This window comes from Oncorhynchus clarkii, chromosome 7 (genome assembly GCF_045791955.1).
Source record: "Oncorhynchus clarkii lewisi isolate Uvic-CL-2024 chromosome 7, UVic_Ocla_1.0, whole genome shotgun sequence".
Classification (NCBI taxonomy): domain Eukaryota; kingdom Metazoa; phylum Chordata; class Actinopteri; order Salmoniformes; family Salmonidae; genus Oncorhynchus; species Oncorhynchus clarkii.
This window is the reverse complement of record NC_092153.1, coordinates 30468931-30613109: the sequence shown is the minus strand read 5'-3', so window position 1 is coordinate 30613109 and position 144179 is coordinate 30468931. Positions and strand designations below refer to the sequence as shown.

At 41.9% G+C, this 144179-nt stretch overlaps 3 protein-coding genes across 6 annotated transcripts; all 3 read right to left on the bottom strand.

Annotated features, from left to right (window-relative positions):
- Positions 1-3687: 3687 nt before the first annotated feature.
- On the bottom strand, positions 3688-23594 carry LOC139413184 (adenosylhomocysteinase B). Of its 4 annotated transcripts, XM_071160281.1 has the most exons (12): positions 22673-23511; positions 22503-22589; positions 21680-21763; positions 18246-18436; positions 13837-13912; positions 12798-12950; positions 8380-8492; positions 7933-8140; positions 7117-7204; positions 6528-6645; positions 6226-6420; positions 3688-4470 (listed from the first exon to the last, which is right to left on the bottom strand). In XM_071160281.1, exons 3-12 carry the CDS (start codon positions 21705-21707, stop codon positions 4339-4341), a joined length of 1302 nt encoding a protein of 433 aa, XP_071016382.1. In that variant the 5' UTR covers positions 21708-21763; positions 22503-22589; positions 22673-23511; the 3' UTR covers positions 3688-4338. The 4 variants fall into 4 exon arrangements, with proteins under 4 accessions (XP_071016382.1, XP_071016381.1, XP_071016380.1 ...); XM_071160280.1 differs by lacking the exon at positions 22503-22589 and having other exon boundaries at positions 23367-23594; XM_071160279.1 differs by lacking the exon at positions 22503-22589 and having other exon boundaries at positions 22673-23587.
- A 21568-nt stretch (positions 23595-45162) lies between these two features.
- On the bottom strand, positions 45163-66337 carry LOC139413183 (charged multivesicular body protein 4b). The gene is made up of 5 exons (XM_071160278.1): positions 65986-66337; positions 52566-52743; positions 47286-47400; positions 46864-46993; positions 45163-46562 (listed from the first exon to the last, which is right to left on the bottom strand). The coding sequence occupies exons 1-5, from the start codon at positions 66167-66169 to the stop codon at positions 46498-46500; spliced, it is 672 nt and encodes a 223-aa protein (XP_071016379.1). The 5' UTR covers positions 66170-66337; the 3' UTR covers positions 45163-46497.
- An 11100-nt stretch (positions 66338-77437) lies between these two features.
- On the bottom strand, positions 77438-120145 carry LOC139414188 (ciliary microtubule inner protein 1-like). The gene is made up of 4 exons (XM_071162076.1): positions 120081-120145; positions 119581-119659; positions 115993-116091; positions 77438-77593 (listed from the first exon to the last, which is right to left on the bottom strand). The coding sequence occupies exons 1-4, from the start codon at positions 120143-120145 to the stop codon at positions 77438-77440; spliced, it is 399 nt and encodes a 132-aa protein (XP_071018177.1).
- Positions 120146-144179: the final 24034 nt, after the last annotated feature.

The window sequence follows — 144179 nt, the reverse complement described above, 5'->3', positions numbered from 1 at the left end:
TAGACAGACTTTTTCAAGTCTTGCCAGATTTAAGCCGATTTAAGTCTAAACTAACTCGGCCACTCAGGAACATTCAATGTCGTCTTGGTAAGCAACTCAAGTGTTATTTGGCCTTGTGGTTAGAGTTATTGTCCTGGTTAAAGGTGCATTTTTCTCCCCTCCCATCTACCAATATGTGCCGTTCTTTGCGAGGCATTGGAAACCCTCCCTAGTCTTTGTGGTTGAATCTATGTTAGAAATCCACTGCTCGACTGAGGGACCTTACAGATAATGTGTTCCAAAGTCATATTAAAACACCATTATTGCACACGGTGAGTCCATGCAACTTGTGAGGTAAGAACATTTTTACTCCAGAACTTCAGGATTGCCATAACAAAGAGGGGTTGATTAATTGTTTCAGCTTTTCATTTATTATTTTGTTTAAAAAAAATCTAAATTTAAAAACAACTGACATTATGGGGCATTGTGTGTCTGCCAATGACAAAATCTCCATTTAACTCATTTTAAATTCAGGCTGTAACAAAATGTGGAAAAAGAGGTGAAAACTTTCTGTAGCTGTTCAGTGCCTGGCAAAGTGAACCAATATTAAATAAACGCAGTGACAAATGATTATAACATGAGCTGTGGTGATCGCTTAATGTGTGCTACTGAACACAGCAAGAGAAAGCTAGGTCAACATTAAATGTGAAGACTTCAAGTGACTTCGGTCCACAAAATCAAAAGATCAAAGGAATTGTCTGTAGAGCCCAAAACAGGATTGTGTTGAGGCTCAGATCTGGGGAATGGTACAAAGACATTTCTGCAGAACTGAAGATCAGTGGCCTCCATCATTCTTAAATGGAATAAGTTTGGAACCACCAAGACTCTTCCTAGAGCTGGCCACCCAGCCAAACTGAGCAATTGGGGGAGAAGGGCCTTGGTCAGGGAGGTGACCAAGAACCCGATGGACTCAGACAGAGCTCTAGAGTTCCTTTGTGGAGATGGGAGAACCTTCCAGAAGGACAATTTCTGCAGCACTCCCACCAATCTGTCCTTCATGGTAGAGTGGCCAGACCGAAGCCACTCCTCAGTAAAGGCATTTTTTTCCCCATCTACTTAACATTGCATAAATCAGAAACTTTCTGTCCAAAAATGATGCTGAAAAATGAATTCATGCTTTTGTCACTTCTAGGTTAGACTACTGCAATGCTCTACTTTCCGGCTACCCGGATAAAGCACTAAATAAACTTCAGTTAGTGCTAAATACGGCTGCTAGAATCCTGACTAGAACCAAAAAATTTGATCATATTACTCCAGTGCTAGCCTCCCTACACTGGCTTCCTGTCAGCAAGGGCTGATTTCAAGGTTTTACTGCTAACCTACAAAGCATTACATGGGCTTGCTCCTACCTATCTCTCTGATTTGGTCCTGCCGTACATACCTACACGTACGCTACGGTCACAAGACGCAGGCCTCCTAATTGTCCCTAGAATTTCTAAGCAAACAGCTGGAGGCAGGGCTTTCTCCTATAGAGCTCCATTTTTATGGAATGGTCTGCCTACCCATGTGAGAGACACAAACTCGGTCTCAACCTTTAAGTCTTTACTGAAGACACATCTCGTCAGTGGGTCATATGATTGAGTGTAGTCTGGCCCAGGAGTGGGAAGGTGAACGGAAAGGCTCTGAAGCAACGAACCGCCCTTGCTGTCTCTGCCTGGTCGGTTCCCCTCTTTCCACTGGGATTCTCTGCCTCTAACCCTATTACAGGGGCTGAGTCACTGGCTTACTGGGGCTCTTTCATACCGTCCCTGGGAGGGGTGCATCACTTGAGTGGGTTGAGTCACTGATGTGATCTTCCTGTCTGGGTTGGCGCCCCCCCTTGGGTCGCCCCCCTTGGGTTGTGCCGTGGCGGAGATCTTTGTGGGCTATACTCAGCCTTGTAAGTTGGTTGAAGATATCCCTCTAGTGGTGTGGGGGCTGTGCTTTGGCAAAGTGGGTGGAGTTATATTCTTCCTGTTTGGCCCTGTCCGGGGGTGTCCTCAGATGGGGCCACAGTGTCTCCTGACCCCTCCGGTCTCAGCCTCCAGTATTTATGCTGCAGTTGTTTGTGTCGGGGGGCTAGGGTCAGTTTGTTATATCTGGAGTACTTCTCCTGTCCTATTCGGTGTCCTGTGTGAGTAAGTGTGCTCTCTCTAATTCTCTTGGAGGACCTGAGCCCTAGGACCATGCCTCAGGACTACCTGACATGACTCCTGGCTGTCCCCAGTCCACCTGGCCGTGCTGCTGCTCCAGTTTCAACTGTTCTGCCTTATTATTGGACCATGCTGGTCATTTATGAACATTTGAACATGTTCTGTTATAATCTCCACCCGGCACAGCCAGAAGAGGACTGGTCACCCCACATAGCCTGGGTCCTCCTCTAGGTTTCGGCCTTTCTAGGGAGTTTTTCCTAGCCACTGTGCTTCTACACCTGCATTGCTTGCTGTTTTGGGGTTTTAGGCTGGGTTTCTGTACAGCACTTTGAGACATCAGCTGATGTACAAAGGGCTATATAAATACATTTGATTTGAAAGCCTGCTTGGAGTTTGCAAAAGGCACCTAAAGACTCTCTGGTCTGATAAAACCAAGACTGAACTCTTCTGCCTGAATGCCAAGCATCACATCTGGAAGAAACCTGGCACCATCCCTACGGTGAAGCATGGTGGTGGCCTGTTTCAGCAGCAGGGACTGGGAGACCAGTCTGGATTGAGTCAAAGATTAAACAGAGAAAAGTTGAGAACCTTGAAGAAAACCTGCTCCAGGGCACTCAGGACCTCAGACTGGGGCGAACGGTCACTTTCCAACAAGACAACGACCAAAAGCACACAGCCAAGACAACGCAGGAATGGCTTCGGGACAAGTCTGAATGTCCTTGAGCATCTCTGGAGACCTGAAAATAGCTGTGCAGCAATGCTCCCCATCCAACCTGACAGAGCTTGAGGATCTGCAGAAAATAATGGGAGAAACCCCCAATTTAAAGATGTGCCAAATTTAACACGAGGCTGTTAATTGCTGCCAAAGGTTCTTCAATGTACTGAATAAAGTCTCACATTTACATAAGTATTCCTTTTTTATTAAATGTACAATGTCTAAAAACCTGTTTTTGCTTTGTCATTATGGGGCATTGTGTGTAGATTGAGGGGAGAAAACAATGAAAGCTATAACCTAACAAGTGTTAAAAAAAAAATACTGAATACTTTCTGAAGGTAGTGTGTTTACCTTGGATCAATGTAGTTCAAGAATTCCAGACCGTAAGCAGATTGTAGTGTAAGCCTTGAAATTGGCATTTACTTATTCACTTTTTCCTGACTGAGAACAGGTCAGTTTCAAACATATACTGTAGAGTTGTTCAATGAGTGTTGGTGGGGACAGGGAATAACTGAAAGAAACTGGTATTCAATTAGTCAAGTTAAGTCAAAATGTTGATATTGCCGAGCAAATTTAGCTTAATTGATACCGTTCACATGCATAGCTTTGCACGGCGCCAGTTTGCAACGTGCAGATTAACTGCGGCAATGGTGTGCTGGCAATTGTTTCCAATTGAGGAGTCCGACAGGTTGAGTTGCCCTCCTTTGTTCTCTGCATTGCAGCATTATTTTAACTCTTGCGTTTGCCATACATCAATGGAACAAGTTCATTATTTTTGAAAATAAGAGACTTACAACCCAGTAAGATTGTATCTTTATTGCATCACATTTCACAACAGTGCAAGTACTGTAGGAAATGCAACACTTGGGATTAACAATGTAACCGTTAAACATGGCAGTATATGTTCGACCAGACCACAGCCCATTCCGTCACAGCTCAGCTAAGAAAACAGAACAGGAAAGCACTTGGATGTTTCCTGTCCCTTCAGACAGAATCCTAGACTTACAAAATAAGCAAATGGGGAAACTGAGTGTGTTCTTTAAGCCAGGCTTTGGTGGTACGTCAGAGTTTCTCCGTAAGACAATGATATGAAACCAGCACTTATTGCCATATTAGCTATGGTGTATATGTAAACTTGAATAGTATGGGGATTTAACTAAAAGCATCACGTTTTTTCCATGATCAAAGAGGGAATGCAATATATAACAAGAATAGTGCCTTTAGAAGCCACTTAGCACTTGTTGCTGTAAAGGCGAAGGAGCTCTGGTTGGAATCTAAAAGGTATGTAGAATGGGCAAGACAGTTTAAAGGGTAGTTGAAGCAAAATGTCCTAACCTCAAAGACTTGTGGGAATCTTGGCCTACCCAAACCCACGTGTCCATGCGCCACCATACCACCATCAGACCCCCACCATGAGTCTGGGCCGCTGCTTGGCCACCTTCCTGACATTTCTCAATAGCGGTAATGGTCAGGCTTGAAGGGTCCTTCGCGGGGCAGTCCCAGGTATTTGGCCTGCTTATCTGAAAGCTTGGTCAGCTTGACGCCGAGCTTGTCAAGATGGGCAGCAGCCACCTCCTCATCCAGCTGCAGACAAGAGGAAAAGGATTTCACAAGTCAAATTCTGAATAAAAGTTTCCTTACACTGGGACAAAACACGTTGATTAGTTACGGGGTTCAATCACTCAAACCACATTTACCCCACCAAACAAAAAATAAACATGCTTTGTTGCTCCCAAGCAGTTGGGTCAAAATCACAGGAAGAATGTCAAAACTGGCCGCAATGCCGAGCGCAGACAGAATCCAATGGAGCTGTCAAAACAAGGCCGTCAAGACAAGGCTGAACATGAGGTTTTTAGCAACAGAAGAATGATATATCACAGGGGTGGTTCTTCTATTTGACAGACCATGTACTCTTCAACAAAATAAATAAAAACATATTCTCTTATGGCAATAGGTTGACCTCTTGGGGATGGGTTAAGTTAGCAGCTGGAATGTTGTTTTTTTATCATCACATAGGGTACGGTTCGTGATGCTATGGACAGAATTCCTGCTAGTCGGCAGACACTCAAGAGAACCTTCCCTGGCTTAGTTCCCAACTTCTCATGAGGATATCTCTTGCGCTCAGCTCTGAGCATATGGCTTCAGTTAAAGGCCTTAAGATGTTCACCACAACCCATGTGTCACTCAGTGCAAAATGACAATGCAATGCAACATTTCTGCCCCAAGTACAGAGAGCCTCATTTGGCTACCCATTTCAGGGTTAATCATTAATCCATTATGCACATTTAGCCTAATTTCCATTTCTTTGAAGACATAATATACACATGAAAAACTATGCCCAAAATTCTAAATGTACAGTGAAAGCAATAATGCCAAAATCCAATATTGGCTGTTCACAATTCTGCCTTAAGGACACAATTTGATAGTGAAATTGCCAATTCCCAGTCAGATGGTAGGACTGTCAATAGTCGAGCATTAAAGCAATTCCACTACTTTTCAACCTAATTTTCATAATTTCCAGCACAATATCAGTGTTTACATATGTGACAGGGCACACCTACATTTTGTAGAAAAGAAAATTGAAAAGTTCAACCCAATCATTTTCAAACACTAAGATTCGTGGAGACATTCGGAGCAAGGAAACTCATTGCAGTTTTTTTGGGGAAAAAATATGTTTTTCTTCATTTGGATCCTACCCGGTGATGACAGAAGCATTTTTAGGACCGTCACACCAGATCAACAAAACACACTATTTTCCCCATACTGTATAGAGACACTGGTATATTGCTGAGATAACGAATAGGTTGAAAGTGGCAGAATTGGCCTTTAAGAACATTCACTCAAGTAGAGATCAATAAAATATGCATTACACAGTTCTGCAAACTGAATACAGGCTACTCTAATGTTAATGGAGCATATTTGATTACATACTACTAACTGCGAAAATGCATGTCTAATGCTGAGAACTGGAAAAATCTACATGTCCACCTGGTATCTTTCCAGTCTGAAACCAGTTCATTTCAACCAAGGGTTACAGCAGGGTCAACTTAGGATACAATGCTTGCTTTTTAGAGAATGATATCCACTCAATTTCTTCCAAATTAACTGTATACAGCTGCAGGCACTGAAAATATTGAACCCTTTCTAAAACCCTGCACCAAATACAGGTTGTGACAAACTATCGCTATAAGTTGCAAGACTAGAGCGCCATATTGCTCACGCATTGCAGCATTTGTTCTGCAAAATTCACAGTGCAAGCCAACTTTAGTGCCCGCAACAGTATAATACACATCAATCTTGTGGAAATTGGAAACATAATTTCTTCGCTCAGTGGCTCACCTTCTTGGGCAGGAAGTAAACTCCCAGGGGGTACTTGCTGGTGTTCTTCCACAGCTCAATCTGGGCCAACACCTGGTTGGTGAAGGAGTTGCTCATGACAAAGCTGGGGTGACCCATGGCACAGCCCAGATTAACCAATCTGCCCTCAGCCAGCACAATGATGTGGCGGCCATTCTTCATGCGGTAACGGTCCACCTGGCGGGAGGAGAACGTTGGTATAGGACAATGGTGGAAACTCAAGAGCCAAATTACTGTAGACTAACCACACACACACTAAATGTTCTCTGTATGTTATGTCTTACCTGTGGCTTGATGTTTATCTTCTCAGCTGCGTTGGCATTGAGCCAGTTCATGTCTATCTCACAGTCGAAGTGGCCGATGTTGCAAACGATGGAGTCGTCTTTCATGTGCTCAAAGTGTCTGGGGAACACACCAGTGTACATTAATGGCCTGTTGTAGACACCGCAGCAGTTGCATTTCAGAGAAGGATGATGTTGCCCCTAAACTCAGAAATGTCTACTGGTTATAGAAAGATGATCCTGAGTTTCCCCACTTGAAAGAATCAAAATCAACCAATAGGAATCTACTTATAACGTCATGTTAAAACTCAGATTCCCAGTTTGACAGCACGTGAATGCAGCATCAGGTCAGCTTTAAGTTTCCTCCACTAATGGGAAGGGTTATAGGCTAGTGGCGAATCTTCAAGAAGGATTGGGCGAGAATAAGCCGATCCGAGATCTGTACCGAGGTAACTTCTACTCAATGCATGCGTGTTGAATAGTGTCACTGACTTGAGGAATAATAACGAGGTAGGATTTAACTGTTCTTCTGATCAGACAGTGCTGAACACAAGTTGCATGGTGCTCTACAGGTCTCCAAAATGATACCTACTTGCCCAAAAGAATGTCCTCACAGCCAGTGGTGGTCACAAAGATGTTTCCCTCCTTGCAAGCCTCCTCCATGGTGGTGACTTCGTATCCTACAACATTATCACAAAATACAATTAAATACTACACAATAAGGCCACCCGAGTGGTGCAGTGGTCTAAGGCACTGCATCACTAGAGCCTGTCGCAGCCGGCCGTGACCAGGAGGCGGACAATTGACGGGTTAGGGAGGGTTTGGCCGGCAGGGATATCCTCGTCTCATCGCGCACTAGCGGCTCCTGTGACGGGCCGCAGTGCACACTGACACGGTCGCCAGGTGTACCCTCCAACACATTGGTGCAGCTGGCTTCCGGGTTGGATGGGCATGGTGTGAAGAAGCAGTGAGGCTTGGTTGGGTTGTGTTGTGTTGTGTTTCGGAGTACGCATGGCTCTCGACCTTCGCCTCTCCCGAGTCCGTACGGGAGTTGCAGCGATGAGAAACAACCACCACCAATTGGATACCATGAAATTGGGGAGAAAGGGGTGAAAAACCCACACAATAACTAGTATGTACTGTAGCAATACTACACAAAAATGTAGAATTAGTAATCAATAACTTAAGCTCAAATGTAAACGGTGAGCTCGCTGCTGCAGTGAACAAATGAGATAAAGCAGAAATTGTTGGCACGTCAACAGTTCTCTCAATTATATTTGCTAGGCACCCGAGATAAAAGGAACACAAACCTATAACCTGTTGAATCTCCAAGAACATTCTGGGATAATGTAAATTAAATCAAAACAATAGCGTTGTCATATAACCAAACTTAAGAAAAGGTACAGACCTTCCATGGCAGCCTGCAGGGCATTGATGGGGTCAACCTCTGTGACGATGACACGGGCACCAAACCCACGGAGGGCCTGAACGCAGCCCTTGCCAACATCACCGTAACCGGCAACAACTGCCACCTTCCCGGCGATCATCACGTCTGTGGCCCGTTTGATCCCATCAATCAGAGACTCTCTGCAGCCGTACAGGTTGTCAAACTTGCTCTAGAGGGGGGGGGGGGGGTAGAGAGCGATGGTATTAAGAGTGGGAGTTACTGTATTGGAACCGCAGCCTACTCAAGAGGATGCAACATTACATTTATACTTGCGCATTTTGTATTTTATACCTACCAACAATGGTTGTATCAGTTCTATTAATGACCGATTTAATACATCATTTAACGGTACCATTAAGAGCGGAGGATGTATGCATGGCTCTACTATGGGAGGACGAGTGGGTCTACCTTGGTGACTGAGTCGTTGACGTTGATGGCTGGGATCTTGAGGTCGCCATTCTTCAACATCTTGTACAGGTTGTGCACCCCGGTGGTGGTCTCCTCAGACACCCCCTTGATTCCTGAGGGGAGACAATTAACATTGTTTTGGCCATGTTTGACAATGTTAAATTAAGACCATTTTTCATGGCATCCACATCTGGTAGGTGGCACCAAAAATAATGGCGGAAAATTATCAGGACGATATCTCCGAGTTAACTATGAATGGTCAAGTTAACATTCCAAACAGCAATACAGTCTTCAATCCAAAGTAACATTCCCCCAGGGACTGCATTTAAGTTAATGGTCACTGTTCGAGTGCCTGCTGAATGTTGCTTGCCAAATCCCTTTAGTTGTGAGGTTCTCAGTATTGGCTTTGTGGGGTAATGCTGCCACCTAGTGTACAAGACTCAAACCAACAGCCCTGGAGACAATTATAGCAGTACCACCCTGGCAAAAATACGTTGCAAAACTTGACTCGAAATTGGGATCCCACTTGAAGATCAGGGATTTTACACCTTAATATGCTCGAGCAGATCCTCGCCAACAGACTTGGAAGTTGTAGCTGAAAATAGGTCAATTAGGGGCAGTTAAAGGGGAGAGTCAATGAAACCAATCATGGAGTACAGTATAATTGTAGCAATTTCGGGGGGTAGCCCGACCAGGATACAAACCCAGGCCCAGCAACTGTCTTGACAACACCTTAACGGTTAAACCAAGAGGGTTGAACCTCTTGACAGGCTCATCAGACGTTGGGTCATGGTTGCTACACCACCCCCGTTGTTCGGGAGAGAGTGCCTGCCCCCCCCCCCCCCCCCCCCCCCCCCCCCAACAACCCACTTTTGACAACAATGTTGCAAATTCATGGGAGGGGGGGAAATCACAGACCAAGATTACAATGAAGAGGGCCAACCGCAATTTGATTTACGCTTTTTCCCCAAACCCCCCCCCCCCCCCCGAAAGACAAAGTACAGTAGGAAAATATTTAGACCTCTTAGCTTTCCACATTTTGTTAAATTAGCCTTATTCTAAAACGGATTAAATTATTTCTCAATCTACACAAAATACCCCATAATGACAAAGAAAAAAAACAGGTTTAGAAATGTTTGCAAATTAATTCAAACTAAAAAAAATAAATAAAATCAGAAATACCTTTAATACGAAAGTATCCAGACTCAACTTAAGCTCGGGTGCATTGATCATCCTAGAGATGTTTTTTCAACTTGGGGTCCACCTGTGGTAAATATAATTGCTTGGACATTATTTGGAAAGGCAGTTGGCAGTGCATTTCAGAGCAAAAAAAAACATGCCCAAAAACCCATCAAAGGAATGGTCCGTAGAGCTCAGAAAAGGATTGTGTCGAGGCACCGATCTAGGGAAGGGTACCAAAAAATATTTGGAACATTGAAGATCCAAGAACACAGTGGCCTCCATTCTTAAATGGAAGACGTTTGGAACCACCAAGACTCCCCCTAGAGCTGGCCATCCAGACAAACTGAGCAATCAGGGGAGAATGTCACCTCCCTGACCAAGTCCCAAGTACCCAAAGGTCACTGACAGCTCTAGAGTTCCTCTGTGGAAATGATCTTCCTTCTGGAAGGTTCTCCCATCTCTGCAGCACTCCACCAATCAGGCATTTATGGTAGAGTGGTCAGATGGAAGCCATTCCTCAGTAAAAAAGGCACATGACAGCCCACTTGGAGTTTGCCAAAACATACCTAAAGGACTCAGACCATGAGGAACAAGATTCTCTGGTCTGATGAAACCAAGGTTGATCTCTGAGCTGAATGTCAAGCAACACGTCTGAAGGAACCCTGGCACCATCCCTACGGTGAAGCATGTGGTGGCAGCATCTTGCTGTGGGGATGTTTTTCAGTGACAGGGACTGAGAGACTAGTCAGGGTCGAGGGAAAGATGAAAGGAGCAAAGTACAGAGTGCTCCTTGATGAAAACCCGCTCCAGAGCAGGACCTCAGACTGGGGCGAAGGTTCACCTTCCAACAGGACAGCGACCCTAAGCACACAGCCAAGACAGAGCAGGAGTGGTTTTGGGACAAGTTTTGAGGGGCCAAGCCAGAGCCCGGTCTTGAACCTGAAAATAGCTGTGCAGCGACATTCCCCATCCAACATGACAAAGCGTGAGAGGATCTGCAGAAAACAAATGGGACGCCCTGCAAATACGGGTGTTCCAAGCTTGTAGCGTCACACCCAAGAAGACTCGAAGCTGTAATCACAGCCAAAGGTGCTTCAACCAAATACTGAATAAAAGGTCTGAATATTTATGTAAATGTCTTTTTTTTTATACAAACCTGCTTTTGCTTTGTCATTATGGGGTATTGTGTGTAGATTGAGGGGGGAAAAAGATTTAATCCATTTTAGAATAAAGTAAAAATGTAGAAAGAGTGAAGGAGAATACTTTCCAAATACAATGTACAAGTTTGAGAGGTGCAGGGCCTGCCACACTGGGTGCCCAGGGAGCTGTTGTTATGGGGGGTTAAGTCTCATGCTCAAGGGGACACCGGCAGGCAACAGCATCTAGGATTTGATCCCAATAATCTTCCAACCAGATTATTCCCCAAATTCACTACAATATTTTTATGATTGATTTAATTGACTCTCCCCTAATTTACTTATTTTTAGCTACACTTTTAAGTACTTTGGCGGGGATCAGCTTGAGAAAATCAAGGTGTAAAATCACTGATCTTACAGTTCATTTCCATTAAGACAACCCACATTAGTGGGCAGCCAGTGTTATGTTAATGTAGGCTCTAGTGTTTCGCTCAGGACTGTGACAAATTTGGACTTGTGGTGAGCAGAATCAAACAGACTGTTGCTTTGTGAGAATGTTTTAAAAAGATCAAAACTGGTGAGGGACAAAGGTGACTATTTTTGCACCGAAACATGCAAAAACATCCCTGCTAGGGGGAAATGCAGGTTTTAACTAATTAAACAAATACCATCTACATGATCAGTTTGTGTGTAAAATAGTGGTTTATGTGAACCTAACTCACAGCAAAAAAAAATGTAAAGACAGCAATGTTATTTGTTGCCTAGACTTTACCGCAAACGACACTCAAGTCTTGAGAATAATACACTAATATCGCAGTTAGCCGTGATAGCCCTTATAATAGAACACTTGTGACCAAACACCTAAATATTGCACTTGTGGAAAAAAACATTCAAGTGAAACAGGCATTCTATTGTTGCTCTATTATATAGTGGCCACTATAGTTGACGTGCACAAGGCTACATGTGTGGAAAAATAAACACCGAGTGAGTGAGTGAGTATGTATGTATATATATAGTGGCTTAAGCTGGAAGCCACTATGGAACACCACACACTTTCCCCCTTCTCACTTTTTCAATACAGTGGATTAATTTAAAAAAAAAAAAAATATATATATATATATATATATTAATAATCCACTGTATTGAAAAAGTGAGAAGGGGGAAAGTGTGTGGTGTTCCATAGTGGCTTCCAGCTTAAGCCAGGCCCAGGAGGGACACAAATAAAACATGCTTTCTGCTACTAAGATCAGTGAAATGTAGGCTAAACTGACAACGGAGAGAAGAGCAGAAATCTCAACAAGCAAGCAAGTCGCAGCAATGAAGAATTGCACATCGCATTCCAGCAACTTCAGACAAAAAACGACTTAGTTGTACCTGTTCACTCGCTCGTATGTGACCTCTCATTGGCTAGAAGGGTCTCATCTGATCTCACCTTTCATCTTTGAGGACATGCATTTCCATTGTTAGAGCAGTCACTACTACCTTGTCAATATAATAGATCTTTGATATTTCCTACCTGCAGCAAAACTAGTGGACAACGCAGGAAATACCAGTGAAAGCACAGTGCCTCAACTCCCGGCCCCACCCATAAGCCAAGGCAAGTCCCAACTAACCCTCAGACACGTTACAGATCTGTAAACATCAGAGTCCAAAACATGTATGCACAGCAGTGTCCTAGAATATTGGACCAGTTGGTTGTCATACTTCTGGTATTCTCAGCACTGCTCGGGCCACTTTTCCAACCGTCACCACATTCAAATGAATAGACGTGTACGTGGAAGCCTGTTGGTTGGGGATTTTGGGATGTGCATCCCCATGGACGGTGGTCTCAGAGCAGCCTAGCTATGTCACAATGGGATGCCGGACTAGTGAGTCTGCGGAATCAATTACGCTGAAAGCAAAATAGGCGCTGAACCACTACACTACTTTATTAAACCTACCCTGATCTGGTGGAACAAATTGGGAGCAGTAAATCCTATGTTCCTCCCTATACCTTTAATGTTTACAGATCTGTAAGGAGTAACAATACAGTGCCTTGTTTAATTAAGCGGTCCCATCTTTGAGGCCCTGACGGTTGTTAGAGGTAGCTAGCTCCCGTACCTGACAGCAGCTTGGGGTACTTCTTGTGGACCATGTTGGTGAGGTCACCGCCATCGTCCAGGATCATGTTGAGGGGCTGGCCATCCTTCCAGTAGATGGTCTGCTCAATGCACCACACATACTCCTCATCGGTCATGCCCTTCCAGGCATACACTGCAATGAAAGAGGCTTGAGAATCAGGATTGAGGAGAGACTGCTTTGCAATGGCAGAGACAAGGGTTGTGGTTTATAAGCATGAAGCAGAAGAAAACGTTTTTAAAAAAGGCACTACCAATTGGTTCATTTTCATCTAACATTTTATCTATTAGGTGAAGTTATTTTTTGTGAAAAAAGTAATACATTCTTGGCTTATGATCAAATTCCTTGACAAATCCAACTGTCATTAACTGAAGTGTGAAGAGCTTTCCAAAACTCATTTGACACATAATGGCTGCATTCCAGGCCCCACCCCCCACAGTCAAACTGGGCTACGGATCACACCTAGAAAAGTGTTACTCAGGAATCACGTCAACCTATGCCATTCGAGGCTTTGAACAGCAAGTGGCTGAAACCTGCCTATAGCTCAAACCAATTAAGCACCCCACTGATGTAGACACTGATACTCCTCTGCCTCGTAACTTCTCACCCAGAACACCACTCAAGTGTTGTCATTACACGAGGAAAACCATACAGAAAATATCCTCATGAGCTTCAGATTGACATGACTGCAAGGGTAATGTTGCGCTAAGCAATGGTGACATCTGAGACATCCTAGGATGAATGTTAGGCAAGGAATATAGGAAAAATGTATGTTCTAGTTTATTGAGAATGACAGATCTATATATTGACATTTTCACATGATACCAGGCTATAGAAGGTGAACAGGCTTATTTAGCAGAACACTCTGCCCCTTAGGCCTTAAAAGATCAATTGAGGACCCTTGTGTACTTCTGGTCTGCCTTATCTCTTACTGTTGCACAAGGGCCAAGTGAGAGCTGTCAGGAAGCAGTGCTAAACACAGAGCAGGTCTTGAGGCATATAAACAAACAGTTGTGTGTACCTGGAACCCCAGTTTTGGCAATGGCTGAAGCGGCGTGGTCCTGAGTGGAGAAGATATTGCAGCTGGACCATTGAACCTACAAACGAGAAAAACGGTCACAGGTTGACTAGGACACTCTCAGTACACATTCGCACACAAGTCCTTTTGTAATTCTCAGAACATTGCTTACTGACAGATAACGGGTCCATTTAAATTGTGCTCACTTGGTGCAGTGAGTGGGGAGGAGGTTGCTACCGTTAACAGGCTAGACGTCTGTGTTAGATATACATACACACACGGTCAAAAGTTCTAGAACATATACACATTCAAGGGTTTGTTCATTTAATTTGTACTATTTTCTACATTGTAGAATAGTGGACATCAAAAATATAAAACACATGGAATCATGTAGTAACCAAAACAGTGTTAAACAAAACAATATATTTTATATTTGAGACACTTCAAATAGCCAACCATTGCCAAGATTGTGGAATGCTGTCAAGGCATTCTCTCAACCAGCTTCACCTGGAATGCTTTCCCAACAGTTCCCACATATGCTGAGCACTCGTTGGCTGCTTTTCCTTCACTCTGCTGCCCAACTCATCCCAAACCATCTCAATTTGGTTGACGTCAGGGGATTGTGGAGGCCAGGTAATCTAATGCAGCACTCCATCACTCTCCTTTTTGGTAAAATAGCCCTTACACAGCCTAGAGGGGTGTTGGGTCATTGTCCTGCTAAAAACAAATGATAGTGGGACTAAGCCCAAACCAGATGTGATGGCGTGTCGCTGCGGTACCCATGCTGGTTAGAATCAAAGACTGTTTCACCAGCAAAGCACCCACACACCATAAAACCTCCATGCTTTATGGTGGGAAATACACATGCAGAGATCAGTTCACCCACGTCTCACAAAGACAACGGTTGGGACCGAAAAACTAGAATTTGGACTCCAGACCAAAGGACAAAATTCCAATGGTCTCATGTTCATTGCATGTGTTTCTTGGCCCAAGCAAGTCACTTCTTATTGATGTCCTTTAGTAGTGGTTTCTTCGCAGAAATTCAACTACAGAGGCCTGTTCCATGCAGTCTCCTCTGAACAGTTGATGTTGAGAAGTCTTACTTGAACACTGAATTTATTTGGGCTGCAATTCTGAGGCTGGTAACTAATGAACTTTTCCTTTGCAGCAGAGGTAACTGAGTCTTCCATTCCTCATGAGTCATCATAGCGCCTGATGGTTTTTGCGACTGCACTTGAAGAAACTGTTAAAGTTCTTGAAACCTTCATGTCTTAAAGTATTTTAGCTGTTCTCACCCTTTTAATGTGGACTTGGTCTTTTGGTCCAAATAGAAAGAGGGGGGGGGGGGGGTAATACAGAAGATTGACCATCTTGTCACAACACAACCGATTGGCTCAAATGAATTAAGGAAAGTTCCACAAATTAACTTAACGCACACCAGTTAATTGAAATGCATTCCAAGTAACTACCTGATGAAACTGGTTGAGAGAATGCCAAAAGTGCGCAAAGCTGTCATCAAGGCAACGTTCGGCTACTTTGAAGAATCTAAAATATATTTTGATTTGTTTAACACTTTTGGTTACTACATGATTCCATGTGTTATTTCATAGTCTTCACTATTATTCTTCAATGTAGAAAATAGTACAAATAAATAACCCTCAAATGAGTATGTGTTCTAAAACATTTGACCGGTAGGGAGTGCATGCATGTATAGTGCATTTGGAAATTAAAAAATAAAATAAAAAAATCAGACCCGGTCCCCCATTATAGCCTTACTATAAAATGAAGTACTTTGTCCTCAATCTACACACAATGACAAAGAATACAGGTTGACATTTTTGCAGATCTATAAAAATAAAGAAACACAAAGCTCAGGTGAATCCTGTTTCCATTGACCATCCTTGAGATGTTTCCACAACTTGCAGTCCACTTGTGGTAAATGCAATTGACCGGACATGATTTGGAAAGGTACACCTGTCTATTTAAAGGTCCCACAGTTGACAGCGCATGTCAAAGCAGAAACGAAGCCATGCGGTCAAAGGAATTGTCAGTAGACCTCCGAGAGGATTGTGTCGGGGCACAGATCTGGGGGAAGGGTACAAAAAAAAAAAAAATGTGTATGCAGCATTGAACATCCCCAATAACAGTGGCCACTATCATTCTTAAATGTAAGAAGTTTGGAACTCTTCCCAGAGCTGGCCACCCAGAGAAACTGCGCAATCGGGGGAGAAGGGCCTTGGTCAGGGAGATGACCAAGAACACAAATGGTCACTGACAGAGCTCTAGAGTTCCTCTGTGTTAAACTTATAAAATACAATCAATCTTAACATAATCACTAGTTAACGACACATGGTTGATGATATTTCTAGTTTATCTAGCGTGTCCTGCGTTGCATATAATCGATGCGGTACCTGTTAATTTCGCATTCGCGAAAAAAGCACCGTTGTTGCACCAATGTGTACCTAACCATAAACATCAATGCCTTTCTTTAAAATCAATACACAAGTATATATTTTTAAACCTGCATGTTTAGTTAATATTGCCTGCTAACATTACTTTCTTTTAACTAGGGAAATTGTGTCACTTCTTGCGTTCCGTGCAAGCAGTCAGGGTATATGCAGCAGTTTGGCTCGCCTGGCTCATTGCCAACTGTGTGAAGACCATTTCTTCCTAACAAAGATGGTAATTCATTTGCCAGAATTTTACATAATTATGACATAACATTGAAGGTTGTGTAATGTCACAGAAATATTTAGACTTAGGGATGCCACTCATTAGATAAAATACAGAACGGTTCTGTATTTTACTGAAATAATGATAGTTTCCAGATTTGACCATATTAATGACCTACGGCTCGTATTTCTGTGTGTTATGTTATAATTAAGTCTATGATTTGATATTTTATAGAGCAGTCTGAGCGATGGTAGGCAGCAGCAGGCTCATAAGCATTCATTCAAACAGCACATTCGTGCGTTTGCCAGCAGCTCTTCGTTGTGCTTCAAGCATTGGGCTGTTTATGACTTCAAGCCTATCAACTCCCGAGATTAGGCTGGTGTAACCGATGTGGAATGGCAAGCTAGTTAGCAGGGGTCCGCGCTAATAGCGTTTTAATCGGTGACGGCACTCGCTTTGAGACTTGGAGTGGTTGTTCCCCTTGCTCTGCAAGGGCCGCGGCATTTGTGGAGCAATGGATAACGATGCTTCAAGGGTGGCTGTTTTCGATGTGTTCCTGTTTCGAGCCCAGGTAGGGGCGAGGAGAGGGACGGAAGCTATACGGGTACACTGGCAATACTGAAGTGCCTATAAGAACATCCAATAGTCAAAAGGTATATGAAATACAAAATGATATAGAGAGAAATAGTCCTATAATAACTACAACCTAAAACTTCTTACCTGAGAATATCGAAGACTCGTGTTAAAAGGAACCGCCAGCTTTCATATGTTCTCATGTTCTGGGCAAGGAACTTAAACGTTAGCTTTTTTACATGGCACTTTTACTTTCTTCTCCAACACTTTGTTTTTGCATTATTTAAACCAAATTGAACACGTTTCATTATTTATTTGGGACTAAATTAAAAAATGTCTTACCCTGTAATGACAAAGCAAAAATGGGTTATTGTGTGCAGATTGAGGAAAACTATTTAATCCATTTTAGAATAAGGCTGTAACGTAACAAAATGTGGAATAGGGGTCTGAATACTTTCCGAATGCACTGTAGGCCTGGACATTTTCATACGCGACTCAATCGATGACACTTGACAGTTGCGGCAATAAAAAATAAAAAATGGAAATGTAATGTACACCATCAAGGTTCAACTAACAATTCACATTTATTGAGATCAAATTAGCATCTGCTTAATACAAGTGAATGAGTTGGACTTTGGGCTGACCAATGTTGTGGTAGATGGCTACCACAGGGGCAAATCAACAGTGACTTACATTTAGAGTACACGGTCAACCGAAACCCTTGTGGACTTCTCCATTCTCACGGTCATGATGCCATAGCTTGTTTTTAGTAAGGTTTAGCCTGGTCTTTGCCAAAAGAGTGTCTTATTCAAATATGTTTTTCATTGCCCTTCTTGCAGTGATTTTCAAACCTGCAAGATTGAGACCTGCTTTCCAATTCTAATATGACCAACGCAAATAATCTGTTTGAGACAACTCTCAGAACCCAGGATGAACTAGTTACACCTGACCAGAGTCCTGACCCAATACAAGACGTTCCAGCAAAGTGCTCAATCACAAAGTTGGAACTTTTATTTGAAATAGAACAGTCCTTTGTCAGATAATGTGATTAAGGTCAACAGACCAAGATGTTAGCATTTAAAGTACACAAGTGACACTACATGCAGTGTGCAGGAAAGTATCTAGTCAAACCTTAGAGGAAGACTGCATGGAAGTGTGTGTCTCACCTCAGCTCCGAGGGCAGTGAGGGTCTCAATCAGCACGGCGGTCTGCAGGGTCATGTGGAGGCAGCCTGCAATGCGGGCGCCCTTCAGGGGCTTGGACTGGCCATACATCTCCCTCATCTTCATCAGGCCGGGCATCTCATTCTCTGCAATATCAATAGCTTTGCGGCCCCACTCCGCCAGGCTGATGTCAGCTAAGAAGAGGGGAAAAAAAGACAAACTGCTACTTAATAAACCGGTTCTACATGTTGAGTAAGTAATAGTTCAAAGTGTCAGAGGTTCCCAGATCTCAAAATGTTAGTTCGAAAAGGGTATGGACCTTCTAAAGTGCTCAAATAAGCCAGAGTTTATCCTTCTCAATTATTTGGGGTTCTGAACTTTTATTTTTGAGTAAACTATCACTTTAAGTCCAAGTTACGCTACTTCTAAATAAACAAGGTTATGTATACTGAACAAAAATCTAAATGCAAAATGTAAAGTGCTGGTCCCATGTTTCATGAGCTGAAAGAAGATCACAGAAATGTTCCATACTCGCAAAAGGCTAATTTCTCTCAAATGTTATGCACATATCTGTTTACATCCCTGTTAGTAAACATTTGACCCTTTGTCAAGATAATCTATTCACCTGACAGGTGTGACATATCAAGTAGATGATTAAACAGCATGCTCATTACATAGGTGCACCTTGTGCTGGGGACAAAAGGCCACTAAAATGTGCAGTTGTCACAACACAATGCCACATGTCAAGTTTGGGGAGCGTGCAATTGGCAAGTAAAGTCCACTAGAGCTGTTGCCAGAGAACTTAATGTTAATTTCTCTACCATAAGCCGCCTCCAACAGTTTTAGAGAATTTGGCAGTAGTCTAACCGGCCTCCCAACCGCAGAGCACATGTAACAACACCAGCCCAGGACTTCCACATCTGGCTTCTTCACTTGTGGGATCGTAAGAGGATCGGGGATATGACTGCGCCCCTGCCCAGTCATGTGAAATCCATACATTAGGTTCTAATTTCTTTCTTTTTCTTTCATTGGACTGATTTCCTTATTTGAACTAACTCAGCCAAATCTTTGAAATTGTTGCAACTCATTTTTTTCAGGTGTAGGTTGATCAAGTCTAAACCGTCCATGATAATCTCCATCCCTTAGCATCTCCTTCACTTCGTGGCCATTGATTTGAAAGAATATGCAATTTGTCCAAAACTTTCATTGCGAGTGGTCATCTCATGATCTATTGAGATCAAGCTGTGGTTTAGGCGAGCAGGCTGGCAGTGAGAGTAGTTTGTCTTAAAGTTAGACATTGGCAGCTGCCTTGCACTGGCTGAACTTGCTTGGGAGTCAACATCAGTTGCAGCTTCCACCGACTACTGGGTCTTAACAGCTGCAATCCAACACTGCGCTCTTCAGAGGTCTCCTAACGGAACAAAGCCCATTCAAATGGACGGTAAATGTTACTAAACATTACTGTATATTCACAAAGCACTGAGCCGCCACAAGGGATTAATAGACTCTCCGTCTCTGCCTAAACGCTCTGTATAAAAACGCAAATATGCCTCGCACATGAGTTGGACACATTTGGAATTTAACTTTCATATAAGCAAGAAATAATTGTTAAAATACAAGACACTTACTGTACCCAGATTAGAAATGTTGCACCTGGCTGTATTTTGAGAAAGAGGAAATTAATGGTCCAATAGACATTTTAGCGCTAGCTAATAAGATGTCACATAGTAAGTGTATCTAAACTGCACAGCGAATGTATATTTTGTATTTGAAAGATTCTCGCTTATGAAAGTTAAATTCCAAAGGTTTCCAAAACCGTATCGCAAGACAAAGCGCTGGGATTAAACAAAGAATCTGGATTTATTGTTCACGGGGGAGCCAGCTGTGATCAGTACAATCAACTGAGAATCCATGGGGTGCCAGCTGTAAACTGGGTATACACCACTAGGTTCGAGAGTTAAAACTGAACCTTAATCCTCCTGTACGCCAGTCAGATGCGGTGAGCCAGAATATGTGCCAACTGCAAACAACCACCCTGAACTGGAGCAGTCCAGCTTGCGTCAAGTGTCCAAAATATGTCCACAACCTGCAAAACTATCAAGACTGAGGCAAAACAGACTGCTCAAAAGTAGCCATGGATATTATTCCAGGATGTTTGAGATTTCAAAAAAAAAGTGGAATAAAAAAAAATAGGCCTAGTTCACCCCAACACATTGAGTGAATGATACAATGCTAAAAGTATAGTTTGGGCAACTGACCCAGAAGCTTGTGGAACAAAGTCTAAGGAAGGACTCTACCATCAAGCCATTTTCCTTGCTACCTTGGACCCCCCCCAATTGAATTTTACATTTAAAGTGGTCATGCAGGGGTTATGGTTAGAGCACTAACCATCAAGCCATTGATTAACTATCCCTCATCTATTCCTTAAAAGAAAAAAAAAGAAAAAAAAGTTGTCAGGGTGACAAGTGAGGACTGAAAAATACTAGGTGAGGCATTTTAAAATGTTATGTAACCAAGTAAGACAGACTGGTAGAAAGGTGAAATACTAAACAGTTATCGAACCCTTCCAAGCAAGTGTGAAGATTTCTCTTCATACATGGGTACTTTCAAACCAATTTAGTCATTGTCACCAAAGTCAGAAGCTTATAATTGTTTTATTTTACCTTTAATTAGGAAAGTCAGTTAAGAACACATTCTTATTTACAATGACGGGCATTTTTTATCTCAACAAATCTTAACTTGTGCCCAACTCCCTCCAAAGTTGAACCATAAAAAACACCGTATGGATTTAGTGCAGAAACAATAGCACACTGTTATAGTGCCCTGCCTGCTGTGCCAGACTGCCTGTCAATCAATGAAAACTGGCGGCTCCACAGACTTTTAGGTAATGTAGTCTTACTACCAAGTTCCGAGTACGAACGAACGCACCAAGCTCGACTAAACGGACTACAACTACCAATAACTTAGAAATAAGTATTCTGAATGAAACCATGCTTGCGGGCCAGTGTTATGTTCGTTATGCCGACTCTATTAGTTCTGTAACCAAATGTAACAAAACTTGCATTTTACCAAATTATGTGATTTACATGCTGCAATTTCTGTTAGTGGTTATGCATGGGTAAGGCGTTGTAAAAAGAAAATATAAGAATAACACAAGGCAGCAGGAAAATTGACCATGTGTCCCACCTCAACCTGATTATACACGTTTATAAATACCAGTGCAAATGTTTTGTTAACTAAATGTCCAAAGATAACATGTTTACTAACTAAGTTATTTTAGAGTCAGACAAATTACCCACTAGCTAGCCAACTGAAGGCTAAAATCAATGCTACGCGACAGCATTAGCCGGCTAGCCACCCGGTAATCCACAATCAATGAAGGACTTGAAGCTCGCGTGTATGATAAAGAATATAAATAAATGTAAATTCATACTGACCAACTTTGAAGGGCAGTTTCTCGGACATGATTGTCTTCTTTTGGATCGTTCAGTCGTGATCGCTGTATGGTTGTTACTGCCTGGCTTTGGACAGAAAAGAAGGGAACGATAGGTGTGAACTTGAATTTAAGTAGCCGTCATTTGCCCTCTTGTAATATTCATGAGGTCCCATGCCAATCTTCCACCTTGCGGTTCCAATTGGCTGAGAATGTTCCTGCCCCGTATGAGAGGAAACCCATAGGCTCTCACAGCCACCGGGAGTGGCAGCCAATAAGAACCCGAATCTCAAGATGGGTGTGTTGCTCAACAGAGCGAGGAAGAGCCAAAAGCTGCAGCCCAATATGGCAACCAAAGCGCTCTGCTATAGGAAGACGGTTTTTGATTGAGCTGGGGTTTTTTCTTCTTCCGTTTTTAAACCATAGGACGAGTCGTATTTCACTTATACTTTTACACAAATAATTGTACATTTCAGCTATAAAACTGCTGATTGTTTATTTTTGATTTAAAGTATTGATGATAGGTGCAGGCTACTGTTGCGTCATAGGTTGTATGCGTGTGTTTACTGTCACCCTGATATTGGCTAGTTATCTACTTCCTATGTAGTTATAACGTGTATGTCAAGCAGGAGTGTTGGCACTGTGTCCCGTTTGTTGCCGTAGTTGGTTTAATTAAGCAATACGGCTTGAGGGGGTGTGCTATATGGCCAATATACCACGACTAAGGGCTGTTCGTGGCCATATACCACAAACCCATGAGGTGCTTTATTGCTATTATAAACTGGTTACTAAAGTAATTAGAGCTGTAAAAAATTAATTTGTCATACCCATAATATAGTCTCATATACCACGGCTGTCAGCCAATCAGCATTCAGGGATGGAACCACCCAGTTTATAATATGAATTAGTGACATCTAGATGGTTAATAATATGAGTTAGTTATGTAGACTGTTATCATACTTTAAATAAAATAATGTGAGAAAATGGTCATAGATACCACCGGCGACATGACCATGATACCCAAGTTGGAAGCACTTCAAGTTGGTTGGCAGAACACCGGAGTAGTGAGCACTCATCACCGCCTTATCGACTCGTAGTGTAGCCCAATCTGCCACGCAAAATGGCCTTGGCTTGGGGGGCTAAAAATCGTCCCAATGAGCTGATTCGCTTTCCCATACACCCACTCGCCATATTGGAACGCATATACCCCCCTTCTCGAAGCGAGAGGGATAATCCTTAGTGGGGGCGAAATTGATCTATTCCCGTCGATGGAGGACCATATTTGTTGTATGCGACAGTAAAACATCCTTATGATGACTATAACATTTCTTGGCACCTTCAATTATTGCACATTTTCTCATAAAAAGTATATTTGAACACTCTGCACAGGCAACTTGGAACCAATCAAAACTCCCGTACATACCCCTCGTGATGAAGGCAGCCAATGGACTGTTTCTATCTACAATGTAAAACAGCCTCTTGTGAAAACGTGACCTGCTGTCTGATGGAGGGGAATATATTTGGCTTATAATTTCTTAAAACTGAAATAAGATACATATGGGTTCGAGTGCGCACTTGAAATATGCAGCATGCAATACGAATAGTCTTGATCGTATGAAGAGGTAATTCCGTTGACCATTTAGACAATTTATTGAAAACTAGTCAACGTTACAGCAAAGCTGGCAACTCACGCATTGGCCGTGAGTCACACGGATTTGATCCTCTGCTCTCACGGGACACCTTCCATTTCACGCATTGAAAATTACTGTTTTTATTTGTCTAATTAGTCCATTGTATAGTCAGCGCGTTAACTTTCAACTGTGCTTCAAATCGTTTAAAATCAGAGCGTCTGCGCCTGGAATTTAACATCACGAGTTGAACCTGTCATTGGCCTGCCTTGCCACGGCACTGTGAACAGCGGCACATTTGAAGTATTTGATTGGTCTAGTTATGTAAAGGATCAAGGGTATTGGAAGCATGTTTTAAACTCCTCAAGATTATATTGGCGCTGAATGGAGAGAGAGAGCACGTTTTCTGCTGAGTTTATAAAACTCAAAGAGCAGCACAGTAGCGTGTACAATGTTGTCAACAAAAGTAGGTTTCTGTTTTTATTTAACCTTTATAACTAGGCAAGTCAGTTAAGAACAAATCCTTATTTACAATGACGGCCAAACCTGGACGATTTGGAACACAGTCTCCCCTTTAAAATTTAATCCCCCAAAAATCGAAAAGTTACAAAGTCGTCGAATTTTGAGACTTAATTTAACCTGTGGTTTATTTTTTCAATTTTGACCCAGGTCATACGCCTAACTAAGCCATGTCAAAATACATATAGAATTGTAGGAAATTAGCTTTAAAACAATACAATTTGCTATCTAGGGGTTATGCCAGGGGACAATGAAATTCTCATGGCAAATCTCACTCCAAGCTTTTATCAAAAGTTGGCAGCCCTGTTACAGTTTGACTAACCTAGCCAGCTACTGGAAATGCCAGTGTTTCATTAGTTATCTGTCAGTGAAATCATGTTTTGGCATGATTATATCTAATTTAAAGTAACTAGCTGCAGGTTTAAAGAAACATTCAATCATATACTTACTTACATGCTGACCAGACCCGTCACGTGCGCGAGCGTTACAAAATACATTTAGAAATGTTATTCAATTATTGCGCCAACGAGCGTCTGCGTTGCCAAGGGCTAAAATAGAAGTCATTCATATTTCTGACGCAGATCACACTGCAAGTCCTGCCTCTCCCATCTCATTGGTTTATAGAAGCAGATGCCAATCACCATATAAGTTCAAAGATGAAAAAGGCCTGGAGGAGAGATGACTAGAAACGATTTGGTTGACCGGTTTATGTGTGGATTAATTGTCGGAGTAGAGGACCTTGTGCATTTCAGGTAAAATAACAACTCATTGTTTATATCCCAGGACAAATTAGCTAGCAACAGCAAGCTAGCTAAATAGGACAAATTAGCTAACAACAGCAAGCTAGCTAAATAGGACAAATTAGCTAGCAAGTGCAAGCAAACTAGCTAAATTGCCATACATGTTTAATGCTTTTCGACCTGTACCCAAATTAACGTCATTGGTTCAGAGTTTGATTTGTTATTTTAACCTGCGTGTCGTGATCGCGTTTGGTGTAGGGGGACAAAATAAATGTATGCACGATGGCGCACGCGCGCAGCCATTTTGGGTTCCGTGTTAGCATAGAAACCTAAAAAGCATGTACTGTAGATGGAAAGGTGTGTCATTTATGCTAGAAAAAACAGCTGCATATGCATATTAGCCAATACATATGGCATAGCCTACACATATAGCATACCTTGCAATGCCGTCTTCTCTAAAAACAGTTGTACAATGTGCTCTGCAATAAGATTTTGATTTCTAAAATCTGATGAGTTCAAATTGCAGCTTCCCAATTCTATGGTGGGCATGAATGCATTGGAGTACAAGGTATGGAAAATGATAGTCTTTAGGATTATGGAAAAAGCAGTTGGGAAATAAAGATTTGAAGTTCATATACTAAATGTTCAGTGAATGTGAGTATATTTAGGTGGTTTAAATGATTACCTTTCCTACTAACCTTCTAAAAGTTGACTGCCAAAATCTTGCCAATCCATTCATTATTCTACTAACTATGACCGAGTGTGAGACATGTTTTCCATAATGTACATTTCATATACATTCGAACAAAGAACACCATCACAAATAGTGTTTCACTATTTAATGAGTAAGGAGACAAATTGCAAAGGTGTCAGCCAGTATTTGAAGTATCTAAATATAGCATAACCTACCAATCAATATATATCAAGTGCCGTGGAGGGAACAATCTTACAATGTTACTGTCCAGAAATGAGAGCTTTACCATCTATGCCAAAAGCCTGGGCCTCTGATGGCAACTGTAGAACTTTCATCAACGAATTCTTCAGTATTCCCCCTTCTCTCTAGGAGCATTTGTGTGCTCAGGCCCCATAGGTGTATCGAAAGGATCTCTCCCTGGTCACCAATGTAGCTGACAAGGACCTTAGCAGAATGAAATCTAAAGCTTGTGTGGTCCAGAGACATGAACCAGCATCTATGGCAAAAGCCTGGGCTCCCGGCAGGGACAATAGAATTCTCCCCACTGCATGTTACAATAGTAAAATAATCTGTCACCTGTTAAACGGATTCTACATTGAATTTAGTCTTTGAGATGTCCAAACAAGCACTTGTATCAAGAGGTGGGACCAAATCACTATTATTTGAGTCACAAGGTCTGAGTCTCAAGTCAAGTCCCAAGTAGAACAGGTCAAAACTGGAGTTAAATCCAAGTCGTGCATTCTATGGTCAAGTTAAGTCGAGTCACAAATTTAAATCAAGTCTCAAGTCAAGTTTAAAAAAAATCTACATGCAACGACTTGTTCAACTTCCAATCTTTGTCTATTGAGGCTACCAGACTAGGGCTGTTATGGTGACCGTATTACTGCCAAACCGGAGGTGACAAGTCATGAAGGCAGTCAAATTCCATGGGACTGTTTAGTCACGGTAATTAGGCTTCTCCAAACTCTGATGCTGCTGAAGGTCATTAGTAGCCTACCAAACTTGCTATCGGCCTCATATTCAGCACTCTAGTGTCTCTCTAATCACTTTGACATCAGTGCAAATGCAATCGGAAATCTAATCAAACTCTTCATGAGAACATATAAGCAAGCACATGTTCCGCAACATTTCTATAGGCTATGCAATTGTGTGAGAAAACAGAGTGATGGCATCTATAAAAAGAGGAGGATGCCATCAGCTTTCTATAGGCTAGGCCTACTATTATTATTTCTCAACTTTCCTAATATTAAGCACATTGCTTCTCTTTAAAACAGGAGTATAGCTCACCTGGCTGGCATGAAAATGAACCACAGGAAAGTGTCCTCCATTCGCTGTTTAAGTGCATAGATTACGTATTTTTTTACTCTGCCCCTGTTTGAGACAGGTGCATGATAATGGTCCATTCTAAATCAAAACAAATTGTTGTAAATCTCTTCAAGATTAGGAGCGTTTGCCACAAATTAAGTGGGAAACTGTCACCAAAATCACCCCAGAATGACAATTATTTCAAACAGTGTGTTTGTTTCACCATCCTGGTCCACCCAGGCCGCAGGCAAGGTCAAGGATAGCAGGGTTCAGTACACGAATCTGGTTCTCGGTAGGTCCAGGTCCAAACGCCAACAGGTAAGTCCAAACAGCCCAGCTCATACACGGTAAATCCAGCCGATATACAGTATATTGTCTCTTTGTCTATGGTTCACAGATCCTTCCAGCCATTTCTCTCTCGCTTCCTGGTTTGTCTTGACCCTTTATCTGTGGGTCGGCCCCACCTTCCGAGGGTTCCCCTTGCTTCTGGGAATTGTAGATTTGGCAGTCGGCCATTTTGTGATCTGTAGTTCTGATCGGGGTGGCCATTTTGTGATCTGTAGTTCTGATCGGGGTGGCCATTTTAGTGATAGGGCAGAGCCCGTTTATTAGTTCTGCACTCATATATCTGCCATTTATCACCCGACGCCCTCCTTTGCCACAAAATTTACAGTACCAGTCAAAAGTTTGGAGACACCTACCCATTCAAGGGTTTTTCTTTATTTTTACTCTTTCCTACATTGTAGAATAATAGTGAAGACATCAAAATTATGAAATAACATGTGGAGCCATGTAATAACCACAAAAGTGTTAAACAAATCAAAATATAATTTATATTTGAGATTCTTCAAAGTTGCCACCCTTTGCCTTAATAACAGCTTTGCACACTCTTGGCATTATCTCAACCAGCTTCATGAGGTAGTGCATTTCAATTAACAGGTGCGCCTTGTTAATTTGTGGAATGTCTTTCTAATGCGTTTGAGCCAATCATTTGTGTTGTGACAAGGTAGGGGTGGTACACAGAAGATAGCCCTATTTGGTAAATTACCAAGTCCATATTATGGCAAGAACAGCTCAAATAAGCAAAGAGAAATGACAGACCATCATTACTTTAAGACATGAAGGTCAGTCAATACGGAACATTTCAAGTGATATTTCATAGTTTTGATATCTTCACTATTATACAATGTAGAAAATAGTAAAAATAAAGAAAACCCTTAAATGAGTAGGTGTGTCCAAACTTGACTGGTTCTGTATATTATTTAGTATATGTAAAACAAGATTAAATCAAGAATATTGTGATGTGTGACAATATTAGCCTATCACTTGTGAATTAAATATTATTAGCGCAAGGCAAGAAACAATGCCTTTTTTTGGGACGTTTTCAAATCATAGTCGCACATCTCGCTTAGCCCATAGGCCTTTATGTTTTGATGAGGTTTGTGTCACAACTAAAGTGGCCAAATAATTTCTTAAAAATGAAGCACGTTAATTCACTTCACAAAGGGTGTAGAGCCTAACATGCACCTTTATAAGAAAAGCATTACATACATAATCGCATTTTGATAACGTGTTTTCCGCCTAATGGAACATTTGCGCTTATAGCCTACTGCCGTGTGCGCATTTATGCGCTTATTATGTGAAGAAATAGCCTAATAGTTTATCAACATTTTAGGCTAAATGTTCTGATCTGTTGCGTCAGCATCATTGCGCAAAAAGTATTTTTGATGCTAGTGGTTGTATTAATTTGGGATCTATCGCATCCCACAACTGTCCCAGACAATGTTTGGAATATTTATTTCTCGCACAGAATAGAATAGGTAATCTTTTCAAATATGTCAAAAGTAGATTGACATAGGCTAGTGCTTTTGCTGTTCGTTAGACCTATTCATAGAGTTGGCTGACGAAAAGTACATTTGGACAGTTCTTCCAATATCTTCAATATGCACCTCGGAATTGGATGAGGGCATGCAGTTGTGTCCCCGATGTGTCTGTCTTCACTTGTAGCCTGTTAGAAATACCATATCAAGTGATGGAAGCTAAACTTTGGGCGCCGACAGAGATGGCCGCCTCGCTTCGCGTTCTTAGGAAACTATGCAGTATTTTGTTTTTTTAATGTATTATTTCTAACGCTGTTACCCCAGGAAATCTTAAGTCTCATTACATACAGCCAGGAGGAACTATTGGATATAAGAGCAACGTCAACTTACCAACATTACGACCAGGAATACAACTTTCCCGAAGAGGATCCTCTGTCTGGTCTACCACCAAGGACAATGAATCGGATCCCAGCAGGCGACCTAAAACAATGGCGCCGCAGAAGGGTCAGATGGAGCGGTCTTCTGGTCAGGCTCCGAAGATGGGCACATTGCCTACCGCTCCCGAGTATACTGCTAGCCAACTTCCAGTCTCTTGACAACAAGGAAGACGAAATCCAAGCAAGGGTTGCCTTCCAGAGAGACATCAGAGATTGTAACATTCTCTGTTTCACGGAAACATGGCTCACTCGAGATACGTTATCAGAGTCGGTACAGCCACCTGGTTTCTTCACGTATCGTGCCGTCATAAATAAACATCTCTCTGGTAAGAAGAAGGGTGGGGGTGTATGCCTTATGATTAACGAATCGTGGTGTGATCATAACAACATACAGGAACTCAAGTCCTTTTGTTCACCTGACCTAGAATTCCTTACAATCAAATACCAACCGCATTATCTACCAAGAGAATTCTCTTCATTTATAATCACAGTCATGTACACCCCCCCCCCCCCCCCCCCGCTCCAAGCAGACACCTTGACAGCCCTGAAATAACATCATTGGACTCTATGTAAACTGGAAACCACATATCCTGAGGCTGCTGGGATTTTAACAAGGCTAATCTGAAAACAAGGCTCCCTAAATTTTAATTTCCGCGACGCATACAAAGCCATCCCTCGCCCTCCTTTCGGCAAATCTGGCCACGACTCCATTTTGTTGCTCCTAGTCTATAGACAGAAACTAAAACAGGAAACGCCCATGCTCAAGTCTGTTCAACGCTGGTCCGACCAATCTGATTCCACGCTTCAAGATTGCTTCGATCACGTGGACTGGGATATGTTCCAGATAGCCTCAGACAACAACATTGATATATACGCTTATTCAGTGAGTGAGTTTATTAGCAAGTGCATCGGTGATGTTGTACCAACAGCAACTATCAAAACCTTCCCCAACCAGAAACTGTGGATTGATGGCAGCATTCACGCAAAACTGAATGCGTGAATACAGAATACAAACTGTGTAGTTATTCCCTCCGCAAGACAATCAAACAAGCTAAGCGTCAGAATAGAGACAAAGTAGAGTTGCAATTTAACGGCTCAGACAAACTAAACAACTTCTTTGCTCGCTTTGAGGACAATACAGTGCCACCGACACGGCCCACTACCAAAACCTGCAGACTCTCCTTCAGCGCAGCCAACGTGAATTAAACATTTAAATGTGTTAACCCTCCTAAGGCTGCCGGCCCAGGCGGCATCCCTAGCCGCGTCCTCAGAGCGTGCGCAGACCAGCTGGTTGGTGTGTTTACGGACATATTCAATCAATCCCTATCCCAGTCTCCTGTTCCCACATGCTTCAAGAGGGCCACCATTGTTCCTGTTCCCAAGAAAGCTAAGGTAACTGAGCTAAATGACTAGTAGCACTCACTTCCGTCATCAAGAAGTGCGTTGAAAGACTAGTCAAGGATCATATCACCGCCACCCTACCTGACACCCAGACCCACTCCAATTTGCTTACTGCCCCAATAGGTCCACAGACGACGCAATAGCAATCACACTGCACACTGCCCTAACCCATCTGGACAAGAGGAATACCTATGTAAGAATGCTGTTCATTGACTACAGCTCAGCATTTAACACCATAGTACCCTCCAAACTCGTCATTAAGCTCGAGACCCTGGGTCTCGACCCCGCCCTGTGCAACTGGGTCCTGGACTTTGACGGGCCACCCCCAGGTCGTGAGGGTAGGAAACAACATCTCCACCCCGCTGATCCTCAACACTGGGGCCACACAAGGGTGCGTTCTCAGCCCTCTCCTGTACTCCCTGTTCACCCATGACTGCGTGGCCATGCACGCCTTCAACTCAATTTATCAAGTTTGCAGATGACACTACAGTGGTAGGCTTGATTACCAACAGCGACGAGATGGCCTACAGGGAGGAGGTGAGGGCCCTCGGAATGTGGTGTCAGGAAAATAGCCTCACACTCAACGTCAACAAAACTAAGGAGATGACCTCAGGAGGCTGAAAAATGTGGCTTATCACCAAAAACACTCACAAACTTTTACAGATGCACAATCGAGAGCGTCCTGTCAGGCTGCATCACTGCCTGGTATGGAAACTGCTCCGCCCACAACTGCAAAGCTCTCCAGAGGGTAGTGAGGTCTGTACAACGCATCACCGGGGGCAAACTACCTGCCCTCCAAGACACCTACACCACCCGAAGTCACAGGAAGGCCAAAATTATCAAAGGACAACAACCACCCGAGCCACTGCCTGTTCACCCCGCTATCATCCAGAAGGCGAGGTCAGTACAGGTGCATCAAAGCTGGGACCGAGAGACTGAAAAACAGCTTCTATCTCAAGGCCATGAGACTGAAAAACAACTTCTATCTCAAGGCCATCAGACTGTTAAACAGCCTTCACTAACATTGATTGGCTGCTGCCAACAGACTGACTCAAATCTCTAGTCACTTTAATAATTAAAAATTGGATGTAATAAATGTATCACTTGTCACTTTAAACAATGCCACTTTATATGATGTTTACATTACTCATTACAAGATTACTTGTTAGATATTACTGCATGGTCGGAACTAGAAGCACAAGCATTTCGCTACACTCGCATTAACATCTGCTAACCATGTGTATGTGACCAATAAAATTTGATTTGATTTGGAGAGCCATGTGAGTGAGAGGTGCTTCGGAACACACAGCAGTCAGAGATAAGGGCACAATGCGCAAAAGGCATGGATTTTATTAGTGGGCATTAGGGCCACACAAAGGAGATGCCGCTCCGAGTATTCTTTTCTGTTCTTCTGAAATAGACTACATTTTCTTCATATCATGTTTCTTTGGACTTATCTAAAATAATGAATGGATTTATTGTGAAGGTGTAGGCTATATTACATTGATTTATTAGACTTGTTAAAATGGTCTGCATCAGTGGCTTATAAGCTGTGGAAGCCAGGAGATGCTAAATGTGTTTATGTTAATTAATGGTCAATTACCTTGAGACCAGCAGTTATTTGCTTGACAATCACCAGCTGACGAAATTTCGTGACCACCACAGCCCTATACCAGACCTTTATTATTTTGTTTACAACGTATTTTTATTAGCCTATGTAATTGTAAAATATGGAGTTTGTAGCAGTCCTAAGGGCATGAAATCCGCAGAAGGCAAGTTAGGTTGACTTGCTTAGAGTGTAGATTTATTTACAGGTCTTGGTGACGCAATGGTGAAAGCTCCATATCATACAAAATATACAAGTAGATTGACCAAATATACACGGGCAATAGCTCAAAATAAATAGCCTCCATTTCAGGCTTAACCTGACCTATTTGAACAGGCACAGGTAGAGGGAAAGACTGTCGAATCTGTCTCACAGGAGTTCAAGCAGGTAGGCCTAATTAATATAACCACTTGGCCCCAAGGACCATACAATTACCCAGTTGGTAATTACAAACAATAAACTGGTTCTACAATGTAAAAGGCAATGTCCACATCCATTGTTACATTGGTCTTAATCAGACTTAATGATTATTAATTATATTTCAACACCATGCACACATGGAACAATCATTTTCTCTTAATCAACATTCTGACTCAAAATCGTTGAGCACAGGCCATGTAGCAAAGAGCTGTGTTCGAATACTCATACTAACCTCACTATTTGTGATATAAATTGAGTATATGGTATGCTTGTTTGGTCTTAGTATGGATATAGATAGTATGCCAAAAGTTCCCGGATGTCATACTACATTCACCAAAATACGAAGTATCCAAACAGTGGACACTATTTCTGTGCTTTTAGGGCTGATAATGCAATTCTTCAGGAAATGGGCGTGGCTTCACATCATTTACAGATTTGATGAAAATGGTGAAAATATGGAGCCGAAGTCCATATCCACATTCAGCGGATACAAATTCATTGATTTAACTAATTATGACAAATGTTATGAACATTTTGAGCAATGTAATAAATTAATGACTTTTCTAATAAGTTACCTCCCACGTTATGTTGGCTGACAATTTTTTTAGCTAGCTGTCCTTACGAACCACATAGCATATCATTACAGCAGTATTTACTGGTATGTTAGCTACCCTAACGTTAGTTGGCTACTAATACATCAAACTTGCCACTATATATATATAACTAATTGCTATTTAACTACCCAATGATGATTGATTATCCTTAGCTAAGTGGTATAGCCATTGTGCATTCTCAATGGACATTTGGGTGCTTTTGTAAATTCGCTCTGTCTTATCTACTCCGATTTCACAGCACTCTCTCTCTATCTGAGTGTACTAGAGCGCAGAATAACTGATGAAACTACAAACGCTCAACACTTGTTGAATATGGCCGGTGTCAGTAAACATCAGCAAAAAAAAAGCGTGATTAAATTGTTGCCAGCAGCACAGTTACAGTCACCAACGCTCTGGATAACATAAACTGCCTAACCAGCTCTGCCAGGGTGAATACAATGATCAGAGAGAGGGGTTCTCTCATTTGTGTCTGGAAGTAGCTTCAGTTAGCTTGGGTGCTTGACTGCCATTGTAAGTTCAGAACGCTCAAATCAACCCTACTCTTTGGTCAGAGCGAAACGCTCTGAATTTACTAACGCCCCACACTGTCACTCCAATTAAGAACACGACGGAATTCGTAAACTGTCTAGCAAGTAATTTGTTAAGCTAACAAGCTAGCAAGAGGTTGCATAGCATTCCAGCGTTTTAATTATGTTGTCCATTGTTGACTAATAGTGAAGACAAACTATGAAATATCACATATGGAATCATGTAACAACCAAAAAAGTGTAAACTAAATCTGAATGCATCAACTTCCAGTAGACAGGCGAAGCGCTAGTACGCTCAACTGAAAGGATACCGTTCATTTGCAGTATACTAAAATGAACTAATAATATATAGTATATACTCATTAAGTTTACAGTATGTTAGTATGGGTATTCGAACACAGCTTAGTTCTATGCGCATTGATGTGCGTGTGCTCCTATTACGCACAATCAGGGTTGCCATGTTCACAGTTTTCTCATGAATTGGGCTACTTTGAAAAGATGTCTCGGGTAAAAATGTAATGGTCACGGGCTACTTCTAGATTGCACAACGGCCGCCATGGCATTTCTCTTTTTTTATTATCTATTCATTTTACTGTGACATGTTGCTGCTAACTATCAGGCAGTGAGGCAGGCTGCTGTTGCTGAGTGCCTGCGGTCCAAACACTTAAAATACACACCCTTGTCCACTTACCCTCGCCTTATGCCCTTGGGGGAATCCCCGTCGCCATCTTGGAGGGTGGTCCAAATTATTAGCCAAGCAAGAGAAGTTTGCAACCTAAGCCCCTCAGCCCTCGTTTTTAGTTGGCTTTGCGAGTGTTCAATTATGTTCACTCTGGGGCCTGAAACTCCCTATAATTCAATTCGCAACGATTGTACATCCGCTAAGAAAAGTCAGTGAAAACTTAAAAACAACATCAATGGAGAGAAGTCAACATACAAGTGTAAGTAAACACCAATGCAAATAAGTTAGAAATTGTGCTACTAATGCACATGCTGGCACAAGCACGTCTCGTAAAAAGTAAATATGTTTGTTTGGTTATCTTTTGGAAATAGTAGAAATAAAATATTTTCCTTCTTCAGAAATTCCAGCTAGGCAGGCTAACGTTAGCTAGCAAATGAATTAGCTAACTATCATACAGTAGACGTATATTAATATTGATATATTTTATATAAGTAGACATGCACTCATAATTGACTGTAGCGCATATAAAGCACCCACAAGCTACAGGTGGCTGAAAACACAATCATCGGCAGGATGAACGAGTGACGAATTTCCGGCCAAGGGCGGTCCATTTAAAAATCATTCCTTTCTCCCTCGCCCCTTGCCCTGCAAGTATATTTTCGTCAGACGTCATGATGTCAGAGGTCATCAGAAGTGTACCACTTCATTTGAGGGCTGAGGGGATAGGTTGTGTCTTTTATGTGTTTGGACCTCAGCCAGAGAGTGAGTGAGTGGTGGTGGTGGCAGGGAAGGAGCTTCGAACAGTTATTGGAAGGGAGGGGCGGGCCAGAGGTGTCACGCCCTGACCTTACAGATCCTCATTATTCTCTATGTTTGGTTAGGTCAGGGTGTGACTCGGGTGGGAAAGTCTATGTTTTCTATTTCTTTGGTTTTGGCAGAGTGGGGTTCCCAATCAGAGGCAGTCTATCGTTGTCTCTGATTGGGGATCATATATAAGTTGTCATTTTCCTTTTGGGTTTTGTGGGATCTTGTTTTCTGTTTAGTATCTGTACCTGACAGAACTGTGCGCTTTCGTTTTCACTTTGGTTATTTTGTTTGAGTGTTTTTTGAAAATGAAAATCATGAACACTTACCACGCTACGCTTTGGTCCACTCCTTTCGACGAGAGCCGTAACAGGAGGGGTGTGTGTGTAGTACTGTGGAGACAGAGCGCTTCTACTGCAGCAGGCAGCGAACACGGAACCCAAACTGGCTGTGCGCGTGCGCCATCGTGCATAAATGTATTTTGTCCCCCCACACCAAACGCGATCACGACACGCAGGTTTGGGGACATGTCGAAAAGCTTTAAACATTTATGACAATTTAGCTAGCGCACTTGCTAGCTAATTTGTCCTATTTAGATAGCTTGCTGTTGCTAGCTAATTTGTCCTGGGATATAAACATTGAGTTATTATTTTACCTGAAATGCACAAGGTCCTCTACTCTGCCTCTACTCTGCCACACAAAGTTGCTATTGGCAACTTTCATAAATTAGATGCATTACCGCCACTGACCTCGTTCGTCTTTTTTTATTCATTTTACCTTTATTTAAGTAGGCAAGTCATTTAAGAACAAATTCTTATTTTCAATGACAGCCTAGGAACAGTGGGTTAACTGCCTGTTCAGGGGCAGAACGAGAGATTTGTACCTTGTCAGCTCGGGGATTTGAACTTGCAACATTCCTGTTACTAGCCCAACGCTCTGACCACTAGGCTACCCTGTCGCCCCAGTCACCCACGTGGGTATAACCAATGAGGAGATGGCATGTGGGTACCTGCTTCTATAAACCAATGAGAAGATGGGAGAGGCAGGACTTGCAGCGGGATCTGCGTCAGAAATAGAAATGACTTCTATTTTAGCCCTTGGCAACGCAGAAGCTCATTGGTGCATGGAGCAGTGTGGGTGCAATAATTGAATAATATAGATTTCTACATTTATTTTGCAATGCTCGTGCACGCGACACGAGTGGTGTAGTCAGCTTGTTAGCTAGCTAGCTAACGTTACTGTACTGTAGCTCATACAACGCCAACAGTCAAACCGGGCTTTCTAATATTTACGTTAATTCTTCTGAAATATAGTTAACTAACGTGACAGCTACCGTTATGGAAGCTATTCACAGAATACCATAATTATCTTCGATATTCAGGAGTATTTTATTATATAAGTAATTTTTTCGATACATATTTGTTAGAAAATTGTTATTCTTCAATAACACAAACTCCAAAGCAAATCAGGGGGAGAAAACTAGGTTTATTCAGAGAGGACAAATCAAGATGTTATGCTGGGAGGTAGATGTTCAGATGTTCAGTCTCCCCTGTCTTCAGCTTTTCCCCACTGAACAAAGGAACAGGATGCCATTTATAACCCCCCCCCCCCCCCGACCCCCCCCCCCCACCCTAGCCTGGGGTTGACCAATCAGAAGTCCTTGCAGTACAACTTGGCCAATGGCCAAATAACAAGTATCCTGCCCCAGACTCAATGTACAGACTAATGAAAACATGGCACACGAGTTCAGGAGTGACATTCCACAGATTCTGAACAGATGTTGAACTGAAACCCAACTCCTATATACAATTCGCAATTGACCATTAGTACTGTAGTTTTTAGTCCTCTCATCCTCTGCGTTGTGTATTTATCTTCAAAATATTCTTATCTATTCAGAGCCAGCCAATCATCAACCCAACTTACCTTTTTAACTGTTGTCGTATTCAAACTTGGAATGAGCATTTTCAGTTGCAATTGCGAAGTTCCCCAAAGAACTCCAGCAACAATGGGGGTTCCTCGATGAACCCCACCTCCTAAGAAGTTATTTGAAGAACCTTTGGGGGCTGTTTTTCATCGCCAAGAACCCTAAGGTTCTTTGAGGATCTTAGAAGAACTCCAGTTGAACCCCTAATTTGTAGAGTGTAGATTTTTTTTAGAACTGCATTCAGTAACGACGTTATACCAGTAGATGGCATAGTATAGGCTTGGACCTTCAGCAAATTACTTTTGTGAGCATGACAAAGACACAGAAGAGCCCTGTCTAGAATAACCACCTGAGCTGCAAATTAGAAAGTAAATATGATTTAGGCTATGCCTATTCCTCTATCTAAATATGCAATGCTGTTGTGTGTAATTTAATTGCCATATAATTGCATAATTTATTTTTATAGCCACGTGGGGCTATTGTGGTGATAATGTAACCTAATGAATCACACTTTTCCAGTATTTGGGAGCAGTATTTGTTGGCCTTATATTAGTCATTTTGACTGTTGTATTAGTGAATTCCACTCTGTATGGAGGCTTGTTATAGTCATTTGCATTGCACAACCCCATCACGCAGAGGCTATAACCATATCGATAAATGAGACAAAATATTGATTAAGTCTTGGCTGTAACCTATTCCGAGCGAAATAGCCAAGGGGTCCCAAATGGTCAAGACTATCAATGGCCTATTCTTAATGCCATATCTGCATTCCCTATCAGCCAGTGCACATGTGTCTTAGACTATTTTGTTTAACATTTATTTAGAGGCCAATGAGCTAGGGTCTCTTTTTAAGGTGAGCTCTATAATATAAAACACAAAGAGAGTTCTACAATTATTCCGCAATACATCAGTACCAAAAATGATAGCATAAATTGGAAGTGATAGGCTAAAGAACTCTGGTGAATTTTGAGAATTTTGAATACACATGCATTTCAATATACAAATGGACAAGATTGTTCTATCCTCTTTGATTTAGTTCCTATTGCAACTCAGACAAATGACTGAATGGATGACATACTGACTGACTAAACTGAATGAAGGATGAATTAACTGTTCAAATGTGTTGGAATGACGAGTTGCTCGTACTTTATTTGGCTAGTAGGCAAATAGGTCTACATTAGGGTATAATGACTCTATGACTGCATGCCTCCAGAAGGGCCTCTTCTGAGGCTGAGGGGTGCTTTTCCGAAGGCGCATTGTGCATTGTGCTGTGGCGCTGTGACGCTGCATGGAGATCACAAGCTTTTCAACTGGGCAGCAGTGTCACGATGTAGGGAATAGCCTATATGGAGACTACCTAAAACCACTGCAACAGAATTATTGTAAAGTGTGGGAATAAGCTGTCGTGGAAATAATTTTACACAGTGACACTCGAAGCCAATCTTAAATTAATCATTGTTTATTTGTTAGCTCTCTGGAGAGGTTCCAACCAACTCACTTGCACCATTGTACACATGCCTGTCATAAAATTCTCCCTGGGCAGACCCAGCAGTTGTCTTATATACAGCTATACACAGACAAGTTATATTTGCATGATTTAGCATAATTAATCAATCATTACTGTTTTTGTTTCATCCATGTGACCAACCAGTACCGTTTCATAACATGTGACAGACCAACACCTCACGAGGCTTCTTTCTGTCTAAACTGAGACCTTGAAACTGAGATATCTTTAGTTTGTTCTCAAAACAACATCTGGGCGTACTGCCAAATTGAATCTACTGATAGTGCAGTCAGCCACTTGCATGAAAACAGAAATTGGTTATTAGAACCGCACATGAATAGAACACAGAAATTAGTTATAAGAATAGCACACACCTTCTAATTTCCCTTACAAAGCTTATGCCAGACCTCTACCTTGTTAATTTCAAAGTTAATATGTTCATGACCCGATTCATGTCAAATTATTTTTAATTCATATTGACCCCTCCTACAGAATATACTTTGGCAAGATTTTGAGTGATGAATATAAATATTTTGAGTGGCAAAGACTCCAGTGTCCATACATAATTCATAGATTCACCTAACATGAATAATGAAACAGAATATTAATACATGGGATTTACTACTGGTTATGATTGCAGACAGAGCCCAGAGAATGGGATGGTGTAATATTGAATTAGTCATATTTTGATAAGATGCATGCTTGGGGATGTCCACGTCACCCAAAGATTTGCCCATGCTGTACAGATACACCTAGCATATTAAAATTCACTGCTATAGAAAGATGGTGCCGTAGAAGAAGGCTGATGCTTTACGTGTTCCTATCCAATTGTGTTTTTTTGTTTGGTTCAGTGCGTTGTTTGTAACTTATTTTGTACATAATGGTGCTGCTACCGTCTCTTATGACTGAAAATAACTTCTGGGCATCAGAACTGCAATTACTCACCATGAAGTGTCAGAATCCTTTTTTTCCTTTAACGAGTCCGACGAGCCCGACGTGAATGACATAATGCTTTCCCGGGAACAGACCCAGATCCCAGTCATTTGCGTGAAGAGAAGGCAAAGAAAAAGGGGCCGGAGGGCGGGCTGCCTTCTGAGAATTTGTAGGGGATCGAATAAACCCCCACTGCCTTCCATTCTGCTAGCAAACGTGCAATAAAATCAATGACTTTACGCGGAAGATTAAACTACCAACGGGACATTCAAAACTGTAATATCTTGTGCTTCACGGAGTTGTGGCTTAACAACGACATTATCAACATACAGCTGGCTGGTTATACTCTATCGGCAGGAAAGAACAGCGGCGTCTGGTAAGACTGTATTTTTGTAAATAACAGCTGGTGCATGATATCTAAGGAAGTCTCTAGGTTTTGCTCGCCTGAGGTAGAGTATCTCATGATAAGCTGTAAACCACACTATCTAGCGAGAGAGTTCCATCTGTATTTTTCGTAGCTGTCTACATCCCACCACAGACTGAGGCTGGCACTAAGCCCGCACTCAATGAGCTGTATTCCGCCATAAGCAAACAGGAAAATGCTCACACAGAGGCTGCACTCCTAGTGGCCGGGGAATTTAATGCAGGAAAACTTAAAACAAGCAAAAATTAAAGCAGGAAGCACCAGACTCGATCAATAAAAAAGTGGTCAGATGAAGCAGATTCTAAGCTACAGGTCTGTTTTGCTAGCGCAGACTGGAATATGTTCCGGAATTCCTCAGATGGCATTGAGGAGTACACCACATCAGTCATTGGCTTCATCAATAAGTGCATCGATTACATCATCCCCACAGTGACCGTAGGTACATACCCAACCAGAAGCCATGGATTACAGGCAACATCCACAACGAGCTAAAGGCTAGAGCTGCCGCTTTCAAGGAGTGGGACTCTAACCCGTAAGTTTATAAGAAATCCCGCTATGCGGAAAAGCATCAATACAGGACTAAGATCGAATCGTACTACACCGACTCCGACGTTCGTCGACTGTTGCAGGGCTTGCAAACCATTACAGACTACAAAAGGAAGCACAGCCGAGAGTTTCCCAGTGACACGAGCCTACCAGATGAGCAAAACTACTTATATGCTCGCTTCAAGGCAAATAACACTGAAACATGCATCCGAGTACCAGCTGTTCCGGAAGAATGTGTGATCACACTCCCCGAAGCTAATCTAAGACCTTTAAACAGGTCAACATTCACAAGGCAGCAAGGCCAGATGGATTACCAGGATGTGTACTGCGAGCATGCCCTGACCAACTGGCAAGTGTTTTCACTGACATTTTCAACCTCTCCCTGTCCGAGTCTGTAATACCAACAGAATATATATATATATATATATATATATATATATATATATATATATACAGTGCCTTGCGAAAGTATTCGGCCCCCTTGAACTTTGCGACCTTTTGCCACATTTCAGGCTTCAAACATAAAGATATAAAACTGTTGTGAAGAATCAACAACAAGTGGGACACAATCATGAAGTGGAACGACATTTATTGGATATTTCAAATTTTTTTAACAAATCAAAAACTGAATAATTGGGCGTGCAAAATGAAGAAAAAAAATGAAAAATGCTAAACAACAATCCACACGATAAATACACAAATGTCAATTATGCAATTGAGAAACTACAAAAAAGCTTTAATCTACTAGTTATTCTATTTTACTTTACTTGCTAGGTTACTTGCTACTTGTCGATGTGAATTTACATGGAGAAATGTGGATGTTTTTCTTACCCTGAAACACTGGCTTGAGTGATGATGCCAAAGCTTGCGACAGGATGTGTAGTTCTGTATGATAGCCACATTAGCATTTCATTTTTGGGGGGTAAATACAGGCAAATATATTGATAAGTGACCTTGTCTGAGAGAGATTTACACGATTATCAAAACATCAAGCCAGGGTAAGCCTAGATGACTTACATGTGAAGTGGTTCTAAAATCCCCTATGGGAAAAAGAATGGTGGAAAAATGATTGAAACCATTTACATGTTTTAAGGGTATTATGACTCTTACTGTGGTAGACTATATACTGGATAATCTGTGCATTAACAACACGGATAGAACAATGAGCCAGATGTTTCACCAAGGATTTATTTTTACACTGGAGGACTGATAGGCTTGTTGTGTTGAAGCCACTGTGCCTCCATCTTGGCACTCACCCACCATTGTAAAAAAATATTTTGGAAGCGACAGAAATGCATTCATTAATGTCTACATTTGTTTTTAACATGTTTATTCTATTACAGATGTAGCAATATTGATGTTACACAGGAAACAGAAACCAGTTGTTACTTACGTTATTAATGTGCTGGTTGACAACATGCCTAGTAAAGTTTGCTTAACTATATATCTTTGTCTGTTGTGACTACAACACATTGAAACAACAGACACCTTTATGCATACTATCAAATCATTTTATGTGATCTAGCTTTGTCCCTCAACTAACCATTTAAATTACCATTAATATAAAACATCTGTAACATTAAAAGTAAAAGTCAAGATTTTTAATATAAATGGTAATTTAAATGGCTTGTTGCGGTACGAAGCTATATGTGACCTGAATAAATAAAAAAATATATATATTTACTATGTGCGAATATGTCTGACCGGTGGCTTCAAAGCCTCTCAATGGCACATACATAGTATCAGTAATCCAGGGTTTACATACAGTACATTTTGGAAAGTATTCAGACCCCTTACTTTTTCCACCTTTTGTTACATTACAGCCTTATTCTAAAATGTATTAAATTGAGAGAAAAAAATCCTCATCAATCTACACACAATACCCCATAATGACAAAGCAAAAACAGGTTTTTAGAGATGTTTCTACAACTTGAACCTTCCAGAAGGACAACAGTCTCTGCAGCACTCCACCAATCAGGCCTTTATGGTAGAGTTGCCATATGGAAGCCACTCCTCAGTAAAAGGCACAAGACAGCCCGCTTGGAGTTTGCGAAAAGGCACCTAAAGGACTGTCAGACCACAATGAGAAACAAGATCCTCTGGTCTGATGAAACCGAGATTGAACTCTAGGCTGAATGCCAAGCGTCACATCTGGAGGAAACCTGGCACCATCCCTACAGTGAAGCTTGGGAGTGGAAGCATCATGTTGTGGGGATGTCTTTCAGCGGCAGGGAATGGGAGACTTGTCAGGATCGAGGGAAAGATGAATGGAGCAAAATACAGAGATCCTTGATGAAAACCTGCTCCAGAGTGCTTAGGACCTCAGACTGGGTCGAAGGTTCACCTTCCCGTCACAAGACCCACTGGTTGATGCTTATTTATAAAACCCTCTTAGGCCTCACTCACCCCTATCTGAGATATCTACTGCATCCCTCATCCTCCACATACAACACCCATTCTGGAACAAGCTGCAACAAACACTCAAACTGGACAGTTTTGTCTCAATCTGTTCATTCAAAGACTCAATCATGGACACTCTTACTGACAGTTGTGGCTGCTTTGTGTGATGTATTGTTGTTTCTACCTTCTGGCCCTTTGTGCTGTTGTCTGTGCCCAATAATGTTTGTACCATGTTTTGTTCTGCTACCATGCTGTGTTGTCATGTGTTGCTGCTTTGCTATGTTGTTGTCTTAGGTGTTGTTTTGTCTCTTTTGTGATGTGTGTTTTGTCATATATATATCTATATATTTAATCCCAGCCCCCCGTTTTTGCTTTGTCATTATGGGGTATTGTGTGTAGGTAGATTGATTTAGAATAAAGTTGTAACGAATTGTGGAAAAAGTCCAGGTATCTGGATACTTTCCGAATCCACTGTATGTGGATTTGGCTATTTCAGCCACACCCGTTGCTGACAGGTATATAAAATCAAAGACAAACATTGGCAGTAGAATGGCCCGTACTGAAGAGCTCAACGTGGCACCGTCATAGGATGCCACTATTCCAACAAGTCAGTTCATCATATTTCTGCCCTGCTGTTATTGTGAAGTGGAAACGTCTAGTAGCAATACCACTCAGCTGCGAAGTGGTAGGCCACACAAGCTCACAGAACGGATCCGCCGAGAGATGAAGTGCATAAAAATAGTCTGTCCTCGGTTGCAACACTCAGTACCGAGTTCCAAACTGCCTCTGGAAGCAACGTCAGCACAATAACTGTTTGTCTGGAGCTTCATGAAATGGGTTTCCATGGCCGAACAGCCACACACAAACCTAAAGATCACCATGCACAATGCCAAGCGTTGGCTGGAGAGGTGTAAAGCTTGTCGCCATTGGACTCTGGAGCAGTGGAAATACGTTCTCTGGAGTGATGCATCTGGCAGTCCGATGGACGAATCTTGGTTTGGAGGATGCCAGAAGAATGCTACCTGCCCCAATGCATAGTGCCAACTGTAAAGTTTGGTGGAAGAGGAATAATGATCTGGGGCTGTTTTTCATGGTTCGGGCTAGGCCCCTTTGTTCCAGTGAAGGGAAATCTTAACGCTACAGTGTACAATGACATTTTAGATGATTCTGTGCTTCCAACTTTGTGGCAAGAGTTTGGGGAAGGCCCTTTCATGTTTCAGCATGTCAATGGCCCCGTGCACAAAGCGAGGTCCAAACAGAAATAGTTTGTTGAGATCGGTGTGGAAGAACTTCACTGGCCTGCACAGAGCCCTGACCTCAACCCCATTGAACACCTGTGGGATGAATTGGAACGCCGACTGCAAACCAGGCCTAATTAGCCAACCTCACTAATGCTCCTGGCTGACTGGAAGCAAGTCCCCACCGCAAAGTACCAACATCTCATAGAAAGCCTTCCTAGAAGAGTGGGGCTGTTATAGCAATAAAGATGGGATGAACTCCATATTAATGCCCATGATTTTGGAATTAGATGTTTAACGAGCAAGTGTCCACTTGCTTTTGGTCATTTAGTGTATCATACTAATTTAATGGTCCCGTATTTACATTTACTATGTTACGTCTAGTCCATGAATTCAGGCTGGCTTTCTGCCTCAGAACTGCATTCCTTTATTGCATCTCCCATTCCTCTCAAGCTTCAGGTCACTCTTCAATTGATGTTTTCAAAAGATCAGGAACCAGCAGCCAGGTGGAACAAAAAAGCTGGTAGTGTCCAGAAGCATCCTTCAAACAAAAACAATTAGACAGCTAGCCAGCCAGCCAAGCCAAAAATAGTTATAGTCTATCAGCAAATCTGTGTCAAAACCACCAGAAATATCCAGCAAAACTTAATGTCATCAAAAACAAAACAGCTGAAACACAAAAATAATTGTATATGAACATATTTACAGGAGCGCTCTGCTTAGGCTGCTACTAGTGCACCATGGAAACTACAGAACTAATGACATGGATGTTTTATTGAAGTGCCTTATGTCACTTATCACAACATGACACTCATGAAGGTGTATGTATGCAACTTTCAAAGGAAGTGCGACGCAAAATGATACCTTGAGGTACATTACAATAATGGAGCTTATAAAGCTGACACCGCCTCAGAGCTTTATTCACAAGCAACACAGTGGTATGCAAACAAAGATATTGACAGGGCTGTGCACAAGCTCATTAGAAGACTGAACTAATTCTTTATATTTGGGGAAAATAAGGTAATAAAACATCAGTACTACTGTAGTTCCATGCCATTCCAAAACAAATTGTATGAATCTTTTCCATTTTGTAATTTATTTTATTTTATACATGCTACATAATCTCAGACTTTGTCTGCAGATGACTGTGGCCTAAGAATAGCCCTTGCACAACCATAACCCTTGACCTAACACTTACTATTACATGAACCTTGGCCCTCTCAATAGTATAGATCTCATCACAAGCTCTTGCCATAACTCTGACCAACAGTACTTGATAAAGTAATGCACAGATATTCTTAGTAAAAAAATAACAAAAAAGCACATTTGTCAAAAGGTTTAATTTAGGCATACCATTAGAACAAGGGCAAGTTGTGATAGGCAGGGTAGGAAGACAGACCAAACAAAAATAGGAACCAGACTGCAAAAAACAGCCCCTTATACAAACACACAGACCATGTCAGACATAACAAATGCGGTCATACCACATTAGTTAAATTTAGACAGAAAAAAAGAAAGAAGAAACATTTACATTTGAAAACATCAAGCACCACGGTGAACTATAAAATAGTGGGGTAAGTTCACAAACTCAGAAAAGCCATGATGTTAAATAGACCTGACTGCCTAGAGTTTAAATACAATCAATTATCTCTTCCTACACACAACAGCATATCATTAAACAAAAAAAATACATAACTCTGAAAAGCCCAAACCCTAATAAACAATTTTTTAAAACCTCCTCTAGTGTTAATGTCTCTTAAAGATGAAAATGAACAAACAACCTCATAGAGGTGCGCATACTGTCACTCACACAGTCAGTTACACAAACCAGAACAGATATGGCACAAACATATTTCAAGAGAATTGTCATTGTGTTTGCAAAATGTAACTAGTTGTAGGTTCGGTTAGATTCATTCACTTCAAAGATACAGAAAGATACGTGTGAACCATCACGCAGAGAAGAATTTCAAGGACACCATGTGGAGTTTTCCTCATAGTTATCTGCCTGTGTGAAAGCCAGAGTATCTGGAAGGATACTCATGATATAGTTCAATAAATCCAGCCAAAAGCTCATTTAAACCCAACAGCCCTGCAAATGGGAATCAAATTCTCCACGCTGGAAATTGATATTAATAAATATCATGTACAATCGGTGTATTTTAAGTGCATATTTTTACAAACAGATTCAAGAACAGCTGATTGCCATTTGAACACATGACTGATATTGTGCATAAACAACAAAATGGAATACAGGATATTGTAATATCTTGTTGCACTACACATTAACGGTATGAGGTATTAGAAATTCTACATGGAGGTTTTGAGGAGTCATTTTTATACTTTCTCCTCAAAATATATTTTGTGGGCTAAGAGAAGGAGGAAATGCAACAATGCGTTACAGATGAGAACAAGGTGAGGGACGCATAGAAAAACACATTTTTAAATTAGCCTTTTCTGTTTGGCTGCTCCAGAGATTTGGGGCTTTTGGTGGTGAAAGGTACAACATGCCATTGCCCCTCTATAGGAGATTGAGCTTGACAGTAAGCGAAAGGTTGTCAAGCTGTGTTTAGTCTTTTTTTTTTTTTTAAGTCTCTAAAACACACTAAACCATAGTCTTTCTTTTCCACCTATAGCAGCTATGGAGTAACAGCAGTGGCTAGTTGGCGGCCCATGCCTCCAAATCCTTCATATCATCCTCGTCTTCCTCTTGCTTCTTCTGTACTGTAAGAATGAACCACATTCATTTAATAGAGTAAGTAAGATTTTTCAATCTGCCTATAAATAAAGACTGAGGTACCATATGCTACAATGTCTGACAATTACATTGACTTTTCAGTGTTTCATGTTGGGTATCGCACCAAATTATTATTGTGTACATTTTCTCTCTCCCTCCCCATCTCCACAGTATTTTATAAACAAAGGCATTGCAATGGTAAATTAAATTCCTGCCAGTGATCTTAAGAGATATTAGCTAGCTTTAAAGGAGGCTAAGCTTGAGTGGCTAAGCCAATATATCCATTACCTGCTGGTCTTGCAGGTAAGGATGTAGAGGGTACATTTGGCAGCGGTACATTCTCTGTGCTTGCGATTTCTAGCAGGTTTTTGTCTAGTTCCTCTTGTTCCAGTTCTTCCAATTCCGCCAAGAGATCATCCTAAACAAACAAATAAAACGTCATTAGGGGCTAGACATGTCTACATATCCAAAGAATATAAAGATACATTTAATAACAACAACGATAGTAGATGACTGCAGTCTGATTCGGTATGAGTCCTTGCTATCCGTGATCTTTGGGATGTCCCTACCCCATTGAAGTTGACATTTAAAATGGTTAAGGGTTGAAGTTAGGGTTCAGGGGAGGGACATACCAATGATACAGAATTGCACTAACCCTTCGGTATGGAAAAATTGAGACATGCGCACTCAGCTTCTTAGCTTTATCTTACTTCATCAAATTCCTCTCCGAACCCTACGGGTTTAGAAATAGCGTCAGAGATTTCTTGTGCCAGCTCCTGCTGCTCTGTGATGTCCTGCATTAAGTCGTCCACTTTGTCTATGTCCCTGTGGAAAAAAATTAAATAAAACATTTAATTTGCAATGGACATCATTCATAGCAAATTCAGGAAAGAATAACAGTGGCATTCTGAAAGATTTTCTAGCACAAGCCATTTCTGACATTACTACACCATGAGCTGCAATGATGAAATTCCCAAACATTTACATTGAAAAGAATTAGGATATGGAAAATGAAAATCAACCTTACAGCAGAAATTGGTGTTAGGCACTTTGCATTCTAAATAATGTAATAAAATGCTGTCACACATGTGAAGTATTAAAAGAAAGTCGCATACTCTACAGTGCCTTCAGAAAGTATTCACACCGCTTTATTTTTACCACATTTTGTGTTACAGATGGAATTTGAAACATATTAAATTGAGATTGTTTGTCACAGATCTACACACAATACCCCATAATGTCAGTGGAATTTTGTTTGAACATTTTTCAGAATTAATATAAATGAAAAGCTGAAATGTCTAAATAAGTTCAGGAGTAAAAATGGGCTTAACAAATCACATAAGTTGCATGGACATTTTTTTTTTGAATGACTACCCCACACATTCAATAATTGATTGAGGGTATACAGATAATTGTATTTCAAGCACAGATTCAACCAAAGACCAGAGGTTTTTCAATGCCTCGCAAAGGAGGACATTGATTGGTAAAAATAAAATAAAGCAGACATTGAATATCCCTTTGAGCATGGTGAAGTTACTAATTAGGCTTTGGATGGTGAGTGCGCATGTCTCACTACAAATATACAGGTGTCCTTCCTAACTCAGTTGCCGGAGAGGAAGGAACATGCTCAGGGATTTGACCATGAGATCAATGGTTATTTTAAAAAAGTGTAAGTGTTGTGATATGAGAAAGCAACATTGTAGTTACTCCACAATACTAACCTAAATAACAGTGAAAAGTGTTTGATTACCACAGTTTGAAAAACTCATATACTGTCCAGCCTCAAGCAAAGTTAGCAACAGTCTGACGCAGGAGCAGCATGTAACTTGGGTTTTGTTTTGTGTGAAAACATGGCGGAAGGCAGTGACAGCGCTCGGGAGATTTTTCAGCCTTCTAAGAACTTACAAGAGTGCTGAGGGAAACTTAATCGAAGATGGTCACCCTGTCTGCAGGACATATTTAAAAAAATATATATATATATATAAAAATAAAAATAAAAAATCGCAGTGAAAGTGGGCAACAATTCAAATCTCTTGAGTCATCTTCGTGACCACCACCCACTACTTTATAGCGAATGCAAGGTAAGTTAACTTTTGGCTCAATGCATGATGTGGGGACTTCGGAATGGGGGAAAATGTCATGGTTTGTTTGTCTAACTTGCTAATACCTTGTCAATAATGTAAACTGAAGCTTTCAGTGTTACCTAAAACACTACACGTTGTTCTGCTGCTGTATGCGTTGTGTGTCTGCAGACTCTATTCGCCCAATGCACACGATAACACGTTAGGTTTGTCACACAACCAACATATTTTGTTCATTTAAAATCCGGCAGACGTCGACTTGGTTGTTCCAACAGGAGAAACACTATACACTCCTATGCAAGACGCCTATGCAAGACGCCTATGCAAGACGCCTATGCAAGACTCCTATGCAAGACTCCTATGCAAGACTCCTATATTTATGTCAATTGTTGGGATCATTGCAATTACTATCACTGTCTACTTTGTATTTATGGAAATTGTGCATGGGGACATTGCATATACTCAAATGCAACACAGAAGATAGACTGTGTGTGTGAACAATAATAATAATAATAATTATAAAATGTAACACCAATAATAATACATTTGCTATTCCCTTGTTTACAGAGTGGGCGTGCAGCAGACAAACCCAGTGAAAGGCAGGCTGCTTATGCACCCACATCAAAAAATGCTCAAGACCTCACTGCAGCCCTTTCATATTACATTGCAAAGAATATGATGTCATTTCACATTTTTGAGAGGCCAGGCTTTCTGAGGCTGATGAAGGTTGGCTGTGCCTCACTACAAAGTGAGTGCTGCTATGTTTATTTGTTGTTTGTTTACTTGATTTACTTACTTAAGGTTGTGTTCTTTTAAACCGGCACTAGGGAAACTTTTACCTCTCATGGCCACATGGTGCCATCTTGAATGTTAATGTTATTATTTTAATGCTTATGCACACAGAAAGTGCATAGTGCTGCTAATTGTATTTGTTGTTTGAACATTCCAAGAACATTTTAACAATAATGCGATAATTCTGATAACCGTGATAATTTGTCACAATAATTGTGAGATTAAAATGTTTATACCGTTTCATCTCTACAGACTACAAAAGGGAAACCCAGACACGAGCTGGCCAGTGACGCTAGCCTACCAGACGAGCTAAATACCTTTTTATGCTCGCTTCGAGGCAAGCAACACTGAAGCATGCATGAGAGCACCAGCTGTTCTGGACGAGACTGTGTGATAACGCTCTCCGTAGCCGATGTGCGCAAGACCTTCAAACAGGTCAACATTCACAAAACCTCAGGGCCAGACGGATTACCAGGACGTGTACTCAAAGCATGCCCGGACCAACTGGCATGTGAAATGTTCAACCTCTCCCTGACCGAGTCTGTAATACCTACATGTTTCAAGCAGACAACTATAGTCCCTGTGCCCAAGGAAGTGAAGGTAACCTGCCTAAATGATTACCGCCCCGTAGCACTCACGTTGGTAGCCATGAAGTGCTTTGAAAGGCTGGTCATGGATCACATCAATAGCATCCTCCTGGATATCCTAGACCAACTCCAACTCGCATACCACCCCAACAGATCCACAGATGACCCAATCTCAATCGCACTCCACACTGCCCTTTCTCACCTGGACAAAAGGAACACCTATGTAAGAATGCTGTTCATTGACTACAGCTCAGCGTTCAACACCATAGTGCCCACAAATCTCAACACTAAGCTAAGGACCCTGGGACTAAACGCCTCCCCCTGCAACTGGATCCTGGACTTCCTGACAGGCCGCCCCCAGGTGGTGAGGTTAGGCAACAACACGTCTGCCACACTGATCCTCAACACTGGGGCCCTTCAGGGGTGTGTATTTAGTCCCCTCCTGTACTCCCTCTTCACCCACAACTGCGTGGCCAAACACGACTCCAACACCATCATTAACCTCTTGAACCTCTGGGGGCAGTATTTCATTTTTGGATGAAAAACGTTCCCGTTTTAAACAAGATATTTTGTCACGAAAAGATGCTCGACTATGCATATAATTGACAGCTTTGGAAAGAAAACACTCTGTTTCCAAAACTGCAAAGATATTGTCTGTGAGTGCCACAGAACTAATGCTACAGGCGAAACCAAGATGAAATTTCATACAGGAAGTGAGCCAAATTTTGAATGCGCTGTGTTCCAATGTCTCCTTATATGGCTGTGAATGCACTACACTTTCTGTCGTTTCCCCAAGGTGTTTGAAGCATTGTGACGTATTTGTAGGCATATCATTGGAAAATTGACCATAAGAGACTACATTTACCAGGTGTCCGCTCGGTGTCCTCCGTCGAAAATGTTGCCTGTTGAATGCTAGGCTTAATGCTATGCTAGCTATCAATACTCTTACACAAATGCTTGTGTAGCTATGGTTGAAAAGCATTTTTTGAAAATATGAGATGAGTGTTGTTAACAAAAGGCTAAGCTTGTGAGCTAATATATTTATTTCATTTCATTTGCGATTTTCATGAATAGTTAACGTTGCGTTATGGTAATGAGCTTGAGGCTATAATTACGCTCCCGGATACGGGTTTGCTCGTCGCAACAGGTTAAGTTTGCTGATGACACAACAGTGGTGGGCCTGATCACCGACAACGATGAGACAGCCTATAGGTCAGAGACCGGCCAGTGTGGTGCCAAGACAACAACCTCTCCCTCAACGTGATCAAGACAAAGGAGATGATCGTGGACTACAGGAAAAGGCGGGCCGAACAGGCCCCTATTAACATCGACGGGGCAGTAGTGGGTCGAGAGCTTCAAGTTCCTATCATGGTCCAAAAACACCAAGACAGTTGTTAAGAGGGCACGACAACACCTTTGTCCCATCAGGACCCTGAAAAGATTTGGCATGGGTCCGCAGATCCTTAAAGTTCTACAACTGCACCATCGAGAGCCTGACTGGTTGCTTCACCGCCTAGTATGGCAACTGCTCGGCATCTAACTGTAAGGCACCACAGAGGGTAGTGCGTACGGCCCAGTACATCACTGGGGCCAACCTTCCTGCCACCCAGGACCTATATAATAGGCAGTGTCAGAGGAAGGCCCAAAAAATTGTCAAAGACTCCAGTCACCCAAGTCATAGACTGTACTCTTTGCTACCGCACGGCCAGCGGTACCGGAGCGCCGAGTCTAGGACCAAAAGGCTCCTTAAAAAAATTATATCCCCAAGCCATAAGATGGCTGAACAATTAATCAAATGGCCACCGGACTATTTACATTGACTTCCCCCCCCCCCATTTGTTTTGTACACTGTTGCTACTCGCTGTTACTTATCTATGCAGTCACTTCATCCCTACCTACATGTACAAATTACCTCGACTAAGCTGTACCCCAGCACATTGACTCGGTATCGGTACCCCCTGTATAGTCTTGCTATTGTTATTTGATTGTGTTACTTTTTATTTATTTTTTACTTTAGTTTATTTGGTAAATATTTTCTTAACTCTTTCTTGAACTGCACTGTTGATTAAGAGCTTGTAAGTAAGCATTTCACGGTAAGGTCTACACTTGTATTAGGCGCATGTGACAAATAAAGTTTGATTTGATATTTCCGTTTTGTTTTTTTTTATTCTAAAAACCTGTTATTGACTTGTCATTATGAGGTATTGTGTGTAGATTGATGAGTGTGTAGATTTAATCCATTTTATAAATGCCTGTAACGTAATAAAATGTGGAAAAGGTCAAGGGGTCTGAGTACTTTCCGAATGCACTGTATATAGTGTGTGACTTTCTTTTCATATAGTTTACTCTCTGTTAGTCAACACCTCTATAAACATTTGTGGGTGCATCACCTCGTGCTTTTTACTAGACAAATATGAAGTAGAACAATGTGGGTCTGGGTCAACAGAGGCACTCTGTTGCATTCTTGGATGTGTGGGTGTGTGTGTCTTTCATGGAGCATTTGTGAAACAGAAGTGGAGGTGGCCCTTACATGTTTTCATGGGCTGCCTTCATGGCCTTGGCAGCAAAGCCCATGTTCTTCAGCACTTCGGTGTTGGTGTTGGCGTTCTCTAGCGCCTCCCTCTGGAACTCGATGGTGGACAGCGTGCCATCGATCTGGCCCAGCTGCTTCTCGTACCGCTTCTTCCGTTTTAATGCCTGCAGAGCAGCTGGATGCAAGAGGAGAGAAAGGAGAGACAACTGTGAGAGGATATGTGGGGTGGGAATACTAATGGAGCAGCATAAGCCTAAAGCACTGCAAGAGGAAATACAAAATATAACGCTGTTCATTTGAGTTGTTTAACTCTGTATTCACTGGGAGACCTTGTATAGGCTTACAATACGTATTTAATTGAGTCGAGACATTATCTGAAGTATCTTAGATGTGATAAGATGCTTTCACTGCGTAGCTTGTAGATTTCTAGATCACATCTTACCTTGAACCTCCCTAGAACTAATTTCAGACATGGTTCAAATACCTGACTAAACTCAACAATATATACAGTTGATAGAATAATTTGTATGTTTAAGATGAAATGTGTTAGAGTCATAATCCAATAAGGTGTGTGACTAGGCCATTGTGTTACTATTTCGCAATATGAGCTGGGTATAGTTGAGACATTCAAGGACAACTGAACTGTCGACTTGTGATAACGGTAAAACTAATAACTGGAAAGAGGCCTCCCCACCCTAGGGAGGAGAAAAACAGTTAGAAATGTCTAGGCTTGCAGAAGATGATGAAACATGTTGCAGAAGGTTGATAAACGATGTATGTGAACTTTGGAAAAAAACAGCCCACCTAAAGAGAGGTGGGGTTTCAACTGATGCGAGTTCATTTCTGTGTTAATTTCTATTGCAGAATCTGAGACTTTGTCTAATTCTTTATTAACCGGAGATTTACGACCTCTGGGAAATAGACAAAGCTTGAGTGATAGTTGAGTTCAACCATTGAGATAGCAAAATTCTTGTGACAACAGTACTAACCAAAAGTTTGGACATACCTACTCATTCAAGAGTTTCTTTATTTTTTTAATATTTTCTACATTGTACAATAATACTGAAGACATAAAAACTAGGAAATAACACATATGTAATCATGTAGTAAACAAAGTGTTATAAAATATCTAAATATATTTAATATTTGAGATTCTTCAAAGTGCCACCCTTTGCCGTGACAGCTTTGCACACTTGGCATTCTCTCAACCAGCTTCACGAGGTAGTCACCTGGAATGCTTTTCCAACCATCTTGAAGGAGTTCCCACATATGCTGAGCACTTGTTGGCTGCTTTTTCTTTACTCTGCGGTCTAATTCATCCAAAACCATCTCAAATGGGTTGAGGTCGGGTGATTGTGGAGGCCAGGTCATCTGATACAGCACTCAATCACTCTCCTTCTTGGTCAAATAGCCCTTACACAGCCTGTTTTGGGTCATTGTCCTGTTGAAAAACAAATGAGTCCCACTAAACCCAAACCAGATGGGATGGTGTATCGCTGCAGAATGCTGTGGTAAACATGCTGGTTAAGTGTGCCTTGAATTCTAAATAAATCACATTGCCACCAGTAAAGCACCCCCGCGCCTCCTCCATACACGGTGGGAACCACCAAAGGAAAGATTTCCACCGGTCAAGTTGCTTGGCCCAAGCATGTTTCTTCTTCTTATTGGTGTCCTTTAGTGGTTTCTTTGCAGCAATTCGACCATTCGCACAGTCTCGTCTAAACAGTTGATGTTGAGATGTGTCTGTTACTTGAACTCTGAAGCATTTATTTGGGCTGCAATCTGAGTCTGGTAACTAATGAAATGATCCTCTGAAACAGAGGTAACTCTGGGTCTTTCTTTCCTGTGGCGGTCCTCACGAGAGCCAGTTTCATCATAGTGCTTGATGGTTTTTGCAAATGCACTTGAAGAAGAAACACTCAAAGTTCTTAAAATTCATTGACATTTCTTAAAGTAATGATGGACTGTTGTTTCTCTTTGCTTATTTGTTCTTGCCATAATATGGACTTGGTGTTTTACCAAATAGGGCTATCTTCTGTATACCACCCCTACCTTGTCACAACACAACTGGCTCAAACGCATTAAGGAAAGAAATTCCACAAATGAACTTTAAACAAGGAACACTTGAAATGCATTCCAGGTGACTACTTCATGAAGCTGCTTGAGAAAATGCCAAGAGTGTGCAAAGCGGTCATCAAGGCAAAGGGTTGAAGAATCTAAAATATATTTTGATTTGTTTAACACATTTTTGGTTACTACATGATTCCATGTGTTATTTCATAGTTTTGATGTCTTCGCTATTATTCAACAACGTAGAAAAAAGTACAAAGAAAGAAAAAGAAAAAGAAAGAAAAAGCCTTGAATGAATAGGTTTGTCTAAACTTTTGACTGGTACTGTAGATTGTTTCTCTCTCTAATGTCGGAAGTCCGGTAGCCTTCACATGTAGATTGTTGTTTTTGCCAGCCAATCAGAGCGGCATTACTGTCAAAATTAGTTCCATGTGTAGAAAGTGAAGTGAGAACTCAATGCAAAATGGGATTAAAATTCAGGAACAAAAAATTTGCTCGCTAGCTACGTTAGCTCAGCTAGCTTCTCTAGGTTACTCGGATTTGATGTAGTCAGGCCAGGCATTGTCAAATGGGATGATAGATAACATTAAATTGGCATGGCTATGTTGGCTACTGTGTCTCTCCCTCTCCTGTCCACTCTGCTCCACACACACACAAAACACTCCATCCCAGATATGTAAATTACTTAAGTAGAAATAATTGAAAGTACTAAAGTAGTTTTTTGGGGTAATCTGTACTTTACTATTTATATTTTGGACAACGTTTACATCACTACATTCCTAATGACAATTATATACATTTTTCCTGACACCCAGAAGTGGTCGTTTCATTTTTAAACGCTTAGCAGGACAGGAAAATGGTGCAATTCACACACATCAAGAGAACATCCCTGTTCATCTCTACTGCCTCTGATCTGGCACACTCACTAAACACAAATGCTTCGCTTGTAAATGATGTCTTAGCCAGGGCACGCTCCAAAACGATCCATACATTTAAAAAACAAGAACATGGTGCAGTCTGATTTGCTTAATATAAGGAATTTTTAAATATTTATACACTTTTACTTTTGATACTTAAGTATATGCAAAACCAAATACTTTTAGACTTTTACTCAAGTAGTATTTTACTGGGTAACTTTCACTTTTACTTGAGTCATTTTCTATTAAGGCATCGTTAGGCATAGCCTCTGCACAGGCTTTCAACAACATTATCTTTCGTCATGATTATGCATCCAATTGTAGCATAATCATGATAGGACAAAGGTTGATATCGCCCAACCCTAGTACATGATACCTTTAGGCAGAGGTGAGACCAAGTCACTATTATTCAAGTCACAAGCAAGTCTCAAGTCACAAGGTCCGAGTCTCAAGTCGAGTCCCAAGTAGGACAGGTCGAGCCTTGAGTCAAGTAAATCATACATTCTTAAGAGGAAGTCGAGTCACAAGTTCTAAGTCAAGTCAAGTCTGAAGTCAAGTAAAAAAAATTAAAAAAAACTATATATGCAATGACTTGTTCAACAAAAAATATTTTTTGAGGCTATCAGACAGCCCTTTTCGTTATTTTGTCTTCAACACATTTTGATTCTGTGATTGTAAAATAGGGACCTGCAATCTGAATGAAATCAGCAGAAGGCAACGCAGGTTGACGTGCTCATTGTGTAGAGTCTTGGTAATCCAACGATGAAAGTTGATTTACCAAATATACACGTGCAATATCTCAAAATAAATAGCCTCTGTATTAGACTTAACATGTACTATTTGAACAGACACAGGTAGAGGGCAAGACTGCACAGTGTCCCCTTGAGAAACCAAATTGAATCTGTCAAACAGGTACATAAGCACTTAGCCCCTGCCAGGACCATACAATTACCCAATTACAACCATTACACTGATTCTACAATGTAAAAGGAAATTTCCACATACATTGGTACATTCGACTTAATCAGACTTAGTGATTATTAATTACATCAACATTAATACATTGGACAATCATTTTCTCTTATTCAAGGTACTGACTACAAGGCTACAGCCTATTTCTATGCACACTGAGGCTTGCACTCCTATCACGCACAACCAGAATGACAGAGACATAGGACACAGACACAGCACTCCGATATAACCTGAGAAGTATGAACAAAGGAAACCATACATTAATTTAATTTAACAAAACTTATGCCTAATGAGTCTTGATCATTCATGTTCACAATAAACATTATGCCCACTCAGAGGGTAAGAAATGCTAGGCTAAATGAAAATGTATTGCATCAAACATGAAACAGAAATGTCTAACATGCTGGCCACAGCGTTTGCGTCGCGAGTAGAGGTCGACCGACTATGATTTTTCAACGCCGATACCGATTATTGGAGGACCAAAAAAAGCCAATACCGATTAACCTCTTGGATCTCTAGGGGCGCTATTTCATTTTTGGATAAAAAACGTTCCCGTTTTAAGCGCAATATTTTGTCACGAAAAGATGCTCGACTATGCATATTATTGACCGTTTTGGAAAGAAAACACTCTGAAGTTTCAGAATCTGCAAAGATATTGTCTGTAAGTGCCCCAGAACTCATTCTACAGGCGAAACCAAGGTGATACGTCAACCAGGAAATGAGCAGAATCTCTGAAGCTCTGTTTTCCATTGTCTCCTTATGATTGCGTGAGGAATGTGATTGCGCAAGGAATGAGCCTACACTTTCTGTCGTTTCCCCAAGGTGTTTGCAGCATTGTGACGTATTTGTAGGCATATCATTGGAAGATTGACCATAAGAGACTACATTTTCCAAGTGTCCGCCTGGTGTCCCTGCGTCGAAATTGGAGCGCAAAGCCAGGTCCAATTATTTTTCCATTTGAGAGCAAGGAGAAACCAGGCTTCCACGAAGGATATATCATCGAAGAGATATGTGGAAAAACACCTTTAGGATTGATTCTAAACCACGTTTGCCATGTTTCAGTCGATATTATGGAGTTAATTTGGAAAAAAGTTCGCGTTTTGAGGGCTGAATTTTCATTTTTTATTTTTTTTTGGTAGCCAAATGTGATGTACAAAACGGAGCTATTTCTAATACACAAAGAATCTTTTTGGAAAAACTGAGCATCTGCTATCTAACTGAGAGTCTCCTCATTGAAAACATCAGAAGTTCTTCAAAGGTAAGTTATTTTATTTGAAGGCTTTACTTGTTTTTGTGATAGTTGCCTGCTAAATGCTAACGCTAATGCTAATGCTAAATGCTACGCTAGCTAGCTACTGTTACACAAATGATTGTTTTCCTATGGTTGAAAAGCATATTTTGAAAATCTGAGATGACAGTGTTGTTAACAAAAGGCTAAGCTTGAGAGATGGCATATTTATTTCATTTCATTTGCGATTTTCATGAATAGTTAACGTTGCGTTATGGTAATGAGCTTAGGTCTATAAATAGAATCCCGGATCCGGGTTTGGTCGTCGCAACAGGTTAAATCGTTCGATTTAAAACAAAAAAATTAAATTTGTAACAATGACAATTACAACAATACTGAATGAACACTTATTTTGACTTAATATAATACATTAATAAAATCAATTTAGCCTCAAATAAAATGTTCAATTTGGTTTAAATAATGCAAAAACAAAGTGTTGGAGAAGAAAGTAAAAGTGCAATATGTGCCATGTAAAAAAGCTAACGTTTAAGTTCCTTGCTCAGAACACGAGAACATATGAAAGCTGGTGGTTCCTTTAAACAGGAGTCTTCAATATTCCAAGGTAAGACGTTTTAGGTTGTAGTTATTATAGGACTATTTCTTTCTATACCATTTGCATTTCATATACCTTTTGACTATTGGATGTTCTTATAGGCACACTTTAGTATTGCCAGTGTAACAGTACAGCTTCCGTCCCTCTCCTCGCCCCTACCTGGGCTCGAACCAGGAACACATTGACAACAGCCACCCTCGAAGCAGCGTTACCCATCGCTCCACAAAAGCCCTCTGCAAGGGGAACAACCACTCCAAGTCTCAGAGCGAGTGACGTTTGAAACGCTATTAGCGCGCACCCCGCTAACTAGCAAGCCATTTCACATTGGTTACACCAGCCTAATCTCAGGAGTTGATAGGCTTGAAGTCATAAACAGCTCAATGCTTGAAGCACAGCGACGAGCTGCTGGCAAAACGCACGAAAGTGCTGTTTGAATGAATGCTTACGAGTCTGCTGGTGCCTATCACCGCTCACTCAGACTGCTCTATCAAATCATAGACTTAATTATAACATACAGTAATACGAGCCTTAGGTCATTAATATGGTCGAATCCGGAAACTATCATCTCGAAAACAAGACGTTTATTCTTTCAGTGAAATCCGGAACCGTTCCGTATTTTATCCAATGGGTGGCATCCATAAGTCTAAATATTCCTGTTACGTTGCACAACCTTCAATGTTATATCATAATTACGTAAAATTATGGCAAATTAGGCAGCCCAAACTGTTGCATATACACTGACTCTGTGTGCAATGAACGCAAGAGAAGTGACACAATTTCACCTGGTTAATATTGCCTGCTAACCTGGATTTCTTTTAGCAAAATAGGCCGGCTTAAATATATATACTTCTGTGTATTGATTTTAAGAAAGGCATTGATGTTTATGGTTAGGTACAGTCGTGCAACAATTGTGCTTTTTTCGCAAAAGCGCATTTGTTAAATCCTCCCCCGTTTGGCGAAGTTGGCTGTCTTTGGAAGATTTTAGATTTTTTCGCGAATACGCACCGCATCGATTATATGCATCGCAGGACACGCTAGATAAACTAGTAATATCATCAACCATGTGTAGTTAAATAGTGATTATGATTGATAGATTGTTTTTTATAAGATAAGTTTAATGCTAGCTAGCAACTTACCTTGGCTTCTAATGCATTCGCGTAACAGGCAGGCTCCTCGTGGAGTGCAATGAGAGGCAGGTGGTTAGAGCGTTGGACTAGTTAACTGCAAGGTTGCAAGATCGAATCCCCGAGCTGACAAGGTAAAATTCTGTCATTCTGCCCCTGAAGAAGGCAGTTAACCCACCGATCCTAGGCAGTCATTGAAATTAAGAATGTGATATTAACTGACTTGTCTAGTTAAATAGATAAATAAAGGTGTAATATATATATATATATATATATATTTTTTTTTAAAATCGGCCAAATCGGTGTCCAAAAATACAGATTTCCGATTGTTATGAAAACTTGAAATTGGCCCGAATTAAAATCGGCCATTCCGATTAACCGGTAGACCTCTCGTCGCGAGCGTTACAAAATAAACTTAAACATACATGTTATTGTCAAAGACCCCAGCCACCCCAGTCATAGACTGTTCTCTCTACTACCGCATGGCAAGAGGTACCGGAGTGCCAAGTCTAGGTCAAAAAGGCTTCTCAACAGTTTTTACCCTCAAGCCATAAAACTCCTGAACAGGTAACCAAATGGTTACCCGGACTATTTGCATTGTGTGTCCCCCCCCCCCAACCCCTCTTTTATGCTGCTGCTACTCTCTGTTTATCTTATATGCATAGTCACTTTAACTATACATTCATGTACATACTACCTAAATTGGCCCAACCAACCAGTGCTCCCGCACATTGGCTAACTGGGCTATCTGCATTGTGTCCCACCACCCGCCAACCCCTCTTTTACATTTCTGCTACTCTCTGTTCATCATATATGCACAGTCACTTTAACGATACCTACATGTACATACTACCTCTATAAGCCTTGCTACTCTTTTTTCAAATGTCTTTCTACTGCGGTTTTATTTATTTCTTTACTTACCCACACAACTTTTTTTTGGCACCATTGGTTAGAGCCTGTAAGGTAAGCATTTCACTGTAAGCTTTACACCTGTTGTATTCAGTGCACGTGACAAATAAACTTCGATTTGATATTCAATTATTGCGCCAATGAGCGTCTGTGTTGCCAAGAGCTAAAATAGAAGTCAGTCGTTCATGTAACTATGAAAGTTAGATGTCAATCGCCATATAAAGTCCAAAGAAGAAAAATCCTGGAAGGAGGAGATGACTAGAAACGATTCGGTTGACCGTGTTATGTGTGGATTAATTGTCGGAGCAGAGGACCTTGTGCATTTCAGGTAAAATAACAACTGCAAGCTAGCTAGCTAAATAGCCATAAATGTTTAATGCTTTTTGACCTGTCCCCAAATGAATATAATTGGTTCAGTTTGTTTTTGATATTTTAACCTGTGTGTCGTGATTGTGCTTGGTGTGGGGGGACAAAATCAATTTAACTTAAGGGGGCTGAATAATTTTGCACGCCCAATTTTTCAGTTTTTGATTTGTTAAAAAAGTTTGAAATATCCAATAAATGTCGTTCCACTTCATGATTGTGTCCCACTTGTTGTTGATTTTTCACAAAAAAATACAGTTTTATATATTTATGTTTGAAGCCTGAAATGTGGCAAAAGGTCGCAAAGTTCAAGGGGGCCGAATACTTTCGCAAGGCACTGTACACATGGGAAACTGTTGAGTGTGAAAAACCCAGCAGCGTTGCAGTTCTTGACACTCAAACCGGTGCGCCTGGCACCGACTACCATACCCTGTTCAAAGGCACTTGTTGGATTCTAGCTTGAAATATATACTTATTCATGTTACTATACTTGAACTACTTTACATGTATAATGTTATTGTCAAATCTCATGGATCCTATGGAGAGGGCCAAAGGGTAACAGTCTGGTTTCAGTCACTGATAAGGTTTGATAGCCGTGGATTAGGGAGGAGTGAGGAATGTGGGCCGAGGTCATGTCAGATGAAGTGACAAGGAACAGTTCTATTACACACACCACCTAAGTTTCTGCCTAGCAATAGAGACGTATTGGCTTTATAGACGAGCAAGGAGGAGACTCAGCCTAATAGGAGGGTATAAATACTTGTACTGATGGAAACAGGTCTATGTATTTTCAGCTGTTTGACCCAGTGGGTAAATAAACTTGGTTTCAGCTTTGACTAGTTGTCCGTTAGTTTTTCCCTCTGTTTGTCAAAACCTAAAACACTTAAATATTTTGTCTTGCCCATTCACCCTGAGTGTCTCAATTGTCTCAAGATTTAAAATTCCTTCTTTAACCTGTCTCCTCCTCTTCATCTACTCTGATTGAAGTGGATTTAACAAGTGACATCAATAAGGGATCATAGCTTTCACCTGGTCAGTTTATATCATGGGAAGAACATGTGTTGCCGCCTTGGGTTATCTCAAGTTCAAGTTCGATGACCAAATAACTGAACTAAATATTGTTCAGAAACAAGAATTGGCAACATCACTAAAGTTCAAAACATTAAGAAAGCACAAAGGTTTTGGGCTAAAGGGTGAGTAGTCATTTCAAATAGAAATATATCATATTCTTTGACGTTCAACAGATGCACAGCCGTTGGCAGGAAGAAACTCTCCCAACTGAGTTTAAAAGTCTCCCATTCAATGCTGTTTTCTTTCAAGTTGTGGGCACAACGACCTATTTTGCCACCATGGGAAAGACACTCGACAAACAAAAGCTTAAGATAAATATTCTGCTGAAATGAACAAGGCGGCAGTAAGTTCAAAGACAGATCACTGTAATTTATAATATACACTTTTATAACATTCATTTCATTTTAATAATGTTGTAGTACTAACAATGGAAGTTTCCCCTTACACTGTTAAGAGTCCTGAGTGTCGAGAAAGGTGCCATGTACAGTGGGGAGAACAAGTATTTGATAACCTGCAAAATCGGCAGTGTTTCCTACTTACAAAGCATGTAGGTCTGTAATTTTTATCATAGGTACACTTCAACTGTGAGAGACGGAATATAAAACAAAAATCCAGAAAATCACATTGTATGATTTTTAATTAATTAATTTGCATTTTATTGCATGACATAAGGATTTGATACATCAGAAAAGCAGAACTTAATATTTGGTACAGAAACCTTTGTTTGCAATTACAGATATCATATGTTTCCTGTAGTTCTTGACCAGGTTTGCACACACTGCAGCAGGGATTTTGGCCCACTCCTCCATACAGACCTTCTCCAGATCCTTCAGGTTTCGGGGCTGTCGCTGGGCAATACGGACTTTCAGCTCCCTCCAAATATTTTCTATTGGGTTCAGCTCTGGAGACTGGCTAGGCCATTCCAGGACCTTGAGATGCTTCTTACGGAGCCACTCCTTAGTTGCCCCGGCTGTGTGTTTCGGGTCGTTGTCATGCAGGAAGACCCAGCCACGACCCATCTTCAATGCTCTTACTGAGGGAAGGAGGCTGTTGGCCAAGATCTCGCGATACATGGCCTCATCCATCCTCCCTCCCCTCAATACGGTGCAGTCGTCCTGTCCCCTTTGCAGAAAAGCATCCCCAAAGAATGATGCTTCCACCTCCATGCTTCACGGTTTGGATGGTGTTCTTGGGGTTGTACTCATCCTTCTTCTTCCGCCAAACACGGCGAGTGGAGTTTAGATCAAAAAGCTCTATTTTTGTCTCATCAGACCACATGACTTTCTCCCATTCCTCCTCTGGATCATCCAGATGGTCATTGGCAAACTTCCGACGGGCCTGGACATGCACTGGATTGAGCAGGGGGACCTTGCGTGCACTGCAGGATTTTAATCCATGACGGCGTAGTGTGTTACTCATGGTTTTCTTTAAGACTGTGCTCTCTTCAGGTCATTGACCAGGTCCTGCCATGTAGTTCTGGCCGCTGATCCCTCACCTTCCTATTTTGACCTGGATTCCCGCGAAGCTTTACTAGGCAAGTCAGTTAAGACCTATAACAAATTCTTATTTTCAATGACTGCCCGTGCCTATCCCCACACATACCGTTTTGAGGGGACAGGATCAACACTGTTGGTTAGCAGAGATAGCCCCAGCCTCAGAGATTCCGGTGCGAGTCGAAGGCAGACGTTAGTAGAGGAGCGGATGGTGACCTCTGCAGCACTGCTACCAGACAAAGTAGCCGTGTCCTGTATCCATGGAGACACCCACTATTACCCCACAGGATTGTCAGCTCGGGGATTTGAACTGAAGACGTACCATGGACGAGAGGAGGAGGTGGCTTTGATGGCCCTGGAGGGCAAAGGAAAAGAGGAGGCTCTACCACAGGTTGCAACCTTCCGGTTACTAGTCCAACGCTCTAACCACTAGGCTACCCTTCCTCATGATCAGTGATGCCCCACGAGGTGAGACCTTAAAGGTGAAGAAGAGAAGCCGATTCTCATCAAGTGGGGAGTTACTGACCTCCAGACCATGAGGGCAATTGATTGACCATTGATTATGTTGGAGTGTTTGTGTCATCTTGAACTTCTTCCCTCAGGTCATTGACCAGGTCCTGCCATGTAGTTCTGGGCTGATCCCTCACCTTCCTTTTTTTTTTACTAGGCAAGTCAGTTAAGAACAAATTCTTATTTTCAATGACTGCCCGTTCAGGGGCAGAATGACAGATTGTCAGCTCGGGGATTTGAATAAGTTGCAGTGATGCCCCACGAGGTGAGACCTTGCATGGAGCTCCAGACCGAGGGTGATTGACCGTCATCTTGAACTTCTTCCCTTTTCTAATAATTGCGCCAATAGTTGTTGCCTTCTCACCAAGCTGCTTGCCTATTGTCATGTAGCCCATCCCAGCCTTGTGCAAGTCTACAATTATATCCCTGATGTCCTTACACAGCTCTCTGGTCTTGGCCATTGTGGAGAGGTTGGAGTCTGTTTGAGTGTGTGAACAGGTGTCTTTAATACAGGTAACGAGTTCAAACAGGTGCAGTTAATACAGGTAATGAGTGGAGAACAGGAGGGCTTCTTAAAGAAAAACTAACCAAGTCTGTGAGAGCCGGAAATCTTACTGGTTGGTAGGTGATCAAATACTTACAGTGGGGCAAAAAAGTATTTAGTCAGCCACCAATTGCGCAAGTTCTCCCAGAAGGCCTGTAGTATTCATCATAGGTACACTTCAACTATGATAGACAGAGAAAGAAAATCCAGAAAATCACATTATAGGATTTTTAATGAATTTATTTGCAAATTATGGTGGAAAATATAAGAATTTGCAACCAAGTATCAAAAACAATTTAATGTATTATTGTTAATTATTATTGTTTGTTCAATTACTTTTGAGCCCCTAAAATTGGGGGGCTATGTATAAAAATGGTTGTAATTCTTACACGGTTCATACAGTAATTTTGACAAAACCCTCACATTAAAGATGAAAGTCGACACTTTAAGCACATCTTAATAGTTTCCTTTCAATTCCATTGTGGTGGTGTACAGAGGCAAAATGAGGCAAATTGTGTCACTATCCAAATACTAATGGATCTGACTGAGTGTCGTCTGCATACATTACCGATTACCACTTTGCATTTGGAACGGTTAGTTTAATTATACCTAATAACCAAATCCTTGATGATCACTAGATAAAATAAAATGTCTCTCCTCTTCCCCTGCACACACACCATCACACTGCCTCATCTGATTGGTCGTTTAACGTGAACCGCAAGCCGAAATAAACGTCATCATACTCCTTGAACAGATTGGTTGAGTAGGCAGGCCTTCTGACTTTGTGGCTGTGGTATCTAGTGACGACCATTTCTATTGGAGAAGCAGTTACTGCATATCTTGATACTGTATTGCAGGGGTTGGCAACCCAGTTGCTGGAGTGTCGCAGGTACTGCAGGATTTGGCCCGACTAGAATTGATCAGTTCAGTGATCGATTAATAATAATCAACATACCTGGTCTCAAGTGGCGCAGCGGTCGGTCTAAGGCACTGCATCTCAGTGCTAGAGGCATCACTACAGACCCTGATTCGATCCGGAGCTGTATCACAACTTGCCGTGATCTGGAGTCCCGTAGGGCGGCGCACAATTGGCCCAGCGTCGTCCGGGGTAGGCCGTCATTGTAAAATAAGAATTTGTTCTTAACTGACTACCCTAGTTAAATAAAGGTTAAATAAAAACGTTCCAGCTTGGTTAACTCAAAACCATGAAGTGCCTGTGGAACTCTTGGACTAGGGTTCCCTACCCCCACTATACCGTCTTTGCTTGAAGTTAGCTAAATCCATTACATTTGTACGATATAGCCTATTGACTTTGTGGCTGTGGTACTTCGTTCTTCCTGTGAAGTTGTTGGATAAAAAACTAGCCAGTTAGCTAATCATACCGCGTTCACGTGCTAGTCGGAACTAGGACATTTCCGTCTTGGAAACTCGTTTTAGAAACACGAGCTCCGAGTTCCCCGGTTGAAGGTTCCAGAATCAACTATTGCTATAGTATAAGAAGCTCTGCGCAAATACAACGTTCATTTTAACTAGTCTGGAGGTTCCGAGTTTAAGATAGTGGTTGAACATGGCATGATAAAACCGTATTTCTCATAGATCTCACCTCTTTTATTTTTTGTGCCATTCTTCTTCGCAGTGATGAGTTCCTGGTCAATCTTTTTCTCTAAAAAGTCCTGTTTCTTCGTCAACATTTCCTCAGTGTCTCGAAGTCGCTGGATCGCCTCTTGAGGGCTAGCAGATTTCCCACCTTTACCTCCAGCGCCAAATAACTTCCCCAACAAAGACATATTAGCGCTGAATAATAACAGCAACTGATATTACAAATTCTATAGCAATTAACAGGATTCAACTAGTCTCGTATTTTCTCTCTCGCTGTCACTCGCCCAGCAGAGCTGCTGTTGTTGTTATTTCTTCTTCCTCTTTCCAACCAGGCCTCGTGATGTCAGCACGTCACCAGGGCGTGGGTCAATGACGTAGTGAGAGGGAAAAAGTAAAATGTTTCACATGTTCCTATGTTAATGATCCCTTCACAGTATTCCTCCAACAGAAAGAAGATCACTAATCTGCCAGTATGGGTATACATCTGCATTACACATGGATTACCAATTTGTTACTTTTATTTTAAATGTTTTACTTATCTATTTTTTTTTACTCAACACTTATTTTTTTTAAATGCATTGTTGGTTAAGGACTTGTATGTAAGCAATTTCACTGTAAGGTCTACCTACACCTGTTGTATTTGGCGTATGTGACAAATACAATTTGATTTGATTTGAAGCAAAAGCTTATAGACCAGGGCCCTGTTGCAATAGCGATTTTAGCATGCAAATCTTGATGTGGCAATAACAACAAATATTAAGTGGGATGCATGCCAGCAAAGCCACAACACTAAACAATACATGAATTGCACTATAACGACAAACTGTTAGGGCCTACATAAAGCTGTCCCAACATCTTAGCACTGCTACACCTTGCTATCAGCAGAGTTTTGTCTGGCAGCGAAACAGTTCATCCAGCCTCATTTACTGCCTTTAAAAAAAGCATAGCTGAATGGTTGACTTGCTTAAACAAATGTGGTTTCTAATGACAATTGAGATGTACAAACTATGGCATAAGGGGGATGACAAGCGGATAAGAGGCTACCTGTAATTTCGATTAAGACATTAATGGGTGAGCTAGGATGGACGTTGTCAATATAACTATTTTTTTAGCACTTTTGAAATGTACAGCGACAGAATTCAGAACATGGGTCGTTCTTACAGTGTTCTCCCTGTACACCAAGTCAGAACCATAGGATGAATAAAGAGGGCATATAAGCAGACAATGAGAGCTCTAACAATATGTGATGATTACACTTCTCTAAAATAGGTTATAGGCTACATGTGCACCATCAAGTCAGAACAGTAGACAAAATTAAGAGGGGTAAATAGACAAAATTATTAGGGTGAGGCACAGGCACCTTGTTGTGCTGTGCTCACTTTAACAGGAAGGTGGCTCGGCGGTCCTTCGTGGGCAAATTCTGTCATCAAAGTCTGGCATTCTCTGGATTTATGGTGCTTTCAAAAAAACTGGGAACTCAGAAAAAAATCGAATCATGATGACGTCATTGATCTTCAGGTCATAGCTCTAGAAAGAGGCCGGATGACCGTTCAAAACTTCCCAGGAGCTCGTTTATTCCCGACTTCCCAGTTGTCTTGAACACACTGAAGTCAAATTTTTGCAGTTCCGAGTTAAAAGTTGTTTTGAGCACAGCACAAATCATGCTTCATTGACAGCATGGCCAACGTTGAATGTTTATGATTTTAAACTTGGAAAAGAGCCCCTTAATCCCAGATTTGGGCCCACACAGCCACTGTCTCTGATTTCTTCCAAACCACTCATTGTTGAATTTGCGATTTCCAACTTGTTGTGTTTATGTCCAATGGCCGATGCGCACCAGTACATTTTATCTATAATTTTTCTTATTTATCTTCACATGACAAGGATTAAAAAGGATTTGTCAGTAGATTGTTAACTTGATTCATGATGATGACTGCTAGCTAAGATTTTGAAAGTATGATGTTGACATGATCAATCCAATCAAAGCAACTGTACATATAACGTGATTTGACGTAATTTTATCTGTGGGCAATGACATTGAGCCTTCTTGGATGGGCACTTCTAATGTAACTCTATGGCAGCGCCCAAGGGGCTAGAATTGTCTAAGTCTACCCTTAGACTTGGCGGTGACGCAGTGTCCCCATGAGTGACAGAACACTGAGCCAATCACGGCGAAACGCTACATATTTTCTTCTGGCTTGCCCCACTACCACAGAAAGCACTGAAACACCTGCATTTTGGACCTGCCTTACTCAAGAAACCAAAATAAAGAGACCATGTTTGTATGCGGCTTTATTAACAAAATGATATCTATTTTTTGCATTGTTTGTAAACTGACACGTATTAATGCCAAAAAAACATGCTAAAAATGTGGGCACAAAACAGGTTGTCACGCGGGACTAGGTGTGTGTGCAGGAATCAGACGCAGAGAGAGAGTAATGGAGTAAAGTGCTTTACTATTGCACACCAAACTGATAACCCCAATAAAATACAGGGCGCAGGACACTATACCAGACAACCCAAAACCACAGGGTGTCCAGTATAGAAAACAAAATACACCACAACCTAATATGTACACACGTAACAAAAGACAATCCCGCACAAAACAAGGGCATGTCAAACTACTCCATATAGGGAAGCTAATTAAACCAAAATACACACAGGTGAAACTAATAAGACAAAACCAACAGACAAACGAAAAAGGGATCGGTAGCGGCTAGTAGGACGGTGTCGACGACCGCCAAGCACCACCCGAACAGGCAGGGGAGCCAACTTCGGCGGAAGTCGGTTGCATAAAAATAATGCTTTTTTAACTTTAAGTCAGTTGCACAAAACATTTTAAGGTGAATCCCCCCTTTGAAATGAAGTGAAAAAGTTAACTGTTTCATTCAGCTACTTAGCTAAACAATGGAAGATGCACAATCAATGGCAACAAAGCTAGCTAAAACAAGTTTATTAACTTCTGAATCTATTTGGTTATGCTGTCTTGATTGTAGAAGTTTTATTTTGCTCTCACAAAATAAATGCAATCTCTTTTTATGAGAGGTTTAGTCAGTGAATCAGGCCATCTCCACGGTAACCAGATACTCATTTTGCAGTACATGCCTTCCCTTACCAAAATGTACCATGGTCATTCATACCATGATACTACTATGATATTTTCATTTATACCATGGTATAGTCTGAATCATGGAAATGTACCATGGTTTTAGCCTTGAAGTATGATGGTACTCCCATGCACCTAAATATTGCCATGGTATTGCCTCCTTTATACCATGGTATAGTTGTGGATCATGGAAATACCATGGTTTTAACCTGCATTAGACATTCTACCATGGTAACGCACAATTATGATAAATGTTACCAAAAGTTATCATTATGGTACCATCTTTATTAATTGTGCGTTGCCATAGTACAATGCTAGTATAATGCATTAAATAAGGTCAAAAGAGGTCAGTTGGTTTTATATTGATTAATTTATATAACAGTATGGACTTGCTTCTGATAAAGTCAGAGGCAGGCTACTATTGTTGGTCCTAGTTTGTCTGTAACATCAAAGAAAAGGGGAAATTGTTTCTGTTTTAATACAGAAATAGTAATACTTTCTGCATTAATAGTACCATTTTTGCTCATGTTCCGTGTTGCTTGTTTCCACCCACAGAGGGAGCTGCTCGCTCTAGTAGTTGCTACTGTTGCACCATCGAGAGCATCCTGACCGGTTGCATCAGCGCCTGGTATGGCAACTGCTCGTCATCTGACCGTAAGGCGCTACAGAGGGTAGTGCTTACGGCCCAGTACATTACTGGGGCCAAGCTTCCTGCCATCCAGGAACTATATAATAGGCAGTGTCAGAGGAAAGCCCATAAAATTGTCAGAGAATCCAGTCATCCAAGTCAAAGACTGTTTTCTCTGCTACCGCACAGCAAGCGGTACCGGAGCGCCAAGTCTAGGACCAAAAGGCTCCTTAACAGTTTCTACCCCCAAGCCATAAGACTGCTGAACAATTAATCAAATGGCCACCAGACTATTTACACTGACACCCCCTCCATTTGTTTTGTACACTGCTGCTACTCGCTGTTACTTATCTATGCATAGTCACTTCACCCCTACCTACATGTACAAATTACCTCAACTAAAGGTACCCACGCATACTGACTCAGTACCAGTACCCCCTGTTTATAGCCTCGTTATTGTTATTTTATTGTGTTACTTTTTATTATTTTTTACTTTAGTTTATTTGGTACATCTTTTTTTTAACTCTTCTTGAACTGCACTTGTTGGTTAAGGGCTTGTAAAGTAAGCATTTCACAGTAAGGTCTACACTTGTTGTATTTGGCGCATGTGACAAATAAAGTTTGATTTGATTTGATTGTTCACACACACTCCCTCTACAGTGGCTCTCGCACTAGCCTGTGAGTCAGTTGCATGAGAGCCAACTGAAAACTGAAGAAAGAAGTTAAACAAATTATTTTAAACATTATTATCATGGTAAGTGAGTTATAAAGCATAGGATATGAAACACCAAGTTAAGCAGAGTGTAATGATATAATTGTTATTTATGACGTTTTGATAGTTTCATTTATAAAAGCATAGAAGCAAACCTTGGCTAAAGTTAGCTCCAGTCAAGCTAGCCTGTCGTCATGGCGACAAGACCAACAAACGTTCACACAGAGTGTAAACAAAGATAAACATTTTAACTTGCTGTTTTTAGGGATATGCTGAGAATTATGCGATAAGATGCTAATGAATACCTTTTTCCAAATAGTCTTTTATTGTATGTTGGTTATTTAAGCAATAAGGCTCAAGGGGGTCACAAACCCCCGAGGTGCCTTACTGCTATTATAAACTGGTTGCCAACATAATTAGAGCAGTAAAAATAAATGTTTTGTCATACGTGTGGTATACAGTTTGATGTACCACGGCTGTCAGCCAATCAGCATTCGGGGATCGAACCACCCAGTTTATAATTAGAATTATGCAATGGGTGGGTCTAATCCTAAATGCTGATTGGTTAAAAACACATTCCAGCCGGTGTCTATTCCACAAGTTGCCAACAGCTAAATCTATGATGTTAAAATGCCAATTTAATCTGTTCCATCTGACTGCGCAATCCACTGTCTCATCAGCCCAGCCAGGCAAATTATAAACTTAATGTCCACTATAAAAAGCATCTAGACATTATCTCACATTTCTTTTAGACTAATATTAATTTTTCCAACAGTCGAGATTTGTATAAACCTTGCTGTCTGTCTCTCCGACAATTGCAACATTGTTTCAATATTCAAATTTGATCTCTTGCTGTCCCATAGTAATGAACATGTCAGGACGAGAGAGAGGCAGGCAGTGTTTCTCAGCCAGTCAAAATCATCAAACAGCTGGCATAATTTTTATGGATATATCCCAAAAAATGTAAATTAAATAATGTCAGCTAATTTGCAGTCTTTCCAGATTCAGTTTGAAGTGATTGGGTTACTGTTGTTGTGTTGTTGGTTAGCTCCTCTGAACAACAGTGTCCTGACGAGTCAGCACATTTTCTATGCCAGGCGACGACATCAACTACAATATGACTTGGATTACCATGGAGCAGACTTGCTCTCCGTAGCCAACATCAAACCTACTATACTTCAGGTGGAAAGCCATCCGTACCTGGCTCAGGTGGAGTGGCTGCGACACTGCAGGGACAGGGACCTGTGTGTAAAGTCGGAGAGGGCCTGTTGTCTGGTCCTTTGGCAGTCTCTATGGTGGTGCCACAGGGTTCAATCCTTGGGCCGACTCTTTTCTCTATATACATCAATGATGTCGCTCTTGCTGCTGGTGATTCTCTGATCCACCTCTACGCATTCAACACCATTCTGTATACTTCAGGCCCTTCTTTGGACACTGTGTTAACTAACCTCCAAACCAGCTTCAATGCCATACAACTCTCATTCCGTGGCGCAGCATCACTACCCTGGACGGTTCTGACTTAAAATGTGTGGACAACTACAAATACCTAGGTGTCTGGTTAGACTGTAAACTCTCCTTCCAGACTCACATTAAGCATCTCGAATCCAAAATTAAATCTTGAGTCAGCTTCCTATTTCACAGCAAAGCATCCTTCACTCATGTTGCCAAACACCCTCGTAAAACTGACTATCCTGCCGATCCTTGACTTTGGCGATGTAATTTACAAAATAGCCTCCAACATTCTACTCAGCGAATTGGATGCAGTCTATCCCAGTGCCATCCATTTTGTCACCAAAGCCCCATATACTACCCACCACTGCGACCTGTATGCTCTCGTTGGCTGGCCCTTGCTTCATATTCTTCGCCAAACCCACTGGCTCCATGTCATCTATAAAAGTATTTGCAAGGTAAAGCCCCGCCTTATCTCAGCTCACTGGTCACCATTGCAGCACCCACCCATAGCACGTGCTCCAGCAGGTATATTTCACTGGTCACCCCGAAAGCCATTTCCTCCTTCGGCCGCCTTTCCTTCCAGTTCTCTGCTGCCAATGACTGGAACGAACTGCAAAAATCACTGACGCTGGAGACTCATATCTCCCTCACTAGCTTTAAGCACCAGCTGTCAGAGCAGCTCACAGATCACTGCACCTGTACATAGCCCATCCAACTACCTCAGGATGACCTCAGGATGAGGTAGGTAGATTGGGTGGGCTATTTAGAGATGGGCTATGTATAACGGCATTGAACAAAGGCTGGTGCTACATTGTACCAACCATCACAGTTGATGGGAAGCCCGTCCCCAGGGATGCAGGACATCCACACGACACCTTCAGTGACCCCTACTGAGTAATGCCCCACACTGCTGCCCACTTTTGTGCCTTGGGAACACCCTCCCCTTCCTCAACTCCCTCTAATGTTGTGTCCCGATTCGATTAAATGGCTTCCTTTAGTCATCATCCTCCTGAGTGACTGATTTGAAAGGACTTTCTGTAGGGGAATGAAGGTTGGTAACAGGGAAATACTGCTTTTTGAGAGCATTGGGACATAGTATCTGTGTTCTTCGTAAATAAAAATGTTTTGCTACTGGCCAAAAATATATATATTTTATGCAACCGGGCCCAGGGCCTATCTACAACTCTCCCAATGTATCAATAGTGTAACTATGTGAACATCAAACCTGTCTCTATTGTTTTAACATGGACCCTCTTTATTGTTCTCCTCTATCCATGACCCACTCCCTACCTCTGTCATGCACACATACGTACAAAGATACACACACATGTACAAAGACACACACACAAACACCGGCTTTGATGCTAATTGATTTATGTTTTTTTTTATATAATGCAGAAAGGAATGAAGAAATTCTAATAAAATCAATCAATCAATTGTATTTTATAAAGCCATTTTTTCATCAGCAATTGTCAAAGTGCAATTGGCCTACAGAGTTTGCAATGCAGATGTAGAAGCACAGTGGCTAGGAAAAACTCATAGAAAGACAGAAACCTAGGAAGAAACCAAGAGTCGTGGCCAGTCCTCATCTAGCTGCACCGGATGGAGATGATAAGAGTATATGGACATTAAGGCCAGATCATCAGACGTTCATAGATGACTAGCAGGGTCAAATAATAATCACAGTGGTTATAGAGGGTGCAACAGGTCAGCACCTCAGGAGTAAATGTCAGTTGGCTTTTCATAGCTGAGCATTCAGAGGTTGAGACAGCAGGGGTGGCGGAGAGAGAGAGAAAAATAATGAGAGAGAGAGAGAGATCTGGAAAAATGCAGGCCATTAATGCAGTGGTCACTTCCAGGGTCCAGATTTAAAAGAATCATCTGAAAACGACTTGTATTGCTGTTATTGTGATAAATTAAATTCTCTGTTTCAAAAAACAAAGTTTACATGTGGTATTATGTCTGAATGCATTCTCCAGACTCACTACCCATTTGGGATCTTTCAAAACCTGACTGTCTGTCTTCTCTGCTGAGGTTGCACTCTGTTGCACTACTTATCCTACTCGTAGGCAAAACTGGAAAGATGGGAAGAAAGATGGAAGCTATCAGTATAGTTTCTTTAAAAAAACTAAAGAATGCTCCTGTTCATATAATTTAGATTGATGATAGAGGTATCAAAGTGTTAGGTATACAATACCTTCATAAAGTTTTTTTTTCTTCTCACCCATCTACACACAATACCCCATAATGACAAAGTGAAAACATGTTTTAGGAAATGTTTGCAAATGTATTGATAATGAAATACAGAAATATCTCATTTACATACAGTACCAGTCAAAAGTTTGGACACACCTACTTATTCAAGGGTTTTTCTTTATTTTGAAATTGTTTACATTGTAGAATAATAGTGAAGACATAAAACTATGAAATAACACATATGGAATCATGTAGTGTGCAAAGCTGTCATCAAGGCAAAGGGTGGCTACTTTGTTTAACACTTTTTTGGTTACTACATGATTCCAGTTTTGATGTCTTCACTATTATTATACAATGTATAAAATAGTAAAAATAAAGAAACAACATGTTTTTAGTCTCTAAAAGCTTTGCACTGAACCAGGTTATCCTCTAAGATTTTGCCTGTGCTTAACTCTATTCCGTTTATTTTTTATCCTGAAAAGCTCCCCAATCCTTAATGATTACAAGCATACCCATGACATGATGCAGCCACCAATATGCTTGAACATATGTAGAGTGGTACTCAGTAATGTGTTCTATTGGATTTACCCCAAACATAACACTTTGTATTCAGGAGAAAAAGTTAGTTGCTTTGCCACATTTTTTTGCATTATTACTTTGGTGCCTTGTTGCAAGGATGCATGTTTTGGAATATTTGTACAGGCTACCTTCATTTTCACTCTGTCAATTAGGTTATTATTGTGTAGTAACTACAATATTGTTTATCCATCCTCAGTTTGATAATATCACAGCCATTAAACTCTGTAACTGTTTTAAAGTCACCATTGGCCTCAAGGTGAAATCCCTGAGGGCTTTCCTTCTTCTCCAGCAACTGAGTTAGGAAGGATGCCTATATCTTTGTAGTGACTGGGTGGGTGCATTGATACACCATCTAAAGTGCAATTAATAATTATTGTGTGTAGGCCAGTGACACAAAATCTTAATTTAAACCATTTTAAATTCAGGCTGTACCACAACAAAAGGTGGAAAAAGTCAAGGGGTGTGAATACTTTCTGAAGACACTATATGTAACCACCTACTTATGTGTCAATCGTCTAGAACAGTTTAGAGTATTAAAAACAAAGTGGAACAGAATAAACACATTACAAACACATTTTATTTAAAGGGGGTGCCCCTGGTAGAATATACTGTACCATGATGACTTCTGCTTCTGTACATCCACTTGATGGAGACATGTGCCACATTTTTTGAGTCATTAACTATTGAGTCAATAAGTATTCAACCCTTTTGTTATGGCAAGCCTAGATAAGAAACAACAAATATAATACAAATAATCTGAATATGAGGTGACCTGCATTCAATTGCTCTGTATGGGGCATTAGTCTCAAGGTACAGGGCTGAGTAACAAACACATACATACACAAAATAATATGACTGGAATTACAAAACCTTTTGACATTAAAAAAATAAATGTTGTCTTCCAAATTCAAGTTATTCCTTTGAAAATGTATGGACCTGTGGCTACCCCCTTAGTGCCTGTCTGTGTTGTTACGTGAGAGACTAGGGTCTGTGGCTTTTTAACTCAGGGTAAGGGTCGCAGGGAGAGATGATGCATGGCATGCGTGTTTTATAGATAGGTCAGTGCAGGGACAGGCCCACTAGTGTGTCTGTCTGACACATCAGTTTAGCAGACTGGGGGGAACGTTTGAGAGGAAGAGTCACCGCGTGGTCATGCTAAGAGTAGAGCACTGTCTGTGTGCCAAATTGCCAATACATCATAGCACATGCACCAATAACCATTCTATCATACTACCTTGACCAATGTTTTTGGCATTGTATGCATATGTACCCAATGTTACTCAATGGTGAAATAATAGTCAGAATACAAACATGTTTTCAGTTGTCCTCAATTTATATAACATTCACAGTAAAGTCACACTTCACTCTAATAGAATATCAGTAGTCTCCTTAGCTTTATCTAGATTAATTGTGTCAGACTAGCTATATTCAGTAATAATAGCAGACATTTATCCAACATAATTGTCATTATTATATCCCCCTCTACTGTTAGACAGCTGTGTGACTTGTATTCCAGACAGCTTCATAATAGTAGATGGCCACATGTGGAATGTGTGTAATGCGTTGTGCCCTTAGGTAGAATTAATAAATTGCATAAAGAGAAAAAGCATGTCTGTTTAAATGTCAGTGCAGCTGTAGCTTTGCATTAAAAGCTCAGTGTCACATCGCCATATGTGTTGCCCTGATGGGTAAGACATTTGCCAGAATGAATCTGCTCAACACATCTTTTGATTGCACTTTATTTTGCTCTGCTGTTTTCATTGGTATTTAGGCCTACCTGGTATTTTGTAGGACATTATGAGTACTTTCTGGTACTTGGTAATCATTTAACACAGCTGATAAATGGTGTCAAGTGATGCTTGATTTAATGAATCCACCAAAAAAGTAAATCTTAGATTATTACTATGTAATAACACTTTTCTATGTCATGTAAAATATTGCTACCCAGGTTTTTAATTTAATTATTTCAAATACACTGTGCAAATAAATAAATAAATATATTATGAAAGTGACACAAACAATTGCAAGATAAGGCATATTGATATTACTTGGTCAACTACTGCCATTGAAAAATTATACCAAGGTTAGCAAATAGAACAAACATTGTTTAAAATTAAAATGTTTATACCCTCCTAAAAATGCATCTAAATAAATATGCACTAATTCATATACACTTTGTAGCAACATCTTTTCAATAAAAATGTTGGCCCTTAAATGGGCAATCTGCGATTGCTACATCCATTTTGGACTTCAAATTCATGATATATGGCCAATGATTCTTGACAAACATGACTTATTATGCATCACGAGCTTAGTTCGTCTGTCGTACCCCACCAGAACCCAAAATATAAGCTTGTTTGAACTGCAGATTGCCCTTTAACTAATACATGACACTTGTGGGAATACAGCACCATTGAATATAGAATGAAAGAACATAATATCCTATTAATAATAAAGTGATTTTCATTGGAGCAGCAAAATCAAGTACCCATTGCACTAATTTTGTTGGATATAGTTTGCAATATTTGTGTTAAAATGAAGTGTGAGAGAGACAGAAGTAAATAAAATCAGATTAAGATTGTGTATTGATTGAGTATTAATCAGTATTGCGTTAAATCAAATCCCAATTTGTTTTAGCTGACTGTGCTAATATCGGAGGACTTTAGAGTATTTGAGACAAAAAAGGAGGGAGCAAGAACCTCGACAGAGGGACACAAAGACAAACAAGAGCAGAGTATAAGGGAAAGTCATATATTGAGCAGCGAGGGCGGCGGGGGAGTTCCTCATATGCAGGCGTCGAAAGCCCAGCCAAGCTCCTTCAAAAAGCTCTTCTTCCCACACTTGACCTTTCCGTAGCGCTCCAGCTGCAGCTCGGGCACTGCTGAGCGCCAGCCAATCAGAGCCTGGGTGGTCTGCGGAACAGGGGGAGAGGGTCCCACCTGCAACAAGCCTCAGTGTCATGCATGGCCAAGCATTTCCGTCTGCATCCCAAATGGCACCACAAATGGCACCATCTATTCATATACTATGTACACTCCCATCCACATGTATTTGAACAGTGAGGATAAAATAAAAAATCCAGCAGTTTCGATTTGAGATCAAATGTTTCATATGCAGGCGGCAGTACAGAATGTCACCTTTATTTGATGATTGTATGAAACTAACAGTCAGGTAAAAAAGAATTGGCACCGTTGATAATGGTGAGCAAAAACTATATTAAAAATACTGAGCTACTGTATATTGTATGCTCCAAAAAAATTGAAAATGATTTTATACTAACAATGCCTTAGAGAAAGAGATTTTGCTTAACAAGATATATTTTTTTCTCTGAAAAAGAGAGGTCAAAATTATTGGCACCCCCGTTTTCAATACCTTTCAATGCCTCAGAAGCAACCAGGTTTTTGGCTAAAATGTCCTGGTACTGGGTAAAGTTTATGATGCCGTTGAACTTAAAGCAGGAATGCGCAGGTTGTGGGCGCCCCTACAAACAAATACAAAATATGCATGACATTGTCTAGTGGTAACCTAGTGGTTAGAGAGTTGGACTAGTAACCGAAAGGTTGCAAGTTCATATTCCCGAGCTGACAAGGTACAAATCTGTCGTTCTGCCCCTGAACAGGCAGTTAACCCACTGTTCCTAGGCCGTCATTGAAAATAAGAATTTGTTCTTAACTGACTTGCCAAGTAAAACAAAATAACAAAAATTGGAGGACCCAAAAAAGTCGATAGCGATTAATCGGGCAATTTTTTAAATGTATTTGTAATAATGACAATTGCAACAATACTGAATGGAAACTTATTTTAACTTAATATAATACATCAATAAAAATCAATTTAGCCTCATAAATAATGAAACATTTTCAATTTTGATTAAATAATGCAGAAACAAAGTGTTGGAGAAGAAAGTAAAATTGCAATATGTGCCATGTAAAAAAGATAATGTTTAAGTTCCTTGCTCAGAACATGAGAACATATGAAAGTTGGTGGTTCCTTTTAACATGAGACTTCAATATTCCAAGGTAAGAGGTTTTAGGTTGTAGTTAATATAGTATTTATAGGACTATTTCTCTCTATACCATTTGTATTTCATATACCTTTGACTATTGGATGTTCTTATAGGCACACTTTAGTATTGCCAGTGTAACAGTATAGCTTCCGTCCCTCTCCTCGCCCCTACCTGGGCTTGAACCAGGAACACATTGACAACAGCCACACTCGAAGCAGCGTTACCCATCGCTCCACAAAAACCGTGGCCCTTGCAGAGCAAGGGGAACAACCACTCCAAGTCTCAGAGCAAGTGACGTTTGAAACGCTGTTAGCGCGCACCCCGCTAACTAGCTATCCATTTCACATCGGTTACACCAGCCTAATCTCGGGAGTTGATAGGCTTGAAGTCATAAACAGCGATGTGCTTGCGAAGAGCTGCTGGCAAAACGCACAAAAGTGCTGTTTAAATGAATGCTTGCGAGCCTGCTGCTGCCTACCATCGCTCAGTCAGACTGCTCTATCAAATATCAAATCATAGACTTAATTATAACATAATAACACACAGAAATACGAGCCTTTGGTCATTAATATGTTCAAATCCGGAAACTATCATTTCGAAAACAAAACGTTTATTATTTCAGTGAAATACGGAACCGTTCGGTATTTTATCTAACGGGTGGCATCCATAAGTCTAAATATAATTCTGGCAAATTAGTTCGCAATGAGCCAGGCTGCCCAAACTGTTGCATATACCCTGACTCTGCGTGCAATGAACGCAAGAGAAGTGACACAATTTCACCTGGTTAATATTGCCTGCTAACCTGGATTTCTTTTAGCTAAATATGCAGGTTTAAAAATAAATACTTCTGTGTATTGATTTTAAGAAAGGCATTGGTGTTTATGGTTAGGTACAGTCGTGCAACGATTGTGCTTTTTTCGCAAAAGCTTTTTGTTAAATCATCCCCCTGCGTTGCATCGATTATATGCAACGCAGGACACGCTAGATAAACTAGTAATATCATTAACCATGTGTAGTTAACTAGTGATTATGATTGATAGATTGTTTTTTATAAGATAAGTTTAATGCTAGCTAGCAACTTACCTTGGCTTCTACTGCATTTTCATAACAGGCAGGCCCCTCGTGGAGTGCAATGAGAGGCAGGTGGTTAGAGCGTTGGACTAGTTAACTGTAAGGTTGCAAGATTGAATCCCAGAGCTGACAAGGTAAAAATCTGTCGTTCTGCCCCTGAACAAGGCAGTTAACCTGCCGTCATTGAAAATAAGAATGTGTTCTTAACTGACTTGCCTAGTTAAAAATAAAGGTGTAAAATAATAGTAATAATAATAATAAAACAGCAAAATCGGTGTCCAAAAATACCGATTTCCGATTGTTATGAAAACTTGAAATCGGCCCTAATTAAAACGGCCATTCCGATTAATCGGTCGACCTCTATTCTGAACGTCACATAATTCGTAAATCTGCACAAACCACACAAATGTAATTGATTATTTACTAATAAGCTAAATGATAACATAAGATACACAGACAGTCTAGGTTATTGGTTAGAACTTAATACAAATGGCAACAGGTCCCTAGTTGACCAACACAATATGACACAGATTTAAAGAGAGAGAGAATGAGAGAAAAGCACACTTGGATACATTTGTAAACTATGCCTAGTTTAGCCCTAATACCATGCCCCAAACTGTCACTCTTATGGGTTAGAATTATAATGCATGTATTTATGTGTTGGTCTCCGTTGGGTATCTCGTCATAGACCGAGTTCCGCTTAGTGGGATAGGTTTGGCTGACGCCCTGGCCGACACCCTGGTTTGGCCGACTCCCTGTTCTTCGTTACCGGGTGTAAGTCTCTGATTGTACACACGATGTCACAATGTCCTTTCTCTTGGTTGTCTGTTCCCTTGCACTCGTTCTGTGAGAATGGTCTTCTTGGGAGGCTAATCAGCCATGTCAACGCTCCCAGCTTGGGCAAGAGGGCTGTGTAGACAACCGATGACTTGAAGAGAATAACCAGTTGGTCCTTCTTGAATTCACATTCTTAGATACAGTAGGATTCATTATTAAGACGTTCCTTTGTCCTCTTCAACCTTGTGTTGCGTTTCGGGGTCGCGACTACTTGTAAACCTTGCCTGCACTGCGTGGTAAACTTAGTCTGGTATGTAAATTCTTAACTCACATGTTTTATACCCCAGGGTTGAAAGGCGTTCCCGACTTTATGACACACTCTCTGGGTTACCTGGGGCGTAGCTAGTTTCGAGGTATTATAAATGGCTATGATCTTGTTTAGACAACTAAAACCACAGTCTTATTGTCATCAAAACATTCTCCTTCATCTGGATATTGTCTACACAACATAAAGTATGTAAACATCACATACACATTATGAAAACGCTTTAAGTTAATGTTTTCGTTATAGCGTCTTCATTTAACTTTTAATTAAATAACAAAATCGACATTCCTTTTCATATTCCATCTATCGTTGTTACCACCATTTTGGCTGATGAAATATAATGTCCCAAAGTCTATTTATTGCATGTTACAGTTCCGAGGTAGATTCTCCATAAGGAAGGCCCACACAGACATTCCAGTCCCAAACACTAAAGGAAGAAGGATTTATAACGGGCGTGAGGTGTCATAATGGTCGTGGATCTGTTTGTTAGCTTGGCTTTCAAGGGTAGGATAGATATATGTCTGTAGCAGTTTGGGTCTAGAGTGTCTCCCCCTTTGAATAGGGGATGCCCGCAGCAGCTTTCCAATCTTTGCGGATCTCAGACGATAGGGGTTGAAACAATTTTGGCAGATCATTTTATAAGGAGTGGGTCCAGATTGTCTAGCCCGGCTGATTTGTAAGGGGTCCAGATTTTGCAGCTCTTTTAGAACATCAGCTATCTGAATTTGGGTGAAGGAGAAATCTGGGAGGCTTGGGCAAGTTGCTGTGGGGGGGTGCAGGGCTGTTGACCGGGGTAGGGGTAGCCAGGTGGAAAGCATGACCAGCCGTAGAAAAATGCTTATTGAAATTCTCCATTAACACGGATTTATCGGTGGTGACAGTGTTTCCTAGCCTCAGTGCAGTGGGCAGCTGGGAGGAGGTGATCTTATTCACCATGGACTTTACAGTGTCCCAGAACTTTTTGGAGTTTGTGCACAGGATGCACATTTCTGTTTGAAAAACCTAGCCTTTGCTTTCCTAACTGCCTGTGTATTTTGGTTCCTAACTTCCCTGAAAAGTTGCATATCGTGGGGGCTATTCTATGCTAATGTAGTACGCCACAGGATGTGAAGCTGGTTGAGAGAATGCCAAGAGCGTGCAAAGCTGTCAAGGCAAAGGGTGGCTACTTTGAAGAATCTAAAATATATTTTGATTTGTACATGAATACATGTGTTATTTTATAGTTTTGATGTCTTCACTATTATTCTACAATGTAGAACATAGTAAAAAATAAAGAAAAACCCTTGAATGAGTTGGTGTCCAAACCTTTGACTGGTATGGTACGTTGTAAACTTTCATTCATAGGCTAGGTTTTAGCAACCTCATGATGGGTGTAGAGAAAATTATAGTATCATGTAGTAACCTAAACCTATCACTGTTACATTGAACTGGGTGAATGGAATATGAATGAGAGTCATCCAATATTCTGTAATAGAAATAAGACCATGCTCATGGAATTGTTTTGTTGTCCTCTTCATCTTAAACGGCACTGACTGCCACTGGTGTGCACTACCTGGTACAGTAGCTCTTTGCCCTCGGACTCTTGTTGGCCCTTCTCAGTTCTGTGAACTACAGTGGCTATCAATTAATAAAAGGGTCAATTGTGCCTGGTACAGTCCCCCAGTATCTAAAGAACTACTGTATATCACTACTGTTAGGGACTGTTATTCCTACGCAACGAGAGGCAGTGCCAAAGATTTTGTGTCATGTCGATTCAAGATTGATACTGGCCAGAACAAGTTTTTGAAATACGACTGGTAGAGTGGAATAAACTCCTGGCTGAGATAAAAACTGTTTCTGCCAGTCTTAGGTTCAAATACCACTGCAAGGCTTGGTTAATGTTGAGATGTGTAACATGTAAAGCCAATCTGCGCTAGTGGAGGTATTTGTTAGATGATTATATATGCTATTTTTTTCGTATAGATCTAAATGTGGACATTGTGCATGATTGAATCTATGGCACAGAGTGCCCATGTCACGTGTTTGGCCCTGCAGCCACTTGCCTACCAATAGAGGACCACAATTACTTTTTGTGTATATAATCCTCTGCAATTTGGTATTATTATTGGTTGCCTGGTGTGGCTTCTTAAAGTATTTTAAATGGTCAAATAAAATTGATGGCACACACGTGCGTTCATTCTATCTTGTGAATTGAAATAAGGAGAAATAAAATTGATTTAGTAGGTTTCTGGTGTAGCAGGTTGAACATCACATTGACACAATGATAGCAATGCATGTAGCTGAAGGGTTAGGCTGTTCGTCATCATCTATGGCTGACTTTGTTTCCTCCATCCAACAGGTCCAAACTATCCTGTGCATTATAGGTTGACGTAGGAAACCATGAAACAAATTGTTACTTCAATCGTACATGGCACATTGCAATGTAATATTCCCGTATACACCCCACTGTTTCCTGTGCGTATGCCAAATAAACTATTTTGATTTGATAATATATTATTAATGGAAAAAGCGTACATTACAGCGATGACGTACGCACCGTTTATGAATTCAACCACCTCATCTTCTTCAATGCTCTCCAGGGTTGTGAATCACCATCAATGTCCTGTTGATTACAGCCACATTTGGGGGGGAAAGACATTACTACCAAATAAGTACATGTCACAACAGCAACCTTTACATACATAGGATGTGGTGTTGTGCTGTAACCAGTGTAATGTGTCATGCTAATGTAATAATCCTATTACTTGATGGCCCAACGTCCACCAATATGTCATGCAGATGAGCTATTGTTTACTTTGCTGACCACGCTGGATATTCATTCAAGTGTTCTGGTGGGTAGTTCACACTAGGTAGGAATAGGCTAACTATTTTTGGTCGATTACCAACTAAATAATTATTGAATCACAAAGCATAACAAAAAAATGCATACAGAATTTCTTACTTTTCTTTCAGAGTTGGGGTTTGCACAACTACAACTTGTACTGCCTCAGGTTCCCTCGAAATCAGACTGTCTCCACCAATATCTCGATGAGAAATACGTATGTGATGTTACTGTAACGTTACCAAATAGCTAGGTGGTCGAGAGCATTTTCATCCAAGGACCACCCCAGAAAATGCTCTCGACCACCTAGCATGATCCTCTACAAACCAAACACACTAACTTCATCATGTCAACAGTCTGTAGTTGTAGCATTAGCTAGCTAGTGTTAGCTAGTTGAAATAAAGGCACTCGAGGGCCTCCCGGGTGGTACAGTGGTTAAGGGCGCTGTACTGCAGTGCCAGCTGTGCCACCAGAGACCCTGGGTTCGCCCCAAGGCTCTGTCGTAACCGGCCGCGACTGGGAGGTCCGTGGGGCAACGCACAATTGGCCTAGCGTCGTCCGGGTTAGGGAGGGCTTGGCCGGTTGTCTCATCGCGCATCAGTGACTCCTGTGGCAGGTTAGGCGCAGTGCACGCTAACCAAGGTTGCCAGGTGCACAGTGGTGCGGCTGGCTTCCGGATTGGATGCGCGCTGTGTTAAGAAGCAGTGCAGCTCGGCTTGTGTATCGGAGGACGCGCATGACTTTCAACCTTCGTCTCTCACGAGCCCGTACGGGAGTTGTAGCGGTGAGACAAGATAGTAGCTACTAAACAATTGGATACCACAAAATTGGGGAGAAAAAGGGGTAATTTAAAAAAAAATTAAATAAAGGCACTCGGCACACCTTGTGGGGTTTACAGTGTAGTACATGATGCTATCATTAGATTCCTTTGAGTTCAAACCAGCCAGAATACAGAAGATGTTAGTTAGCTAGCTAGCTTGAACATTTGGCCATTGAACACAATAAGGTTAGCAGCTAACATAGCTAGCAGGCTAAAACACTTACCTAATGAGAACGGTGGTCATTTCGGCATCACTCTTCCACCTTTCAAGGTTAATTACAATGTTTATCCAGTTTCTGGATTGGTCACGAGGAGTCTTTTTCTCTTCTGGGGTCGAGTTGGTTAGGATCCAAAAACCGACAATGATGCTTGTTTCTGTTGTCCCTGCGACAAGGACAGCTTATATGCAACATAGTATGTGAGCATACATGACCTTCTCCCATTCCTCCTCTGGATCATCCAGATGGTCATTCGCTGGCTTGAGCAGGGGGACCTTGCGTGCGCTGCAGGATTTTCATCCATGACGGCATAGTGTGTTACTAATGGTTTTCTTTGAGACTGTGGTCCCAGCTCTCTTCAGGTCATTGACCAGGTCCTGCCGTGTAGTTCTGGGCTGATCCCTCACCTTTCTCATGATCATTGGTTTCCCACGAGGTGAGATCTTGCATGGAGCCCCAGACCGAGGGTGATTGACCAACATCTTGAACTTCTTCCATTTTCTAATAATTGCGCCTACAGTTGCTTTCTCACCAAGCTGCTTGCCTATTGTCCTGTAGCCCATCCCAGCCTTGTGCAGGTCTACAATTTCACCCCTGATGTCCTTGCACAGCTCTCTGGTCTTGGCCATTGTGGAGAGATTGGAGTCTGTTTGAGTGTGTGGACAGGTGTCTTTTATACAAGCAACGAGTGGAGAACAGGAGGGCTTCTTAAAGAACAACTAACTGGTCTGTGAGAGCCGGAATTCTTTCTGGTTGGTAGGTGATCAAATACTTATGTCATGCAATAAAATGCAAATTAATTACTTAAAAATCATGCAATATGATTTTCTGGATTTTGTTTTAGATTCCGTCTCTCACAGTTCAAGTGTACCTATGATAAAAATTACAGACCTCTACATGCTTTGTAAGTAGGAAAACCTGCAAAATCGGCAGTGTATCAAATACTTGTTCTCCCCACTGTATAGGTTGTGACTTACTTAGAATAAAATACAAATTAAACTTTAAATTATTTATTAGTGCCTTTGAATTCATTTTTAGAAACAAAAGTTTGGCCCAGTCTGTGGCTTCAGGCTCAAGCAATGGTACCTGGACAGCCAGCCAGCAGCGGAGAATATCCTCTCCACCCTTTTGGCCACTCTTGCCAGACTGGGCAGAGATGCAGAGTTGTTTTAAAAACGTTTTTCTATAGGTAGGCCTAAAGGTTTTTAGGCAAAATAACCCAACCAAAACAGAAAGCTCCTTGAACGTGGGAGTATGTCAGGCGTATTGGGCAAAAATAATTTAAGGCCTATTGTACTGTAACGACCCTGGGTTTATAACCTCGGAAATCGACTCTGCCGCATGAGTACGCTTTTACGTCACGGTCGATAGCGCGCCAGACCTCGGGCTAGAAGGATGAGGGTTCGAGACCTGCTCCCTGCTGTTTCATTACATTGGTGTCAGAAGTGGGATCGACCACAGTATATAGATAACAGAACGAAAATGAACGAAACGTTTAATAGATCAGATTTTTTTGTTAATAAACACTTTGCTACGATGACACACTCAGTTATCTACCAACCTCGTTCCTTTCTTTTAGCATATGCACGTAGTAAGAAGACCATCATACTTTTGGGATAAATGTATTTTCAGATTCCACAATGATAGTTGTAGATGTTTCATGTAGCCAGCGTGTAACAACTGCCATACATCCCACGCTAGAACAATGGCATCCGGTCTATAACCTAACAGTTTAGCACCATACCAGCAGGTGGCATCCAAGCCTTACACATAACAGTGGACACTACATCACAACACTCCCTCTCTTGCTCCTCATATTTGTAAGTCACCTTCAATTAGAACTTGTGTGTTTTATTTATTTCTTTATGAAAATATTTAGCGACCTCCATGACAGTAGCTAAAGCAAGGGGCTATTAGCAGTACACAAGTAGACTACAAATGCATGCTGGAGCGGACATGCCGAGTGCCTGAATTGAACGCTACTGGAGCGAAATTCGAGTGGTTGAGGCCAACACTCCAGTCTTTGGGAATCTCGCTCCAGTCAAATTGGGCACGCTCGGCTACTCGCTCCACTCCAGCGTCGCTCACATCTGCAAACAAGTTAGCTGGCTTGTTGGCTTTGTCTGCTCTGTGTTTGTTTCTGGTGGCTGTCATGTTAGCTTGCAAGTGACTTTAACTTCCTCTCCACCTCTGGGACAGCAGGGTCATTCGAATAGGCGGGTTTACGCAAAGACACACCAGACTTGTTTACGTGTTGCTGTGCGTTCTGTTGCCAACCTTACTTTGCTGCCTGACAACAACGGTTTTTACTTTTTAATTACGTTTATGTTTTTAGTTTTTCCCTCACTCAACTTTTTCTCATTCAACTTGTTCACTCCGGATGCTTTATCTGGACATGGTTCGTCAGGACTTCCAACAGCCGAAGCTAAGTAGTAACATTAACATGAATCCTTCTAATTGCAGTCACTGTACTCCTAATATACAGGAGAACGATTGCCTTACGGCGAGGATAGCTGTGCTGCAAGCCCAGCTTCAGACACAATCGTAAGGCAAGGGTAATTTCAGTATAGGAAAGGATGAAACAGCATCTGTGCCAGCAGTAAGTACAGATAGTAACATTAGTACAAATCCACCGCACAGTCCCCGCAGCCGGACAACTTTCTCATGGCTTCTGGAGGGAAATGCTGTAGGAATGCTCAACCGGTGTCGCTCATTAAGCCGACAGAAACTTTCAACCGGTTTTCCCCATTAAGCAGCAAGTCGGAGTCTGAGGCCGAGCCTTCTCTGGTCTCTACTCTTCCCGTTACGGGGTCTGAGACGCCGAAGCTTCCCACCATTAGCTCTGACAAATTGAAAGCCCTAGTCATTGGCGACTCCATTACCCGCAGTATTAGACTTAAAACGAATCATCCAGCAATCATACACTGTTTACCAGAGAGCAGTCATAGCAGATAATATTCAATTTTTTTGTGAATTTAATATTCACACGGAAAAGTCCACAGACCCACTCCAAAAGGCTTTCGGAGCCATCATCAACTCAGTGGGTTTTGTCCAACATGTCTCTGGACCTACTCACTGTCACAGTCATACTCTGGACCTAGTTTTGTCCCATGGAATAAATGTTATGGATCTTAATGTTTTTCCCCTCATAAACCTGGACTATCGGACCACCATTTTATTACGTTTGCAATCGCAACAAATAATTTGCTCAGACCCCAACCAAGGAGCATCACAAGTAATGCTATAAATTCTCAGACAACCCAAAGATTCCTTGATGCCCTTCCAGACTCCCTCTGCCTACCCAAGGTCGTCAGAGGACAAAAATCAGTTAACCACCTAACTGAGGTACTCAATTTTACCTTGCGCAATACCCTAGATGCAGTTGCACCCCTAAAAACTAAAAACATTTGTCATAAGAAACTAGCTCCCCGGGAATACAGAAAATACCCGAGCTCTGAAGCAAGCTTCCAGAAATTGGAACGAAAATGGCGCCACACCAAACTGGAAGTCTTCTGACTAGCTTGGAAAGACAGTACCGTGCAGTATCGAAAAGCCCTCACTGCTGCTCGATCATCCTATTTTTCCAACTTAATTGAGGAAAATAAGAACAATCTGAAATTTATTTTGATACTGTCGCAAAGCTAACTAAAAAGCAGCATTCCCCAAGAGAGGATGACTTTCACTTCAGCAGTAATAAATTCATGAACTTCTTAGAGGAAAAGATCATGATCATTAGAAAGCAAATTACGGACTCCTCTTTAAATCTGCGTATTCCTCCAAAGCTCAGTTGTCCTGAGTCTGCACAACTCTGCCAGGACCTAGGTTAAAGAGAGACACTCAAGTGTTTTAGTTCAACATAGGAGGGCCAACACAAGAAGCAGCTCTTTCAGTAGAGTAGTTGGAATATGGTACAGTATGCAGCTTGAAGGTTTATTTTCATCATTCTGTCAAGAGATAGAGTACATAATAAACGGCTCTCTATCCACCGGATGGGTACCAAACTCACTAAAAGTGGCAGTAATAAAGCCTATCTTGAAAAAAACAAACCTTGACCCAGAAAATATAAAAAACGATCCGCCTATATCGAATCTTCCATTCCTCTCAAAAATTGTAGAAAAGGTTGCACTTGTAGCACTGAGACTGCACTTGTGAAGGTGGTAAATTACCTTTTAATGGTGTCAGACCGAGGCTCTGCATCTGTCCTCGTGCTCCTAGACCTTAGTGCTGCTTTTGATACTATCGATCACCACATTCTTTTGGAGAGATTGGAAACCCAAATGGGTCTACACGGACAAGTTTTGGCATGGTTTAGATCTTATCTGTCGGAAAGATATCAGTTTGTCTCTGTGAATGGTTTGTCCTCTGACAAATCAACTGTAAATGTCGATGTTCCTCAAGGTTCCGTTTTAGGACCACTATTGTTTTCACTATTCATTTTACAACTTGGGGATGTCATTCGAAAACATAATGTTAACTTTCGCTGCTATGCGGATGACACACAGCTGTACATTTCAATGAAACATGGTGAAGCCCCAAAATTGCCCTCGCTAGAAGCCTGTGTTTCAGACATAAGGAAGTGGATGGCTGTAAACTTTCTACTTTTAAACACGGACAAAACAGAGATGCTTCCCAAGAAACAAAGAGATCTTCTGTTGAATCTGACAATTAATCTTGATGGTTGTACAGTCGTCTCAAATAAACTGTGAAGGACCTCAGCGTTACTCTGGACCCTGATCTCTCTTTTGACAAACATATCAAGACTCTTTCAATGATAGCTTTTTTCCACCTAAGTTACATTGCAAAAATTATGAAACTTTCTGTCCAAAAATGATGCAGAAAAATTAATCCATGCTTTTGTTACTTCTAGGTTAGACTACTGCAATGCTCTACTTTCCGGCTACCCGGATAAAGCACTAAATGCACTTCAGTTAGTGCTATATACAGCTGCTATACTCCTGACTAGAACCAAAAAATGGGATCATATTACTCCATTGCTAGCCTCTCTACACTTGCTTCCTGTTAAGGCAAGGGCTGATTTCAAGGTGTTACTGCTAACCTACAAAGCATTATATGGGCTTGCACCTACATATCTTTTCGATTTGGTCCTGCCGTACATACCTACATGTACGTTACGGTCACAAGACGCAGACCTCCTAATTGTCCCTAGAATTTCTAAGCAAACAGCTGGAGGAAGGGCTTTCTCCTATAGAGCTCAATTTTTATGGAATGGTCTGCCTACCCATGTGAGAGACGCAGACTCGGTCTCAACCGTTAAGTCTTTACTGAAGACTCATCTCTTCAGTAGGTCGTATGATTGAGTGCAGTCTGGCCCAGAAGTGAAGATGAACGGAAAGGCTCTGGAGCAACGAACTGCCCTTGCTGTCTCTGCCTGGCCAGTTCCCCTCTCCACTGGGATTCTCTGCCTCTAACCCTATTACAGGGGCTGAGTCACTGGCTTACTGGTGCTCTTCCATGCCGTCCCTAGGAGGGTTGCGTCACTTGAGTGGGTTGAGTGACTGACGTGATCTTCCTGTCTGGGCTGGCGCCCCCCCTTGGGTTGTGCCGTGGCGGAGATCTTTGTGGGCTATACTCGGCCTTGTCTCAGGATGGTAAGTTGGTGGTTGAAGATATCCCTCTAGGGGTGTGGGGGCTGTGCTTTGGCAAAGTGGGTGGGGTTATATCCTACCTGTTTGGCCCTGTCCGGGGGTATCATTGGATGGGGCCACAGTGTCTCCGGACCCCTCTTGTCTCAGCCTCCAGTATTTATGCTGCAGTAGTTTATGTGTCGGGGGGCAATATATGGAGTATTTATCCTGTCTTATCCGGTGTCCTGTGTGAATCTAAGTATGCTATCTCTAATTCTCTCTTTCTTTCTTTCTTCATTTCTTTCTCTCTCTCGGAGGACCTGAGCCCTAGGACCATGCCTCAGCACTACCTGGCATGATGACTCCTTGCTGTCCCCAGTCCACCTGGCCGTGCTGCTGCTCCAGTTTTAACTGTTCTGCCTGCGGCTATGGAACCCTGACCTGTTCACTGGACGTGCTACCTGTCCCAGACCTGCGTTTTTCAACTCTCTAGATACAGCAGGAGCTGTAGAGATACTCTTAATGATCGGCTATGAAAAGCCAACTGACATTTTCACCTGAGGTGCTGACTTGCTGCACCCTCGACAACTACTGTGATTATTATTATTTGACCATGCTAGTCATTTATGAACATTTGAGCATCTTGGCCATGTTCTGTTATAATCTCCACCCGGCACAGCCAGAAGAGGACTGGCCACCCCTCATAGCCTGGTTCCTCTAGGTTTCTTCCTAGGTTTTGGCCTTTCTAGGGAGATTTTCCTTGCCACCGTGCTTCCACACATGCATTGCTTGCTGTTTGGGGTTTTAGGCTGGGTTTCTGTACAGCACTTTGAGATATCAGATGATGTAAGAAGGGCTATATAAATAAATTTGATTTGACCAGAAGGCCAGCCCAATGCAACTCTGGGCTCAACCTTGTTTTCGTTCAAAGTGAAAACACTATACGATAAGTGGGGCGGCATAGGGGCGCCCATGACCTGCGGATTCATGTTTTACCAAGGGCCCCAGGACCAGTGGAAGCAAAAAGCCCCATAACATCAAAAATCCATCACCACATTTTACATTAGGTATGGGGTTATTTTCTGCTTATGCATCCTTATTTCGATGCCAAACCCACCACTGATGGCCAAAGAGCTCTACTTTTTTGATCCCATATTCTTTTCACTCAAGGATTACAACAAGCTTGTGACGCTACAAACTCCATGGATGCATTCGCAGTATGTTTTGGTTGTGTTTCGATTTATATTTTGCCCAATAGGAACTGAACGGTGAAAAATGTAGTGTTTAATTTTGGAGTCACTTTTTTTGTAAGTAAGAACAGAAGATGCTACTGAACACTTCTCCATGAATGTGAATTATTATGGATAATCATGAATGAAAATCATTTGTTATTGGTGAGGTTAGCATGTTTTGTTGTATCCTTTGTAACTTTCTCACTCAGTTTTTCATGATTCATTTATGATTTTCCTTAATCAGGATTAGTCTTATCTACTCCCTTGGAAATAAAATTACTCCAGTCATCATTCAGTTCCTAATGGTAACTCGAAACATAGCCTTTGTTTCCAGGCCTTTGTCACGTTGTTCTCGAGAGTCTGGAGAAGTACATTGGAAAAGTATGAGTGGCGAACTGATTGCCAGCGTTAGGCAGGCTGTAGATGTTGAATTTTAAAAAACAACCACCCCTTCTGTTATGATAATTACTGATGTCCCCTTTAAGAACAGAGCACAGTGTTGCTCTGTTATTCTTGTATTAACTAGCTTTAGTAAATGTGAAGCTCCAGTTCACTTCCTTGTATTCGGAGTCTTTCTTATTTTATCTATTAGTAACAAGAGCTAAGACACTACAATGGCGACGAGGATAATTACCTACAGTGTGCATCACGAATGCAGATGGAGCTCGTAGAAAGAGAGGAAGATTTTGACCCCTGTAGCACAGCAGCTAGCAAGCAGTGACAACAAGGGAAGTGCTGACAAGAACGAGATGAGGTAAAGAGAATGGCTAGCATCGGAAAAATAGATGTTTGATGACACGCAAGAAAACGGAAGTTACGAATGTAACTATGGTTTTACGAATACCTGAAAGACCATCAGTATTGTTGAAAGTATGGATTATATCCCTCGCGCTCCCCGCAGGTCGATTAATAATAACAACAAAGTCATGCCGGTGACGTGACAGCGTGCGAGGCCGTGCCCCGCGGTTGATATAAATCTCAGAGAATCTTCTCGCCCAAAATATTCAGTGACAGGAAAGTACTGATGGTCTTCCAGGTATTCGTAGAACCATAGTTACATTTGTAACTTTCGTTCTACTACCTCCCTCCAGACCGTCAGTACGGTTGAAAGTATGCATGACCAACAAGGTCACGAGGAATAGCAATACTAACCTCTGATTAATGCACCAGTGCCACTGGAATAATAGCAGAGCCCGTGGTGTGGCAGGATGCGACTTTGACCTTGTAAAATCTTAAGAACGTGCAGGGCGACGACCAGGTAGTAGCTGTGCATATCTCATTCAGGCCTGAGTGATGACGTCCACAACCCAAATTGAAAGCCTCTGCTTGGACAATGCAAGGCCTTCACGCTTAGGTCGTCTGCGTTCCATTGTAGGCAGACAGGGCTCATGGAGAGCACATGGAGCTCACTCACACGTTTCACTGATGAAGCAGCTAAAGGAAAGACGTTTTCATAGATAAAATGGTTATGTCCGGCTCCTCCATATGCTCAAAAGGAGGTTTTGTTCGATAATAGCAGGACAGCAACTACCCCCCCAGTAGAGGGTCAGGCTCTGAGGCCACATGCATAGCTGTAGTTGGTCTGGGCTGGGATGCCATATCCTGCATTAAATCTGTGAAAGCACATCCTTTCTGTGAGGCAGCTGCCATGGCTCTCCCTCCAGAAGACTAAAGAAGGTTGGAAACTAGGGTCTCGCTGGCCATCTGGGGGCCACAATCAGCAGCCTGTGCTAAGACTGAGAGACCCTGTGCAGCGTTGCTAAGATCAGGGCGGGGTCGGAGGGAAAGCATACAGTAGGCCCTCTGACCATGTGTGGGCTAAAGTGTCCATGCCCAGGGGGTTCTTGGACTCTGCCAGAGAGAACCAGAGGGAGCAGTGTGATGTTTGCTATGATGTGAACAGGTCCACATGTGCTGTTCCAAACCGCTTCCATGTCATCTTCACTACTTGTGGGTGAAGTCTTAATTCTCCCGGGGGCGGTTCTGTCAAGACAAGAAGTCTACCACCTTGTTCACCTTGCCTGGGAGATTAATGGCTCATAGGGAGGCCAGATGTGGTAGGGTCAATATCAAGAGTTGTTGGACCACCTGTAGGGACCGTACAGACCTCGTTCCACTTTGATGGTTGATGTGGAACACCGTCGATGTATTGTCGTATCAGGACATTTGTGTTTGAGAACCGGCAGAAAGTGATTAAGGGACTAAAATGTCTTGAGTTCTAATATGTTGATGTGCTCTTTCCTCCAGCGGGGGCACCAGTCTGCTCGTACAGACCTGTATTGTCCCACTGCTCCTCAGCCTGTTAGCAAAGTGTCAGTTGTCACTACCTCCCGCCTTGCCAGAATTGATCCGAGAGGGACATCTGTAGTCAGGTAGGCTCTCTTCCTCCACGGCCACAGAATAATGTAGCATGCCCTTATCACCCGTCTTTTGATGTTTCTGTACAGCTTGGATTCCAAGGGCAGGTCATTGAACTTAAAGACAGCAGGCCTAACGGTGTCACCGCAGAGGCCACTGTGAGCATGCTCATCAGTTGTTGGAATGTTTGTACCTTCACTAATGCATTGAACTGAAATTGTTGCAGAATAACGCTGTCCACACGCTGAGGTGTTATACATGCCCTCATCATGCGGGAGTTCAGAGCCATACCAATAAAGGTGACCTTTTGGCTTGGTGTGAAGTTGTTCTTTTCGTTGTTCACGGTAACACCCAGTGCGGTGACGTGGTTCAGTGTCAGCGCTGTGCCCTCGGCCGCACTCGCGAGTGTCAGCGCAGATGAGCCAGTCGTCGAGGTGAGGAAGGATCTTGATCCCTTGTAGGTGGAGGGAGCTCAGGGCTGCGCTCACACATCTTGTGAAGACGCGAGGAGCCAGGGAGAGACGGAAGGCTAATACCACAAACTGGTATTCCTGGTCCTGGAAGGCGAACAGCAGAAAAACACATGACCATGAAAGTAAGCATCCTTTAAGTCCAGGAATGTGAACCATTCCCCTGCAGCTACGGTCTGGAGAACTTTTAGGAAGACATTAAACTGTTTTAAATCCAGAACTAGACAGAAGCCTCAGTCTTTCTTTCGGAACCAGGAAATAGGTTGAGTAAAAGCCATCTTGCTGTTCTGATGCTTGATTGAGGGTGCAAGCTTTCATGGGGTTCTGTGACTGATATCATTCTGATCCCTGAGAACGGTGGGGGCCGACATCAGAACTGCAGCCTTTATCCTTTGTTCAGGGGCAGAGTGACAGATTTTGTACCTTGTCAGCTCAGGGATTCGATCTTGCAACATTTCAGTTACTACTCCAACGCTCTAACCACTAGGCTACGCTACCGCCCATTGCTGATAACAAGAGAGTACCAGTGTTGTTGAGTTTTAAATGTTTGCTCACAGAATCAGATCTAACTTTTGCAAAGGCTGTTCAAATTGCTGTAGCTATGGAAATCACGACCAAAGATGCAATTGAGTTGCAAAGTAAAATAAATACAGACCTATCACAAACTTCCCTGCATAAGTTACAGCGCGCACCTGTGTGGCCGAAAAATGCAACAGGTGTGACAGAGGAGAGGACTGCCATTTTGAAAATGAAATTTGTCATGAAAGCAAAATACGGTCACAACAGGAAACTGAAAAAAATTAAAGGGTCTGTGAATGCATTAGCAGAGATTCAGATGAACAATTAATTGGTACAACGGAGTTAAACATAGTAGCTGTGTGTGAATACCCATACTAATCTACTGTATACTACACACTTAATGACTACAGTACCAGTCAAAAGTTTGGACACACCTACTCATGCCAGGGATTCTTTATTTTTACTATTTTCTACATTGTAGAATAATAGTGAAGACATCAAAACTATGAAATAACACATAAGGAATCATGTAGTAGCCCCAAAAAAAGTGTTAAAACAAATCAAAATATATTTGAAATTTTAAGCCACCCTTTGCTTTGATGACAGCTTTGCACACTCTTGGCAATCTCTCAACCAGCGTCATGAGGTAGTCACCTGGAAGGCATTTCCAGGTGACTGGAGGAAAACCTTCATAAATTTAATTTGTGGAATTTCTTTCTTAACGCGTTTGAGCCAATCAGCTGTGTTGTGACAAGGTAGGGGTGGTATGCAGAGGATAGCCCTATTTGGTTTATTGAACAGCTCAAATAAGCAAAGAGAAACGACAGTCCATCATTACTTAAAGACATGGTCAGTCAATCCGAAAAAATGTCAAGAACTTTGAAAGTTTCATCAAGTGCAGTCGCAAAAACCATCAAGAGCTATGATGAAACTGGCTCTCACGAGGACTGCCACAGGAAAGTAAGACCTAGAGTTACCTCTGCCGCAGAGCATAAGTTCATTAGTTAACTGCACCTCAGATTGCAGCCCAAATAAATGCTTCACAGAGTTCAAGTAACAGACACATCTCAACATCAACTGTTCAGAGGAGACTGCGTGAATCCGGCCTTCATAGTTGAATTGGTGCAAAGAAACCACTAATGAAGGACAAAAATAAGAAGAGACTTGCTTGGGCCAAGAAAAAATAGGAATGGACATTAGACCAGTGAAAATCTAGCCTTTGGTCTGATGAGTCAACTTTGAGATTTTTGGTTCCATCCGCTGTGTCTTTGTGAGATGCAGAGTAGGTGAACGGATGATCTCTGCATGCGTGGTTCCCACCGTGAAGCATGGAGGAGGTGGTGTGATGGTGCTTTGCTGGTGACACTGTCTGATTTATTTAGAATTCAAGGCACACCTAACCAGCATGGCTACCACAACATTCTGCAGCGATACGCCATCCCATCTGGTTTGCGCTTAGTGGGACTATCATTTGTTTTACAACAGGACAATGACCCCAAAACACACTTCCAGGCTGTGTAAGGGCTAATTGACCAAGAAGGAGAGTGATGGAGTGCTGCTTCAGAAAACCTGGCCTCTACTATCACCCGACCCCAACCCAATTGAGATGATTTGGGTTGAGTTGGACCGCAGAGTGAAGGAAAAGCAGACAACAAGTGCTCAGCATATGTGGCAACTCTTTGAAGACTGTTAGAAAAGCATTCCAGGTGAAGATGGTTGAGAGAATGCCAAGAGTGTGCAAAGCTGTCATCAAGGCAAAGGGTGGCTACTTTGAAGAATCTAAAATATTAAATAAAGATTTGTCTAAAACGTCTTTGGTTACTACATGATTCCATGTGTTATTTCATCGTTTTGATGTCTTCACTATTATTGTACAATGTAGAAAATAGTTTTTTTTTAAATAAAGAAAAACCCTTGAATGAGGAGGTGTGTCCAACATTTTTGACTGGTACTGTATATACAAAGATTTTTAAAAGTGATTAAATTAAACAATTAATACTAAAACGTACTTGCGTGTCCGATGTCATCATCAAGAAGCATCCTAAAATACTACATACAGTATTTGGCGACGAGGATGACAATGGATGACTGTGTTGGATTTGTTTGCCACAAATTCAACGGAGTGTTTGGCGTGAGTGTTTGGCGTGCAACGCTGGATGTGAGACTCAAGTGAGCTGTGGAAGGTTCTGAAGGATTGAAGGTAAAGAGAATGGCTAGCATCGGGAAAATAGGGATCTGACGGGGCCGAATTGAAACAAGTCATGGTCAGAAGAGGCTGAAAATTACCATTATATCAATCTAATGTGCCTTTCCCTGTGTTACAAACCAAGAACGAACACCATCTCTGCATATGAGTCATTACACATGACAATGCCCTTTGTAAATTATTTATAGACTCCGGTACCAGCCTGGAACTGCCCCCACATTATTTGGCAGGGAATGGCTTTCAAAAATAATGCTGAACTGGTGTGATTTGAAAATGCTCCACACGTTCCAGTCCAAACGGAAAGGCACAGAACAAACACTGAAGCACGCTGAAGAAATACAACACAGTTTTCAGTGATCAGATGGGAACAGTAAAAGGCTTCACAGTAAAACTTGTACTGAGAGTTGACGCAACCCCAAAATTTTGCAAAGCCAGATCTGCTCTATACTCCCTGAGACCAAAGGTGGAAGCGGAAATCAATCTCTTGCAGGATACAGGGATCCTGACGAAAGTGGACAGAAGCGAATGGGCCACACCCATAGTTCCTATTGTAAAGCAAGACGGGTCTGTTAGAAGGTGTGGGGACTTCAAGGTAACTGTGAATTAAATGTTTCATGGGGACCAATACCCCCTACCACGTCTGGATGACATCTTTGCTGCACCAGCTGGTGGGAAACACTTCAGTAAAATCGATCTGAAACAGGCATACCTGCAGCTACCGGTTGAAGAGAGCTCCAAACTGTATCTGACAATAAACACACAAATGTCTATACAGGTATAACCGCCTGGTTTTTGGTATTGCATCAGCCCCAGCCATTTGGCAATGAACTATTGACCAGATTTTGCAAGGAATCCCAGGAACCCAGTGTATCCTGGATGACATGATCATAACAGCATGCACCGACAAAGAACACCTGGCTTACCTGGAAGAGGTCCTGAAAAGACTGAAAGAGCATGGTCTACAGGCAAACTTACAGATTGTGTGAGTTCTTCAAAGACAAGACTGTCTTCTGTGGACATGAAATTGACCGAAATGGATTTCACAAAACACAGGACAAAATCGATGCAGTGGTGCAGCACCACAACCACAAAATATCACAGAAGTGAGATATTTTACGGGACTGATCAATTACTACAAATGATTCCTCCCAAACCTTTCAGCAGTAATCCAGACTCTAAATCAGCTCCTGGAAAAGAATAGGACATGGCGGGGGACAGAACGGTGTGAATATGTGTTTCTTGAGGTAAGATGGCTCATCACATCTGAACAGGTCCTGATGCACTACGACTCTAAACTGCCAGTGAAGTTGGCTTGTGATGCGTACCCTTATGGCTTAGGGGCCATCCTTTCACACACACTGAAAGATAGGTCAGAGAGGCCAGTTGCATTTGCGTCACGAACATTGAATAATCCAGAGAAAAACTACTCACAAATCGACAGTGGACATTTTCCATGCCACTCAGCTCGAGGCACTACCGGTCACAAGCACAGTTATCAAACAGGAGACAAGTAAATGTGTAGATGTAGAAGTAGATGTTACCTTGTCAAAAGTATACACCTACACCATGTCAGGATGGACAGCTACTGGCAGAAAGGAGCTGACTCCGTATTTACAGCGGAGAAACGAAATTACAATGTACCAAGGATGTTTGATGTGGGGAATGAGATTCATGATACCCCAGAAATGCCAACTTCGGGTTTTGCAGCAACTACATGAAGGTCATGTTGGAATTGTCAAAATGAAGCTGCTCGCAAGGAGCCACTTCTGGTGGCCCAGTCTGGATCAACAGATAGAAAACATGGTGAAGAACTGTAGGGGATGTTTGGAAACCCTTCAAATGCCTGCTCCTGTCCCAGTCCACCCATGCGAATGGCCCACAGAGCCATGGCAGAGAATTCATGTGGACTACGCTGGTCCCTTTGAAAAGCATATGTTTCTGGTTATAGTTGATGCCCATTCCAAATGGCCAGAGGTGTTTTGCACTGAGTCCTCCACCTCAGCTCAGACGATAGAGTGTTTCAGAACAACGTTTGCACGCTTCGGATTGCCGCTGCAGCTGGTAAGTGACAATGCACAAGCTTTTGTAAGTGACGAGTTTACAAGATTCATGTCAGTAAATGGAATCAAACATTCAACCTCAGCTCCGCACCACCCTGCCACCAATGGGCTGGCAGAACACTTTGTGCAAACCTTAAAGCAAGTACTCCGTGCAGCATAACGAGACGAAGGGACTTTGCAAACAAAACTGGCCAAGTTCATGGCCTCCTACGGAAACACCCCACATGCCACTACAAATGAAAGCCCAGCCGCACTCAGCTGGACATCATGAAGCCAAACAGGCGTAATGACGTGCTGAACAAACAAGCCAAGATGCTCTCCGGTGGACAGGAGCGCCATCTCCAAACAGAACAGGAAGTGATGTTGCGAGACTACAGAAGGGGAGGGAAATGGACAAGAGGGACCGTACATACACCAGACATAATGTGGCTGCGTCATATTAACCAAATGCATTCCACGGAAAACAGCACAACAATCAAGAGAGAACAGGCACAGAGAGCTCCTGAGAGTGACACACAGGGAACTGTAGAGGTCAGTGGGGCAGTAAAGAGACCCTAGGCTGAAAAAAAGGGAACGTGTTGCTGCTATAGCAGAAGCTATAATGGAGCAAGCACACACTGAGGATGTTCAGGAGCCTCCTGACAATCCAAGGCGCTACCCAGAACGAAGGCACCGTCCACCAGACAGACTGGACTTATAAACAAACAAACAAAAACAAACTGTTCAAGTTCAAATTAAAAGATGCAAAATAACTACAACAAGTTCTGGGAAATGTTTCAGTTGTGGTTTGGTAAAAGTAACTCTGAATGTATAAGAGAAGGAGTGTTATGTTCTGTTAATTACTGATGTCCCCTTTAAGAATGGAGCACCCTTGGTCATGCGCAGTGTTGTTCTATGTTATTCTGGTACTAACTCGTTTTAGTAAATGTGAAACTCCGGTTTAGTTTATAAACAAGTAATAAGAGCTAAGACGCTACATCCTGTGTGTAGTGTCACACTGAACAGTTCCCAATTCAATGAGAAATTGAAAAAGGTGAAGTGCCTAAACTGAGGGACACCCCCCATCAACTCAAAACGTACACAGGGATGAAAATCACTGATTGGAGTTGCTGACGTTCAAGTGGAATATCAAGGACAAAAGAAAAGTCTGCCTCGCTTATTAGTGGAAGGTACGGTTCCCAGCTTACTAGCGAGAGGGTGGTTGGAGGACATAAAATAATATTTTATTTGTTACATACACATGTTTAGCAGATGTTATTGCGGGTGTAGCGAAATGCTTGAATAACAAACAAAAAAACAAAATACTGCAAAGTTGCTTCGAAGCTAGACGCAGAGCTGCCCTATCTGTCGATACCATCTTGAACTGGGATGAAATCAAACATATCACTACAGAGACATTGACACTGCAGCAGGTGCTTTCAAAGCATGAGCATGTTTTCAAAGAAGAGATAGGGACATTAAATTGGGTCCACGCTACCATTCATGTTTCTGCAGATGCTACTCCCAGATTCTATAGGCCAAGATCAGTTGATATGCTATGATGCCTAAAGTGGATGTCGAAATTGACAGAGCATATCATTATTCCTGTCAAATTCTCTGAGTGGGCAGCACCAGTTGTTCCCATACTCAAACCAGATGGTTCCATCAGATTATGTGGTGACTACAAGCTGACTGTAAATGGAGTTTCATCCCTGGAGCAGTACCCCATATCTAAAGTGGAGTATTTGCTTTCAACGTTAACCGGAGGGCAACAGTTTACAAAACTGGACATGAGTCACGCATATCATCAAGTGCAAATAGATGAAGCTTCACAGAAGTACATGACCATAAACACCCACATAGGGATGATTACCTATAAACGCTTACCTTTCAGGGTGTTTTCCGCACCAGCTATCTTCCAAAGAAGCATGGAGGGAGTTCTGCAGGGGATAGCCAAGGTAGCGGTTTACCTCAACTACATTTTGGTCACGGGAGTCACGAAGGAGGAGCATCTCAGAAACTTGGGTGAAGTTTTGAGGAGGATGGAAGAGGCCGGTCTCCGGCCGAAGAGGTGCAAGTGTACACTGTTAGCTGATGAAGTGCAGTACCTGGGTCACAAGGTGGATGGGGTTACACGCTGTCAAAGCTAAAGTGAGGGCTGTTGTGGAAGCTCCAGCTCTGACAAGCATTACAGAGCTGAAAGCCTATCTAGGCTTACTGAACTATTACAATTGCTTCCTCCCTAACCTCTATGCCCTCTTAGCTCCAATGCATCAACTGTTAATAAGGAAGGATGTGGCCTGGAGACCTCATCTTATTGTGTGACACCTCATCGTATGGTGTGGGGGCGGGTATCACACCGGAAGGAGAATGGTGCAGAGGAACCTATCGGGTTCATGTACAGAACATTGTCGTCAGTGGAGAAAAAGTACTCCCAGCTGGACAAGAAAGGACTGGCTGTCATATTCGGAAGACAAAGATTCCACAAGTACTTATACGGGAAAACATTCACTATTGTGACCGACGATAAGCCTCTGATCTATCTGTTCCATGAACAAAAGCCAGTACCAAAAGCCAGTACCACAAATGGTCTCTCCAAGAGTTCAACAGGCTGTGTGTCTCGGGCCTACAAGTACAGAATAATCTACAAGCCAGGTTCAAGATGAGTGTGTTCTGTGGGGCTCAAGAGTAATTATCCCACCACAAAGGCAACTACTGCAGTTGTCGCATCCAGGTATGTCGAGAATGAAAGGCCTAGCGAGGTCATACGTCTGGTGGCCAAAGACGGACCAGGATGTGGAAAATGAGGTTAGCCGGTGTGCAGATTGTCAGAGTAACAGGAAGTCACCGCACCATTACATCCATGGGATGGCTGGGAAAAATATGGACACGATTACATGTGGACTACGCTGGACCCGTCCTAGGGAAAATGTTCCTCGTGCTGATTGATTCTGATTCAAAATGGATGGATGTTTACCCCATGAACACGACAACATAGAACGCTACGATTGAGAAGTTGAGACAAAGTTTCAGTGCCATGGGATTGCCTAAAATGTTGGTTGGCGGCAATGCTACTTGTTTTACAAGAACGTAATTCACAAGTTTCATGAAACAAAATATAATTCAGCATGTAATGTTTGCCCCTTTTCACCCATCTTCAAATGGATTAGCAGAACGTGCAGTTCTGACCTTGGATGAGGAAGATGCAAAGGTGTCAAGATTCTTGTTTAGCTACAGGATCACTCGTCAAGCTACAATTTGATTGTCACCTGAAGAAATGCTGATGTCAAGGAGGTTAAGGTCAAACTTGGATCTCATCGGGCCAGACTTGAAAATGAAAATACAAAAAAAGCAATGGAATCAAAAACGTAATCATGACAACAGAGCCAAACTAAGAAGTTTCTCACCTGGAGACGATGTCTGCACAAGAAACTATGGGTTTGGTCACAAATGGATGCCAGCTACAATTGAGGATTGTTCAGGACCAGTATCAAATACTGTGATCATCGGAAGTGGACAAAGACTAAGGAGACATGGATCAGATCCGAAATCGAATTCCAGTTCCATCCGTGGACATGGATCAATGCTTAAACGAGCAGGACAGGACATTGGAACGTTCCCCAGAGTTGCAGTTGGACCAACAACCTGAGACCAACAAGGCTCAATTGACCACCAGTACGGGACGACCTCCTGTGAAGTTGCCACAAAATGACTTTGTTTCACCGTCATGGTGGCACCGCCTACTTCACCTCTGAGACGCCCCATTAGAGAGACACGTCCTTCAGACTATTTCAGATCCTAAGGGAGATCATGTTCCCAGAGGTCGTAAAAATAAATAAAAGATGTGATTGTTATGAGAAAATCATAAATGTTTAGTTGGCAGCCTAGCTCAGAAAGGAATTAAGTTTGGTTATGAGCCTTAAAGGGGGGGATATAGTCATCTGGTATATTTATGCCATAATAAATTCTTTTTCGACACTACACTCCAAAAAGCAAGTTCTGCAGGTTCTAATTTAGTCTAATCTTGATTATTGTCCAGTCGTGTGGTCCAGTGCTGCAAGAAAGACCTAGTTAAGGTGCAGCTGGCCCAGAACAGAGCGGCACTTCCTTCCATCTCATATTGTTCAAATAAACAGCAAACCTGGTTTCAAAAAGCAGATAAAGCAACACCTGCCCGGCACAACACCTCTCCCTTATTTGACCTAGATAGTTTGTGTGTATGCTGTAGTATGTAGTTCTGTCATTGAGCTCTCCTTGTCTAATGATGTTCTGTATTATGCCATTCTGTATTATTATTGTGTTTGGACCCCAGGAAGAGTAGCTGCTGCTTTTGCAACAGCCAATGGATCCTAATAAAATACTAAATTCCAACATATGGACAGCTACCAATACCTAGGTGTCTGGCTAGACTGTAAGCTCTCCTTCCAGACTCATATTAAACATCTCCAATCCAAAATTAAATCTAGAATCGGCTTCCTATTTCGCAACAAAGCCTCCTTCACTCACGCCGCCAAACATACCCTCGTAAAACTGACTATCCTACTGATCCTCGACTTCGGCGATGCCATTTACAAAATATCTTCCAATACTCTACTCAGCAAACTGGATGCAGTCTATCACAGTGCCATCCGTTTTGTCACCAAAGCCCCTTATACCACCCACCACTGCGACCTGTATGCTCTAGTCGTCTGGCCCTCGCTACATATTCGTCGCCAGACCCACTGGCTCCAGGTCATCTAGAAGTCACGATAACAACACTCACCCGTAGCACACGCTCCAGCAGGTAGATCTCACTGGTCATCCCCAAAGCCAACACCTCCTTTGGCCACCTTTCCTTCCAGTTCTCTGCTGCCAATGACTGGAACGTATTGCAAAAATCGCTGAAGCTGGAGACTTATATTTCCCTCACTAACTTTAAACATCAGCTATCTGAGCAGCTAACCAATCGCTGCAGCTGATCATAGCCCATCTGTAAATAACCCACCCACCCAATCTACCTCATCCCCATAATGTTTTTATTTCACTTTTCTGCTCTTTTACACACCAGTATCTCTACTGGCACATCCCCAACTGCTCATCTATCACTCCAGTGTTAATTTTCTAAATTGTAATTACTTCGCTACTCTGGCCTATTTATTGCCTTACCTCCTCACGCCATTTGCACACACTGTATATAGATTTTCTTTTTTTTCTATTGTGTTGACTGTACGCTTGTTTATTCCATATGTAACTCTGTTGTTGTTTGTCGCACTGCTTTGCTTTATCTTGGCCAGGTCACAGTTGTAAATGAGAACTTGTTCTCAACTAGCTTACCTGGTTAAATAAAGGTGAAATAAATAAAAAATTAAAAAATGATGATCACTTTGTCATGTATTGTCATATTATGTCTTGTTCCTGTTCTTTCTCTTCACTTCGTCTCCCTCTGCTGGTCGTATTAGGTTACCTTCTCTTCCTCTCCTTCTCCCAGCTGTTCCTCATCTTCTCTAAACTACCTCGTTCACCCTTTTCCCACCTGTTCCTTTTTTCCCTCTGATTAGGTCTCTATTTCTCTCTCTGTTCCTGCTGCTGTCTTTGTCAGATTCTCGTTTGAGTTTCTCATGCCAGAACCAAACTATCGTCTCGTTTGCTTCACCCTTGTCCCGTCCTGTCGGAATCTGCCTGTTCATCTGATGCTACGTGTGATCAGGTACCTCTGTCCTCTACGACCCGCGCCTACCCAGAGAGACCAGCAGTCTGTCGCCGCTAACCCAGCTATTCTCCTCTGCTGCTAAGAAGGGGAATCTAACCCAGCTATTCTCCTCTGCTGCTAGAAGGGGGACTCTTCTGTAAATATCAGAAGGACTTTATGATTCATTTATCGCCCTCTCTGCGGGTTGTCTATTTTGCCATTATATACATCTGAAGAGGATCTATGTCTTCCCTGTGTTTTGACATTAAAGGACTCTGTTTTTGTTAAACCGCTTTTGGGTCCTCACTCACGTGCATAACAGAAGAATCTGACCAAGAATGGACCCAGCGACTTCGGATCCTCTCCACTCAGCCGTCGAGATCCAGGGAGCGATGCTAGGCAGACACGAGCAGGAATTGTCTGCTGCTCGACATGCCGTTGAGACCCTGGCCGCCCAAGTCTCCGACCTCACAGAACAGATTCACCATCTCCGCCTCGATCTACCGGCCACTTCCAGGGCTTTCGAATCTCCGGAGCCCAGAATCAATAACCCGCCGTGTTACTCTGGGGAGCCCACTGAATGCCGCTCGTTCCTCACCCAGTGTGATATTGTGTTTTCTCTCCAGCCCAACACTTACTCCAGGAGCACAGCTCGTATCGCCTACGTCATATCTCTCTTTACTGGACGGGCTCGTGAGTGGGGCACGGCAATCTGGGAGGCGAGGGCTGAGTGTACTAACCAGTATCAGGGCTTTAAGGAGGAGATGATACGGGTTTTTGATCGTTCTGTTTTTGGGGAGGAAGCTTCCAGGGTCCTGTCTTCCCTATGTCAAGGTAATCGATCCATAACAGATTACTCTATTGAGTTTCGCACTCTTGCTGCCTCCAGTGACTGGAACGAGCCGGCTTTGCTCGCTCATTTTCTGGAGGGTCTCCGCGCGGAGGTAAAGGATGAGATTCTCTCCCGAGAGGTTCCTTCCAGCGTGGATTCCTTGATTGAACTCGTTATTCGCATAGTGCGACGGGTTGATCTTCGTCACCGAGCTCGTGGAAAGGAGCTCGCGTTCTCCGTTGCCCCCCTCTCCGCATCACTACCATCTTCCTCCGCCGGCTCGGGTGCTGAGCCTATGCAGCTGGGGGGTATCCGCATCTCGACTAAGGAGAGGGAACGGAGAATCACCAACCGCCTCTGTCTCTATTGCGGTTCCGCTGGTCATTTTGTCACTTCATGTCCAGTAAAAGCCAGAGCTCATCAGTAAGCGGAGGGCTACTGGTGAGCGCTACTACTCTGGTCTCTCCTTCAAGATCCTGCACTACCTTGTCGGTCCATCTACGCTGGACCGGTTCGTCAGCTTCCTGCAGTGCCTTGATAGACTCTGGGGCGGAGGGCTGTTTTATGGACGAGACCTGGGCTCGAGAACATGACATTCCTCTCAGACAGTTAAGGGAGCCCACGGCCTTGTTCGCTTTGGATGGTAGTTCTCTCCCCAGGATTCAGCGTGAGACGCTACCTTTAACCCTCACTGTCTCTGGTAATCATAGCGAAACCCTTTCTTTTTTAATTTTTCGTTCACCTTTTACACCTGTTGTTTTGGGCCATCCCTGGCTAGTTTGTCATAATCCTTCTATTAATTGGTCTAGTAATTCTATCCTCTCCTGGAACGTCTCTTGTCATGTGAAATGTTTAATGTCTGCTATCCCTCCTGTTTCCTCTGTCTCTTCTTCACAGGAGGAGCCTGGTGATTTGACGGGGGTGCCGGAGGAATATCACGATCTGCGCACGGTGTTCAGTCGGTCCAGGGCCACCTCTCTTCCTCCGCACCGGTCGTATGATTGTAGTATTGATCTCCTTCCGGGAACCACTCCCCCCCGGGGTAGACTATACTCTCTGTCGGCTCCCGAGCGTAAGGCTCTCGAAGATTATTTGTCTGTAGCTCTTGACGCCGGTACCATAGTCCCCTCCTCCTGTCCCGCCGGAGCGGGTTTTTTTTTTGTTAAGAAGAAGGACGGGTCCCTGCGCCCCTGCATAGATTATCGAGGGCTGAATGACATAACAGTGAAGAATCGTTATCCGCTCCCTCTTATGTCTTCAGCCTTCGAGATCCTGCAGGGAGCCAGGTTTTTCACTAAGTTGGACCTTCGTAACGCTTACCATCTCGTGCGCATCAGGGAGGGGGACGAGTGGAAAACGACGTTTAACACTCCGTTAGGGCACTTTGAATACCGGGTTCTTCCTTTCGGCCTCGCTAACGCTCCAGCTGTCTTTCAGGCATTAGTCAATGACGTCCTGAGAGACATGCTGAACATCTTTGTTTTCGTTTACCTTGACGATATCCTGATTTTTTCACCGTCACTCCAGATTCATGTTCAGCACGTTCGACGTGTCCTCCAGCGCCTTTTAGAGAATTGTCTTTTTGTGAAGGCTGAGAAGTGCACTTTTCATGCCTCCTCCGTCACATTTCTCGGTTCTGTTATTTCCGCTGAAGGCATTAAGATGGATCCCGCTAAGGTCCAAGCTGTCATTGATTGGCCCGTTCCTAAGTCACGCGTCGAGCTGCAGCGCTTTCTCGGCTTCGCGAATTTCTATCGTCGTTTCATCCGTAATTTCGGTCAGGTGGCAGCTCCTCTCACAGCCCTTACTTCTGTCAAGACGTGCTTTAAGTGGTCCGTTTCCGCCCAGGGAGCTTTTGATCTCCTCAAGAATCGTTTTACATCCGCTCCTATCCCTGTTACACCTGACGTCTCTAGACAGTTCGTTGTCGAGGTTGACGCGTCAGAGGTGGGCGTGGGAGCCATTCTTTCTCAGCGCTCCCTCTCTGACGACAAGGTCCACCCTTGCGCGTATTTTTCTCATCGCCTGTCGCCGTCGGAACGTAACTATGATGTGGGAAACCGCGAACTGCTCGCCATCCGCTTAGCCCTAGGCGAATGGCAACAGTGGTTGGAGGGGGCGACCGTTCCTTTTGTCGTTTGGACTGACCATAGGAACCTTGAGTACATCCGTTCTGCCAAACGACTTAATGCACGTCAGGCTCGTTGGGCGCTGTTTTTCGCTCGTTTCGAGTTCGTAATTTCTTATCATCCGGGCTCTAAGAACACCAAGCCTGATGCTTTATCTCGTCTCTTCAGTTCTTCAGTAGCCTCCACTGACCCCGAGGGGATTCTCCCTGAGGGGCGTGTTGTCGGGTTGACTGTCTGGGGAATTGAGAGGCAGGTAAAGCAAGCACTCACTCACACTCCGTCGCCGCGCGCTTGTCCTAGGAACCTTCTTTTCGTTCCCGTTCCTACTCGTCTGGCCGTTCTTCAGTGGGCTCACTCTGCCAAGTTAGCCGGCCACCCCGGCGTTCGAGGTACGCTTGCTTCCATTCGCCAGCGTTTTTGGTGGCCCACTCGGGAGCATGACACGCGTCGTTTCGTGGCTGCTTGTTCGGTCTGCGCGCAGACTAAGTCCGGTAACTCCCCTCCTGCCGGCCGTCTCAGACCGCTTCCCATTCCCTCTCGACCGTGGTCTCACATCGCCTTAGATTTTATCACCGGACTGCCTTCGTCAGCGGGGAAGACTGTTATTCTTACGGTTGTCGATAGGTTCCCCTCGCTAAGCTCCCTTCTGCTAAAGAGACGGCACAAATCATCATCGAGAATGTTTTCAGAATTCATGGCCTTCCGTCAGACGTCGTTTCGGACAGGGGTCCGCAATTCACGTCTCAATTTTGGAGGGAGTTTTGCCGTTTGATTGGGGCTTCCGTCAGTCTCTCTTCCGGCTTTCACCCCCAGTCTAACGGTCAAGCAGAACGGGCCAATCAGACTATTGGTCGCATCTTACGCAGTCTTTCTTTTCGTAACCCTGCGTCTTGGTCAGAACAGCTCCCCTGGGTAGAATACGCCCACAACTCGCTTCCTTCGTCTGCGACCGGGCTATCTCCTTTTCAGAGTAGCCTCGGGTACCAGCCTCCGCTGTTCTCGTCTCAGTTCGCCGAGTCCAGCGTCCCCTCCGCTCAGGCTTTTGTCCAACGTTGCGAGCGCACCTGGAAGAGGGTCAGGTATGCACTTTGCCGTTATAGGGCACAGACTGTGAGAGCCGCTAATAAGCGTAGAACTAAGAGTCCTAGATATTGTCGCGGTCAGAGAGTTTGGCTCTCCACTCAGAACCTTCCCCTTAAGACAGCTTCTCGCAAGTTGACCCTGCGGTTCATTGGTCCATTCCGTATTTCTCAGATCATTAATCCTGTCGCAGTGCGACTTCTTCTTCCGCGATATCTTCGTCGCGTCCACCCGGTCTTCCATGTCTCCTGTGTTAAGCCCGTTCTTCGCGCCCCCGCTCGTCTTCCCCCCCCCCCCCATCATTGTCGAGGGCGCACCTATCTACAGGGTCCGTAAGATTTTGGACATGCGTCCTCGGAGCCGTGGTCATCAGTACCTAGTGGATTGGGAGGGGTACGGTCCTGAGGAAAGGAGTTGGGTTCCCTCTCGGGACGTGCTGGACCGTTCGCTGATCGGTGATTTCCTCCGTTGCCGCCAGGTTTCCTCCTCGAGTGCGCCAGGAGGCGCTCGGTGAGTGGGGGGGTACTGTCATGTATTGTCATATTATGTCTTGTTCCTGTTCTTTCTCTTCACTTCGTCTCCCTCTGCTGGTCGTATTAGGTTACCTTCTCTTCCTCTCCTTCTCCCAGCTGTTCCTCATTTTCAATAAACTACCTCGTTCACCCTTTTCCCACCTGTTCTTTTTTTCCCTCTGATTAGGTCTCTATTTCTCTCTCTGTTCCTGCTGCTGTCTTTGTCAGATTCTCGTTTGAGTTTCTCATGCCAGAACCAAACTATCGTCTCGTTTGCTTCACCCTTGTCCCGTCCTGTCGGAATCTGCCTGTTCATCTGATGCTACGCATGATCAGGTACCTCTGTCCTCTACGACCCGCGCCTACCCAGAGAGACCAGCAGTCTGTCGCCGCTAACTCAGCTATTCTCCTCTGCTGCTAAGAAGGGGACTCTAACCCAGCTATTCTCCTCTGCTGCTAGAAGGGGGACTCTTCTGTAAATATCAGAAGGACTTTATGATTCATTTATCGCCCTCTCTGCGGGTTGTCTATTTTGCCATTATATTCATCTGAAGAGGATCTATGTCTTCCCTGTGTTTTGACATTAAAGGACTCTGTTTTTGTTAAACCGCTTTTGGGTCATCACTCACGTGTATAACACACTTATTAAATCCACTTTAATCTGTGTAGATGAAGGAGAGAAGACGGGTTAAAGAAGGATTTTTAAGCCTTGAGACAATTGAAACATGGAGTTTACATGTGTGCCATTCAGAGGGTGAATTGACAAGACGAAATATGTAAGTGCCTTTGAAGAAGTTATGGTAATAGGTGCCAGGATTCCCAGGAGCACCAGTTTTTTTATCAAGAACTGCAATGCTGCTGGGTTTTTCATGCTCAACCGTTTCCCGTGTGTATCAAGAATAGTCTACCACCCAAAGGACGTCAAGGAAGTGAGGCAGGCTGCTGTTGCTGAGTGAGTGAGTGGTGGCAGGGAAGGAGCTTCATACAGTGGGGCTCCCGAGTGGCGCAGCGGTGTAAGGCACTGCATCTCAGTGCTAGAGGCATCACTATAGACACCCTGGTTTGAATCCAGACTGTACCACAACCAGCCGAGATTGGGAGTCCCAATGGGTGTCGCACAATTGGCCCAGCATTGTCCGGGTTTGGCCGGTGTAGGCCGTCATTGTAAATAAGAATTTGTTCTTAACTGACTTGCCTAGTTAAATAAAATAAATACAGTTGTTGGAAGGGAGTTGTGTGTGTGTGTGTAGTACTGCTGAGAAAGAACAGCATGCACGCACATCATGACAAGTGATGTGAGATTCAACAACGAATAGCAGCGCTAGCTAACTACATACTTCTCCCTGAATATTATTCTTTGCTTCATTTTTTTTGTATCCTGACCTACCAATCATTACAGCCAATAGAACAAGGGAGAAAAACTGAGAAAAAAATCAGTTTCAGAAAGCAGGAGAAAGGGTTGAACAATGTCTGGATATTTAGCTAGCTAGCTAACATTGGCCAGAAAGTTGAAGTCAGAGGAGAGAGGGAGTAACATGCAGAGATGAGAACATAGGAATGAACCTCTTTGACACGCTAGTTTACTGGCTAGATACGATTCTACTGTCAGTATGCCAGGTAAATGGGGAAAAATATGGGCATCCCAGGAGAGGACAGAAAAGTATTCTGTAGGTACAGGGCCGGTCTTTGCTGTTCTGCCTCATAGGCCAGACCAAAAAACAAGAAAAAAGCAGGGTGAGTAACTTTCACAAGCATTATTTTTGAGTCTACATTCCCCCTGTGGTGATGGGGAATGGCAGCAGCACCAACTTGTATGTGGATCACCAGCATATATCTCCTTTGGCCCCTCACTGGCTGGAACCCTGTTGCTCAGTGTCCTCTAAAGTTCAATAATTGGCTTCAACCTGGTAGTGGGGCTCCTGGTTGGCCTAACCCAGCACTTTGGGGGTGAGCAGAACACACACACACACACACTTCCTTCAGTCATGTCTGTAAAGTCTCATTCCCCCTGTTTATCTAACTAATCCCTCATTATAGCGCTGCCTGTTCGTCTAGTCTCTGTAGAGCAACATATGGGGAATGGCAGCAGCAGCACCAACTTGTATGGGGATCACCTCATCCTCTAGATGGAGCTAATATCAAACCAGCACTACTGTTTTGGTGAGTACTTAAAACCTCTTTATCCTACCCCCTCCTTTTTCGAACATTCTGTTAAAAATCGCGCAACATTTCAGCGTCCTGCTACTCATGCCAGGAATATAGTATATGCATATGATTAGTATGTGTGGATAGAAAACACTCTGAAGTTTCTAAAACTGGTTAAGAGCGTGTGTTTCATCGAAAAGCGCAAGAAAAACTGGTCACTGAAAGCTGAAAAAAGTATCCATGCGCCCCTTTCATGTATTAATTAAAGGAAACCAAATTTAATATGGACACGGATGCAATTCCTACAGCTTCCACACGATGTCGCCAAAAACGTCATTTTCATTGACAAAAATCCTTTGAGACATTACCAATAGATCCGTCATTCCATCCAGCCTACAACAATCGATTTTGGAAGATTGAAAAATGGACATTGTTTTCTTGAGTAGCTGCTATTGAATACAGATCGCCCAGTGATCAATTTGATCGCTTATTAACGTTTACAAATACTTAAAGTTGGGTTACAAAAGTAGGTTGAAGTGTTTTGTCAAAGAATATAGGCAACTTATATAATTTTTTAAAATGACGTTGCGTCAGAGCTTTTTTCCTGAAGCAGACAGGCTATACAAATGGATATTTTGGGCATTCATGGACGGATTTAATCGGGAAAAAGACCAATTTGTGATGTTTATGGGACATATAGGAGTGCAAACAAAGAATATCATCAAAGGTAATGAATGTTTTATATTTTATTTCTGCGTTTTTGTGTAGCGCCGGCTACGCTGATTATTTTGTTTACGTCGCCTTCAGGCATTTTGGGGTGTTGCATGCTATCAGATAATAGCTTCTCATGCTTTCGCCGAAAAGCATTTTAAACATCTGACTTGTTGGCTAGATTCACAACGAGTGTAGCTTTAATTCAATACCCTGCATGTGTATTTTAATGAACGTTTGAGTTTTAACGAGTACATTTAGCATTTAGCGTAGCGCATTTGCATTTCCAGGTGCCTACTTGAGACGTCTGCGTCTCAAGTAGGATCAAGAAGTTAACTCTACACATTAATTTACATTTATTATTCAATTAAATTATCCAAAAAGCAAACTGCTTTTAGATTTTTAGAATCCAGATTAAAGGAATACTATTATTATTGAGCAATGTGACTTGCATTAACACTATTTCACAAGAATGTTTTCTGAAGATACCTCTTAACCATTTACTATCAATCACTTCTATAGTTCAGATTAAATAAATGGGTGTGATGAACCAATAATAAAAGGGGGAAATGCAGTGAAACAAATTTGACCATAAGTATTTAGATTGTTATTATGGATACACCTATTGGATAAATGTGTAAACTCCTCTCTTGCTTCTGAAAAAAATGGGGCTAGTTTTCAGGCCTTGTGGGTGGGTTTTGAGTGGTCATATCTCTATAAATTTTAGCTTGACCTAGCAACACTGCCAATGAGAAGCAATCTGCCAGTCCGTCAAAGTAGCTAGCTTGCTAACGTCGGCGCCGCAAGAAATTCAGCCAGCTGCCATTGACTGACTAGTAGCTAGTGCCATTTTTTCATGGTTCTAGGTAGATTTTTTAAACCATTTTGAACAAAGAGCTGTTTGGGAGGCAAATTTATTTGCTATTTTACATGTTCACTGAAAAGACTCGACGTGCCAATCTCTACAAGGAGCAATCCAGTGGTCACGTGATTTGTATCTGCTCTGTAATTGGATGATACAGACTGCAACGCTGTATGGGCTGAGTAGTTTGTTTGTTCCCTAACTCTGTAAGGGGTGCGTGTTGGTGGCAGGGAAGTCAGGCGCAGGAGAACGAACTTGGTATAAACGGAGTTGTTTAATAAATGCTGACAAAACTCCAAAACAACCAAAATGTACAAAATAACAAAGTGGGTACAAAACCCGTCGCACAACACTAAATACACTAAACACTAAATCACATACAATCAAAACACAGCAACCCGCAAAAGCCCCCACCATTTCTCCTTTACCCAAATCTAGATAGCTGATATTCTGAAAGAGCTGCAAAATCTGGACCCCTACAAATCAGCCGGGCTAGACAATCTGGGCCCTCTCTTTCTAAAATTATCTGCCGAAATTGTTGCAACCCCTATTACTAGACTGTTCAACCTCTCTTTCATATCGTCTGAGATTCCCAAAGATTGGAAAGCTGCCGCGGTCATCCCCCTCTTCAAAGGGGGTGACACTCTAGACCCAAACTGCTACAGACCTATATCTATCCTACCCTGTCTTTCTAAGGTCTTCGAAAGCCAAGTTAACAAACAGATTACTGACCATTTCAAATCCCACCATACCTTCTCCGCTATGCAATCTGGCTTCAGAACTGGTCATGGGTGCACCTCAGCCACGCTCAAGGGTCTAAACGACATCATAACCGCCATCGATAAGAGACAGTACTGTGCAGCCGTATTCATCGACCTGGCCAAGGCTTTCGACTCTGTCAATCACAACATTCTTATTGGCAGACTCGACAGCCTTGGTTTCTCAAATGATTGCCTCGCCTGGTTTACTAACTACTTCTCTGATAGAGTTCAGTGTGTCAAATCGGAAGGCCTGTTGTCTGGACCTCTGACAGTCTCTATGGGTGTGCCACAGGGTTAAATTCTCAGGCCGACTCTCTTTTCTGTACACATCAATGATGTTGCTTTTGCTGCTGGTGATTCTCTGATCCACCTCTACGCAGACGACACCATTCTGTATACTTCTGGCCCCTCCTTGGACACTGTGTTAACTAACCTCCAGACGAGCTTCAATGCCATACAACTCTCCTTCCGTGGCCTCCAACTGCTCTTAAACGCAAGTAAAACTAAATGCATGCTTTTCAATCGATCGCTGCCCGCACCTGCTCGCCCGTCCAGCATCACTACTCTGGACGGCTCTGACTTAGAATACGTGGACAACTACAAATACCTGGGTGTCTGGTTAGACTGTAAACTCTCCTTCCAGACTCACATTAAGCATCTCCAATCCAAAATTAAATATAGAATCGGCTTCCTATATCGCAACAAAGCATTTTTCACTCATGCTGCCAAACATACCCTCGTAAAACTGACCATCCTACCGATCCTCGACTTCGGTGATGTCATCTATAAAATAGCCTCCAACACTCTACTCAACAAACTGGATGCAGTCTATCACAGTGCCATCCGTTTTGTCACCAAAGCCCCATACACTACCCACCATTGCGACCTGTATGCTCTCGTTGGTTGGCCCTCGCTTCAAATTCATCGCCAAACCCACTGGCTACAGGTTATCTACAAGTCTCTGCTAGGTAAAGCCCCGCCTTATCTCAGCTCACTGGTCACCATAGCAGCACCCACCCGTAGCATGTGCTCCAGCAAAGCCAATTCCTCCTTTGGTCGTCTTTCCTTCCAGTTCTCTGCTGCCCATGACTGGAACGAATTGCAAAAATCTCTGAAGCTGGAGACTCACATCTCCCTCACTAGCTTTAAGCACCAGGTGTCAGAGCAGTTCACAGATCACTGCACCTGTACTTAGCCTATCTGTAAACAGCCCATCTATCTACCTACCTCATCCCCATACTGGTATTTATTTATTTATTTTGCTCCTTTGCACCCCAGTATCTCTACCTGCACATTCATCTTCTGCCGATCTACCATTCCAGTGTTTAATTGCTATATTGTAATTACTTTGCCACCATGGCCTATTTATTTCCTTAACTTACCTCATTTGCACTCACTGTATAAAGACTTTTTGTTTTCATTTGTTCTACTGTATTATTGACTGTATGTTTTGTTTATTCCATGTGTAACTCTGTTGTTGTATGTGTCAAATTGCTTTGCTTTATCTTGGCTAGGTCGCAGTTGTAAATGAGAACTTGTTCTCAACGAGTCTACCTGGTTAAATAAAGGGGGAATAAATAAATATCTCCGACAAGGACATGAGGGGAAACAGAGGGTTACATGCACAACATGTAATTGATGGGAACAGGGGGGGGAAGGAAGACAAGACAAAACCAATGAAAAATGGATCAGTGATGGCTAGAAGGTTGGTGACATCGACTGCCGAACACCGCCCGAACAAGGAGAGGGACCGACTTCGGTGGAAGTCGTGACACCACCTTCTTTTAGCCACTTTATGATGGAACCTTCCTCAGACGAGTTTGTAGTCACAAGCTTGATGTAAGGAATATTGGAACAAATACTAATATTTTGATTACTTTGATACACTATAAGTGAATTTGTCCAAATACTTATGACTTTTTCGAATGCGGGGACTAGATACATGAAGTACTTTCATTTCTAAACAGTGAAACATATATGAAAATAACTTCAAATATAAAGATGACATTATGTTCTGTCGCCTCATATGAAACATTTGATCTCAAATCCAAAATACTGGCGTATAGAGCACATTTTAAATGTTAGCTTTACTGTCCACGTTTGTTATACAACTGGTGCAATACTACATAGTGCAATACTTTTGACCAGGGACAAACTTGACCAGAGCCAAAAAGAGTTTGTATGGACTCACCTGGATGTATTTCTCAGGTGGGGATGGAGGACGTGTTTTAAGATGCTGGGGCAGCTCTAATCTTACAACTTCCTTCAGCTTGTGGCTCTGCTCCTGCGTCTGTAAACATTACATGGAATATCTGAACATCTGAAGAAACTCAGATACAGTGCATTCAGAAAGTATTCAGACCCCTTTACTTTCCACTTTTTGTTACATTACAGCCTTATCCTAAATGTATTACATCGTTTTTTCCCCTCAATCTACACACAATACTCCATAATGACGAAGCAAACAGATTTTTAGATCTTTTTGCAAATATATTAACAATAAAAAAACAAATAATACATTAACATAAGTATTCAAACCTTTTACTCAGTACTTTGTTGAAGCACCTTTGGCAGCAATTACAGCTTCGAGTCAGCTTGGGTATGACGCTACAAACGTGGCACACCTGTATTCGGGGAGTTTCTTCCATTCTTCTCTGCAGATCCTCTCAAGCTGTCAGGTTGGATGAGGAGCGTCGCTCCGCAGCTATTTTCAGGTCTCCTGAGATGTTCGATCGGATTCAAGTCCAGGCTCTGCATGGGCCACTCAAGGACATTCAGAGACTTGTCCTGTTGTAAGGTGAACCTTCGCCCTATTCTGAGGTAACAAGCGCTCTTGAGCAGGTTTTTATCAAGGATCTCTCTGTACTTTGCTCTGTTCATCTTTCGATCCTGACTAGTCTCCCAGTCCTGACTGCCGAAAAACATCCCCACAACATGATGCTGCCACCATCATGCTTCACCGTAGGGATGGTGCCAGGTTTCATCCTGACTTGGCATTCAGGCCAAATAGTTAAATTTGGTTTCATCAGATCAGAGAATCTTGCTTCTCGTGGTCTGAGAGTCCTTTAGGTACCTTTTGGCAAACTCCAAGCGGGCTGTCATGTTCGTTTTACTGAGGAGTGGATTCTGTCAGGCCACTACCATAAAGGTCTGATTTGGTGGAGTGCTGCAGAGATGGTTGTCATTCTGGAAGGTTTTCCCATCTCCACAGAGGAACTTTGGAGCTCTGTCAGAGTGAGAATTGGCTTCTTGGTCACCTCTCTGACCAAGGCCCTTCTCCCTCGATTGCTCAGTTTGGCTGGGCGGCCAGCACTAAGAAAAGTCTTGATCATTCCAAACTTCTTCCATTTAAAAATTATGGTGGCCACTGTGTTCTTGGAGACCTTCAGTACTGCAGACATTTTTGATACATTTCCCCAGATCTGTGCCTCGACACTCCTGTCTCGGAGCTCTACGGACAATTCTTTCGACCTCATGGCTTGGTTTTTGCTCTGACATGAACTGTCAACTGTGGGACCTTATATAGACACGTGTGTGCCTTTCCAAATCATGTCCAATCAATTGAATTTACCACAGGTGGACTCCAATCAAGTTGTAGAAACATCTCAAGGATGATCAAGGGGAACAGGATGCACCTCAGCTCAATTTCTCATAGCAAAGGGTCTGAATACTTAGTGGGGCAAAAAAGTATTTAGTCAGCCACATATTGTGCAAGTTCTCCCACTTAAAAAGATGAGAGAGGCCTGTACTTTTCATCATAGGTACACTTCAACTATGACAGACAAAAGGAGAAAAAAATTCCAGAAAATCACATTGTAGGATTTTTAATGAATTTATTTGCAAATTATGGTGGAAACGTATTTGTTCACTTACAAACAAGCAAGATTTATGGCTCTCACAGACATGTAACTTCTTCTTTAAGAGGCTTCTCTGTCCGCCACTCGTTGCCTGTATTAATGGCACTTGTTTGAACTTGTTATCAGTATAAAAGACACCTGTCTACAACCTCAAATAGACACACTCCAAACTCCACTATGGCCAAGACCAAAGAGCTGTCAAATGACACCAGAAACAAAATTGTAGACCTGCACCAGGCTGTGAAGACTGAATCTGCAATAGGTAAGCAGCTTGGTTTGAATAAATCAACTGTGGGAGCAATTATTAGGAAATGGAAGACATACAAGACCACTGATAATCTCCCTTGATCTGGGGCTCCACGCAAGATCTCACCCCGTGGGGTCAAAATGATCACAAGAACGGTGAGCAAAAATCCCAGAACCACACAGGGGGGACCTAGTGAATGACCTGCAGAGAGCTGGGACCAAAGTAACAAAGCCTTTTCTGCAAAGGGACCAGGACGACTGATCCGTGTAAAGGAAAGAATGAATGGGGCCATGTATCGTGAGATTTTGAGTGAAAACCTCCTTCCATCAGCAAGGGCATTGAAGATGAAACGTGTCTGGGTCTTTCAGCATGACAATGATCCCAAACACACCGCCCGGGCAACGAAGGAGTGGCTTCGTAAGAAGCATTTCAAGGTCCTGGAGTGGCCTAGCCAGTCTCCATATCTCAACCACATAGAAAATCTTTGGAGGGAGTTGAAAGTCCGTGTTGCCTAGCAACAGCCCCAAAACATCACTGCTCTAGAGGAGATCTGCATGGAGGAATGGGCCAAAATATCAGCAATAGTGTGTGAAAACCTTGTGAAGACTTACAGAAAATGTTTGACCTCTGTCATTGCCAAAGGGTATATAACAAAGTATTGAGATAAACTTTTGTTATTGACCAAATACTTATTTTCTACCAAAATTTGCAAATAAATTCATTAAGAATCCTACAATGTGATTTTCTGGATTTTTTTTTCTAATTTTGTCTGTCATAGTTGAAGTGTACCTATAATGAAAATTACAGGCCTCTCTCATCTTTTTAAGTGGGAGAACTTGCACAATTGGTGGCTGACTAAATACTTTTTTGCCCCACTGTATGTAAATAATGTTTTTCTGTTTTATTTGTAATAAATTTGCAAACATTTCTAAAATCTGTTTTTGCCTTCTCATTATGGGGTATTGTGTGTAGATAGATGAGGAACACGTTTTATTTAATACATTTTAGAATAAAGCTGTAACGTAACAAAATGTGTAAAAAGTGAAGGCATCTGAATAGTTTCCGAATGCATTGTATGCGATTGAGTGACCTTATAACTATAATTTAATTGTTTTGATTCAAATGGAGCCCAGTTCAGTATGTCCCTGACTGGCTAATCAAAGGAAGCTGATAAGGTTGTGTAGTTGTATTCACAGGAAATATATATATTTTTATTTTTTACCCCCTTTTTTTCCTACCCAATTTCGTGGTATCCAATTGGTAGTAGTTACAGTCTTGTCTCATCTCTGCAACTCCCGTACAGACTCGGGAGAGGCGAAGGTCGAGAGCCACGCGTCCTCCGAAACACAACCCAACCTAGCCGCCCTGCTTCTTTACACAATGCACATCCAATCAGGAAGCCAGTCTCACCAATGTGTCGGAGGAAACACCATACACCTGGCGACCTGGTCAGCGTGCACTGCGCCCGGCCCGACACAGGAGTCGCAAGTGCGCGATGAGACAAGGATATCCCTGCCGGCCAAACCCTCCCTAACCAGGAAGACACTGGGCCAATTGTGCGCCGCCCCATGGCACAGCTAGCACTGTGATGCCTTAGACCACACCGCCACCTGGGAGTTATTGGAAGTAGAACTCTTGTTCTGTGTTTATACCGCATCATGTTTCACTGGCTCACCTTGTAGGACGTGGTCAAGAATCCCCATTTATTGGGCCAGGCTTTGGCTGACTCAAGCTCTATTTTGACGTGAACTTTCCTGAAAATTAAGACACATAGAAAGCTTTTTGAAAGAGCATTGGGCCTACATAAAAACGCCAAACGCCAAACATAGCTCAGAGAACCCTACTGACCTCAATCTATATTAAAAGTATAGGTTATTTTAGGGGTACTCCTGTTATCCCAATACTAGGCTACTAATACTGCTGGCTTACTTCTTATTCTACAACCACTATTACTACTAGCCTTCTACTACCTCCACCATGAACGACTGTTACCAATCCACCATTACCACAACAAACAAAAACTCGTAGCTAATCCTCTTTAACAAAAGTGACAAACCTTGTGCTATATCAAAAAAGAAAGGCTAATTTGTTAGCAAAATACAAGGAATACAATTCAAAATTTCGTTGCATTTGTTTTGTTGTGAACCCATAGACTTTTTAAAGAGAAGAGTTTACCAGATTTTATCCTGATCCACAAAGTTGAATTCTTTACCAGATCCAGGTTGTTTTGGGGCTGCCATCTATGCCGGCAAGCTTGTCTGTCTCTCTGACTTCTTACCTTATGGTCTCTGTAAGCTATACTGACAGATATGTTTACCGTCACCATAGCAACATATTGTAGTGACACTATCCTTTTGTGTATCCTGGGATACAATGACAAATAATTGGAGTGTCACACAGAGATCACACCATACACTGTGTGTGTGTAAAACAAGAAACATGAGTACATAATAAGGTGTTTACAGTGATGGACTATACAGTACCTATGTAAAGGTCTACACATCCTTTGCACAGTGTTCACATTGTTGCATTAAATTTCAATCTAAAAAACGATTAAGTAGGATTTTGTTTACTACTGATCTATAGAACTTCCTCCACATTTTCAGAGTGTAAAAAAAATTATATAACATTTTCTAAATAAATAACAATTGAAAAGCAAAGATGTCTTGATTTCATACAGGTCGAAGCTCCTTTAGCAGGAATTACAGCTGTGAATTATTTTGAATAAGATTCCAATAACTTTTAGCATACAGTATATCCATTGTTTTTGTCAAAATTGCTCAAGCACAGTCAATTTGGTTGGGAATTATTGATGGACTACAATATTCAGATTTAAGTCAGCACTGAGAATGGAGCACTCAGGAACACTCAACAGCTCTTGGAAAGCCATGTGTCAGTGATTAACATGTACGCTTGGAGTCAGGAAGCAGGTGCAGAAGGGGAGTTGAATGATAAGAAAGGCAGATAAACAAAAGCAGGAGAAGCGTACTGAACTCGACCAAACGCAGTACTGCCTGATGACTGAGGCTACTGAGGGCTAAATAAAGGGAGAGTAATCAAGGTGATGATGAGGTCCAGGTGTGCGTAACGATGGGGAGCAAGTGAGTGTAATGATGATGCCAGGACCGGTGGTTAGTAGACCGGCGACATTGAGCCCCGGAGCGAGAGAAGGTGACAGTGACAAGCATACCCATAACAAGATGCTGCCACAACAATACATATAGTTTCACTCTGATGTGTTGTTAGATTTGACCCATAACTACATTTTTTTCATTTAGGCCAAAAAAGTTAATTTATTTGTGTTATTACTTAAGGGACTTGTTGCAAAAAAATGTAAACACAGGCTTCCTTCTTTTCACTTTTTCATACAGACCAGTACCCTTACAAAAATGTACCATGGTAGGGAAATGAAAAAAAAACATGGTACTTATCATGTTTTTTTGGTCACTAACATGGTAGTTTCCTGCCACAGTACTGACAAAAAAACATTATCGAAGCATGGTAGTTTTTTCATTGATACCAATAAGCTAAGACTCAAGAACTGTCAGAAAAGCAAATAAACCTTTTGTCAAGACCTGAAAACATTCCTCCACTGCTGTCCCATCGATGTGGATAGGGGGGTTCTCCCTCTGCTGTTTCCTGAAGTCCACTATCATCTCCTTATTTTTGTTGACGTTGAGTGAGATTTCCTGATACCACAATCGGAATGCCCTCACCTCCTCCCTATAGGTTGTCTCGTCGGCACTGGTGATCAAGCCTACTACTGTTGTGTCTTCTACAAACTTGATGATTGAATTGGAGGCGTGCATGGCCACGCAGTCATGGGTGAACAGGGAGTACAGGAGGGGGCTGAGCATGCACCCTTGTGTGGCCCCAGTTTTGAGGATCAGCAAAGTGGAGATGTTGTTTACTACCTTCACCACCTGGTGGCGGCCCGTCAGGAAGTCCAGGACCCAATCACACAGGGCGGGGTTGAGACCCAGGGCCTCAAGCTTAATGATGAGCTTGGAGGGTATTATGGTGATGAATGCTGAGCTGTAGTTTATGAACAGAATTCTTGGTATTCCTCTTGTCCAGATGGGATAGGGCAGTGTGCAGTGTGATGGCGATTGCATTGTCTGTGGACCTATTGGGGCGGTATGCAAATTACAGTGGGTCTGGGGAGACAGGTAAGGTGGAGGTGATATGATCTTTGACTCGTCTCTCAAAGCACTTCATGATGACAGAAATGAGCTACGGGGCGATAGTCATTCAGTTCAATTACCTTTGCCTTCTTGGGTGCAGGAATAATGGTGTCCATCTTGAAGCAGGTGGGACAGCAGATTGGGATAGGGAGAGACTGAATATGTCCGTAAACACACCAGCCAGCTGGTCTGCGCGTGCTCTGAGGACGTTGCCAGGAATGCCGTCTGGGCCGGCAGCCTTGCGAGGGTTAACACGTTTAAATGTCTTACTCACGTCAGCCACGAAGAAGAGCCCACTGTCCTTGGTTGCGGGCCACGTCGGTGGCAGTGTATTATCCATGAAGTGGGCAAAGAAGGTTAGTTTGTCTGGATGTAAGACGTCGATGTCTGTGACGTGGCTGATTTTCTTTTTGTAGTCCGTGATTGTCTGTAGACTCTACCACATACAGTGGGGCAAAAAAGTATTTAGTCAGCCACCAATTGTGCAAGTTCTCCCACTTAAAAATATGAGAGAGACCTGTAATTTTCATCATAGGTACACTTCAACTATGACAGACAAAATGAGAATTTTTTTCTCCAGAAAATCACATTGTAGGATTTTTAATTAATTTATTTTCAAATGATGGTGGAAAATAAGTATTTGGTCAATAACAAAAGTTTATCTCAATACTTTGTTATATACCCTTTGTTGGCAATGACAGAGGTCAAACGTTTTCTGTAAGTCTTCACAAGGTTTTCACACACTGCTGCTGGTATTTTGACCCAATCCTCCATGCAGATCTCCTCTAGAGCAGTGATGTTTTGGGGCTGTTGCTGGGCAACACGGACTTAACTCTCTCCAAAGATTTTTTATGGGGTTGAGATCTGGAGACTGGCTAGGGCACTCCAGGACCTTGAAATGCTTCTTACGAAGCTTCTTACGAAGGATTTGAGTCCCTGGCGGCGTAGTGTGTTACTGATGGTAGGCTTTGTTACTTTGGTCCCAGCTCTCTGCAGGTCATTCACTAGGTCCCCTGTGTGGTTCTGGGATTTTTGCTCACCGTTCTTGTGATCATTTTGACCCCACGGGGTGAGATCTTGCGTCAAGCCCCAGATCGAGGGAGATTATCAGTGGTCTTGTATGTCTTCCATTTCCTAATAATTGCTCCCACAGTTGATTTCTTCAAACCAAGCTGCTTAACTATTGCAGATTCAGTCTTCCCAGCCTGCTGCTTAAATATTACAGATAGTGCTTAACTATTGCAGATTCAGTCTTCCCAGCCTTCCCAGGCCTTCCCAGCCTGCAGGTCTACAATTTTGTTTCTGGTGTCCTTTGGCAGTTCTTTGGTCATGGCCATAGTGGAGTTTGGAGTGTGACTGTTTGAGGTTGTGGACAGGTGTCTTTTATACTGATAACAAGTTCAAACAGGTGCCATTAATACAGGTAACGAGTGGAGGGCAGAGAAGCCTCTTAAAGAAGAAGTTACAGGTCTGTGAGAGCCAGAAATCTTGCTTGTTTGTAGGTGACCAAATACTTATTTTCCACCATAATTTGCAAATAAATTCATTAATAATCCTACAATGTGATTTTCTGTTTTTTTTTCTCATTTTGTCTGTCATAGTTGAAGTGTACCTATGATGAAAATTACAGGCCTCTCATCTTTTTAAGTGGGAGAACTTGCACAAATGGTGGCTGACTAAATACTTTTTTGCCCCACTGTAATTTTAAGAAATTGAAATGTCAGACTAATAGAAGAGAGAATGATTTACTTCAGATTTTATTTCTTTCATCACATTCTCAGTGGGTCATAAGTTTACATACACTCAATTAGTATTTGGTAGCATTGCCTTTACATTGTTTAACTTGGGTCAAACGATTCGGGTAGCCTTCCACAAGCTTCCCATAATAAGTTGGGTGAATTTTGGTCCATTTCTCCTGACAGAGCTGGTGTAACTGAGTCAGGTTTGTGGGCCTCCTTGCTCGCACACACTTTTTAAGTTCTGCCCACACATTTTCCATTGGATTGAGGTCAGGGCTTTGTGATGGCCACTCCAATAGCTTGACTTTGTTGTCCTTAAGTCATTTTGCCACAACTTTGGAGGTATGATTGGCGTCATTGTCCATTTGGGAGACCCATTTACGACCAAGTTTTAATTTCCTGACTGATGTCTAGAGATGTTGCTTCAATATATCCACATACTTTTCCTGCCTCATGATGCCATCTATTTTGGGAAGTGCACCAGTCCCTCCTGCAGCAAAGCACCCCCACAAGATGATGCTGCCATCCCCGTGCTTCATGGTTGGGATGGTGTTCTTCGGCTTGCAAGCCTCCCCCTTTCTCCTCCAAACATAATGATGGTCATTATGGACAAACAGTTTCATTAGACCAGAGGAAATTTCTCCAAAAAGTACGATCTTTGTCCCCATGTGCGGTTGCAAACCGTAGTCTGGCTTTTTTTATGCCGGTTTGGAGCAGTGGTGAGCGGCCTTTCAGGTTATATCGATATATAGGACTCATTTTACTGTGGATATTGATACTTTTGTACCTGTTTCTTCTAAATCAAATCAAATCAAATCAAATCAAATCAAATTTATTTATATAGCCCTTCGTACATCAGCTGATATCTCAAAGTGCTGTACAGAAACCCAGCCTAAAACCCCAAACAGCAAGCAATGCAGGTGTAGAAGCACGGTGGCTAGGAAAAACTCCCTAGAAAGGCCAAAACCTAGGAAGAAACCTAGAGAGGAACCAGGCTATGTGGGGTGGCCAGTCCTCTTCTGGCTGTGCCGGGTGGAGATTATAACAAAACATGGTCAAGATGTTCAAATGTTCATAAATGACCAGCATGGTCTAATAATAATAAGGCAGAATAGTTGAAACTGGAGCAGCAGCACAGTCAGGTGGACTGGGGACAGCAAGGAGTCATCATTCTAGCATCTTTACAAGGTCCTTTGCTGTTGATCTGGGATTGATTTGCACTTTTTGCACCAAGGTCTTGGCTGATTTCTTTTGATTTTCCCATGATGTCAAGCAAAGAGGCACTGAGTTTGAAGCTGGGCCTTGAAATATATCCACAGGTGAACTTCCAATTTACTCAAATTATGTAAATTAGCCTATCAGAAGCTTCTAAAGCCATGTCATTATTTTTTAGAATTTTCCAGGCTGTTTAAAGTCAGAGTCAACTAGTATGTAAACTCTGACCCACTGGAATTGTGATACAGTGAATTATAAGTGAAATAATCTGTCTGTAAATAATTGTTGGAAAAATTACACTTGCGTCATGCACAAAGTAGATGTCCTAACCGACTTGCCAAAACTATGGTTTGTTAACAAGAAATTTGTGGTAGTTGAAAAACAAGTTTTAATGACTCCAACCTAAGTTTATGTAAACTTCCGACTTCAACTGTAATTGTTATATTATTATTATTATTATAGAATTGAGAGAATCCAAAATGGCTTTTCCTCCCAAACTTAAACAGTGCCCTCTGTAACTATTGAGATGGCAAAGCATTTTTTCTTCTTTTAGCACTATACTCCAAAAGTTTGGATTTGAAGACCAACAATGACTATGCGGTTAAAGTGCAGACTGTCAGCTTTAATTTGAGGGTATTTTTCATCCATTTTGGGTGAACAGTTTAGAATTTACAACACTTTTTGTACATAGTCCACCTAGAGTCTATTGACGCATCTAAGTAAGATTTTAAAAATCCCCATCAAATTCCGTCAGTTTAAGCTACAGTATCTGTTTTTTGTATGGGTTGCATCTCAATCCACCGAATCCGCTTATTTGTTGACTTTCTTTTCTGCTATTTATGAATGTGTTTGTTATTCAATGCATTTCTATGGGCTATAGTAGAGTAATTCCATAGTAAGGTCAACCTGAGCATGAAAAAACTAAATAGCTTATTTCCTAATTAAACTACTTTCATATTTACCTTGAATGTGTGTATTTTGAAGTAAAGACTAAATTTGGCCTTTATATTTGCCAAACGTTACATTATAGTTACTACAAAGTAGGATACAAAGTCTCAAAATAAGTTGTTTCAGTCAACCAGATTTCATAGCTTTTGGCAATGGCTCACATAACTTGTTTTGGTACTCACAACTGTCCCCCTGTGTTTCTGACCAAGTCGGAAGGTTAATGAAACAATATCAAACAAATGTTTGTCCATTGAGTGCCAGTATAGAATTCTACAGCCTAATGAAGATTAGACTGCTGATTTGGACAGGCAGTGTCACATCCGTAACGTTTTTGAGAAAAGGTTGTTATTGTGGATGCGTTTCGAGTATGATTGTATGCAAACTTCCTGTGCAAAGCTAACTTTCATCAAGGGCTTAGGTGATGTATCATTGGTTTCCTTTTTCTTTTTGTCAGTACTCGTTTTAAGCATAACAGATGTGACCGTTACAGACGCTTCATAACATGATCAATGACTCACTAGTCAGCATCAGTGCATAACGCTCTCATGATAAAATATTCATGCACTTCCTACCGCCTCCGAAGTGTGTTTATGTTAACAAACAAGCTAGCAGGCAATTTTTATCTTGGTGATCTATTTCGGGTATACTCATGTTCTCATATGTACTGCAAACATGTGTTGTTCTGTTAACTGGAGCATTGCATGTGATCATGTGGCATAATAAAGGTCTTAAATATCCATAAACCTTCACAAGTTATGCTGAGTTTGTTTACTTCCTTGAGCATGTACGGGTACCCACCAGCGACAATATTGGTTTGTATCTGTGTAGTCTGCCCTGCACGTGCTTGTGAACTGCAGCAGTCAAGCCTGAGTTGATTTACGGTCTGACAAGAAACGTCTACGTGCAAACCCAGTGCCAGTGGTAGGTTGTAATTCAATTAAAACATTTTTTTCTATTTCACCTAACAAAAATTATGTTTAATCCGTCATAGGAAATACATCAACGTAATGACATACAGTATGTCAAGGTATAGTAGAGATGATAAGGTATGAGTCCAGCAAGCTCAAATAAACACTGTAATGAAATGGGTGTATCAATCCCTGAATCTACAAAACATGAAGAACTTTCCATGACATACACTGACCAGGTGACAGCCATGATCCCCTATTGATGTCATTTGTTAATTAAATCCACTTCAAATCAGTGTAGATGAAGGGGAGGAGACAGGTTAAAGAAGGATTGTTAAACTTGAGACAATTGAGACATGGATTGTGTATGTGTGCCAATGGGCAAGACAAAAAAATGGAGGCTGTTCTGAGGGTAAAGCCTTGGGTGGCTGCAGGTCAAGTTGTCCCTGTGTCCTTTTGTGGTACCATTTCATAGAGCCTGTGCTGGGAGATTATAGGGTGTGAGATTAATACAAAGCATGAGTTTATAAGAAAATGTTGAATTGACTTGAGTTTTTGTACGTGTATTCTGTTACTTAGGTGATTGATAACATTTGATATTTTAAATAAAACATGTCATTAATGATTTAGAAAGAAATTACTAAAACGTTATGAATTTGAAATGGAGTGCATCATTTATCTCTGTGTTTTGGGACCCTGTCACAGCTATAATGCAAAATGTCACATCCATAACATTTTTCTCAAATGTTATTTTGAAGGTGAAAATATTTATATAATTGTTGGGGTGTGCAGGACTCTAATTCGCAATTAAAAAGAGATTTTCAAATAAATTGTAAATGCATTTAGCGCATTTGTGCATTTCTGGTTGGTTAGGACGGGACCACGGGTGCACTTTGATAGCCTATGCAATACCTATTCAAGATACTGGTTCTTGGTTCTTTGTGGTCCACTGCATTTTCAGATGAAAACAAAAGTATTATTAAGGTGATTTTAAAAAAATATATAAACACTTGTTTTGCACAGCATCACATCCATAACAGAGAATGTCACATCCATGACGGTACATTTTCATCTGTAAAGTATGACAATTTGAATATTTTCATCATTGTTGTCTGTGTGTAGCCAAGCCTTACTTTCAAAATGTCAGTTAACCTTTTAACCTAAGACTTTGAGATTCACAGTTTTGCTGATATGTCCATTCTCTCAAAAATGCCTGTTCATTTCCATCACATCCGTAACACAAGTTTTGGTGTTCCGTTACTTCAAAGTGGTATTACTTCGAATTTTGTGTCTACACTTCTCCTACAGGGTTCTACAAAAATACACATTATATTATATTTTGATTTATGCTTGACGATTAAATGATCTGAGGCATTGTAACTGAAAAGCTGGGAGTCGAGAAGTTTAATAATACAAGAAACATGGAGCGCTACAAAACAAGAGTAGCGTCTGGACATGAAACATAACCAGTACTGCCTGGGGAGTGACAGATATAAGGGAGGTAATCAGCGTAATGATGGTTGCCAGAGCCAGTGATTAGTAAACCGACGACGTCGAACGCCGGAGAGGGGGAGCGGGAGTAGATGTGACAGGCATTTTGTGTGCGGATTTCACATCTAAAATAATGGAATTGTGCAGTAGTAAAAGCTAAATTCAATATTTTATCACAGGCCCCTAAACAAAGAACTTCACCAATGTCAACTAGATTGACTAATTAATTCTATAGATTTATGACGTTAATCTTGAGCAAGGGTTTATTTAGTCTTCTAGGGCTACATATAATGACAGAAAATAAGCAGTATGTATCTAATTATAGACAAGTTGACTAACAAATAGCCTAGCAAAATGTCAGAAATTGTAAGCAGAAGCATATCTAAATAGGGCAAAAAAATATCCTGCTCCCCCTGTCAAAAAACCTTTCTGAGTCTTGGACTGTAGCCTACAGCACATTTTATAAATTAGTGGGTTAGGTTAGGGTCTCAGATTTTCACTTCATCACATACAGTCAGGGTTTGCCAATGGGCTATTAGCAATTGCAGGTGAGTGAAAAAACAACTGACTCACCGCTAGTCAGTTTAATGAAATGTGCAATAAAAAATATAGTGCCTAGGCCTATTTAATGAAACCCTGGCTATTGATGTAAGCAATTGATCGAAAAGCAGGGGATCCCAGATTCCCCACTGAGCTAAATTTTTTGGAAATGGCAAGTTCACTTTCTGATTCTTTCTCACTCATAAATGCATATCAAGTGCAATTGTGCTGTCCAGCAGTTTACATGAACAGGATGGGTGGCAATTCATTCGGAGGGATTTCTACCATGAATCACAAAAATAACCAAATAATAATGTAAATTACATTAAATTAAGCTCCTCTACTGTCCAGTTTCACGACCTCCCTTGAGCATGGAACCACATTCTTTGGTTTTTGACAGTTCCTGGAAGAGTGGCCAACTTCATCACAGTTATAGTAGATATGTTTTCATTCGTCTTCGTCCCTGGACAGAAAGCTGGTCTCTCTGGACGTGGAGCTGGTCTCTTTGGGTGTGGAGCTTTTCTATCTGAAAAACCCAGGGTCAACTTCATTGCAGTTATGGCAGACTACAGATCTTCCACATGTTTAAGCTTAGATAGCTTAGTTTTTTTTATTTTTATGTTAGCTCTTTTTGAGGGTGAACTTGGGATACTGGGATTCTGTGAGTCTGATTCTCTCTCTCCTCTTCTTGCCTCAGCTCTTGCAGTAGAACTGGAAATGTGGGCAGCCTCTCTTATTTTGAAGATGTACCACTATTTCAGTGTTGTACAACTCATGCAATGTCGACCCTGGACTCATTCATACCTCTCTTCACTTTGACCTTCTGTAAATACTTCTCTAGTCGAAGGAGGAAATCAGAGATCTTCTCTCCTGGTTTCTGTCGCAGGCCCTTGAACTTGTAGTAGAGGTCCTCTCCGGAGTCTGCTGTGCCGTATGTGTGCTCAGTATGATCAAGTAGTCTACTACCAATGCATCTTTGTGGTTAGCTCTTAGCACTGTAGCCACACTCAGGGCAGGGGCCTTCAAACTCTCGATCAGTCCGTTTCTCTGCTACTGGTCAGAGCAGTGCCACCCTGGCAACATCTGGTTAACTTGTAGTCCTCTTCCCCAAGGGGCATTGGAACCGTCCCACTGAAAGTCTGTAGTCTTCTGAACGGACTGGTCTCATAGTGAGGCGTCATAGCTTCCTTCAGAACCTTCCCAATGGATTCAATGATGTCTTGAGGCTATGGCTTGGAGTGTGACAAGGTTATTCATGTCACACCCTGACCATAGTTTACTTTGTATATTTCTATGTTGTGGTTGGTCAGGGTGTGATCTGAGTGGGCATTCTATGTTACATGTCTAGTTTGTCTAGTTCTATGTTCGGCCTGATATGGTTCTCAATCAGAGGCAGGTGTTCGTCATTGTCTCTGATTGGGAACCATATTTAGGTAGCCTGGGTTTCACTGTGTGTTTGTGGGTGATTGTTCCTGTCTATGTGTTTTCACCAGATAGGCTGTTTAGGTTTTCGTTACGTTCTTTATTTTTGTAGTGTTTGTATTGATTCGTGTTTTACGTTTGTTTATTAAAACATGGATCGAAATCTACACGCTGCATTTTGGTCCGACTCTCCTTCTCACCAAGAAAACCGTGACAATTCAGCTCGCTCTCTGAGATCCCTTCTCTCATCATGAAGGCCTGTAGTTTGTCTGTTACATCTCTACGGGGTGCTGACATAGGAGAGAAAATGGTGGTGGGTATTTTCTCAGGAGGGGGAGCTATATTTCTTCTTAACTTTTTTCTTAGGAACAAACATAGGAAAAATTGAAGAACATATCCAATAACTTTATTGAGGAATAGCAACTTTGCTTAACTTTCTTCATAAGTCTATAGTTAAGTTGAGGAAAAAATGTCAGTTAAGGGATACATTTCTTCTTAATTAAGAAGGTTTTGTGAATCCAGCCCCAGGTACCAGTGTTTAACACCACAGAGTGCTCATAGATACGTTAAAATGGGGATCCTCGCCTCCTCATAATAAAATAAACAATAAAAATGCTCCGTACCAAATAAACTCACCGTCCTGTTTCCAATAATCCATTCCAAGCTTTACTGACGCGTGACTGAGGCGCAGCGCATGAATGGAAACCCCTAGTCATCAGACCTGTGTCTGTCCCAATAAAACACCCTGGACTGGATCGACACAGTTCATTTTGTGAAAACACAAAAACAAAATAATCATCTTCAATTAAAACTGACCACTAACTATTTACTGGCAACGCTGTCTCTCAGTATAGCGGCTGAGACAGAAAGAGTTGTCTTGTCTTGGCTGGACAATAGAACGAGTCAAAATTCACCAAAGACTGAAAAACGGCAAAAGAACGTTGGCTAAACTGGAACACTAGCGCGAGCCCATAGAAAAATAATGGAATCAAACGTTCGCAGAGCCTGTTTTGACTGGAGTGATGCTTAGAATTTCTGTTCGCCTAAATGGCACAAAAATGTATCCATTTTTATTTTACTACTACAATCTGTTCGTCGGACGAAACTGGAAATAACAACATGTGTAGAAAGTTAACATCCGCAACTCGATGTTGTCAACTGTGCTTATGTCTGCGTAATGAGAAAGTAGGGGAAAAATGAAAACCTCTGACAATTTCTGGTCTAGTGATCGGTGACAACCGAGCTCGCTGCCCAGTCTTACAATATAATTATAAATATTATTATAATATAATTATAATTACAAAGAGGAGATTCAACTGATTAAAATGGTGCCCGACTTGAAAAAATCTAAATATACACATTGTGAGATATTTGGCGAAATAGACTGGCATGCCACTCCATAGGAAAACAATGGGGGGAGCTCAGCGTTCCAAGGGCAAAAATGATTTTAGGGCTAGCATTAGATGACAACCGAGCTCGCTGCCCAGACTTACATAATTAGAAAGATGAGATTCTCATGATTATAATGGTGTCTGACTTGAAATAAATCTAAATGTATACATTGCGAAATAGACAGGAAACAATGGGACAACCTCAGAGTTCCATTAGTATTTTTTTTATGTTGTTTACATTTGAACTACCAGCAACGTGGGCAGGTCTCATTGCCAACAATAGCAAAGCAGGCATTGTGATGTAAAACAATGGGCTAGGAATAGAACGTTTGGAAGGCGAGTTGGTGCCACGGTGCTCAATAGAACTTATAGGAGCTGGCAGGGTGAAAAATGCTCTAAAATAAGGCCTGTTTTTTGTGATTACTTCAAAACTACGGGAAGCAGCTGGGAAATATGGTCATATTATGAAACTGGGATCCATGGCAGATGCAATGAAATAGTTTTATTCAGAAAAAAGCGTTGTTAAAAATGTCATGTGTCCAGCCTATTGATGCTCTCAGTCCTCAAAAGTACAAGCTGTCCTCACGGTGATTGGGGATCCTCAGCTAAATGTTCATCATATTTACTACTTTTTTTTCACTGTTGAGCGAGTTACACAACTTTAAACTGCTTGAAGCAAGTAGTAATTAGCAAACATTGATAGCTTGTAGTTTTTGTGAATCCGTCGTACTGTTGCCTAGCAACCGGTCTGCCTCCCAAATATGTCCCACATGCAACACTGTCAGTACACGGTAAGTAATAAAGTCTGTGCTAAAAAACAACAAAGTAACCAGGAGGTTACAATTAAGATCACACTTCCTCTATATACATATTATAAGGACACCTATACATTTGGCTGCTAAGCACAAGTAATCAGTGTTGAAATATCTAAGTGCCTAGAATAAACCCTCCAAGGTAACGTCAATTGAATGCAAAAAATATTACAGGGGGCAGTTTGGAAAAACTAATCCTGTGCAAATCATCCTCTGGAATAAAGCACATGCTGGGGTAATAATAACATAACCAAACTCTCTAGTAATAGTAGTATTGTCTGAATATGGCTATATGTGTCCTTTAAGATAAACTGAGAAGCAAATTGGGAAAGACAAATAAATAAAAGCAAAAACTATTTTGGAACAGGAATGTTGTGAACAATGGAAGGAAGAAATTATATAAGAAGTACCCAAATCAAGATGTTTTTATTTTTTTCCGGTCAAAATATAAAAAGAAAGTCGGTACATCTGGCTCGAAGGACCAATCCACTTTCTTCCTGTTTGAATTCATCCATAAAACTTGCTCCAACACCATCTTCACACCTTGGACCACAAATCCTCATCATCACTATAGCATCAGCTAAGAAATATCAACAGAACCAAAATCTCACGTAAACACTGGCCTACTCAATTAGGTTCTGGGGGAAGAGGTATGACATATCAAACTAGAGAGAGAGAGACACATTTTTCAACGTATTTTTTTAAACAAAAAGATAGATTTGGAGTAAAATAAACTATTCATGATGCTACCCTCTGTAGCATAACCTTCACTCCAGATCAAAACTCCCAATCTACAACCTAATTTTGTACAAAATTATCTGGAAGGATTAATACTACCAAGGATTCCTTTTGTCCAAGCTATACAGAGGGTGCTCTGGGAAACAAACAGCAGAGACCTGGAGACACCATCCAACCCAGAACTGAGACAGACCCGATACAACTTCAATTAGCACTGACGTGTGAAGTGAGAGGTGTCGAAGCCTTTGAGCTCAACAAATGGCAGGCTATCCACCCAAGTCCAGAGGCCTTGAAGTCCCCTCCTACTGTTCAGAGACCATCTACTGGCATTTTCTACAATAAATCTGCCTCCAGAAAAAAGCTTCTCCCAAGTGGGTGTGACACCTACTCCCGTTGCCTGCTGCACTGCTGCTTGGATTCCACCTTCTGCCCTAGTTGTCTCCCCTTGTCGGGTACAGGTACCCCCACCACACTCCCCCCTCTTTCCCAAGCTTTCGCTTGCAACTATGGGATAGACTATGTTTGTTTCCACACTCGGTACTCTGACTCTCTATTGGTTACACGGACTCTTGTCCTCCCATCCTATTCTAACCACGTCTCGCTGGCTTTGTATTCATGTTACCTGATGAAATTGGTGTATAATATTATCTTGTTGCCATCTAATGAACATTCAAATGTCATAAATCAACACTGCAGAGCTCTCCCTGTCCTCTGCCGTGCATTGATTGTATTACTGTTGATGATATCTGGAAATGTGCATGTACACCCTGGCCCATTTACTGTTGCTAGCCCCAATTCCGATTTGTGCTCTGATATCTGTTTCACTGATTTCTGCTCTCGTAAAAGCCTGAGTTTTCTGCAAGTTAATACAACAGAAGTTTATTACCTAAATGGATCAATTGAAAGTGTGGGTTCACAGCTCCAATCCAGATGTGTTGGTCATTACTGAGACGTGGTTAAGAAAGAGTTGTTCTGGTTATAACCTTTTTCGGCAAGACAGATCCTCCAAATGTGGGGGAGTAGCAATCTTTACAAGGATCACCTTCAGTGCCCAGTTGTCTCCACCAAGTCTGTCCCCAAACAAGTTGATTTGCTGGTTTTAAGCATTAAACTTTCAACCAGCTCTTCGTTGACTGTTGCTAGGTGTTATCGTCCTCCATCAGCACCGGCCTGTACCCTACCTGCTCTAAGTTCTATCCTGGCCCCTTACACTAAGTCTGAATTCGTCCTTCTAGGTGACCTAAACTGTGACATGCTTAAAACCTCTTGAAGCTAGGGGGCACTATTTTTATGTTTGAAAAAACAACGTTCCCAAAGTAAACTGACTATTTCTCAGGACCAGATGCTAGAATATGCATATAATTGACAGGTTAGGATAGGAAACACTAAAGTTTCCAAAACTGTCAAGATATTGTCTGTGAGTATAACAGAACTGATGTTGCAGATGAAACCCTGAGGAAAATCAAACCAGGAAGTGGCTTCTATTTTGAAAACTCCATGTTCCATAGCCTACCTTTGCTCCATTTAAAGGGATATCAACCAGATTACTTATCCTATCGCTTTCTCAAAGGTGTCAAAAGTCTTGACATAGTTTCAGGCTTTTATTTTGAAAAATGAGCGAGAAAGATAACATCGCGTCATTGTATGGCCGGGTGCCAGCAGCGTTTTGCTTGGCGCAACAGAGTTTGGGCAGCCATTGCTTTTCCCTCTCCTACTGAAAAAGACAGTTGCGGTTGATATATTATCGATTATATATTTTAAAAACAACCTGATGATTGATTATAAAAAACATTTCACATGTTTCTGTGGACAATATGGATACTATTTGGAATTTGTCTGCGTTGTCAACAAACGGAGGTATTTTGGATATAAACATAATCTTTATGGAAGAAAAGGAACATTTATTGTGGAGTCTGGGAGTCTCGTGAGTGAAAACAACCGAAGATCATCAAAGGTGAACAATTAATTTGATTGCTTTTCTGATTTTCATGACCAAGCTACTTGATGCTAGGTGTTCATAATGTTTTGTCAAGCGATCGATAAACTTACACAAACGATTGGATTGCTTTCGCTGTAAAGCATATTTTCAAAATCTGACACGACAGGTGTATTAACAAAAAGTTAAGCTGTATTTTGCTATATTGCACTTGTGATTTCATGAATATAAATATTTTTGGTAATATTCTTTGAATGTGGCGCTATGCAATTCAGCGGTTGTTGATGACAGTTATCCCGCTAAAGGGATGGGTAGCGTCAAGAAGTTAAACCACCTGACCAAGTCCTAAAGCAATGGGACTCCCTACATCTTTCTCAGATCATTTCCAATCCCACAAGATATAACTCCAAACACACAGAAAAGGATACTCTCCTCGATGTTATCCCGTCAAATAATCCTGGTAAGTATCAGTCTGGTGTTTTCTGTAATGACCTTAGTGAACACTGTTTCATAGCCTGTGTTCGTAAGGGCTGCTCAGTAAAATTACCTGTCCTGGTTTGTCTAATAAACTTGCTAAAAAACTTGAACCTTCCTTCATGACCTGGCTTCTGTAAATTGGTATAGAATCAGCTTGATCCCCTCTGTCAAAGAAAATGAGAATTAAAAACCGGTTCAGCCCCTGGATCGACTGCAGAGTTACTCCACCTCAAGAAATTGCATTTGGCGAAAGGCTCGGCACACTCATACTCAGGCTGACTGGCTCTCGTTCAGGAAAATTAGAAATAAGTGTACTCAGGCTATCCGGAAGGCCAAAGTTACTTACTTTAATGAAGTGGTGATTAGCCATGTGATCAGCCATGTGCTTCCTGTCAGTAACAACTACATCATCAACATTAAGGGACACGGGCAGCTGTGAGGAGGAGGGTTTATTCTTCAGGTCTTTAAGTCAGGATTTTGATTTGACTCAGCCATACCTCCTTGCCCGTCCAACATTTCCTCATCTCCCACCCCTTCTAATGCGACCAGCACCGATCCTCCTCCTTCTTTTTCCACTGCCCTGCTAAAAAGTTTCTCCCTGCAGGCAGTCACTGAGTCTGAGGTGCTAAAAGAGCTCATTAAACTTAACCCCCAAAAAACCATCTGGGTCAAATAGTTTAGACCCTTCTTTAAGGTTGCAGCCCCTATAATCGCCAAGCCTGTCTCTGACATTTTTAACCTGTCTCTTCTCTCTGGGGGGGTTCCCATTGCTTGGAAGGCAGCCACAGGTTGTCCTTTATTTATAGGCCTATATCTATTTTGCCCTGTTTATCAAAAGTGTTGATTTCTATAGTATTCTCTCTGGTATGCAATCTGGTTTCCGTTCAGATTATGAATGTGTCACTGCAACCTTAAAGGTCCTCAATGATGTTCCCATTGCCCTTGATTCTAAGCAATGTTGTGCTGCTATTTTTATTGACTTGGCCAAAGCTTTTGATACAGTAGACCATTCCATTCTAAGGAGTATTGGTGTCTCTGAGGGGTCTTTGGCTTGGTTTGCTAACTACCTCTCTCAAAGAGTGCATTGTATAAAGTTAGAACATCTGCTGTCTCAGCCACTACCTGTCACCAAGGGTGTGCCCCAAGGCTTGATCCTAGCTCCACACTCTTCTCAATTTACATCAACAACATAGCTCAGGCAGTAGGAAGCTCTCTCATCCATTTATATGCAGATTATAGCCTTATTCTCAGCTGGCCCCTCCCCGGATTTTGTGTTTAACGCTCTAAAACAAAGCTTTCTTAGTATCCAACAAGCTTTCTCTGCCCTTAACCTTGTTCTGAACACCTTCAAAACAAAGTTCAGGTGGTTTGGTAAGAAGAATGCCCCTCTCCCCACAGGTGTGATTACTACCTGAGGGTTTAGAGCTTGAGGTAGTGACCTCATACAAGCACTTGGGAGTATGGCTAATCGGTACACTGTCCTTCTCTCAGCACATATCAAAGCTGCAGGCTAAAGTTGAATCTAGATTTGGTTTCCACTATCGTGATCACTCCTCTTTCACCCCAGCTGCCAAACTAACCCTGATTCAGATGACAATCCTGCTAGATTACAGAGGTGTAATTATAGATTGGCAGGGAAGGGTGCTCTCGAGCGGCTAGATGTTCTTTACCATGCGGCCATCAGATTTGCCACCAATGCACTCTATAGTCTTCTGTAAACTGGTCATCACTGTATACCCGTCGTAATACCCACTGGTTGATGCTTATTTATAAAACCCTCTTAGGCCTTACTCCCCTCTATCTGAGATATCTACTGCAGCTCTCACCCTCCACATACAACACCTGTTCTGACAGTCACATTCTGTAAAAGGTCCCCAAAGCACACACATCCCTGGGTTACTCATCTTTTCAGTTCGCTGCAGCTAGCACCTGGAACAAGCTGCAACAAACACTCAAACTAGACCGTTTTATCTCAATTTCTTCATTCAAAGACTCAATCATGGATACTCTTACTGACAGTTGTCTGCTTTGCGTGATGTATTGTTGTCTCTACCTTCTTGCCCCTTGTGCTGTTGTCTGTGCCCAATAATGTTTGTACCATGTTTTGTGTTGCTGCCATGTTGTTGTTATGTTGTGTTGCTGCATGCTATGTTGTTGTCTTAGGTCTCTCTTTATGTAGTGTTGTGTTTTCTGTCTTGTCGTGATATGTGTCTTGTCCTATATTTTAATCCCAGCCCCCGTCCCCGCAGAAGGCCATTTGCCATTTGGTAGACCGTCATTATAAATAAGAATTTGTTCTTAACTGACTTGCCTAGTTAAATAAATGTTAAATAAAAAAATAGTGAGAGTGGTGGAACCAGGGCAGATCCTCTTTGACAGTTCCAACCCCTTCTCTCCACAATTCTTGGGCAAGTTTATGGGCTATGTGTCCCCTCCACCTCCAAAAGTCTAAAGATGCTGGTGGCCAACTATTTAACTGAACACTTTCTTCTGTCAGTTTTATCTCAGACATACTGTAACAAACAACAAGTGGAATGTCCAGACATACCTTCCAAATTGCGTGTCAAAATGCAGACAGAAACAAGGTTGCATTGGCTTATGAAGATCTTAGCGGGATAAATTAAGTTTATTTTGCAAATAAAAGTGCATAATAATGCATTCAGAGTCCCATCTGTCTGATAACACAAACAAACCAGCTCTCTCAGGTATGCTTGTTGATCTGTCTGCAGAGGTTACTGTCTAGACAGATGGTTATGCTAAATGAAAGGGAGAGGGGAGCAGCGATTGCGGGAGAGCAACACATACAGAGGTAGACTGACAGAGAATGAAAGAGAGCCAATTCGAGAGAAGAAATAGGGCAAGCGAGACATAGAATGAATGAAAAATGTCATTAGTAAACAGAGGAGAGAATGAGAGGGAGCGGGATCCACTCTTATCAGAATTGGAATAGTATAAGTACGGTCTTGTGCTACACTGGAATCAGTCATGGAGATTTTGGTGAACATGACATACCTAACATTTCATTAAGTAAGAATGAATATCTATTCCATAAGCAAAGTTCAAAGCTTCTGCTCATAGTCTGACTAAAAGGATAAGGGAGAGAAGCAGTTTAAGTCAATAAATGTGACATTTTCTGTGCACAGTAAAAGGTGGGTGAAAGGGTGAAACCAAGACCATGGTACTTGCCTACGGAGCAGCAAAATAACTACCTTCAGGCTCTGCTCAAACACTACACCCCAATCTGAGTACTCCGTTCTGCCACCTTTGGCCTCTTTGCCATCCCACCCCTACCAGAGGGAAGTTCCCTCTCAGCCCATCTTCAAAATGACAAAAAACAAAAAGATCCCAAATGATGAAAGGAAGGCCTGAGTAAAAAAGTTTGGGAACTACTGGTCTAGGGGTTGGTTTGCCTTATAAACTGCCCTAAAAAAACTATGATCTAAACTGACTTGATAGTTGCATAAACATGTTTTTTGTATTAAATAGATGATGAAAGGAAGCCAATTGAAGAGTTTCGGGACTCGATCCTCATGGATATGGAGTTCTGTAGGAAAATAAGATTGACTTGCCCTACGATGGGGGCTTATACCCTCTTGTGAATCTGATGTCCGAGGGGGAAAAACGTGTTTGTGGTATCATGACGTGGCCCCCTTTGGTTATAGTGAGTGCCTTCCCCCGCTTTCCCCCTTACACCCATGTTCTGTTATCTCAGGTCGTAAATTCCTGGAGGAGACTCTCTCCCTCATGCAGTATTTTTATATATATTTTTTTACCTTTATTTAACTAGGCAAATCAGTTAAGAACAAATTCCTATTTTCAATGACTGCCTAGGAACAATGGGTTAACTGCCTGTTCAGGGGCAGAACCACAGATTTGTACCTTGTCAGCTCGGGGGTTTGAACTTGCAACCTTCCGGTTACTAGTTCAACGCTCTAACCACTTGGCTACCCTGCCTAGAGAGAGAAAGGTTCACAGTAGAACAAAGGAACTTCTTCTACCTCACAGAACTTGAGAACTGAACAATATCCATGTTTTGTGTAACCAATAGCCATTTAGTTTAAAGTTTGTGACCTCATTGAGAGACAATACAGCACATTACCATAACTCTGTTTATACAAGAGTCTTCGTTATGAGACTTGCATCTAATTATTGTATAAAATGAATGAGTAAAGATTAAACTATTTGTCACATTATGTCATGTGATTTTAAACTGTTTAACCTCTAGTGACACCCCATCCCGTGAACGGGACCGTTGTCATCATCTGACACTAATTAGCATAACGCAACAGACATAAATATTCCTAGAAAATATGAAAATCACAAATGAAATATATTGAGACACAGCTTAGCCTTTTGTTAATCACCCTGTCATCTCAGATTTTCTAAATATGCTTTACAGCCAAAGCTAGACAAGCATTTGTGTAAGTTTATCGATAGCCTAGCATAGCATTTTGTCCAGCTAGCAGCAGGTAACTTGGTCACGGAAATCAGAAAAGCAATCAAATTAAATTGTTTACCTTTGATGAGCTTCGGATGTTTTCACTCACGAGGCTCCCAGTTAGATAGCAAATGTTCCTTTTTCCCAAAATATTATTTTTGTAGGCGAAATAGCTCCGTTTGTTCTTCACGTTTGGCTGAGAAATCGCCCGGAAGTTGCAGTCACGAAAACGGCGAAAAATATTCCAAATTAGCTCCATAATATTGACAGAAACATGACAAACGTTGTTTTATAATCAATCCTCAAGGTGTTTTTCAAATATCTATTCGATAATATATCAACCAGGACTGGTGGCTTCTTAGTAGGAGAGAGAGAAACAATGGCCGCATTTGTCCTTTACGCACCAAACACTATGAGAGACTTCAGCTGACCATTGACGCAATGTTGACGTTCAGGCTCATTTTTCCAAATAAAAGCCTGAAACTATGTATTGTGACACTAGACACATTAGGGAAGCCATAGAAAAAGTAATCTGGTTGATAGCCCATTCACTGCTCATTAGGGACGCATAGGAATGCAGAGCCTTCTAAATAAGAGTCCCTTCCTGTTTGGATTATTCCCAGGCTTTCGCCTGCAACATCAGTTCTGTTATACTCACAGACAATATTTTTACAGTTTTGGAAACTTTAGAGTGTTTTCTATCCTAAGCTGTCAATTATATGCATATTCTAGCATCGTGTCCTGACAAAATATCCCATTTACTACGGGAACGTTATGAAAATACTGCCCCCTAGTCACAAAAGGTTCATGAAAGAGAATCTAATTACCTTTAAAGTTAACTAAGTCATTGGCCCGCCCCATTGATTTGGCGTCATGGGACAGCCTTCTCTGCTGTTCCGAATAAAAAAAACACCTAGAGAAGTACATTTTAGACCAAGCGTACCTTGATTACCGAGAGGGTTATGGTTTGAGTAGAGACCATGCATTCCTCGGTTGCTGAATTCCTAACCATATCACGTGGTTAAACTATTGATACCGACAGAATAAGAGCAAATCTTTGATACTAATTACTAGTCTACAGCTAGGAATTACATAGCATTGAATGTGAAGACCGACAACCGCCGAAACATCTATTCTATAAGAACATTTCTGAATGTAATCGTTCTAACCAAAGACTCCAGGGACGCAGAGAGAATCACGGATGAAATTTCCAACAGAAAAGGACGATTCCAACAGAGATCACGATGACACACTGAGTGTAAATATATATATTGATTGCAATTATTCCCGATTGAGTGAGCGTTCATGTGCAAAGGATTAGCATTTAAATTATTATAATTATCAACTGTGTGAGCATTTCTCATTTGCCAAGATAATCCATCCATCTGACAGGTGTGACATATCAAGAATCTGGGGACAATAAAAGGCCACTCTAAAATGTGCAGTTTTGTCATAAAACACAATACTACAGATGTCTCAAGTTTTGAGGGAGCGTGCAATTGGCATGCTGACTACAGGAATGTCCCCCAGAGCTGTTGCCAGAGAATGTAATGTTAATTTCTCTACCATAGGCCGGCTCCAATGTTGTTTTAGAGATTTTGGCAGTACATCCAACCGGCCTCACAACCGCAGACCACATGTATGGGCGAGCGGTTTAATGATGTCAATGTTGTAAACAGGGTGCCCCATGGTGGTGGTGGTGGGGTTATGGGAAGGCATAAGCTACAGACAACGAACGCAATTGCATTTTATCGTTGGCCATTTGAATGCACAGAGATACCGTGATGAGATCCTGAGGCCCGTTGAGGTGCCATTCCTCCTCCGCCATCACCTCATGTTTCAGCATGATCATGCACGGCACCATGTCGCAAGGATCTGTACACCATTCCTGGAAGCTCAAAATGTCCCAGTTCTTCCATGGCCTGCATACTCACCAGACATGTCACCCATTGAGCATGTTTGGGATGCTCTGGATCAACGTGTATGACAGTGTGTTCCAGTTCACGTCAATATCCAGCAACTTTGAACAGTCATTGAAGAGGAGTGGGACAACATTCCACAGGCCACAATCAACATACTGATCAACTCTATGCGAATGAGATGTGTCACACCGCATGTGGCAAATGGTGGTCTGTGACCAACAGATGCATATCTGTATTACTGGTCATTTGAAATCCATAGATTAGGGCCTAATGCATTTATTTCAATTGACTGATTTCCTTATATGAACTGTAACGGAAAATATTTTACATTTTGCATTTATATTTTTGTTCAGTATAAAATGTAATATATGTAATCTCAAAAGGTATTATTTAAAATGAGAGGGCCATAAACAATAACTACTAATTGTCACGATCGTCGTATGGAGTAGACCAAAGCGCAGCGTGGTTAGAATACATTCTTCTTTATTTAATGAAGAATACGAAGAACACTTAAACAAAAACAACCGTGACGCTATGATAACGAGTGCAGACACAGTCAACTACACATAGACAATAACCCACGAAATACCCCCCAAAAAGATGCCTGCCTAAATATGGTTCCCAATCAGAGACAACGATAAACACCTGCCTCTAATTGAGAACCAATCTAGGCAACCATAGACCAACATAAACACCTAGATGAAAACAAGCCCATAAATATACAAAAACCACTAGACAGTACAAACACCCTAGAATTTGACAAAAACACACATTTCACCCATGTCACACGCTGACCTAACCAAAATAATAAAGAAAACAAAGAATACTAAGTTCAGGGCGTGACACTAATACTGCATATTCACCTTTCTGGTAAAAATATTTAGAGCTATCGTCACTTTTGAGGACACAAGCTCAAGTACACAGTACAATGATAAAAATATGAAAATATTTCATGATGTAATACCTATTCAACAAAACTGTATGAATAAGACTTGAAATGGCTTATATGCTTTCTAAATATAGTACAATTAAAATGACAAACTATAAGATTTCCCCTTCCTTAAAGTACATATTTTTATGTTACATATTTTCTGAAGGTCTCTCTTGATCAAAACTTATACTCTTACCCTTCTGAACAACTTTTTAAGAGTGTTTCCCAAGCACGTAGAGGGAATGTTTGCTAAGTGTGTCGATACTGAAAGAAATGCAGAGCTGCTCTCAGATCAGCTTTCTCCATTCAAAACTTACCTTCAATAATTCCACAATACTGATCAGCTCCTAGAGCGATATTATAACCTATGGCTGCAAATAGGCTGTTGAAGCCTCTTATTATGCTTACCCAATAATAATACACAAATTCACAGATTGGGCACAAATTGCGCACATGTTGTCACACCACGAAACACTTACACCTGAAGACCCTCACAGCCACCCGAGCCACGGCCGGTTCAACCTGCTACCATCTAAAAGGCTGAGACAGTAAAGGTGCATCAAAGCTGGGACTGAGAGACTGAAAAACAGCTTCTATCTCCAGGCTATCCGCTTTTTAAATAGTCACCAATAGCTAGACACCGGCCAGTACCCTGCTCTGACTTAGCCACTGTTACTAGCCGGCTACCAGTCGGTGCTCTACCATAAACCTTAGAGACTGCTGCCTTATGTACATAGTCATTGAACACGGGTCAATTTAATAATGTTTACATACAGTTTTACCCACTTCATATGTACAGTGCATTCGTAAAGTATTCAGACACCTTGACTTTTTCCACATTTTGTTACGTTACAGCCTTCTAAAATGGATGAAATAAAAAATGTTCCTCATCAATCTATACACAATACCCCATAATGACAAAGTGAAAACAGGTACATTTTTGTGTGTGCAAATGTATTAAAAATAAAAAACAGAAATACCTTATTTACATAAGTATTCAGACCCTTTACTATGAGACTCGCAATTGAGCTCAGGTGCATCCTGTTTCCATTGATCATCCTTGAGAAGTTTCTAAAACTTGATTGGAGTCCACCTGTGGTAAATTCAATTGATTGGATGTGATTTAAAGGCATACACCTGTATATATAAGGTCCCACAGTTGACAGTGCATGTCAGAGCAAA

Coding starts and splice junctions, on each gene's coding strand:
- LOC139413184 (XM_071160280.1), bottom strand. CDS start 21,707: ATGTCCGAGAAACTGCCCTTCAAAGTTG. Junction 13,913..18,245: donor TCACTGCCCTCGGAGCTGAG/GTGAGACACACA, acceptor TCTCGTTTGTAG/GTTCAATGGTCCAGCTGCAA. Junction 6,646..7,116: donor GAGGACATTCTTTTGGGCAA/GTAGGTATCATT, acceptor TGTGTTCCCCAG/ACACTTTGAGCACATGAAAG.
- LOC139413183 (XM_071160278.1), bottom strand. CDS start 66,169: ATGTCTTTGTTGGGGAAGTTATTTGGCGCTGGAGGTAAAGGTGGGAAA. Junction 52,744..65,985: donor TGGCACAAAAAATAAAAGAG/GTGAGATCTATG, acceptor TCTTGCATCCAG/CTGCTCTGCAGGCATTAAAA. Junction 46,994..47,285: donor TCGGAGAGGAATTTGATGAA/GTAAGATAAAGC, acceptor TTGTTTGTTTAG/GATGATCTCTTGGCGGAATT.
- LOC139414188 (XM_071162076.1), bottom strand. CDS start 120,145: ATGGCAGCCCCAAAACAACCTGGATCTGGTAAAGAATTCAACTTTGTG. Junction 116,092..119,580: donor TCTTGACCACGTCCTACAAG/GTGAGCCAGTGA, acceptor TAATGTTTACAG/ACGCAGGAGCAGAGCCACAA. Junction 77,594..115,992: donor CACCTGAGAAATACATCCAG/GTGAGTCCATAC, acceptor GGCTTGTTGCAG/GTGGGACCCTCTCCCCCTGT.